The sequence below is a fragment of the Oncorhynchus keta genome, chromosome 8 (genome assembly GCF_023373465.1).
Source record: "Oncorhynchus keta strain PuntledgeMale-10-30-2019 chromosome 8, Oket_V2, whole genome shotgun sequence".
In the NCBI taxonomy this organism is placed as follows: Eukaryota; Metazoa; Chordata; class Actinopteri; order Salmoniformes; family Salmonidae; genus Oncorhynchus; species Oncorhynchus keta.
This window is the reverse complement of record NC_068428.1, coordinates 28,302,847-28,442,302: the sequence shown is the minus strand read 5'-3', so window position 1 is coordinate 28,442,302 and position 139,456 is coordinate 28,302,847. Positions and strand designations below refer to the sequence as shown.

General features: G+C 43.8%; 4 protein-coding genes across 7 annotated transcripts; 3 read left to right on the top strand and 1 right to left on the bottom strand.

Annotated features, from left to right (window-relative positions):
- The first annotated feature begins 36,756 nt into the window (after positions 1-36,756).
- Positions 36,757-54,396, top strand: LOC118371941 (fermitin family homolog 1-like). Of its 2 annotated transcripts, none has more exons than XM_035757600.2 (15): positions 36,757-38,054; positions 40,410-40,568; positions 42,364-42,597; positions 43,133-43,276; positions 44,040-44,226; positions 44,389-44,491; positions 46,412-46,519; positions 47,158-47,286; positions 47,493-47,542; positions 47,826-48,057; positions 48,180-48,256; positions 48,348-48,495; positions 48,732-48,856; positions 49,020-49,161; positions 52,139-54,396. In XM_035757600.2, exons 1-15 carry the CDS (start codon positions 37,997-37,999, stop codon positions 52,310-52,312), a joined length of 2,070 nt encoding a protein of 689 aa, XP_035613493.1. In that variant the 5' UTR covers positions 36,757-37,996; the 3' UTR covers positions 52,313-54,396. The 2 variants fall into 2 exon arrangements, with proteins under 2 accessions (XP_035613493.1, XP_035613496.1); XM_035757603.2 differs by lacking the exon at positions 36,757-38,054 and adding an exon at positions 38,132-38,283.
- Positions 54,397-54,693: 297 nt separating this feature from the next.
- LOC118371935 (tRNA (adenine(58)-N(1))-methyltransferase non-catalytic subunit TRM6-like) lies at positions 54,694-62,766 on the top strand. Its single transcript, XM_035757592.2, has 7 exons — positions 54,694-55,445; positions 55,602-55,726; positions 58,649-58,807; positions 58,958-59,079; positions 59,194-59,258; positions 59,906-60,008; positions 62,241-62,766. Exons 1-7 carry the CDS (start codon positions 55,339-55,341, stop codon positions 62,433-62,435), a joined length of 876 nt encoding a protein of 291 aa, XP_035613485.1. The 5' UTR covers positions 54,694-55,338; the 3' UTR covers positions 62,436-62,766.
- A 2-nt stretch (positions 62,767-62,768) lies between these two features.
- Positions 62,769-78,981, bottom strand: chgb (chromogranin B). Its single transcript, XM_052523943.1, has 7 exons — positions 78,771-78,981; positions 78,424-78,470; positions 78,204-78,297; positions 75,343-77,089; positions 75,047-75,179; positions 73,971-74,078; positions 62,769-63,225 (listed from the first exon to the last, which is right to left on the bottom strand). The coding sequence occupies exons 1-7, from the start codon at positions 78,817-78,819 to the stop codon at positions 63,142-63,144; spliced, it is 2,262 nt and encodes a 753-aa protein (XP_052379903.1). The 5' UTR covers positions 78,820-78,981; the 3' UTR covers positions 62,769-63,141.
- Positions 78,982-119,292: 40,311 nt separating this feature from the next.
- LOC118371940 (glycerophosphocholine phosphodiesterase GPCPD1-like) lies at positions 119,293-138,431 on the top strand. 3 transcript variants are annotated; one of them, XM_052523944.1, is made up of 22 exons: positions 119,328-119,415; positions 119,866-120,001; positions 120,316-120,408; positions 120,739-120,829; positions 120,932-121,016; positions 123,130-123,205; positions 123,828-123,869; positions 124,671-124,794; positions 125,113-125,350; positions 125,569-125,731; positions 126,738-126,870; positions 127,327-127,381; positions 127,473-127,565; positions 127,647-127,724; positions 127,908-127,947; positions 131,803-131,858; positions 132,000-132,065; positions 132,295-132,431; positions 132,632-132,767; positions 132,848-133,008; positions 134,334-134,398; positions 135,766-135,956. In XM_052523944.1, exons 3-22 carry the CDS (start codon positions 120,360-120,362, stop codon positions 135,807-135,809), a joined length of 1,932 nt encoding a protein of 643 aa, XP_052379904.1. In that variant the 5' UTR covers positions 119,328-119,415; positions 119,866-120,001; positions 120,316-120,359; the 3' UTR covers positions 135,810-135,956. The 3 variants fall into 3 exon arrangements, with proteins under 3 accessions (XP_035613491.2, XP_035613492.2, XP_052379904.1); XM_035757598.2 differs by lacking the exon at positions 134,334-134,398 and having other exon boundaries at positions 119,293-119,415; positions 135,766-138,431; XM_035757599.2 differs by lacking the exon at positions 134,334-134,398 and having other exon boundaries at positions 119,293-119,415; positions 120,301-120,408; positions 135,766-138,431.
- The last annotated feature ends 1,025 nt before the right edge of the window (positions 138,432-139,456 follow it).

Sequence of the window (139,456 nt, the reverse complement as noted above, 5' to 3'; positions counted from 1 at the left end):
GAGATGGAGATGGAGAGACATAGGGAGAGAGAGAAGGAGATGGAGAGACATAGAGAGAGAGAGAGAGAGAGAGAGAGAGAGAGAGAGAGAGAGAGAGAGAGAGAGAGAGAGAGAGAGAGAGAGAGAGAGAGAGAGAGAGAGAGAGAGAGAGAGAGGGAGGGAGAGAGAGATGGAGATGGAGATGGAGATGGAGAGACATAGGGAGAGATGGAGATGGAGATGGAGAGACAGGGAGAGAGAGACGGAGATGGAGAGACATAGAGAGAGGTGGAGATGGAGAGACATAGGGAGAGAGAAGGAGATGGAGAGACAGAGAGAGAGAGAGAGAGAGAGAGAGAGAGAGAGAGAGAGAGAGAGAGAGAGAGAGAGAGAGAGATGGAGATGGAGATGGAGAGACATAGGGAGAGAGAGAGATATGGAGAGGAGATGGAGAGGAGAGAGAGAGAGAGAGAGAGAGAGAGAGAGAGAGAGAGAGAGAGAGATGGAGATGGAGAGACATAGAGAGAGAGAGATAGAGAGAGAGAGAGAGAGAGAGAGAGAGAGAGAGAGATGAGAGAGAGAGAGAGAGAGAGAGAGAGAGAGATATGGAGAGAGAGCTATGGAGAGAGAGAGAGAGAGGGAGAGAGAGAGAGAGATATGGAGAGAGAGAGAGAGACATAAATACAGGGACCTGCCCTTTGAATCAAACTCCTCTCATAAAGACACCACGCGTCACTGAATTATACCTCTGCATGATTGGAGAGCTGGGCTACATAAACAGCCAACGTCAAGATTTATATATTTACCGCCTAAAGCACAAACAGCTGTTTATAGACGCTGAGGCCTGGAGGAAGGAAAAACCCTTAAGCTGTCTATCTATATCTATATCTATACATAACATAGAGAGGCACAGCTTTTAAACCGTCAAACGTTAATGTCAAGTTAAATTGCCATGTAAAGTTAAACATTGCTATTGCTCAACTGGATTTTAATGGGGTCTAATATAGCTTAAACATGTTGTTGGTAGAGAGGCACATTCATTAATGACAGTGTATAGTAATATTAGTTAACCTACAGTATATGATCATTTGATGATAATCTATCTCTTAGTGCTTATGAAGGTGCTATGAAGGTTTACTTGAAGGAACTTCCGTCAGAGTTTATTATTTTAAAAATGTTTAATATATGATTACGTGTAGAGGTATGTTGACCTTCACGTGGACAGCATTTTCAATCTCCCTCAGATCAAGATGAGGCATAGAGATGTCATATTCTTTCATTTCCCCTGACATTAGCCACAAAAAGTAATAACAGCATTGAATGTTTGTGTGACTTTGACAAAACCGTTTCAACCCCAGTGAATTGGATTGCGTCCTTACACAGGAGGGTATGAGGATGACACAATTGATGTTGGTCTCTCTCTGTGTAGGCGTGCTGCTCACAAAGGTTGATTTGAAGTGTAGGGCAGAGAGGATACACAACGCTAAAGATCACATGTCAAACAGACTGAGGCTAATTCATGTGGAGAGATAGTGTTGTTTAAAGATAAAGGAACACCATGTATGGTGTTTCAATGAGAATGTTTTCCGCTTACCAAATAAGGAACAGATAGTTAAATGACATGTTAGCTCCCTGCACTCATAAAGACATCAAGGGTTTTCACAGAAAAAAAGCTATGTTTAGCCCATGGGCTATTTATAAACTGCTAAAAGTCTACTTTCAATTTGGATGTTTGTACTTTTATTCATGATTTGCCGAATAGCCACATGACTATTTCCCTTTATTTGAATTAATTGGCGCATAATTATTGAGCCATAGTTTTTCAAGCTCAATTCCAACAAACAAGACAAATTGACACCATTTATTCAAGACATCTCTTGATATCGATGTCAGGTTATACAGAATCAAAGTCAGAAGTGACAGACATTCATTATCACATTGACAAGTTCAGGCCTCTCTGAAACAGACGCAGGGAGCAGAGACGTTTGTTTGTGTGTGTGTGTGTGTGTGTGTGTGTGTGTGTGTGTGTGTGTGTGTGTGTGTGTGTGTGTGTGTGTGTGTGTGTGTGTGTGTGTGTGTGTGTGTGTGTGTGTGTGTGTGTGTGTGTGTGTGTGTGTGTGTGTGTGTGTGTGTGTGTGTGTGTGGAGGAGAGCTATAGGGAGGACAAGATTGTGTCTTGGCATCCCCACAGCAGTGACATTAAAGCTGTGTGGTTTCACAATAATAATAATCTTCAGAGCAGCTGTCTAAACATTTAAGTTACATCAACTCCAAGGGCATGCAGTATCTATCTTTGACTTCTTTAACTATGTACTATCTGATGCAACTCTGAGCAGATATATTTTGTCTTTTATTTGTGTTACTTTCTCTACAACATTACCCACTGGGCACACCAGGTCATTTCACCGTGCAAATGTTGGTAATATTTGGTTGAGACGGTGATCAATGAGGTTTTCAACAATTGTTCTCCCATTCCAAAAAGACAGCCACAAGTTTGTTGAATTTCAAGTGTGTTCTCACTACACTTTCAAACATTGAAAAGCACAACCAAATTCCAATGGAAAAACCATTGTGATTTTTGGTTAAGTTGTCATCTAAATGTGGTATCACTGTGCTTTCAACCATTTAAAAGCATAACAAAGTTCAAATGGGAATACAATGTCAGATTTTATTTATACAACAACTTAAAAGGATTCTTTGGGAATTTGGCAATCCGGCCCTATATCTACTTTCCCAGAGTCAGATGAACTCGTGGATACCATTTTTTGTCTCTGTGTGCAGTTTGAAGGAGGTTGCTAACAAGTGCTAGCACATGAGCTAACTAGTGATAGCGCAATGACTATGATGTCTATCTGCTAGCATGCTAGTTAGCATTGTCTCATGAAACTACCTCTAACTTCCTTCATGCTGGACACAGAGACATAAAAATGGTATCCACAAGTTCATCTGACTCTGGGGAAGTAAATTAAGGGACTCATTATCAAAATCTCAAAGTATCCCTTTAATGTGTTTTCACTTTCTTCTAATAGCACAACCAAATTACCTGAATTGCCCGTTAAATTAAAATTGTACCTTTATTTTACTAGCGAAGTCAGTTAAGAACAAATTCTTATTTTCAATGACGGCCTAGGAACAGTGGGTTAACTGCCTGTTCAGGGGCAGAATGACAGATTTGTACCTTGTCAGCTCGGGGATTCAAACTTGCAACCTTTCGCTTACTAGTCCAACACTCTAACCACTAGGCTACCCTGCCACCCCAGGGTAGCCTAATGGTTATATTAAAGCACAAAGTGCAAGTGCGCAATGCTGTTCTGTGCAGATTATTACAGCAATTGTGAAGATCTCCACAGACCTGCGACCTTTACATGCTATCTTGGACATGCATGCTATGATTACATAAGAAGACATTTATAGTTACAGTAGGCTAACCTCAAAATGTGACCATGGATGTGTTACTCGTTTTAAGGTTAAATAAATACATTTAGATTAGTTTGTAAGTTAGCCTTAACTTTGGACAACTTTTGACAACACAACCAAATATCAACATTTAAAAGATATCTAATGCTTGGATAGTTTCATTGAAGCCACTGGCCTAATGCTATTATTGAACTTTTAAGGGGGTATCCAACATATTTGGTGAATCCAACATGTTTTTTATTGTATTTTTTTTCACCTTTACTTAGGTAGGCCAGTTGAGAACAACTCCTCATTTACAACCTGGCCAAGATAAATCAAAGCTGTGTGACAAAAACAACAACACAGAGTTACACATAAACAAACGTGCAGTCAATAACACAATAAATATAATTTGTTAAATTGTTAATAAGCTATTTACTGTATTGCAAAAGTGATATTGAGTTGTATTTGGTCGTCAACAAATTCCAATTTGTCGACAAATGAATAATTGACATGTTGGATTCACGGCTCCATCTCAACCAAACATCTAAGTTAAAGATTAGGACTAAATCTGATCTCATCACATTTTAAATGCACTTTTTTTTAAAGTCTGATTTGATTTAGTCCTAATCTTTAACTTAGATGTATCGTTGAGATGTAGATGTGAATCCAACGTATTAATGATTAACTTGAAGATGAAATGTCAAATCAACCAAAGCTTGAAACCCTTGGTCTATATGTCTGTTTTTAGTTGAATTCTGGGTTGAATTGAAGCAATAGCTGTTGAGGACTTTGTAAATGTTACGAAGGCCGAAATAGTCTCATTGGTGATAAATGACTTATAAAGTCTGGTTACATTTCATTTGCTCTATCAAATCTATCCTTTGTGTCACGGTTGTCGTAAGAATGGGACCAAGGCACAGCGGATGTTGAGTTCCACATATTTATTTCAAAGTGAAACTTTAAGCAAAAACAATAAATCAATAAACGGACAACGAAACGTGACTACGTGGTGCACAGGCACAAACACAAAACAATATTCCACCAACACAGGTGGGAAAAATAGCTACTTAAATATGACCCCTAATTAGAGACAACGATACCAGCTGCCTCTAATTGGAAATCATACAAAACACCAACATAGAAAATATAAACTAGAACACAACATAGACATATTAAACTAGAATAACCCCTAGTCACGCCCTGACCTACTACACCATAGAGAAACAAGGGCTCTCTATGGTCAGGGCGTGACACTTTGGAATGACTTCGATAGCAACAGTGAATATATTTAGTTATTAAGAGGTCTCTCAATAAGCATTCTCACTATACCACATTGGTAGTAGTCAGTGACAAATATAAAAGCTAAGCTAGGCTTGGTTAAAACACTGGATGGAAGACCAAATTTATAGCTATATATCAAGAAGGTGCTGTCCAGCCTGTTTTTGGGGGATAGTGTATATAACTTTGAAGATCTGACATTGTATCATAGGAACAAATTCAACATATTTTATACAAGGTTTTTCTATGTTGATAATTGATTACAATGATGTCAATATCCTGTGGTTAAAATTTCACCCTCAAAACAACAGCTTTACGTTGACAACTTTTTAAAAAATCCAATGTATTTTCCACGTAGATTCCACGTCACAATAGATTGACAAATTACATTGAAACAAGGTTGATTCAACCAGTTTGTGCCCAGTAGGAAATGTCAAAATCTTCTCTATAATGTTGTTGTAAAATTAGGACATAACCTCTGCAATATTTTTTTACTTTTATGAAACAAACTTGTTTTGCTGGACAGATGCGTTTCTAGCATTGACCTGCTGCCAGCATGGTTCAAAGGATAGGCCTAATACCAGTTTCAGAATATACCAAACAAACATCAATAAGTCTTCAGCACTTTCAGTGGAAATTGTAAATATGTATGAGCGATTTGGGCCATTCGCAGCCAGTAAAGTTGTAGAAACTTTGTTAATGGTTCTTCACAATACAATAGGTTTCCTTTATCCGTTTGTCTTCATTCGTGGCAGATCGACTAAATATTTCTGTGACGAAACTAACTGTTCTGTATGCAGTAAGCCCCGCAATCTGCTCTGGAATGCCTTTTCATTGGCGGTTTCCTTTGTTTACCCTATTTAATATGGTTACGGGGTGTGCTTAGCGTAATGAATAATTAGGTGGATAAAACGAATGTGTCCTTCAATTAAAACTAGTGGCTTTAAGAAAATTAAATGAGGGTTAATACCCGTTGTCGGCCCCACGTCTGTCACTCAAAGCTCTCTCATCACATGCCAGATTACCATTATGTGCCATTTGTATCAGAATAAACAAAGCGCAGCTGGTTCGTATTCCCCTGCTACATGGATAAAGGGGAACAGCAGCAGCGATGTGAAGGGAATGGAAGCACTGCCATGATGCTGAACACAGTGAGACTGACAGAAGGACATCATGTTCCTGATCTATGCCTAGTGGTGTGGAGTCGACACAACTATTCTCTTAAACAACTTGTGGATGTTTTTTTAAGGCATTCTCATAAAGTTGAACCAGGCTACATTGGTTAAGTAAAAACCATGATTATTTTAAAGGTTTAGTATTGAAGTAAAATGCTGTATGTGTTTTATCAATTATATTCACCACAGCCTACGCTAATAGGCAACTGTATAAAAACAAACACAGCAGCCATATTGTAAAGTTTGTGTTGTTTCTGCTTTGGGTCACATACAGTAGAGTTGTTTGAGTTGGACAGGCTGACAGAGAGTGCTGTACCGCAGTAGTTTCCTTGTTCTTCGCATGTCTTTCACAATGTTAAGCAGAGCAGCTAGTGTAATCTAGTTAAAAACTACTGAAACTCTCAGATCTCTGAATGCATCTCATTACACGCCTTGTCATTCGACAACTGCACTTTTGATCTTTTCAAATCAAACCACCCATCGCATATCGTGGAGGCTTGCCATGGCACTACAAATAGACATGTTGGTGCTCTTCCAAAATACACAAAAACATGCATACACAGACAGAGTCAATGGCTCAACCTGGTCTCATAGACTAGATATTTTATCTTTATTTAACAAGGCAAGTCAGTTAAGAACAAGTTCTTACTTTCAATGACGGCCTAGGAACAGTAGGTTAACTACCTTGTTCAGGGGCAGAACAACAAATTTGTACCTTGTCAGCTCAGGGATCTGATCTTGATACCTTTCGGTTACTAGTCCAACACTCTAACCACTAGGCTACCTGCCGCCCCATGTATAACATAGTAAACATAAATCCGGGACATTCAAAAAAGACAGAAAGTTACTTAAGGCAAAAATTAAAGCAGGGTGGTTGGTCGGGGTAGATGGGATAGTGTATAATGCAAAAGTCTAGCAACCCAAAGTTTGCATGTTTGAATCACAGACAACGTTAGGATTTTAGCTAATAAGAAACTTTGCAAATACTTACTACTTTTTAGCTACTTTGCAACTAGATATCATGTTAGCTAACCCTTACATTAACCTTAACCTTTAACCTAACTCCTAATGCCTAACCCTAACCCCTAGCCTAGCTAATGTTAGCCAACTAGCTAATGTTAGCGTTAGTCACCTAGCTAACATTAGCTAGGCTAGCTCACATGATTGATCAGTGATTATTTGGCCTGTATGTGGTTGGGGCAAGGAAAAGACGACTCGCTTGGTTTATGCATGGTCCATTGAGAAACACTGGGACCCTTGTCAGTATGTCCAGATCTTACCCAAGAATGAAACATGTTATTTTCCTAACCTGGCTAAATAATTACATTACCTAAGACTCTATAAAGTGAAACAAACAGTAGCATAGAGACCCTGGCTTCTTCTTATGTGCCTTGACTGACAGATTGGCTTTCATCAAAGTGCCCAGCCAATGAACTTATATAGTCATTTTGCTACGCTAAGAATACTAAATTGATCCTCATATGCGGAACATCTGGTGAAAAGCAATTTCCACCCAAGTGTTTTAGTATTTCCTCCTAATTAATTTCACATGTACATGACAAGAACGGAGCAGCCTCCCAGAACCGACGCATAAAGCCAGCTTTGTTCCCCCCTCCGTTAGAAAAGTCATCTGTGGCTCCTCGCTTGTTAAACCATGATATCGCTTTGACGCTCCCATCTATGTTGAAAGCTCCATTGCTAGGAGGAAAGTCACAACTAAAGTGTTATGTTTCCATTTGGACAGTTGGATCGGTCGGTGACTTGCGTAGCCAGAAGGGCATGACAGAGCCCTAAGGAGAAGGAGAAGAGTGTATGCTCACAGAGTACAGTGGGGACGCAGTGTAAAGTGAGTGCTAAGCCATCAAGCTAAGCCACAATGTAGAAGTTTGTGTGAGTTATGGACTTGGCTACTGTAAGTGCTTTGGGTGTGATACGACACCCTGTGTATCAGAAGTTGGAAGGGCATGGCAGAGTAATGGCGCACGTGAGATGTAGCTTCCGTTAAACTTTTTTATTATTTCCTGTTGATGAAAGGATCCACAAAACAAGTACTACAGTGCCTACAGAAAGTATTCATACCCCTTTAATTTATTCCACATTATGTTGTGTTACAGCCTGAAAATCTACACACAATACAACATTTTGTAAAGTATTGAAAATGAAATACAGAAATATCTCATGTACATAAGTATTCACACCCCTGAGTCAATACATGTTAGAATCACCTTTGGCATGAATTAAAGCTGTGAGTCTTTCTGGGTAAGTTTCTGTGAGCTTTAAATCCATTTAAATTCAAGCTGTAACACAACATATTGTGGAAAAAGTTAAGGGGTGTGAATACTTTCTGAAGGCTCTAATTTAAGACCATTTTAGTAATCTAAGGTGTCACTCCCCATTGGGCAAAAACTGGTTGAATCAACGTTGTTTCCACGTCATTTCAATCAAGAAAATCAAAGTGATGACATTGAATCATCTTGGAAAACTGATTGCATCAACATAAGGGAATTTGGGTTTTTTTCACTCACTTTTAAAAAACATTTTTTTCTGAATTTATCTTCAATTCACTTTAGTTACATTTACATTACATTTAAGTCATTTAGCAGACGCTCTTATCCAGAGCGACTTACAAATTGGTGCATTCACCTTAGTTGACAACTCAACCAAATATAAATCAAAACTACATGTTGAACCAACGTCTGTGCCCAGTGGCCCACTATCCTTGATTGATTATAAAGTTTAATTGTAGAAGCATTGAGACAAAACAGCTCCTGTTATTACCTGTCTAGTTGACAACTCAGTGTTGTTCCCAGAACGACATGGCGTCTTCAGATAAAAGTTGAGCCTCGATCAGATGAATCATTAAAGAGCAATATGTCTCCCACCTCGTTATTGTTTTTACACAATCATCCTGCCGCCACTAGATCGAAGCCAGCGTGGGCTCTGTTTGGATAAGGTGTCTGGGACCACCTGGACGAATGGAACTTCTGTTTACCAGATCGCACGTTGCACACCTGTAGATTTTTTTTTTTTTTTTTTTTTTTTTTTACAATGGGCTTTCCTCCACCTTTACAGTTTAAGCTTTTCATCTTTACTGGCTTCTTCATCTACAGAGGGGGAGATGTGACGACACGTTGCTACAGAAGAAACGACTGACTGACTGACTGACTGACTGACTGACTGACTAGGCAGAAGTTGTAGCTCGCCTAGTGGAGCGGATGTCTTGTCTGTACACAAATGAACATGAATGGGAAATATTTCCCAACAGTGATGAGGCCAGAGATAATAGCAGGTGTTTGTGTTTGAAGGTGAAGGAGGGAGATTGAAGGTGTGTTTGAAGGTAAAGGAGAGATTGGAGGCTGAGGAAGACAGGCAGTGTGTTGGTGTTACTGTAAAACACAAGGAAACCTCATCCCTCCTTATCTTTTCATTTCACAGCTGTTTTCATAGCTGTACTCCTCTTTCAACTCAATTTGGCACCAGAGAACCATGACCTTGCCATTCCAAACATATTTCCTTTGCATTTTATGACTACCGATGACAACAATATAACATATTTCCCAAGTAGTTAACATCATATTATTTCCAGCATTTCAAACCATATTTTTTGTCAATCATCTTTTTCATGGGGACAGATAAAATCTAACCCTGCTGCCTTTTCCTGAGCCTCTTAGTAGTCATCCGCCCTGGACTCTGTGGGTAGGAAACCCTGTGTCATTGTAATCCAGAGTTCCTAGGTCTATCCCTGTACTGAAGAAACCCTCTTCTCTGCTGCAGCTTCAAAGCATTTTTCCCTGAGTGGCAGAGTTACGGGCTCTTTGTGGCTTGGTCTATTTGTAAGAGGGTTTGGAGAGTGACTTGTTTCACTCTGCTTTCTGAAAGGGCCCAGTGCGTGTGTGTCTGAGGCGGTTTAAAATTACGGCCAGGAGCACCAGCATTACAACCCGACGACTGACTGGAAAAATGGGGTGAGCTCCCTTCAACCAGCTTCTAACAAAAACACCAATAGGTCGGAGCAGAGTGAGTGGAGCAGGAAACAACAGATTAGAGCTCTGATCTTAATCTAGCCTCCTCTGGTTATTGAGAAATAATAGCACTGAAGAGGAAGTCATTTAAACTGCCTTTAATCAATTTCTCTTTGACGAACGAGGGAAACGAGCAGCATGAAAGGCCAGAGAGAAGAGGAGAGAAGAGAGGAGAAGGCAGAGGGGGGTCATCCTAGCTCTAACCAACAGGGGCTGGTGGGTGTAGAAGGGAAGGGATGGGCTCTAATTTGTCTTCTCAGGGTGTCTGGGCATCTGAAGACTACGTGATCATCACCGCAGTGCAGCCCAGCACAGCTCCCAGGCCTTGAAGCCATGTGTGAGTGTAAATGGTTCCAAGGCTCCCTGGCAGTAAAATCACGTTGCCAGAATTACCACCAACTCCAAATGAAACACTACCCCACTTTTAAAGGTCTCATTCAAAATCCTGTGGCTTTTTTTAAACGGGACATAAGGGAACAATTTTCCCCCAAATATGGTATAGCCTAACAAGTGTTGAAGAAGCTGACACAGTGTCAGTGTAAATCAAAGAGATATCTCAGATAAGTATGTTGCATTATTGAGGCATAATACATTAGTGTTCATGTATGATGAATTACAAATGCAAATCATGTAATATACAAGGGACTTTAGGGATTGATTAAACAAATACAAAGTTTAGAGTTTGTTCTGAAAGACAACATAATTGTTACATTTCTTGCTTTGGTTTTACAGCTATGAAATGCACATAAATTGTAGCTGTGTGTGCCTATCCACTCAAAAGACTGCAGCCTACAAATCTTCCCATTTTAAATTCAAGAGAGGAGGAACCCTTTAATTTAAGCCCTGAAAAATGAAGTCATTCATTCCATGCTGAACTGCACCACGACCCACGAGGTTAGATAAACAAGTCCCTTAATTGCATTACTGTCAAAACACCCTGCCCTTGTTCCTGCCATGATGTAAACTCCCTCCCACTATCACGTTACACTTACATTAGCCAGTGAAACTGACAGATGACGAAAAGACAGGAGGATATTCATGCCTGGTTTTGAGGATAGGGAGGGAGAGAGGCAAGGTGGGCCAATAGCTGCAACCTGAAATCAAGAGTAGATATAACATAGTAACTTTAAATCTGAGACACTCCAATTAATATGATATGTTAGATTTTGTATGGTATATATACACATTTGTGGATGTCCATCATCCATTTCGTTTGATAATTTACTTATTTGTTACTAGTTCCAATTTGTTGTGGCTAATGTTAGCTAGGTGGCTAATGCTAACATTGGCTAAGCTAGGGGTTAAGGTTAGGGCCAGGAGTTAGGTTAAAGGGGAAGGATTAGCTAACATGCTAGAAGTAGTAAGTAGTTGCAACGTTGCTAAATAGCTAAAATGCTAAAGTTGCTAGATGTTTTGCGTTATACGCCTACCCATCCAACCTGACCAACCATACTACTTTACTTTTTTACCTTAAGTAACCTTCTGTCTTATGATACCTGGGACTGTTCTCAGCTAGTTGTCTAAAGGGAGAACAGTGGAACATGATAGAAAAAGTGAAGTAAGAGAAGAACAAAAGTCCTGCATTATGGTAGGATGAAGACAGGCTACAAACCAGCTGTTCTCCCAGATATATTACCATCCTACAGTACATAACAGGCCCTACCGGAATATCCGGAAGCCTACCAGACTACTGGGGCTCCAACCTCAACACTGGAGTCCAATCTGGATCTAATACTGTGTTCATCCTCTTTCTCCAGTTTTCTGACCTGTTTGTTTCTGCTCAATAGGGTTTGTAGGGCTGCAAGAACAGTCCAACAGCATAAAGGCCAGAAAGGCCAAAAGGATCTGAGGAGCTATAGGTCCACATGGGAATGTTATGTTTTCAACTAAAATCACGGAAGCTGGGTATGGAAGCAATCTTTCCCTTTGAAAGCAGTTCAGCCAATGTCACGTTGAATCAAGGCAGGTGGAATCAGGCGCAGAGAGCAAATAGCGATAATAAGTTAATTCTCCGGTGACCAAAATAAACACGGTCAACCCAAATACAAACAGGGTGAAATGATCCAAAACAGGATAACAGACTAACCGGAGAATAATAAACACAAAACCACCGACAGACTAAACGAATGACAAAATAAACAATCCCGCACAAAACAAGGGCGGGACAACCTACATTATATACAGACACTAATTAACTAAACAACACACAGGTGAAAACAATCAGACAAAACCAACAGATAACCGAAAAGGGATCGGTAGTGGCTAATAGGACGGTGACGACGACCGCCGAGCACCGCCTGAACGGGCAGGAGAGCCAACCTCGGCGGAAGTCGTGACAGCCAAGTCTTAATTGTTTACAATTATAACCAGTCCAATTGTAGAGAATGATATACAGTACCAGTCAAAACTTTGGACACACAAACTAATTCCAGGATTTTTCTTTAGTTTTACTAATTTTCTTCATTGTAGAATATAGTGAAGACATCAAAACTATGAAATATCACATATGGAATCATGTAGTAACCCAAAAAGTGTTAAACAAATCAAAATATATTTTATATTTGAGATTCCTCAAAGTAGCCACCCTTTGCCTTGATGACAGCTTTGCACACTCCTGGTAATCTCACAACCAGCTTCATGAGGTAGTCACCTGGAATGCGTTTCAATTAACAGCCTTGTTAAAAGTTAATTTGTGGAATTTCTTTCCTTCTTAATGCGTTTAAGTCAATCAGTTGTGTTGTGACAAGGTAGGGGTGGTAAACAGAAGACAGCCCTATTTGATAAAAGACCAACTCCATATAATGGCATGAACAGCTCTGTGATGTGTACACAGAGGAACTTAAAACTTTCCACCTTCTCCACTGCTCTCCCATCGATGTGGATTGGGGGCTGCTCCCTCTGCTGTTTCCTGCAGTTCACAACATCTCCTTTGTTTTGTTGGCGTTGAGTGAGAGGTTGTTTTGCTGACACCACACTCAGTGCCCTCACCTCCCCCCCATAGGTTGTCTCGTCGTTGTTGGTGATCAAACCTACTACTGTTGTGTCGTCTACAAGCTTGATGATTGAGTTTGAGGCGTGCGTGGCCAAGCAGTCATGGGTGAACAGGGAGTACAAGAGAGGACTGAGCACATACCCTTGTGCAGCCCCAGTGTTGAGGATTAGAAAAGTGGAGATGTTGTTTCCTACCTTCACAGCTGGGGGAGGCCCGTCAGGAAATCCAGGACCCAATTGCACAGGGCGGGGTTGAGACCCAGGGCCTCAAGATGAATGATGAGCTTGGAGGGTACTATGGTGTTGAATGCTGAGCTGTAGTCAATGAACAGCATACTTACATACAGTTGAAGTCGGAAGTTTACATACACCTTAGCCAAATACATTTAAACTCAGTTTTTCACAATTCCTGACATTAAATCCAAGTAAAAATTCCCTGTCTTCGGTCAGTTAGGATCACCACTTTATTTGAAGAATGTGAAATGTCAGAATAATAGTAGAGAGAATGATTTATTTCAGCTTTTATTTATTTCATCACATTCCCAGTGGGTCAGAAGTTTACATACACTCAATTAGTATTTGGTAGCATTGCCTTTAAATTGTTTAACTTGGGTCAAACGTTTCGGGTAGCCTTCCACAAGCTTCCCACAATAAGTTGGGTGAATTTTGGCCCATTCCTCCTGACAGAGCTGGTGTAACCGAGTCAGGTTTGTAGGCCTCTTTGCTCGCACACGCTTTTTCAGTTCTACCCACACATTTTCTATCTGATTTAGGTCAGGGCTTTGTGATGGCCACTCCAATACCTTGACTTTGTTGTCCTTAAGCCGTTTAGCCACAACTTTGGAAGTATGTTTTGGGTCATTGTTCATTTGGAAGACCCATTTGCGACCAAGCTTTAACTTCCTGACTGAGGAATTGAGATGTTGCTTCAATATATCCACATCATTTTCCTACCTCATGATGCCATTTATTTTGTGAAGTGCACCAGTCCCTCCTGCAGCAAAGCACCCCCACAACATGATGCTGCCACCCCCGTGCTTCACGGTTGGGATGGAGTTCTTAGGCTTGCAAGCCTCCCCTTTTTCCTCCAAACATAACGATGGTCATTATGGCCAAACAGTACGATCTTTGTCCACATTTGCTGTTGCAAACCATAGTCTGGCTTTTTTATGGCGGTTTTGGAGCAGTGGCTTCTACCTTGCTGAGCGGCCTTTCAGGTTATGTCTATATAGGACTCGTTGTACTGTGGATATAGATACTTTTGAACCTGTTTCTTCCAGTATCTTCACAAGATCCTTTGCTGTTGTTCTGGGATTGATTTGCACTTTTCACACCAAAGTACGTTCATCTATAGGAGACAGAACGCATCTCCTTCCTGAGCGGTATGACTGCTGCGTGGTCCATTGGTGTTTATAGTTGCATTCTATTGTTTGTACAGATGAACGTGGTACCTTCAGCTGTTTGGAAATTTCTACCAAGGATGAACCAGACTTGCGGAGGTCTACAATTTTTTTTCTGAGGTCTTAGCTGATTTCTTTTGATTTTCCAATGATGTCAATCATAGAGCCACTGAGTTTGAAGGTATTGAAATACATCCACAGGTACACCTCCAATCGACTCAAATTATGTCAATTAGCCTATCAGGAGCTTCTAAAGCCATGACATAATTTTCTGGATTTTTCCAAGCTGTTTAAAGGCACAATCAACTCAGTGTATGTAAACTGCTGACCCACTGGAATTATGATACAGTGAATTATAAGTGAAATAATCTGTCTGTAAACAATTGTTGGGAAAAAGACTTGTATCATGCACAAAGTAGATGTCCTAACCGACGTGCCACAACTATAGTTTGTTAACAAGAAATTTGTGGAGTGGTTGAAAAACAAGTTTTAATGATTCCAACCTCAGTGTATGTAAACTTCCGACTTCCTCTTGCCCAGATGGGATAGGGCAGTGTGCAGTGTGATGGCGATTGCATTGTCTGTGGACCAATTGGTGTGGTATCCAAACTGAAGTGGGTCTAGGGTGGCAGGTAAGGTGGAGGTGATATGATCCTTGACTAGTCTCTCAAAGCACTTCATGATGACAGAAGTGAGTGCTACGGGGCGATAGCCATTTAGTTCAGTTACCCTTGCCTTCTTGGGTAAAGGAACAATGGTGGCCATCTTAAATCATGTGGGAACAGCAGACTGGGATAGGGAGAGATTGAATATGTCCGTCAACACAGCAGTTGGTCTGCGCGTGCTTTGAGGACACGGCTAGTGATGCCGTCTGGGCCGACAGCCAAGCGAGGGCTAACATGCAGACCAGACTGGACACGTCGCATGAGCGAGTGTCTTAACATAAATGTAGAAATCCGTGTTATTCAATTATTGCACCCACACTGCTCGCGCGCGCGAAGGGCTAAAATAGATCTCCTTTCTATGTCTGATGCAGATCGCGCTGCAAGGCCTGCCTCTCCCATCTCCTCATTGGTTTATAGAAGCAGGTACCCACGTGCCATCTCCTCATTGGTTATACCCACGTGGGTGATTGAAAGACAAATTGTTTTGCCGGTTGTCGTGGTAATACTATGAAAGTGTAAATGCCAATTACCACATAAATTCAAATATGAAAAAACCTGGAAGGAGGAGAGATGACTAGAAACGATTCGGTTGGCCGTTTTATGTGTGGATTAATTTTCGGAGTAGAGGACCTTGCGCATTTCAGGTAAAATAACAACTCAATGTTTATATCCCAGGACAAATTAGCTAGCAACAGCAAGCTAGCTAAATAGGACAAAGTACCTAGCAAGTGCAAGCTAAATAGTTAAATTGCCATACTTGTTTAATGCTTTTCGACCTGTCCCCAAATTAATGTCATTGGTTCAGAGTTTGTTATGATATTTGAACCGGTGTGACGTGATCGCGTTTGGTGTAGGGGAACAAAATAAATGTGTGCATGATAGCGCACGATGGCGCACGCGCGCAGCCGGTTTGGGTTCTGTGTAACACGTTTAAATGTCTTACTCACGTCTGCCACGTAGAAGGAGAGGGAGAGCCTGCAGTCCTTTGTAGCGGACCGCGTCGGTGGCACTGTATTATCCTGAAAGCGGGCAAAGAAGGTGTATAGTTTGTCTGGAAACAAGAAGTCAGTGTCTGTGATGTGGCTGTTTTTCCTTTTGTAGTCCATGATTGCCTGTAGACCCTGCCACATACGTCTCTATCTGAGCCGTTGAATTGCGACTCCACTTTATCCCTATACCAACATTTTGCTTGTTTGATTGCCTTGCGGAGGAAATAACTACACTGTTTGTTTTCGGCCATATTCCCAGTCATCTTTCCATGGTTAAATGCGGTGGTACGCTCTTTCAGTTTTACACGAATTCCGCCATCTATCCACAGTTTCTGGTTAGGTTAGGTTTTAATAGTTACAGTAAGTACAACATCTCCAATGCACTTCCCTATAAACTCACTCACCAAATCAGCGTATAAATCAATATTATTCTCTGAAGCTACCCGGAACATATCCCAGTCCGCGTGATCAAAACAATCTTGATGCGTGGATTCCGATTGGTCAAACCAGCATTGAATAGTTATTTTCACAGGTTCATCCTGTTTGAGTTTCTGCCTATAGGACGGGAGGAGCAAAATGGAGTCATGGTCAGATTTGCCAAAAGGAGGGCAGGGGAAGGCCTTGTATGCATCGCAGAAGTTAGAGCAGCAGTGATCCAGTGTATTGCCCGCACGAGTGCTACAATCAATATGCTGATAGAATTTATGTAGCCTTGTCTTCATATTTGCTTTGTTAAAATCCCCAGCTACAATAAATGGAGCTTCAGGATATATGGTTTCCAGTTTGCATAGAGTCCAGTGAAGTTCCTTGAGGGCTGTCTTGGTATCGGTATGAGGTGGGATATCCACGGCTGTGACAATAACAGTCGAGAATTCTCTTGGGAGATAATATGGTCGGCATTTGATTGTGAGGTATTCTAGGTCAAGTGAACAAAAGGACTTGAGTTCCTGTATGTTGTTACGAAATAACACCATGAGTCGTTAATCATGAAGCATACACACCAACCGTATTCTTCCCAAAGAGATGTTTATTTCTGTCGGCGTGACACATAAAGAATTCCGGTGGCTATACCGACTCCGTCAACATATCCCAAGAGAGCCATGTTTCCGTGAAACAAAGTATCTTACAATCCCTGATGTCTCTCTGGAAAGCAACCCTTGCCCTAATTTCTACCTTGTTATCTAGAGACTGAACATTGGTAAGTAATATACTGGGAAGCGGTGGGTGGTGTGCACACCCCCGAAGTCTGACCAGAAGGCCGCTCCGTCTACTTCTTCTGCAGCGACGTTGTTTCGAGTTGGCCTCTGGATTCAGATCAAATGCCCTGGGTGGGGGTGCGAACAAAGGATCCGCTTCGGGAAAGTTGTATTCCTGGTTGTAATGTTAATAAGTTGACGTCGCTCTGATATCCAGTAGTTCTTCCCGGCTGCATGTAATAACACTTAATATTTTCTGGGCTAACAATGTAAGAAATAATACATTTAAAAAAAATACTGCATAGTTTCCTAAGGACTAGAAACGAGGCAACCCTCTCTGTCGGTGCCATTTTGCTTTCTTCTATGAGAATTAACAAGGCAATCTAATTAGAATGACCCACATGACCACAGTGAAACGTCACTCCGTGAGGTACTGTAGCTACCTACAGTATCTGGCCATGGAGGAGGAAGCCTAAAGAAGCCTACGCCTCATAAGAAATATTTTGTTGCAGCAGATAACAGGCTCTGCTTATCAGTAATACAACAGTAATTGCTCCTTCATGCTGGAGAGAGTAGGAGATAGTGAGAGATGGAGAGAGAGAAAGAAAAGGAGAAAAAGAAAGAGAGTAAGGGGAATAAATAGAATGATAGACAGAGACAGAAAGGAAGAAACAGAGCGAGAGAGACATACAGCCAGAGAGAGAGAGAGAGAGAGACAGAGGAAGAGACAGATAGAGAGAGAGAGACAGACAGCCAGATAGATAGAGAGAGATACAGCCAGAGACAGAGGGACAGAGATAGATAGAGACAGAGGGAGAGAGAGAGAGAGAGAGAGAGCCAGAGAGAGAGAGAGATACAGCCAGAGACAGAGGGACAGAGAGAGATAGGGACAGAGGGAGAGACAGAGAGCGACAGAGGGAGAGACAGAGAGAGAGAGACAGAGGGAGAGTCAGAGAGAGACAGAGAGATACAGCCAGAGAGAGAAAGAGAGAGAGACAGAGAGACAGAGGGAGAGACAGAGACAGACAGAGAGAGACAGAGAGATACAGAGAGAGAGAGACATACAGCCAGAGAGAGAGACAGAGGGAGACAGACAGACAGCCAGAGAGAGAGAGAGAGACAGAGAGACAGAGGGAGAGAGAGACAGAGAGAGACAAGAGAGAGACAGAGAGATACAGAGAGAGAGAGACATACAGCCAGAGAGAGAGACAGAGGGAGACAGACAGACAGCCAGAGAGAGAGACAGAGGGAGAGACAGAGACAGAGACAGAGAGAGAGAGAGAGAGAGAGAGAGAGAGAGAGAGAGAGAGAGAGAGAGAGAGAGAGAGAGAGAGGGAGAGAGAGATACAGCCAGAGAGAGCAAGACATAGGGACAGAGAGAGAGAGAGACATAGAGACAGAGGGAGAGACAGAGAGAGAGAGACATACAGCCGGAGAGAGAGACATGCAGCCGGAGAGAGAGAGACATACAGCCGGAGAGAGAGAGACATACAGCCGGAGAGAGAGAGACATACAGTTGGAGAGAGAGAGAGATACAGCCAGAGAGAGCGAGACATAGGGACAGAGAGAGAGAGACAGAGGGAGAGACAGAGAGAGAGAGGGAGACATACAGCCGGAGAGAGAGAGACATACAGCCGGAGAGAGAGAGACATACAGTCGGAGAGAGAGAGAGAGAGAGAGAGAGAGAGAGAGAGAGAGGATCCCTTTGCTCTGACTGAAGGTAATGACTGCCAATTGACTGCCTGTTCCCATAATCCCCTGTGTCACCATCGACAGATCCTCTTGACCTCTGACCCCTGAATGTAAGGGAGGAATGACAGGAAGTGACAACTTAATAAAACAACCTCACAGGTCAGGGTTCAGCAGGGGTCTCTGTTGTAGAGAAGGTGGCAGTACTTTGACTGCCACCGTTTAGGACAGAGACAATGAATTCATGTCACAAAGATGACCAAAGGATTCTGACTTTGATAAGTGCTTGACTCAACAGTGAACCCAAATCACAAAAACAGAAATGGCTAAATATTCTTTAGTTTAAAATGTGTGTTTACAAATGTGCTGTGTTTCTATCTTCAGTATCTGTGATGGAAAGACCTTGCATTAGTCTGCATCCCTGTTCTTTTGGATTCTATGGCTAGTTCACTGTGTAACCTTTTGGTAGGCTACTCCAACCCACCCAGTCACCCAACAGTGGACAGGTGGTTTGTTTTTACACTTAAACACATGCAATGATGTGACCTAAGCAGTGAGTTTGTATTTGAATGCTCGAATGTATGCAGTAAATATTTCCACTCGAGCTCAAGTGACTGACTTCATGGCTGAATCAAAGGTTGTTAGCATTGGCACACACATACTCAACAAGTTTGAACTGAAGCTAAATCACAGACAGTTAACTTCACCAGTAAACACAAGTTATAGCATTACATTGGGACTGGAATCAACAGCTAAACACATAAAACTCATACATGTAAGCATCAATAATTCTGACACCGTCAGTTAGTTTAATGCACAAACTCAAGCAGCAAGAACCGTTCCAACATAAGCAACCATTAACTTTCAAACACTTACTTGTCATAGTATAAGTTAACCCCGCACACATTTTCCAGCTCTAAACAAACAATCGTACTGGAATCAAACCCCCTGAGCATTTAGACAGCTATGTCTGTAACTATGTCTGTAACTATGTCTGTAACTATGTCTGTAACTATGTCTGTAACTCTGTCTGTAACTATGTCTGTAACTATGTCTGTAACTATGTCTGTAACTATGTCTGCAACTATGTCTGTAACTATGTCTGTAACTATGTCTGTAACTATGTCTGTAACTATGTCTGTAACTATGTCTGTAACTATGTCTGTAACTATGTCTGCAACTATGTCTGTAACTATGTCAACTATGTCTGTAACTATGTCTGTAACTATGTCTGTAACTATGTCTGTAACTATGTCTGTAACTATGTCTGTAACTATGTCTGTAACTATGTCTGTAACTATGTCTGTAACTCTGTCTGTAACTATGTCTGTAACTATGTCTGTAACTATGTCTGTAACTATGTCTGTAACTCTGTCTGTAACTATGTCTGCAACTATGTCTGCAACTATGTCTGTAACTATGTCTGTAACTATGTCTGTAACTCTGTCTGTAACTATGTCTGTAACTATGTCTGTATGTCTGTAACTATGTCTGTAACTATGTCTGTAACTATGTCTGTAACTCTGTCTGTAACTATGTCTGCAACTATGTCTGCAACTATGTCTGTAACTATGTCTGTAACTATGTCTGTAACTATGTCTGTAACTATGTCTGTAACTATGTCTGTAACTCTGTCTGTAACTATGTCTGTAACTATGTCTGTAACTATGTCTGTAACTCTGTCTGTAACTATGTCTGTAACTATGTCTGTAACTATGTCTGTAACTCTGTCTGTAACTATGTATGTAACTATGTCTGTAACTATGTCTGTAACTATGTCTGTAACTCTGTCTGTAACTATGTCTGTAACTATGTCTGTAACTATGTCTGTAACTATGTCTGTAACTCTGTCTGTAACTATGTCTGTAACTATGTATGTAACTATGTCTGTAACTATGTCTGTAACTATGTCTGTAACTATGTCTGTAACTCTGTCTGTAACTCTGTCTGTAACTATGTCTGTAACTCTGTCTGTAACTATGTCTGTAACTATGTCTGTAACTATGTAACTTCTGACAAGGCAGGCTGAATGGCTTGGCACTGTCTGCTAGCGGCTAGTTATCTCTCTCCCACATTACAGGGGTATCTGTAGAGCTGAGAGATGGAGCTGTGTGAGTGATCTACATGTCAGCAGCCTGCTGAGCCGAGGTCTGAAGAGACCAGCCAAACCTGTCAGGGAATTTGTCATCGATCCCTCTTCCTTGTCATCCACTTTATCTGATCCTGCTACATTTCTGCTTCCATCCATGTCCTCTTCCTCCTACATGCACTGCTCCTCCCCCCCTCCATGCACTGCTCCTCCTCTTCCATGCCCTCCTCCTCTTCCTCATCCATGCCCTCCTCCCCCTTCATGCACTCTCCTCCTCCCCCTCCATGCACCCCTCCTCCTCCTCTTCCTCCATGCCCTCCTTGTCCTACTCCTGCTGCTCCTCTTCCTCGCATCCCCCTTATCCTCTCTTGGAGCAAATATAAAAATGGAATCTGTCCTCTTGGGAATGTAAAGTATGTATTAGAACAACAAAGAAACGATTCGATTTTCCCCAGATGGATTCGCGTTTCACCAGATGGTTTCGCGTTTCACCTGATGGTTTCGCGTTTAACCAGATGGCTTTGCATTTCACCAGATGGTTTTGCGTTTAACCAGATGGCTTCACGTTTCACCAGATGGCTTCACGTTTCACCAGATGGCTTCACGTTTCACCAGATGGCTTCACGTTTCACCAGATGGCTTCACGTTTAACCAGATGGCTTCACGTTTCACCAGATGGCTTCACGTTTAACCAGATGGCTTCACGTTTCACCAGATGGCTTCACCTTTCACAGATGGCTTCACGTTTCACCAGATGGCTTCATGTTTCACCAGATGGCTTTGCGTTTCACCAGATGGCTTCACGTTTCACCAGATGGCTTCACGTTTCACCAGATGGCTTCACGTTTAACCAGATGTCTTCACGTTTCACCAGATGGCTTCACGTTTAACCAGATGGCTTCACGTTTCACCAGATGGCTTCACGTTTAACCAGATGGCTTCACGTTTCACCAGATGGCTTCACCTTTCACAGATGGCTTCACGTTTCACCAGATGGCTTCACGTTTCACCAGATGGCTTCGCGTTTAACCGGATGGCTTCGCGTTTAACCAGATGGTTTTGCGTTTCACCAGATGGCTTCGCGTTTAACCAGATGTCTTCACGTTTCACCATATGGCTTCACGTTTCACCAGATGGCTTCACGTTTCACCAGATGGCTTCACGTTTCACCAGATGGCTTCACGTTTCACCAGATGGCTTCATGTTTCACCAGATGGCTTCACGTTTCACCAGGTGGCTTCACCTTTCACCAGATGACTTCACCTTTCACCAGATGACTTCACGTTTTACCAGATGGCTTCACCTTTCCCCAGGTGGCTTCACCTTTCACCAGATGGCTTCATGTTTCACCAGATGGCTTCACCTTTCACCAGATGGCTTCACGTTTCACCAGATGGCTTCATCTTTCACCAGGTGGCTTCACCTTTCACCAGATGGCTTCATGTTTCACCAGATGGCTTCATGTTTCACCAGATGGCTTCACCTTTCACCAGGTGGCTTCACCTTTCACCAGATGGCTTCACGTTTCACCAGATGGCTTCACCTTTCACCAGATGGCTTCATCTTTCACCAGGTGGCTTCACCTTTCACCAGATGGCTTCATGTTTCACCAGATGGCTTCATGTTTCACCAGATGGCTTCACCTTTCACCAGATGGCTTCACGTTTCACCAGATGGCTTCACCTTTCACCAGATGGCTTCACGTTTCACCAGATGGCTTCATCTTTCACCAGGTGGCTTCACCTTTCACCAGATGGCTTCATGTTTCACCAGATGGCTTCATGTTTCACCAGATGGCTTCACCTTTCACCAGATGGCTTCACCAGGTGGCTTCACCAGGTGGCTTCACCTTTCACCAGGTGGCTTCACCCTTCACCAGATGACTTCACGTTTTACGTCTGCTGTTTTGGGTACAGAATATGCTAATATTTTCTCAATAGCACCTTCATTTCCCTTAATAGACCATATTGTTATATGTAATACATTGTGAAAAGCCATAGTATGTTTCATTTTACAAGGTTTGAATGCTCTAATGTTAAAACTCCAGTTACACTGTGGCCTAGACCATCTCTGTGGTCTAGGAGATGAGTCCTTCATGCACCATGTGCTTGGAAGTGGTTCCAATCACATGGAAACTATAACCAACCACCCACTCCGTTCTCAACAACATGTCTGCTGGCTCCTAGCATGTCCAGGCTACGTGTGTCTACTGTCTACAGTGCAGGGTTTATTCTCTCTGTCTCCGTGGGTCAGGCTTGGTGTCACTAGGTGATTTATATGACTGAGAGAGAAAGGACTGCTCTGGATATCCGTCCTGTGTGACCATGTCATCTTCATGTTTCTGGCTCTCCTCTCTGCAGTCTCTCTGCTGCACCGACAATTTGGTGGACAAATATACAATCAACCTCGCTACAGACAGCCCCTTTAGTTAGGGCTGAGCAGTGTGTGAGTTATGGTCTCCAAATGGAAACTGTGGAATTATGGGTGAGCTGCAGGGACTCTTGTCCGTGGGAGGAGGGAGAGAGAGAGAGAGAGAGAGAGAGAGAGAGAGAGAGAGAGAGAGAGAGACAGATGTCTACAGCCTTGTGGCACAGCATTCACTATAGAACTATACTCAACAAACTATCAGAAACATTGGTTGTTCTCGACAGTGTTTGTGTGCTTGAGCGTGCTTGTATGCATGCACAGTGTGTGTGTGAGGTAAAGAGGAGGTTACTGTTAGCCCTCTCACCATGCACAAGCTTCTGTAAAGACCAACGGCAGGCTCAAAAACAGCATTGCAGGAATTCCTTCCTAATTGTACATTTTGGCGTCATTTCAAAGAGGAGAAGAAGAGAAGTGCTAGGGCCAGATACTGAGAGTCTTGTGATAGGCCGATATGGGCCAGCACCAACCTCCCCTGGGCTATTTAAAGGGACAGTAGGCTATATGTTCCGCTGTGCAGCGGGGCACCCACCCTTCCGCCGGTCTCCATATTGGAACCAGATGCTGCTGGATGCGAGGCCCCACTAATGGAAGTGGACAGGGCAGATGGAAGTTCCTCGCCCTGCCTGCATACCTCCCCCTGTTGGCTTTCACATGATTGAAAATGTCTGCTGCATGGGTGGTGGTGTGTGGGGTGGTCCACCCAGGAACACATACACACACATTGTCACGCCCTGACCTGAGAGAGACGTTTCATTTCTCTATTTGGTTAGGTCAGGGTGTGATGTGGGGTGTGCATTCTATGTTTGATTTCTATGTTTCTTTATTTCTATGTTTTGGCCGGGCATGGTTCTCAATCAGAGACAGCTGTCTATCGTTGTCTCTGATTGGGAATCATACATAGGTAGCCCTTTTTCCCTCCTTTCAGTGTGAGTCGTTGACTTTTGTTGGTGGCACTAGACCCCTGAAAAGCTTCACGGTTGTTTTGTATTGTTTATTGTTTTGTTGGCGACATTCTAATAAAAAGGAATATGTACGCTCACCACGCTGCACCTTGGTCCGCTTCTTACAACGGCCGTGACACACATGTACGTACACATGTACACACATGCACGCATGCGTATGCACAAACTCACTCACACGTAAACACACACACACCCCTCAGATCCAGCAGCAGAGAGGAAGAGGACTTGTTTGACCTTTAGAAGATCAAAGGATGTACCACAGCTGGAGATAGAGGGGTAGAGGGGTAGAGGGGTAGAGGGATAGAGGGGTAGAGGGGTAGAGGGATAGAGGGGTAGAGGGGTAGAGGGATAGAGGGGTAGAGGGGTAGAGGGATAGAGGGGTAGAGGGGTAGAGGGATAGAGGGGTAGAGGGATAGAGGGGTAGAGGGGTAGAGGGGTAGAGGGATAGAGGGGTAGAGGGATAGAGGGGTAGAGGGGTAGAGGGGTAGAGGGGTAGAGGGTAGAGGGGTAGAGGGGTAGAGGGGTAGAGGGGTAGAGGGATAGAGGGGTAGAGGGGTAGAGGGGTTAGGTACTGTGAAACATCCATGCAATACTTATGACAACGCTGATAAGATTGGCATGTTTACTACAGTCCGCCAAACTGTTCACCGTGGTCTACATGGCACGTGGTGTCACTGAAAGAGAAAAGAGTTCAATTAAATGTTGAAAAACACATAGAGTTGGGAAATAGCTTGAAGGAATTGCATATACAATGTGTATAAAACCATAGTAGTTCATTTCATAATTTCATCAACTTTAATAGTATAATTTTAAAAAAATGCATTGTGGAACTTTTCTTTGTGTGTTACCAGATCTGTTAAAATTGCTACAAAAACACTACACACAAAATGTAAAGAAGTATTAATAGCAGCTCATAAGCAGTGGTTCCTATGTGGACAAATTCATTCAAGTTTTAGCAACCGATTGGATTCATTATGTTTTAGTGTTCACAAGTTAATGACATTGTCCTATTGACTGGTAGGGACTCTGGGAGTGTTGTGTGTAGTGGAGCTTGTGTCTACTTTGAGTTCGACCAGAGAGTCTGAAGCCCTTTGAGCGTTCATCACCTGGCCCTAAAACACTGGCATGGCACTAAGCCTGCAACTCTATCCAGCCATAAATTACTACAGCGCCTAGCAACCATAAGAACAATTGTATGATGTGTGTGCGTGTGCGTGTGTGTGTGTGTGTGTGTGTGTGTGTGTGTGTGTGTGTGTGTGTGTGTGTGTGTGTGTGTGTGTGTGTGTGTGTGTGTGTGTGTGTGTGTGTGTGTGTGTGCGTGTGAACAAGAAATAGAGCTCCATAGTGTGTTGCAGTTGGTAAACGAGGCAGAGAGGTAGGAGGAATTATGGCAGGGAGGCAACTTGAAACGCTGCATGGCTTTACACAGCCAAACGCTTGCTGTTTGGTAAACCTAACATCGTGACACAACCATGCACAAGTTTGCATTTATTTTTTGTTTTATTTATGTGTAATAATGTTTTATATTTTGACAAACAAGCATGGCCTTGATCAAAATGTGTAAGTAAATAGATTATTTTCGCTTCAAGTCAGGTCAAACTGATGCAATTAATGAAAGAATCCTTTTATAGGCTTTACAGTGGATTAGAGGCGGGCTGCGCACACCTTTCATCTACAGACGTTAAAGCATTAGATGTTTTTTAAACTTTATTTAACTAGGCAATTCAGTTAAAAACTGTTGAGTGTAGGGGGCAGTATTTTGATGTTTGGATGAAAAACGTACCCAAATTAAACTGTCTATTTCTCAGGCCCAGAAACTAGAATATGCATATAATTGATTAGGATAGAAAACACTCTAAGGTTTCCAAAACTGTCAAAATATTGTCTGTGAGTATAACAGAACTGATATTGCAGGTGAAAACCTGAGGAAAATCCAACCAGGAAGCTGTGTTTCCTGAAAGCTCTCTGTTCCATTGCCTGCCTTCGCTCCATTTAAAGGGATATCAACCAGATTCATTTTTCTATGGCTTCCCCATGGTGGGAACAGTCCTTAGACATAGTTTCAGGCTTTTATGTTGAAAAATGAGCAAGAAAGATCACATTTTGTCAGTGGATAGCTGGGTGCCAGCAGTGTTTTGCATGCGCAACAGCTTGGAACAGACATTTCTCTCTCTCTCCTATTGAAGAAGCTTCAGTCCCGGTTGAAATATTATCGATTATATATTGTCAAAACAACCTGAGGATTGATTATAAAAAACGTTTGACATGTTTCTACGAACTTTAACGGATACTATTTGGAATTTTCATCTGCGATGTCGTGACCACTTGAGCCTGTGGATTTCTGAACATAACGGGCCAACCAAATGGAGGTATTTTGGATATAAAAATAATCTTTATGGAACAAAAGGAACATTTATTGTGTAACTGGGAGTCTCATGAGTGCAAACATCCGAAGATCATCAAAGGTAAGCGATTTAATTTATTGCTTTTCTGACTTTCGTGACCAATCTACTTGCCTGTTAGCTGTTTGTAATATTTTGTCTACTGAGAGAGATGTCCTTACATAAACGCTTGGTATGCTTTCGCTGAAAAGCCTTATTGAAATCTGACACGCCAGGTGGATTAACAACAAGCTAAGCTGTGTTTTGCTATTGCACTTGTGATTTCATGAAAATTAAATATTATTAGTAATTTAATTTAAATTTGGCGCTCTGCAATTCAGCAGATGTTGATGAAAATGATCCCGCTAACGGCATGGGTGCATCAAGAAGTTTTAAGAACAAATTCTTATTTACAATGACAGCCTACCCCGGCCAAACCCGGACAACGCTGGGCCAATTGTGCACCGCCCTATGGGACTCCAAATCACAGCCGGATGTGATACAGCCTAGATTTGAACCGGGGGACTGTAGTGACACCTCTTGCACTAAGATGCAGTGCCTTAGACAGCTGCGCCACTCGGGAGCCAGATGTTGTCAGAGTGTGAAGGAAAAGCCTGTGGATTGACAGGAAATGTCTTCTGTGATTGTGTGTGGTGTGTAGCTGGACTTGGTTGACCCGCTGCGACCTCTCCGTTCAGCCTCAGCCATCTCTGCCCGGATCGAGATCCAAAACAACATTAACAACCAATCCCCATCTGTGTAGATTGGGAATATAATCTGATCTAAATGCTGTAGTGACCTGTAGGAGAAGGTCATGACTTGAGGAGTCTGTGGCTATTACAATCCTTCTATTAGAAACCTTTATTGGCTTAGAAACTGTAAAATGGGCAAAAAAATAAATTTGATAGGAATACCCTATAGGTTTTCAGATTAAAGGGATTAAATCTGTGAGGGATTCATCCTGACTGAGCCGTGCATTCAGGGACGAGGAAATCAAACGAGTGACAGACTCAGACATGGGTTACCGTACGTTGTCCCCTGAACTGAGAGGTTAAGAGGTTGTATTATTAACACACACACACTCCTTGGGGGGTAAAGAGGTTGTTTTGTTTCTGCTGTCCGTGCCCTATGGCTGTGATTAAGAGAATGTCCCTGTCCTCTGCGTGTCCTGATGTTTAAATGTCACAGCTATTGCAGGAATGCTAAGAGGAGAGGCCAGGAGTGGTCATTGCCAGGATGTAAACATCAACCATTTCTTTCTTAAATGGATTTAGGCCACATGAAAGGCCCCTACAGCAGTAGAAAGCCTGATCCAATGGCTAAAAGTCGCCCTGAGGCGTCAATATAGAATCAGATTAAACCCTCCCTAAATCCTAAACTTAACCATTAAGGAGTAAAATGCCAAACTAACCACAAATCAGCATCTAGGGACAGCTTCATCATATATATACTCCGTGGGCGGTTGGCGATTGCCCATGAGGTCAGGGATTGGGAGAGGGGCTTTACCCTGAGATGGCTATCGGAACAGTCAGGGTTTAACACCCTTTCTGGAGCAGGGCCATGGCAGGGAGCGGACAATAGATCCTTTGTGACTCCCTGATTGGACTATCTGATCATTACAAACACACTAAATGGGGAAGTCAATGTGGGGGCAAAGAAAAGGCTCTCAGTCACAACTGAAAGTTTCTTTGGCTTCATGTTGAGCTGACAGTTTTCAGAATGCGAAGTGGAAGTTGTTTGAGCTCAAAACAGGGTTTAGTGTTGTACCAGCGATTTACAACTCTTTAACTTTCATGAATCCTTTATTTAGCCAGATAACTCATTGAGAACAAGCTCTCTTTTACAATAACTACCTGGTAAAAGTTAGACTGTTAGTATTGTTGTAATGACCATAAAACATTTGCTCCGTCCCCTTCCCCCTCTGTCCCCGTCCACGTCCCCCCCTCCGTCCCTGTCCCCATCTTCCCCTCCATCCCTGTCCCCCCTCCATCCCCGTCTTCCCCTCCATCCTCATCCCCCATCCCCCCTCCGTCCCTGTCGTCCCTCCGTCCCCATCCACCCTCCATCCCTGTCCTTTCTCCGTCCCCATCCTCCCCTCCGTCCCTGTCCCCGTCTTCCCCGTCTTCCCCTCCGTCCCCATCCCCCTCCGTCCCCTCTTCCCCTCCATCCCCATTCCCACTCCGTCCCCGTCGTCCATCCGTCCCCATCCTCCCCTCCGTCCCTGTCCCCGTCTTCCCCTCCGTCCCATCCCCCTCCGTCCCCATCCTCCCTCCGTCCCCGTCTCCCCTCCATCCCCGTCCCCCTCTCCGTCCACGTCCCCACCCCCTCTCCGTCCCCGTCTTCCCCTCCACCCCCATCCCCCTCCGTCCCCATCCCCCTCCATCCCCGTCCCCTCTCCGTCCACGTCCCCACCCCCCTCTCCGTCCCCGTCTTCCCCTCCGTCCCATCCCCCTCCGTCCCCATCCTCCCTCCGTCCCCCTCTCCGTCCACGTCCCCACCCCCCTCTCCGTCCCCGTCTTCCCCTCCACCCCATCCCCCTCCGTCCCCATCCCCCTCCGTCCCCGTCCTCCCCTCCTCTCCGTCCCCGTCTTCCCCTCCGTCCCCATCCCCCTCCGTCCCCATCCCCCTCCATCCCCGTCCCCCTCTCCGTCCACGTCCCCACCCCCCCCTCTCCGTCCCCGTCTTCCCCTCCACCCCCATCCTCCCTCCGTCCCCGTCTCCCCTCCATCCCCGTCCCCTCTCCGTCCACGTCCCCACCCCCCTCTCCGTCCCCGTCTTCCCCTCCGTCCCATCCCCTCCGTCCCCATCCTCCCTCCGTCCCCCTCTCCGTCCACGTCCCCACCCCCTCTCCGTCCCGTCTTCCCCTCCACCCCCATCCCCCTCCGTCCCCATCCCCCTCCGTCCCCGTCCTCCCCTCCTCTCCGTCCCCGTCTTCCCCTCCGTCCCCATCTCCCCTCCGTCCCAGTCCTCCCCTCCGTCCCCGTCCTCCCTCCGTCCCCATCCTCCCTCCTTCCCCCTTCGTCCACGTCCTCCCTCCGTCCCCGTCCTCCATCCATCTCCCCTCCGTCCCCATCCTCCCTCCATCCTCCCTCCTTCCCCATCCTCCATCCGTCCCCCTCCGTCCCCATCCTCCCTCCGTCCCCCTCCGTCCCCGTCCTCCCTCCGTCCCCCTCCTCCCTCCGTCCCCCCTCCGTCCCCATCCTCCCTCCGTCCCCATCCCCCTCTGTCCCCCTCCGTCCCCGTGCCCCCTCTGTCCCCATCCTCCCTCCGTCCCCATCCTCCCTCCGTCCCCGTCCTCCCTCCGTCCCCGTCCTCCCTCCGTCCCCCCTCCGTCCCCATCCCCCCTCCGTCCCCCCTCCGTCCCCGTGCCCCCTCCGTCCCCGTCCTCCCTCTGTCCCCCCTCCGTCCCCATCGACCCTCCGTCCCCAACCCCCTCCCCAGTGGTCCGGGATCCCTCAGGGTTTTGTTCAATAGGCACTAAACAGCTAAAAACATTTTGAAACAGAATGAGAAGGGGAGGTACTACCTGATCTACTGAACCTGACCCTGTTGACATGGTTTGAATCAACCAGACATACTGACCCTAGTCCTCTGGGGACGGTTTGTAATGATGCAGATATAGATTCTCTGACAAGGCCCTGACACTTGATATGTTGGTCAACTCCCCGGCACTCCGTGTTAGGTTTACCAAACCATAAACACTGTGTCCGTAGGGACTTGTTGCACTATGAGAAAGCCCAGGACATAGACTGGCAGCCTAGTATATTGCTATGGATCTTCAGCCCCATCTACTGTTGCACTAAACACTACCAGGTAGAGGCTGGCCTTAAGATCAGATCTAGGATCAGTTCATGATCCAGAATTCTAACCCGAAACCATAACGTAAGAAAACGTCAAACTGATTTTAGATCAGTGTGTGGGAGCAATGTGGCTCACAGATACACTACTAACTGACTCCACTTACTTAAAGGGGCAATCTGCGATTTAAACCATAACAAAGCGGATTTACCAATCCCAGATTTCCCCTTTAAAGGGGTAGTTCAGGATTTTGGCAACTAAGCACTCTATCTATCTCCCCAGAGTCAGATGAACTCGTGGGATAACAGTGTTATGTCTCTGCGTCCAGTATGATGGAAGTTAGAGGTAGATTCGCAATCTAAGCTAGTTAGCATTGGCTCACGAAACTACCTCTAACTTCCTTCATACTAGACGCAGAGTCATAAAAATTGTATCCATGAGTTTATCTGACTCTGGGGAAGTAGATAAAATACTGAATTATCAATTTTAATGTGTTTTCACTGTGTTCTAACACCTACAACCAGACACATTCTTTAAGGTTACAAAAATAAGTTAATGATGTCAGAAAGTAGAGTGAAATTCCCACAGCTGTGGCTGCTGTCCCAGGCCAGGTGAGTGTCTCCAGGACATATGTGTACAGTGTTGTAGTCAGGGTAAATAGGCGTCTGTCTACGTCAGAATGTAGCTGTGAATGACCTCTGTGTGATGTGAGAGTTTCACTACCTCAGGGAAACGTCCTATCTTAAGATACAATACGTGTGCATATCTTGGGACTTCAGGGCAAATGGTTTACTCAATGAAGTTAATTGGAGATCCTACAACTGCTGCGATGAGTGAAAATGTGTGTTGTGAAAATGTGCCTGTGTTACTGAACAGAAAAATGAATACTGCTTAAAATAAGAAGAATCCCTCCTAAAAAGCCTAAATACTTGATATATTGACTTCATGCCCAAAAGTTCTATTGAAATCCATATGTGCATTACACACGCAGAAATGAGGTTGGATTGGTCCATCAGAGAGTTGAACACTAACAGTCCCAGCACCTTCTGAGCTGAGCAGTGTGACCTGAGTTAGTCACATGTCAGAGGTTCCTTCCCCCCTGCCTTCCTTCCTTCTACTAACCTGTATTCTTGTTGGCTTTCTGTTCAGGTTTTCTTAATGACTACTAATAATACAAACCCTCACACATCTCCCTCTGTTTATACAGCTGAAGTCGGAAGTTAACATACACTTAGGTTGGTGTAATTAAAACTTGTTTTTCAAACAGCAAAGGACCTTGTCCATTATGGCCAAACAACAGCAAATGACCTTGTGAAGTAGCTGGAGCAAACAGGTACAAAAGTATCTATATCCACAGTAAAACGAGTCCTATATCGACATAACCTGAAAGGCCGCTCAGCAAGGAAGAAGCCACTGCTCCAAAACCGCCATAAAAAAGCCAGACTACGGTTTGCAACTGCACATGGGGACAAAGATTGTACTTTTTGGAGAAATGTCCTCTGGTCTGATGACACAAAAATAGAACTGTTTGGCCATAATGACCATCGTTATGTTTGGAGGAAAAAGGGGGAGGCTTGCAAGCCGAAGAGCACCATCCCACGGGGGTGGCAGCATCCTGTTGTGGGGGTGCTTGCTGCAGGAGGGACTGATGCACTTCCCAAAATAGGTGGCATCATGAGGTGGGAAAATATATAGATATATTTTCAATATATAGATATATTGAAGCAACATCTCAAGACATCAGTCAGGAAATTAAAGCTTGGTAGCAAATGGGTCTTCCAAATGGACAATGACCCCAAGCATACTTCCAAAGTTGTGGCAAAATGGCATAAGGACCACAAAGTCAAGGTATTGGAGTGTCCATCACAAAGCCCTGACCTCAATCCTATAGAAGATTTGTGGGTAGAACTAAAAAAGTGTGTGCGAGCAAGGAGGCCTACAAACCTGATTCATTTACATCAGTTCTGTCAGGAGGAATGGGCCAAAATTCACCCAACTTATTGTGGGAAGCTTGTGGAAGGTAACTGAAACGTTTCATGTACCACGATATATTTCATTAAAGTCATGAGTAACCTACACGCTGCATTTCGGTCTGACTCTCTTCATTCAACAGACGAACGACGTTACAAACCATAGCTAAACAAGCATTTGTGTAAGAGTATTGATAGCTAGCATAGCATTAAGCCTAGCATTCAGCATGCAACATTTTCACAAAAACCAGAAAAGCATTCAAATAAAATAATTTACCTTTGAAGAACTTCAGATGTTTTCAATGAGGAGACTCTCAGTTAGATAGCAAATGTTCAGTTTTTCCAAAAAGATTATTTGTGTAGGACAAATCGCTCCGTTTTGTTCATCACGTTTGGGTAAGAAAAAAACCTGAAAATTAAGTCATTACAACGCAAACCTTTTTCCAAATTAACTCCATAATATCGACAGAAACATGGCAAACGTTCACATGTCTATCGATGATAAATCATTCGTGGCAGTTGACTTTCTCCTCTGAAGAAAATGGAAACACGCATGGAGCTGGAGATTACGCAATAATTTCGACGGAGGACACCGGGCGGACACCTGGTAAATGTAGTCTCTTATGGTCAATCTTCCAATGATATGCCCACAAATACGTCACAATGCTGCAGACACCTTGGGGAAACGACAGAAAGTGCAGGCTCATTCCTGGCGCATTCACAGCCATATAAGGAGACATTGGAACACAGGGCATTCAAAATCTGGACCATTTCCTGTATGAAATTTCATCTTGGTTTTGCCTGTAGCATTAGTTCTGGGGCACTCAGAATAATATCTAATATCTTTGCAGTTTTGGAAACGTCAGAGTTTTTTCTTTCCAAAGCTGTCAATTACATGCATAGTCGAGAATCTTTTCGTGACAAAATATCTTGTTTAAAACGGGAACGTTTTTTATCCAAAAATTAAAAGAGCGCCCCCTATCTCGAAGAAGTTAAACAAGTTAAAGGCAATGCTACCATATACTAATTGAATGTATGTAAACTTCTGACCCACTGGGAATGTGATGAAAGAAATAAAAGCTGAAATAAATAATTCTCTACTATTACTCTCACATTTCACATTCTTCAAATAAAGTGGTGACCATAACTGACCTAAGACAGGGAATTTTTACTAGGATTAAATGTCAGGAATTGTGAAAAACTGAGTTTAAATGTATTTGGCTAAGGTGTATGAAAACTTCCGACTTCAACTGTACTGCATGTAACATCATGGACTGACTGAGTCCTGTGTGTGTATGTGTGTGTATGTGTGTGTATGTGTGTGTGTGCTCCGTGTGTTCCCTTTCATTCCTTCTCCCATTCCCGATTTCCTTCAGTTCTGAAGTCTTTAGCCTGAAGGTAAAAACACCTACCAGGTTTTTTCTAGGTAAATCTGAGATAAGACAATAGGATCTGTAGAGGTGTCTTGTTACAGACAGAGAGGCAGAGCTGGGTCCAGACACTGTAAACCTCTCCTTTCTCACCTACAAGGTTGCCTCCACACACCAGGTGTGAAAAATGCTACGAAAACATTGTCTTTCATGCCTGCAGCGTTGGGGACCAAAAATGTTTCAGCATTTGCCTCCAAACTCATCATTTGACTTGAACTGTGCCGGGTTGGTTGCAGCCCTGCAAGCTGTTGAGTTTTTGATGTATCATATTCAAGTGCATGTGTTCCATGTTATGCTAGTCACTGTTGAGGAATGTGGAGTTAATGGACAATTAAGTTATTGGAGAGAGGGATAGAGAGAGAGAGTACTTTACCTATTTTCACATCATTACAACACTGTATATAGACATAATATGACATTTGAAATGTCTTTATTCTTTTGGAACATCTGAGTGTAATTTTTGTTGTTTATTTCATTTTTGTTAATTATCTACTTTAATTGCTTTGGCAATGTCGACATGTGTTTCCCATGCCAATAAAGCCCTTGAGAGAGAGAGACCTACAGCAGCACCTAGATCTTATGCACAGATTCTGTCAGACCTGGGTCCTGACAGTAAATCTCAGTAAGACCAAAATAATGGTGTTCCAGTCACCAGGACCACAAATACAAATTCCATCTAGACACTGTTGCCCTAGAGCACACAAAAAACTATACATACCTTGGCCTAAACATCAGCGCCACAGGTAACTTCCACAAAGGTGTGAACGATCTGAGAGACAAGGCAAGAAGGGCATTCTATGCCATCAAAAGAAACATAAATTTCAACATACCAATTAGGATCTGGCTAAAAATACTTGAATCAGTCATAGAGCCCATTGCCCTTTATGGTTGTGAGGTCTGGGGTCCGCTCACCAACCAAGACTTCACAAAATGGGACAAACACCAAATTGAGACTCTGCACGCAGAATTCTGCAAAAATATCCTCCGTGTACAACGTAGAACACCAAATAATGCATGCAGAGCAGAATTAGGCCGATACCCACTAATTATCAAAATCCAGAAAAGAGCTGTTAAATTCTATAACCACCTAAAAGGAAGCGATTCCCAAACCTTCCACAACAAAGCCATCACCTACAGAGAGATGAACCTGGAGAAGAGTCCCCTAAGCAAGCTGGTCCTGGGGCTCTGTTCACAAACACACCCAACAGAGTCCCAGGACAGCAGCACAATTAGACCCAACCAAATAATGAGAAAACAAAAAGATAATTACTTGACACATTGGAAAGAATTAACAAAAAAACAGAGCAAACTAGAATGCTATTTGGCCCTACACAGAGAGTACACAGCGGCAGAATACCTGAGCACTGTGACTGACCCAAAATTAAGGAAAGCTTTGACTATGTACAGACTCAGCGAGCATAGCCTTGCTATTGAGAAAGGCCGCCGTAGGCAGACATGGCTCTCAAGAGAAGACAGGCTATGTGCTCACTGCCCACAAAATGAGGTGGAAACTGAGCTGTACTTGCTAACCTCCTGCCCAATGTATGACCATATTAGAGAGACATATTTCCCTCAGATTACACAGATCCACAAAGAATTCGAAAACAAATCCAATTTAGAAAAACTCTCATATCTACTGGGTGAAATTCCACAGTGTGCCATCACAGCAGCAAGATTTGTGACCTGTTGCCACGAGAAAAGGGCAACCAGTGAAGAACACGCACCATTGTAAATACAACCCATATCTATGCTTATTTATTTTATCTTGTGTCCTTAACCATTTGTACATTGTTAAATAACTGTATATATAATATGACATTTGTGGTTTCTTTGTTGTTTTGAAACTTCTGTATGTGTGATGTCTACTGTTAATTTTTGTTTATTTCACTTTATATGTTATCTACCTCACTTGCTTTGGCAATGTTAACACATGTTTCCCATGCCAATAAAGCCCTTGAATTGAATTGAATTGAGAGAGAGAGAGAGAGAGAGAGCCTTCCTAGTTTGTTTCAGAATTATATAGTAGCTCCCTCTGCTGGTCACACCACCACATCGTAACATAATACTACATGGAACTCCTCACTTGAAAGCCTTGTTCTTTTTAGAGGATCGACCACATCCCTCATGGCTTTGAACTGCTTATATTCACTAAGTAGTAGTTTGGCCTGCCCGGCATGACTGACTGACTGACTCACTGCTTTATAAGTTTGAGGGGGAGAGAAACTCTTTGATCCACTCCCATTTAGGATCCTCCAACTCACTGATGGCTTTATAATCTAGTGGTAAGTATTACATGGATGCCATCTGAGTGACTGTAGATTCTCAGAATGAGGCTTTTGCTCCAGCCCTGCCCTAACACATTCGATTCAGCTAATCACAGTCCAAATGTGCAGATGATTAGTAGTATCAGGTGTTTTAGAGGGGGCAGGAGCAAAAGCCTGCATTCCCCAGTAGTTCTGTAGGAGGGTTGGCCACTCCTGTATGCTGTCAGTCCACCACAAGTATCCAGTGGATGGCAGGCTTGAGTCATTATTACCTATGTTGTCCTACTACAATTCAACTTCTGTGTTTCAATGACTGGAGTTTCTAAATGTGTACATTCTTATGTAACATGTTGGACAGTAACTCAAATTATATTTGATCTTTAGTTTTGTGAATGGATGTGTAATGCCACTACATCAATCAATCAATAAATAGGCTATATTACATATTGTAAGTGTAGTGTTATGATTCATACTGTACGGATTTACACATAGAGACAGGATGTTATTAAAGTAAGGGAAGGTGCGCTGACTGTCTGATTCATAAAACTCAGACTATCCTAAATAGGTAGGTTAGGCTACCTGTGCTTCTTCCTCACACCTATTGCAAATTATAGTCGACCTTTGAGAAGTAAACAAGATTATAAAATACAATATGGCCAAAAGTATGTGGACACCTGCTCGTCGTACATCTCATTCCAAAATCATGGTCATTAATATGGAGTTGGTCGTCCCTCCTTCGCTGCAATAACAGCCTCCACTCTTCTGGGAAGGCTTTCCACTAGATGTTGGTACTTTACTCCGGGAACTTGCTTCCATCAGCCACAAGAGCATTAGTGAGATCTCAACAAACCATTTCTGTATGAACCTCGCTGTGTGTACTAGTGCATTATCATGCTGAAACAAGAAAGGGCCCCCAAACTTTTGCCACAAAGTTGGACACATAGAATCGTCTAGAATGTCATTGTATGCTGTAGCGTTAAGATTTCCCTTCACTGGAACTAAGGGGCCTAGCCCGAACCATGAAAAACAGCCCCAGACCATTATTCCTACTCCACCAAACTTTACAGTTGGCACTATGCATTTGGACAGGTAACGTTTTCCTGGCATCCATCTAACCCAGATCCGTCCGTCGGACTGCCAGATGGTGAAGCATGATTCATCACTCCAGAGAAGACATTTCCACTGCTCCAGGAGTCCATTGGTGGCTAGCTTTACACCACTCCAGCTGACGCTTGGCATTGCACATGGTAATCTTAGACTTGTGTGCGCGGCTGCTCTGCTATGGAAACCCATTTCATGAAGTTCTTGTGCTGATGTTGCTTCCAGGGGCAGTTTGGAACACAGTAGTGAGTGTTGCAACCGAGGACAGACGATTTTTACATGCTTCAGCACTCGGTGGTCCCACTCTGTGAGCTTGTGTGGCCTGATGTAAAAAGGGCTTTATAAATACATTTGATTGTGGCCTACCACTTCACTGAGCCTTTGTCACTTCACAATAACAGTGCTTACAGTTGACCGGAGCAGCTTTACCAGGGCAGACATTTGATGAATTGACTTGTTGGAAAGGTGGCATCCTATGATGGTGCCACGTTGATGGTGCCAAGTCACTGAGTATTTCAGTATCGGCCACTCTACTGACAATGTTTGTCTATGGAGATTACTGTGTGCTCCATTTTATACACCTGTCAGCAACGGGTGTCGGTGAAACAGCCGAATCCACTCATTTGAAGTGGTTGTGTAGTTTTTGGTAGTTTTAAGAGTAATAGAGACAGCAGAACTTCATGCTACTGAGACATTTTACAAGACAAGGCTGAAACTTCTCGGCTAGCCTACTTCCTTAACTGTGTGTATGGGGCGGGTACCTGTCCTGAGCGAACGGGACAGCAGACCGCATGAGACCGCACCACACACCACAGAAAAAAAGAGAGAAGAGGTTTCAAACGTATCAAGGTGAGTTTTCTAACATACCTGTGTTCTGTTACGGTTTTACCACGATAAAAGAGATTGTAGCCCACGCATGGCTGGGGTTTCGGTTGCGGCTCATTCGCAGTTGAGCCTTTTACTAGGTCAATCAGGTGAGCAAGTTCAGGGCTACAACAAAATTGTGAAACGTCTGGAAATCCCGAGGAGTTTTGAGAAACAACTGGGCTAGTATACAATCTAGCCTATCGTTTATAATGTAAACCAACATTTCACATGTGTTATGGTATGTGCTACTGAATTTAACCTACTCTATTATAAATCGACATACGAGTCCTTATATATTTTTTAAAATTCATATTTCACCATAGTTGTTTCTCATAACAGTTTTATGAGACCTAAATACGTTTTTTTGTTCCAGATTTCCTCCTGCGAATAAAAATAACACTTATTTAATACCCAGGTTTCCATCGAAACGTTTTATGCGCGTAAAGTAGATATCGGTAAAAGAAAATATTTAAAATAATAATTATAATCATGACAGGCCTGATGGAAACAAACTTTTTCAGTAAACTTTTCAAATACTCTAGACCAGGTAGGATCTCTTTGTGTCGGTAAAATGAATTATGCTCCCACTACGACGTCGGAAAAGCATGCAGTGTATTAGGCTACAGATTAAATAAATTATGAACTTCATACGGTGGTGGAAGTGCAAGGTGATGAGCGTGGTGATCCTTTCCAATAAATATCGAAGGTCTTATTCTGGTGACATGTTAATCGATGCTTGTCAACTAAAATACTCTTGCTCGCCCACTAATAATCTCATCATGTATACAGTGCCTTGCGAAAGTATTCGGCCCCCTTGAACTTTGCGCGACCTTTTGCCACATTTCAGGCTTCAAACATAAAGATATAAAACTGTATTTTTTTGGTGAAGAATCAACAACAAGTGGGACACAATCATGAAGTGGAACGACATTTATTGGATATTTCAAACTTTTTTAACAAATCAAAAACTGAAAAATTGGGCGTGCAGACATGGAATATGGGTTAAATATGAATGTGGATATTTGCGAAGTACACTGTATATCATAACTATGCAGCATATTGGTTAAAAAAATTTAAACAAAACTTGTTCGACCAAGTCGTCAAATCAAATGTATTTATATAGCCCTTCTTACATCAGCTGATATCTCAAAGTGCTGTACAAAAACCCAGCCGAAAACCCCAAACAGCAAGCAATACAGGTGTAGAAGCACGGTGGCTAGGAAAAACTCCCTAGAAAGACAAAAACATAGGAAGAAACCTAGAGGAACCAGGCTATGAGGGGTGAGTCGTGTTTTTTTTTTCCAACAAATGATTGGATATATATATATATATATATATATATATATATATATATAATTATATTTGCACAACAGCATGTGAAATTTATTGTCAATCAGTGTTGCTTCCTTTGTGGACAGTTTGATTTCACAGAACTGTGATTGACTTGGAGTTACATTATGTTGTTTAAGTGACCCCTTTATGTATTTATTTTAAATAAAGGGAACACTTAAACAACACAATGCAACTCCAAGTCAATCACACTTCTGTGAAATCAAACTGTCCACAAAGGAAGCAACACTGATTGACAATACATTTCACATGGTGTTGTGCAAATGGAATAGACAACAGGTGGAAATTATAGGCATTTAGCAAGACATCCCCCAATAAAGGAGTGGTTCTGCAGGTGGTGACCACAGACCACTTCTCAGTTCTTATGCTTCCTGGCTGATGTTTTGGTTACTTTTGAATGCTGGTGGAGCTTGCACTCTAGTGGTAGCATGAGATGGAGTCTACAACCCACACAAGTGGCTCAGGTAGTGCAGCTCATCCAGGATGGCACATCAATGCGAGCTGTGGCAAGAAGGTTTGCTGTGTCTGTCAGCATAGTGTCCAGAGCATGGAGGCGCTACCAGGAGACAGGCCAGTACATCAGGAGACGTGGAGGAGGCCGTAGGAGGGCAACAACCCAGCAGCAGGACAACCCAAAGCACTGTGTATATAGTAGATTTTTTTTCACGTAGGTTGTGTCTATATATGGAAAAATACACATTTAAAAAATTCAACCAATTGATGAACAGACAACTTTTGGTTGACTAAGATTTGTTTTAGTTGGGGACAGCCCTACTATATAGAGAATAGGGTGCAATATTTATTTTAGTCAGTCAGTACTGCAAATGAGACTGAACATGCCCTTTCGCTGATCTGTCTCTTCAGTCAGTGTTTTGGGGAAGCCACAGCAGGATCAGTCGCTCAATCATATTTTAGTCATACAACACTTTTCACAAATACATGTGTTAATAAGTCCTCTATCTCTCACCTAAACTCCTTGCTCTCCAGTCAGGGTCATGATAAACACGGCAGAGTATGGCAACACGTCGTGGGAGCTGTCAGTCCAGGTAGACCAGAGAGATGGAGACGAGGGCATGAGGTTTAAACTCCGAGTCAAGGGAGACCTGCACATTGGAGGACTCATGCTCAAACTGGTGGAGAAGATCAGTAAGTCTCTCTCTCTTTCATTCTCTCTTCCAACCCTCTCTGTCTCTCTCTATGTCTCCCCCATCTCTCAGACACAGTACTGTCTCCCCCCTCTCTCAGACACAGTACTGTCTCCCCCCTCTCTCAGACACAGTACTGTCTCCCCCCTCTCTCAGACACAGTACTGTCTCCCCCCTCTCTCAGACACAGTACTGTCTCCCCCCTCTCTCAGACACAGTACTGTCTCCCCCCTCTCTCAGACACAGTACTGTCTCCCCCCTCTCTCAGACACAGTACTGTCTCCCCCCTCTCTCAGACACAGTACTAGCCTGGAGAACACACCCTTGTTTGCCCTACATTCATCTATAGTGTTGAGTAGTATTGTTCTCCCACAATGCTTCAGTACCACAGCCAGAGGGGCTAAAGTCCACCACTTTATCTCATGTTTATTCACCTGGGAGAAATCTCAAAAGACACCCTATTCCCTGTGTAGTGCACTACCTTTGACAGTTATGACGTCTACAATATGAGTGTCCTACATGGAGAATAGGGTGTGATTTAAGACACATCCTGCCTTCATTCTGGAGGATTAGACACTATGGAATTCCCCTAGTGTAAAACGGTATTATAGTGACCTAAGCCTTGGTTTATTTCACATAGATACAAGGTGTGTTGTGTTTGTTACAATGGAGGTAAGGGGGTGTATGACAACATGTACTTTATATGACTTAAATATGACTAAGACATATACAGTTGAAGACAGAAGTTTACATACACCTCAGCCAAATACATTTAAACTCAGTTTTTCACAATTCCTGACATTTAATCACCACTTTATTTGAAGAATGTGAAATGTGAGAGTAATAGTAGAGAGAATGATTTATTTCAGCTTTTATTTCTTTCATCACATTCCCAGTGGGTCAGAAGTTTACATACACTCAATTAGTATTTGGTAGCATTGCCTTCAAATTGTTTAACTTTGGTCAAACGTTTCGGGTAGCCTTCCACAAGCTTCCCACAATAAGTTGGGTGAATTTTGGCCCATTCCTCCTGACTGAGTTGGTGTAACCGAGTCAGGTTTGTTGGCCTCCTTGCTCGCACACACTTTTTCAGTTCTGCCCACAAATGTTCTATAGGATTGATATCAGAGCTTTGTGATGGCCACTCCAATACCTTGATGTTGTAGTCCTTAAGCCATTTTGCCACAACTTTGGAAGTATGCCTGGGGTCATTGTCCATTTGGAAGACCCATTTGTGACCAAGCTTTTACTTTAATATACAGTATACACATAATTTTCTTTCCTCATGTTGCCATCTATTTTGTGAAGTGCACCAGCCCCTCCTGCAGCAAAGCACCCCCACAACATGATGCTGCCACCCCCGTGCTTCACGGTTGGGATGGTGTTCTTCGGCTTGCAAGCCTCCCCCTTTTTCCTCCAAACATAACAATAGTCATTATGGCCAAACAGTTATATTTTTGTTTCATCAGACCAGAGGACATTTCTCCAAAAAGTACGATCTTTGTCCCCATGTGCAGTTGTAAACCGTAGTCTGGCTTTTTTATGGTGGTTTTGGAGCAGTGGCTTCTTCCTTGCTGAGCGGCCTTTCAGGTTATGTCGCTATGGGACTCGTTGTACTGTGGATATAGATACCTTTGTACCTGTTTCCTATTAGACGAGAGAATATCGGTCTTAATTGTGGATAATACATACAGCTGTACATGTTTAATGGCAATGTTTGTGCCTTGTGAAAATACTGTCCTTTTACCCAACCATATATCCTCTCTCTCTTTCCCCCATCTCCATCTCTCCGTCAGAGGCCCCTCAGGACTGGTCAGACCATGCTCTGTGGTGGGAGCAGAGGAGCTGTTGGCTGCTGAAGACCCACTGGACCCTGGACAAGTACGGTGTCCAGGCAGACGCTGACCTGCGATACACTCCTCAGCACAAACCCCTGTGCCTGCAGCTGCCCAACATGAAGACGGTCAAGCTCACCGTCAGCTACTCTGCCGTCGTCTTCAAGACCGTCGTAAAGATCTGCAGAGCACTCAGTGAGTACCCTAGCCAGATATGAGGCCCTATCCTCACCCCCTAGTCCCTAAGCACTAGTCCCTTTGCACTAGTGTACTGTAGATCTGAAAGGATTGGATCATTGTTTAATATGCTCAAGTTCCCATTACTGATTGATGGCAAGGAAAATTTTGTCATATTGTTTATACTTCTCCAGTCCTCTCACATCTTCACCGGGACTGAGGGGGGTAGGGGCTAGGACCTAGTGGTTAGGGATTTAAATCTAGGTATAGGGATTTAGGGTTTAGGGGACTAAGGAAGTGGTTCTCAAACCTCTTCTCGGAGACCCCCGGCCCTTCCATGTATTTTATCTATTCCAGAGCCAGCACACCTGATTCAACTTGTTAACTAATCATCAAGCCTTTGAATAGGTGAATCAGGTGAGCTGGTTCAGCTCTACAGCAAAATTGGGAAACGTCTGGGGGTCTCAGAGGATAAATTTGAGAACCACTGGTCTAGGGGTAAGGATGTAGGGTTTAGGGGCAGGAACTCTCCTTGACGTCCTCTCTCCTCTAGACATCAGGAGGCCAGAGGAGCTGTCCCTGCTGAAGCCTCCAGATAACCCGCCAAAGAAGAAGAAGAAGATGAAGAAAGACAAGAACCCAGCGCTGGAAGACATCTTAGATATGGACATCTTCAATGGAGGCTCTGGGAGAACGGGTGAGAGAAGCAGAGTACAATCATGTGTTAATCGTGTTATTAGACATGGATATTTTCAGTAGACCGTCAGATTCTTCCCTTCTGTTTTCATGTGAAGACTTCAACCAAGTTAGCCATATCCTAGGTGACTGCCTGTTTCTGCTTTACCCAACCCCATTGTTGTTGTCTCTTTGTCAATATACCTTTATTGAATCACAGCAACCATCAGGCCCTCAGGCTAAGTTATCCACATGGTGACGTTAGCCTGGCGTAAACTTTCCTCATATCTCGAAGGTCATCTTCAATCATGCTGTGAAGCTATTTCATTCACCACCATGGCAACACAGTCAAGGTTTAGAACCTCAGGCGAACTCAAAGTGGATCATTTCTGACTTGTATGTCTCACACCACCAGATTCAGCCCACATGGTGGCTTCTGTTGACTTCTGAAACAATCATTGAAGGAATGGAGAATTCTGAAGATCTAAAAGAATACAGAGATCATGACAGATATCTGAAAGAATAGTACAGTACGCTGCAATGTTCTCAAGGCTGAAACGGAGACACACACACTTTCTGAGTCTGTTTGAGTAGCTACAGTATAGAGCAGCTGACGATTCCAACCCATAAAATCAGCCTTATTTTGACTGTAGTTCTGAACCATTTCAAAGGTTTTGATATAATCTTATTCGTTATGATCTTAAAGGCAAAACTGATTCTAGATCAGCACTCTCATTATAACATGGTCCCTGAACTGTGTCTCCTCCTCCACCTGACCCCTCCAGGCAGTCCCTTGTACAGTAAGACCATGGTGCCCACCTATGACCCAGAGAATGGGACTCCAGCCTCGGCCACCAGCTTATGGTTTGGGGACAACCCCCTGACCTCCAGCCAGCCCAACCTGCCCCCTGTAGAGCTGGCCAAGATGTACCAGCAGTTGTCCATGGTGGACAAAGCCATCATCAACGCAGGGTAAGAGTTACTCAGAAACAAAAACCTTGAGATGAACCAGACTATGGCTGTACATGTAGAATACTTACTAGTTGTTGGCTTTGCTATGCTGGAGGGCAGTTCTCTGTCTCTTCCCTGAACACTTCCTGGTTTACTGTGATAGGCTGCTGATGTGATTGACAGGTGGCTGGACTCCTCCCGCTCCTTGATGGAACAGGGCATCGGAGAACATGACAGACTGCAGCTACGCTTCAAATACCACTGCTTCTTCGACCTCAACCCAAAGGTAACACTAACCCCTAACCTTAACCCAAAGGTAACACTAACCCCTAACCTTAACCCAAAGGTAACACTAACCCCTAACCTCAACCCAAAGGTAACACTAACCCCTAACCTCAACCCAAAGGTAACACTAACCTTAACCCAAAGGTAACACTAACCCCTAACCTCAACCCAAAGGTAACACTAACCCCTAACCTTAAACCTAAGGTAACACTAACCCCTAACCTCAACCCAAAGGTAACACTAACCCCTAACCTTAACCCAAAGGTAACACTAACCCCTAACCTCAACCCAAAGGTAACACTAACCTCAACCCAAAGGTAACACTAACCCCTAACCTTAAACCTAAGGTAACACTAACCCCTAACCTCAACCCAAAGGTAACACTAAACCCTAACCTCAACCCAAAGGTAACACTAACCCCTAACCTTAACCCAAAGGTAACACTAACCCCTAACCTCAACCCAAAGGTAACACTAACCCCTAACCTTAACCCAAAGGTAACACTAACCCCTAACCTCAACCCAAAGGTAACACTAACCCCTAACCTCAACCCAAAGGTAACACTAAACCCTAACCTCAACCCAAAGGTAACACTAACCCCTAACCTCAACCCAAAGGTAACACTAACCCCTAACCTTAACCCAAAGGTAACACTAACCCCTAACCTTAACCCAAAGGTAACCTAACCCTAACCTCAAAAGGTAACACTAACCCCTAACCTCAACCCAAAGGTAACACTAACCCCTAACCTCAACCCAAAGGTAACACTAACCCCTAACCTCAACCCAAAGGTAACACTAACTAACCTTAACCCAAAGGTAACCTCAACTTAACCCAAAGGTAAACTAACCCCTAACCTCAACCCAAAACTAACCCCTAACCTCAACCCAAAGGTAACACTAACCCTAACCTCAACCCAAAGGTAACACTAACCCCAACCTCAACCCAAAGGTAACACTAACCCCTAACCTCAACCCAAAGGTAACACTAACCCCTAACCTCAACCCAAAGGTAACTAACCCCTAACCTCAACCCAAAGGTAACACCCCTAACCTCAACCCAAAGGTAACACTAACCCTAACCTCAACCCAAAGGTAAACTAACCCTAACCTCAACCCAAAGGTAACACTAACCCCTAACCTCAACCCAAAGGTAACACTAACCCCTAACCTCAACCCAAAGGTAACACTAACCCCTAACCTCAACCCAAAGGTAACACTAACCCCTAACCTCAACCCAAAGGTAACACTAACCCCTAACCTCAACCCAAAGGTAACACTAACCCCTAACCTCAACCCAAAGGTAACACTAACCCCTAACCTCAACCCAAAGGTAACACTAACCCCTAACCTCAACCCAAAGGTAACACTAACCCCTAACCTCAACCCAAAGGTAACACTAACCCCTAACCTCAACCCAAAGGTAACACTAACCCCTAACCTCAACCCAAAGGTAACACTAACCCTAACCTCAACCCAAAGGTAACACTAACCCTAACCTCAACCCAAAGGTAACACTAACCCCTAACCTCAACCCAAAGGTAACACTAACCCCTAACCTCAACCCAAAGGTAACACTAACCCCTAACCTCAACCCAAAGGTAACACTAACCCCTAACCTCAACCCAAAGGTAACACTAACCCTAACCTCAACCCAAAGGTAAGGTAACAAACAAACCCCTAACCTCAACCCAAAGGTAACACTAACCCCTAACCTCAACCCAAAGGTAACACTAACCCCTAACCTCAACCCAAAGGTAACACTAACCCCTAACCTCAAACCAAAGGTAACACTAACCCCTAACCTCAAACCTAAGTGAGTGTTTGAATAACACTGAACCTCAACCCTATGGTGAGACTAACTGTAACTATAACACCATCTCTAACCCTAACATTGAGTGATTTATTGATTTGTGTTTCAGTATGATGCTGTGAGGATAACCCAGCTGTATGAGCAGGCTCGCTGGTCCATCCTACTGGAGGAGATCAACTGCACTGAGGAGGAGATGCTCATGTTCGCCTCCTTACAGGTACACACACACACACACACACATACATATGCGCGCGCACATACACGCACACACTATTATCCATCTGGTTTGGTGTCTCAGTCCCAAAGGAGGCATGATGGGAAAGAGGACAATCCCACAAGAGGCAGGGAGGGAGTCTGGTTATCCTCCTGAACTCCGCTGGGTGATAAAATGTAAATAACACAAAAGTATTAAGTGAAAAACATAGAATTTCAACTGTTATTCATCTCTGACTGATTTATTCTCAACTGATCTATAACTATGATTACGTCCATGAGATGGTTATTGCTCTCACCTGCATTGTTACTGGAATCACAAGACTCTCTCTGTCTCCTCCCAGTCTGTGTCATCGTCTGGCCTCAAGTGTTGAACTAAAAACTGTTTCTGGGTTCAGACCTGCCTTTTACACAGCTAAAGACTGGGTATATTTAGGTTTTCAAACTTGTCTGTTCGTTTTATACTCTTATCTGCTGTGTATTGTATTCTTATCTACTCTGTATTATACTCTTATCTACTCTGTATTATACTCTTATCTACTCTGTATTGTACAATAATCTCCTGTTGCTCTTAGTATGATATATCCCCCAATTCCCATCATTAAGTGTTGATTATTAATGATTTTGGTAATATTGTTTCAGTATCACATATGTAAGATGACCATTTCCACGGAACCTCTGGACTTCTCCAATGAACCGGAGGTAGATGAAGTAGAGGCTGCCTTATCCAATCTAGAGGTCACACTTGGAGGAAAAACAGACAGAATATTGGTAAGTGGAGTTTTTATTATTTTAAACGATTCATATTCTTTATATACAGTATAAAAATGATAAACACATCTGTATGATTTCAACAGTATCAGAGGGTGCAACACCTGTCTTTTAAGCAAGGGTTGATGGGTTGTCTGCTTTGATTGCATGTCTCAACATGATGATGTCACAGGATAATTGACAGTTGCCCCCCCCACCCCCACCAGGAAGACATCACAGACGTTCCAAAGCTGGCAGACTCCCTTAAGCTGTTCAGGTAAATCCTAAAGGCCACTGTATATGGCCAGAAACGCACGTTAATAGGGTACTGTATCTGTGTAGCACATGGAAACATGGGTTTTAGAAACCAAGAATGATAAGTCATAGAAGTAAAATGCCATTACACTTTACAGAAGGAAAGGTTAGTATGCTACACTGTAGATAGTCCATGACACAGACAGTTCACACAGCAACGTGCAACAGTGTGACTGTGTGGGGACACAACCTGTTCACATTGTTCCTCAAATCGTTTGTTGTTGTTGTTTTGTTCCGTACCCCAGGCCTAAAAGGCTGGCATTGCGTTCATATAAGGAGTACTGGTTCGTGTTTAAAGACACCACCATCTCCTACTACAAGAACAAAGAGACAGCCAGCGGAGAGCCGATAGAACAGCTGCATCTCCGAGGATGTGAGGTGGTCCCTGACGTCAATGTGACGGACAAGAAGTTTGGCATCAAACTGCTGCTCCCAGTGGCTGATGGGATGAACGAGGTCTACATCCGCTGTGACAACGTAAGATGCAATTTCTTATTGAACCAAATTATTATCAAATTAAAAAAATTGGAGTGGGGCACCAAGAACATGACTCCATTGTTCCCCTTACATATTGTGATGATATTCCTGTTTTTATCCAGGAGACGCAGTATGCCAAGTGGAAGGCAGCGTGTACTCTGGCCTCCAAGGGCAAGACCATGGCTTACAGCTCCTACAGGTCACACGTTCTTACTTCATCCTTCCCATGCCTTACCACATTAATAGGCTTCTGACTGTAAACTGACTAGGAGAAACTGGGATTGGTCTAGGTCGGAGGTAAAGAACATCCAGTCGTTCCTGCAGATGAAGAGTCTGGCGCCCCCCCCTGGTCAGTCTGCTCCAGACCTGGATGCCATGGAGATGAACGCTGAGTGCTTTGTCTCTCCTAGATACACCAAGAGGTACAAGACCAAACAGGTGGGGGTCTACCTGCAATATAGGGTGATGATCAATCAAACATGATTCAGTGTTTGTGAGCCACAGACAAGGAGAGGATGTCATCAGAGCTCTCCAGTGGTTTTATAATCTGACTGACAATCTGTCGATGTCCAGATCATTCTATTCCATTCACTTACCCTCTCAGTATTTGTTAAAGGACTGACAGAATGTCTGTGTAAAGTAGCCTAAATGTCCCTGTTCCGTCTGCTGTCCAGCTGACAGCGAGGATCCTGGAGGCCCATCAGAACATTGCCAGTCTCTCTCTCAATGAAGCTAAAATGCGCTTCATCCATGCCTGGCAGTCCCTGGCTGAGTTTGGTATCAAATACTACATTGTCAGGTACGTAAATGTGACCGACCAGGTTCAAACACCTCAAGGCTGTGTTAGCCTGCTGAGATAATGCCTTAGCCTTAGGCGTTAGCTCAGCGAGCTAATGTAAATCTTCATGTCCCAGGTAAAGTTACTTATCACACAATCGTGTGTGTGTGTGTGTGTGTGCCAGGTTCAGAGGCAGTAAGAAGGATGAGCTGATGGGTATCTCCTATAACCGTCTGATCCGTATTGACATGTCCACTGGCCTGCCTGTCACCACCTGGAGATTCGCCAACATGAAACAGTGGAATGTCAACTGGGAGATCAGACAGGTAAATGGCTCTAGATTGATTGATTGATTGCTTGTTACAGATTAGAAAGCAAGGATAATAGTTGTCTTTGTAATAAGAGAAACAGTTTTTTTACTGAAAATATACTTAACCTTGCAGAAGTAGACCCCTTAGATGAATTCACATTTAATTTTGTTACAAAGTGGGATTAAAATAAATTTAATTGTCATTTTCTTTCCAACAATCTACTTAAAATACTCTGCCATCTCAAAGTGGAAGAGAAAATCCCCCCCCAAAATTAAAAACTAAAATAGTCGTTGCATAAGCATTCAGCCCCTCTGTTCAGGCAAGCCTAAATTAGTTCAGGAGTAACATTTAACTTAACAAATCACATAGACTCACTCTGTGTTAAATAATAGGACTTTTATGAGTAACTCTTCCACTTGACCCCCATACACACAACATCTGTAAGGTCCCTCAGGCAAGTTTTGAATTTCAAGCACAGATTAAATTAAGAAAAGACCATGGAGCTTTGCAATAGCCTCATTAAGAAGGGCAGTGATTTGTAGATGGGTGACAATAACAAATCAGACATTGAATATCTCTTTTAAGTATTATGGTCAAGTTAATAATTATGCTGTGGATTATACATAAACCACCCAGACACATCAAAGATACAGTCGTCCTTCTGAATTGAGCTGCAGGACAGGAAGGAAACTGCTCAGGGATGTTAGCATGAGGCCATTGGTGATTTTAAAACAGTTACAGAGTTCAATGGCCGTAATGGAAGAAAACAGAGGATGGATTAACAACATTGTAGTGACTCCACCAGAGTGAAAAGAAGAATACAAATATACAGAATAAAAATATTCCAAAACATCTTGTCTACAACAAGGCACTAAAGTAATACTGAAAAAAAACATGGCAAATCCAACACAACATATCACTGAGTAACTGCCTCCTTATTTTCAAGCATAGTGTTGGCTGCATCATGGTATGGGTATGCTTGACATTGGCAAATACTGGGGAGTTTTTCAGGATAAAAATAAATGGAATGGAGCTAAGCACAGGCAGAATCCTAGAGGAAAACCTGCTTCAGTCTGCTTTACACCAGACACTGGGAGAGGATTTCACCTTTTAGCAGGATAATAACCTACAACACAAGGCCAAAACAACAATGGATTTGTTTACCAAGAAGATGGCGAATGTTCCTGAGTGGCCAAATTACAGTTTGTACTTAAATCTGCTTGTAAATCTGTCAAGACTGGAAAATTGGTGTCTAGATATGGTCCCAAATATCTTGACAGAGCTTGAAGAATTATGAATCTACAGTTGTGGCCTAAAGTTTTGGGAATGACACAAATATACATTTTCACAAAGTTTGCTGCTTCAGTGTCTTTAGATATTTTTGTCAGATGTTACTATGGAATACGGAAGTATAATTACAAGCATTTCATAAGTGTCAAAGGCTTTCATTGACAATTACATTAAGTTGATTCAGAGCCAATATTTGCAGTGTTGACCCTTCTTTTTCAAGACCTCTGCAATCCGCCCTGGCATGCTGTCAATTAACTTCTGGGCCACATCCTGACTGATGGCAGCCCATTCTTGCATAATCAATGCTTGGATTTTGTCAGACGTTGTGGGTTTTTGTTTGTCCACCCGCCTCTTGAGGATTGACCACAAGTTCTCAATGTGATTAAGGTCTGGAGAGTTTCCTGGCCATGGACCCAAAATATCGATGTTTTGTTGCCCGAGCCACTTAGTTATCACTTTTACCTTATGGCAAGGTGCTCCATCATGCTGGAAAAGGCATTGTTCGTCACCAAACTGTTCCTGGATGGTTGGTAGAGGTTGCTCTCGGAGGATGGTTGGTACCATTCTTTATTCATGGCTGTGTTCTTTAGGCAAAATTGTGAGTGAGCCCACTGCCTTGGCTGAGAAGCAACCCCACACATGAATGGTCTCAGGATGCTTTACTGTTGGCGTGACACAGGACTGATGGTAGCGCTCACCTTGTCTTCTCCGGACAAGCTTTTTTCCAGATGCCCCAAACAATCGGAAAGGGGATTCATCAGGGAAAATGACTTTACCCCAGTCCTCAGCAGCCCCGATCCCGCAGCTGAATCAACTTTAGGAGACGGTCCTGGCACTTGCTGGACTATCTTGGGCGCCCCGAAGCCTTCTTCACAACAATTGAACCGCTCTCCTTGAAGTTCTTTATGATCCGATAAATGGTTGATCTTACTGGCAGCAATATCCTTGCATGTGAAGAACTTTTTGTGCAAAGCGATGATGAAGGCACGTGTTTCCTTACAGGTAACCATGATTGACAGAGGAAGAACAATGATTCCAAGCACCACCCTCCTTTTGAAGCTTCCAGTCTGTTATTTGAACTCAATCAGCATGACAGAGTGATCTCCAGCCTTGTCCTCGTCAACACTGACACATGTGTTAACGTGAGAATCACTGACATGATGTCAGCTGGTCCTTTTGTGGCAGGGCTGAAATGCAGTGGAAATGTTTTTTGGGGGGGGGATTCAGTTCATTTGCATGGCAAAGAGGGACTTTGCAATTAATTGCAATTCATCTGATCACTCTTCATAACATTCTGGAGTATATGCAAATTGCCATCATACAAACTGAGGCAGCAGACTCAACTTTTGGCCACGACTTTCCGCAGAAAGCTCTTAGAGACTTACCCAAGAAGACTCACAGCTGTAATCACTGCCAAAGGTTTTTCTAACATGTATCGACCCGGGGAGCTGAATACTTATGCAACGACTACATTTAAGTTATTTCATTTATATATGTAAAAAAATATATATTTCAAATGGTCTTCTACTTTGACACTACAGAGTATTTTGTGTTGATTGTTGACATAAAATGACAAATATATTTTAATCCCACTTTGTAACACAATAAAATGTGAAGAAATCCAAGCGTTATGAATACTTTTGCAAGGTACTGTATCTATAAAGTACATGAATCAATATTAATCCATACTGATTGTCTTCAGGTGGCCATAGAGTTTGACCAGAATGTGTCGATAGCCTTCTCCTGTGTGAGCTGTGACTGTAAGGTGGTCCATGAGTACATAGGAGGATACATCTTCCTCTCAACACGCTCCAAAGACCAGAACGAGACACTGGATGAGGAACTCTTCCACAAACTCACTGGAGGGCAGGAATGAACCCTGGACATCAACTTTCACTTAGTGCTGCTGGCAAGAAATCATTTAAATGCATTGTTGATATGGTTTTGCAGACTACATCAATTATTTGTTCATATTGTAAATTGCAGAGAAAAGTAGAATGTCGTTGTCACTATATTTAGTCCCGAGACCATCTCTACAGGATGGGTAGACCATCTCTACAAGGCCACAAAGCTGTCGGCCTGGCCTACTGCTTTGATTGCATGGTCCATCTGCAGAGACAGCAATTAATTCAGCACATGAGCTATACATCTTGTCACTTGTTTGATTTGGTGAAGCCCAGTCTTTGAATTCAATGTTGTCGGCTACTTTCACAATCAATATACGTTCATTGCCTTGTTTTATACATATTACTTGTTTGATGTTTTAGAATGTAACTTTTTTGCAATTTTATTACAAGTCCAAAATACACTGCTCAAAAAAATAAAGGGAACACTAAAATAACACATCCTAGAGCTGAATGAATGAAATATTCTTATTAAATCGTTTTTTCTTTACATAGTTGAATGTGCTGACAATAAAATCACACAAAAATTATCAATGGCAATCAAATTTATCAACCCATGGAGGTCTGGATTTGGAGTCACACTCAAAATTAAAGTGGAAAACCACACTACAGGCTGATCCAACTTTAATGTAATGTCCTTAAAACAAGTCAAAATGAGGCTCAGTAGTGTGTGTGGCCTCCACGTGCCTGTATGACCTCCCTACAATGCCTGGGCATGCTCCTGGTGAGGTGGTGGATGGTCTCCTGAGGGATCTCCTCCCAGACCTGGACTAAAGCATCCGCCAACTCCTGGACAGTCTGTGGTGCAACGTGGCGTTGGTGGATGGAGCGAGACATGATGTCCCAGATGTGCTCAATTTGATTCAGGTCTGGGGAACGGGCGGGCCAGTCCATAGCATCAATGCCTTCCTCTTGCAGGAACTGCTGACACACTCCAGCCACATGAGGTCTAGCATTGTCTTGCAGTAGGAGGAACCCAGGGCCAATCACACCAGCATATGGTCTCACAAGGGGTCTGAGGATCTCATCTCGGTACCTAATGGCAGTCAGGCTACCTCTGGCGAGCACATGGAGGGCTGTGCGGCACCCCAAAGAAATGCCACCCCACACCATGACTGACCCACCGCCAAACCGGTCATGCTGGAGGATGTTGCAGGCAGCAGAACGTTCTCCACGGCGTCTTCAGACCATCACGTCTGTCACGTTCTCAGTGTGAACCTGCTTTCATCTGTGAAGAGCACAGGGCGCCGGTGGAGAATTTGCCAATCTTGATGTTCTCTGGCAAATGCCAAACGTCCTGCACAGTGTTGGGCTGTAAGCACAACCCCCACCTGTGGACGTCAGACCCTCATACCACCCTCATGGAGTCTGTTTCTGACTGTTTGAGCAGACATATGCACATTTGTGGCCTGCTGGAGGTCATTTTTCAGGGCTCTGGCAGTGCTCCTCCTTGCACAAAGGCGGAGGTAGCGGTCCTGCTGCTGGGTTGTTGCCCTCCTACGGCCTCCTCCACGTCTCCTGATGTACTGGCCTGTCTCCTGGTAGTGCCTCCATGCTCTGGACACTATGCTGACAGACACAGCAAACCTTCTTGCCACATCTCGCATTGATGTGTCATCCTGGATGAGCTGCACTACCTGAGCCACTTGTGCGGGTTGTAGACTCCGTCTCATGCTACCACTAGAGTGAAAGCACCGCCAGCATTCAAAAGTGACCAAAACATCAGCCAGGAAGCATAGGAACTGAGAAGTGGTCTGTGGTCCCCACCTGCAGAACCACTCCTTTATTGGGGGTGTCTTGCTAAATGCCTATAATTTCCACCTGTTGTCTAAATTTATTGTCAATCAGTGTTGCTTCCTAAGTGGACAGTTTGATTTCACAGAAGTGTGATTGACTTGGAGTTACATTGTGTTGTTTAAAAGTGTTCCTTTTATTTTTTTGAGCAGTGTATATTTCAGAGAGTTCTGGTGGTGGGTTATCGTGTTGAAGGAGACATTTGTTTTCAGAGAGAAATTTCTGCTGACTGAGATGCACTGAAATAAATTTGACAAACGTGTTTTGGTCAGTGGTTTTCTCTGCAATGGTGATTCCCTGTGAGCAATTCATGACATGTCCATGTAACGGATGTAAAACGGCTAGCTTAGGTAGCGGTGCGCGCTAAATAGCGTTTCAATCAGTGACGTCACTTGCTCTGAGACCTTGAAGTAGTAGTTCCCCTTGCTCTGCAAGGGCCGCGGCTTTTGTGGAGCGATGGGTAACGATGCTTCGTGGGTGACTGTTGTTGATGTGTGCAGAGGGTTCCTGGTTCGCGCGAGTGGATGGTCTAAAGTTATACTGTTAGATCCACATAGAATAGTCTTTCCAGCCTTTAGATCAGTTATAACCCCATGTGAGATTTTCCCTCTGTGCTCTCAGACTTACCTATCAGAACCTAGAAAATCCTAGCATTTCTCTACCATTGGCGGATACGCTTTCCGAACAGCAAATAAGCCAATCAGAGCCGAGTACGGTGAGCGATTGATTTTTTTGCTATTGGCTAATCGTCCTGAATGCTAAGGAAACGAAAATTAGCACATGGGTTAGATAATTCAATAGGTGACCTCCAAAAAATAATTTATTTCAGTACTTTACTGTTATCTTTGGTGATTAAAAACTCATATTATTGGGTAAAAATCAGAATGTACTATTCAGCTTGCTATTAAGCAGGAAGATAAGCTTTCTAATGACGGACAAGGAAGATGATGACTCGCAGCACAGAGAGAATGAGGGTGACTCCGTTGTACTGAAACGGGAGACATCTAACGTTACAAAGCTGCGGATTCAAAAGCAAAAGTTAGTCGTTACACAACTGTGCTCATGCACAATCACATTATCTATTGGTGGCATTAGCTAACAATGCTTGACAGTCACGTCAAATATTTGCCTGTACTACCAACATGCAAGCTATGCCTTGTTGATTAGTATTGCACTCTTGCCATTATTGCTTTGTGGGTTCTGAATGTCTTGTTCTGTTCCCTCCAGGTATGAGAACATTGTGATGGTCCTAAGGCCCTCTTGTTGTGTCCTGGCTATGATGTATCACGGCAGAGAACCAGGGAAGATATGGTGAGTTAGATCACCAGAGGGAGTCACTCATAGGGCCTGATGGTTTTTCTGGCTAGGTCACAAGATCAGGAAAACCTCTGCCCAAATGATGTTGTTATTGAGATAAGATTGTCTTTGTGTTATTGTAACCCAGACTGTCTGCCTCTTGTCCTCCAGCTGCCTGCGGTACGACACCCTAGCCCAGATGTTAACTCTGGGCAAAATCCATAAAGGCAGTAAGGTGCTGGTGTTTGAGACCTGTGCTGGACTGGTGCTGGGGGCCAACATGGAGAGGATGGGAGGTAACTGGACTATAGAAGTACCATGTCTGGAAATATGGATAGAGCTGTCGTGACCTGCATCCGAAATGGAACGATATTCTCTCCTTCTCTCTTTCTTTCTCTCTCTCGGAGGACCTGAGCCCTAGGACCATGCCCCAGGACTACCTGACATGATGACTCCTTGCTGTCCCCAGTCCACCTGGCCGTGCTGCTGCTCCAGTTTCAACTGTTCTGCCTTATTATTATTCGACCATGCTGGTCATTTATGAACATTTGAATATCTTGGCCATGTTCTGTTATAATCTCCACCCGGCACAGCCAGAAGAGGACTGGCCACCCCACATAGCCTGGTTCCTCTCTAGGTTTCTTCCTAGGTTTTGGCCTTTCTAGGGAGTTTTTCCTAGCCACCGTGCTTCTACACCTGCATTGCTTGCTGTTTGGGGTTTTAGGCTGGGTTTCTGTACAGCACTTTGAGATATCAGCTGATCTACGAAGGGCTATATAAATAAATTTGATTTGATTTGTTGTACGTTTGACCAGAGCCTCAAAAGTAGTGCACTATATAGGGAATAGGGTGCCGTATCGAACGCACACATGATGCCTTATTCTGCATGACTTATGAATCATGTCTGCTCTGTGGCATGCTGTTTGGTTCCCTGTCTGTGTTGACCATGCTCTGACTGCTGTAGTCTGAGTCGCCTTTCACAATTTCCCCACCGTGGAGGAAAACACAGAGTTCTCATGGACCGCAAGCCAAAAAGCCTCCATTTACATGTTGATTATGAGTGAATCTCACACTACTTTTGTGTTATAATTGGATTGTAAGGCTCGTAATGAATGTCTTGCTTAAAGGTGCTACACAGGATTTCTTAGAATTTTTTTGCAAAATGTCCATAATATATCTGCAGTAATAGTGGAATGATAATGTTTCACAATATTACTGACCCGCCAATGTTGTGATTGGCTGTGATATTCGCCTATCGATTTCTCCCGCCGGAGCGCCATCTGCTGTCAACATGGGAGAGCTGTTCTGACTTTGACTGTGTTATCAAGTGGAAAAAGTGGCCAATCTAGAAATCCATATTGCTAAAATTCTACACTGCTCGCTCAATTTCAATTTATGTGATATGACAAGCACTGAATAGTGTAGGGCAGGGATCTTTGATCGGGGTGGGGGCCACAAAAAATCACATTGCGACCAAAACATCTTAGTGGTCCCCCTATTCACAGAGGAGATATATATTTTTACGTTTTAGAGTACATTTTGTGCAAATCTACACATTTTATCATGGGGTGTAGAGTAAATGTTGCCGTTTGCTGCAATGCTACATATTTTGTCAAAATCAATGGAAGGTCCCTGGCTGGTAGTTCGGCCATGATAACAAGTCTATATAGCAGGCCGCTAAACTTGTTTTGCTGACATGGGCTAATCACTGACTGACATAACAATAGTAAAACTGCTGATGCACAACCACATTTGCATCTTGTGTCGTCTACTTTTTTTGAGGGGGGTTGATCCAAGGGCCTTCAAAAGAGGGGCCGCCAGTTGCCCGTCCCTGGTGTAGGGAATCATTGTAAAAGTATTTTAAGCTGGTGGACCAAAACCGAAAGTAAAAGGCTCGAGTGAGTCTCTGCCATGTTACGGGGAAATGAGATGCGAAGGGAGAGATGTGGTTTAAATGCAGCCTAGTGCGGTTGCAATTCACCTAGCTTCCACATAGGGCAGAAATTATATGTGTAGCACCATTAATATAATGTTTGTCATCTTCGCCAATCAACTGCATTATAAAAAAATCACTTCAACTTGAAACAGTACAATGACACTTTTCCAACAAGTTTCTGCCCTGCTAGAGCTGCCCCAGTCAACTGTAAGTGGTGTTATTGTGAAGTAGAATCGTCAAGGAGCAACAACGGCTCAGCCGCGAAGTGGTAGGCCACACAAGCTCACAGAACGGGACGGCCGAGTGCTGTAGTGCGTAAAAATCGTCTGTCCTCACTTGCAACACTCACTACTGAGTTCCAAACTGCCTCTGGAAGCAACATCAGCACAATAACTGATCGTCGGGAGCTTCATGAAATGGGTTTCCGCGGCCGAGCAGTCGCACAAAAGCCTAAGATCACCATGTGCAATGTCAAGCGTCAGCTGGGGTGGTGTAAAGCCCACCACCATTAGACTCTTGAGCAGTGGAAACGTGTTCTCTGGAGTGAGAAATCCCGCTTCACCATCTGGTAGTCCGACGGACGAATCTGGGTTTGGCAGATGCCAGGAGAATGCTACCTGCCTGAATGCATAGTGCCATCTGTAAAGTTTGGTGAAGGAGGAATAATGGTCTGGGGCTGTTTTTCATGGTTCCTACTAGGCCAGTGAAGGGGAATCTTAACACCGCAGCATACAATGACATTCTAGATGATTCTGTGCTTCCAACTTTGTTTCAACAGTTTGGGGAAAGCCTTTTCCTGTTTCAGAATGACAATGCTCCTGTGCACAAAGCAAGGTCCACACAGAAATGGTTTGTTGAGATTGGTGTGGAAGAACTTGACTGGCCGGGCACAGAGCCCTGACCTCAACTCCATCAAACACCTTTGGGATGAATTGGAACACCGACTGCGAACCAGGCCTCATCGCCCAACATCAGTGCACAACCTCACTAATGCTCTTGTGGCTGAATGGAAGCAAGTCCCAGCATCACTGTACCAACATCTAGTGGAAAGCCTTCCCAGAAGAGTGGTGGCTGTTATAGCAGCAACAGGCGGACCAACTCCATATTAATGACCATGATTTTGGAATGAGATGTTTGACAAGCAGGTGTCCACATACACTACATAACCACAAGTATGTCAACATTTTATGTAAATTCTATCGGAACGTAGTGTAATGTTGCATTCATCTGGAGACACCCGAACAGACTCCTCCATCTTGTGTCTCTATCCTCTCTCCTCCAAGCTATGGGTCAGTGATGCAGATGTACCCAGGAGGAGGCCCTGCGAAGGCGGGGGCAGAGAGCTTTGGCTTCCACGATATGCTCCATGAGCTTCCCATCTGTCATGTCAACGCACTGCTGGCAGGGACACTGGACACGGAGGCTAAAGACATAGACGTGGGTGTGGGGAATATAATCCTTTGACAGACCAACAATGCTATACTGTCTCATTGAATCAATGCTATACTGTCTCATCTATTGAATTGATTGATGTGTTGTCACAACTCTAGATGCTGGACAGGCCAATGGAGACAAGTCCAACCTGACCCAGAGAAAGCAGAAGGCAATGGGGGCAGCCCAGACACAGAGGACCAGAGCATGGAGACTAGTACCAGTACAGACCCTGCCGAGGACAAGGAGAGAGAGGAGAGGGAGAAACGGAGAGAGATCAGAGTATGACAACACATAGTGAAGTTGTCTCTGTTATTTGTCACACTTCCTGGTGCTTGTGTGCTCCAAAGATTTCAACGGTGTACAATTGAAGAGCAACTGTGTGTTGCGTTTCAGGCCCAGGAGAAGATGGAGAAGAGGAAGAAACGGCTGCTGCAGGCGGAGGGTAGGAACGCTGACGGGTGAGTGTTATTCTGTCTCGCTCTCACCCCCCCACATAAGGTCTCTGTTATAATGCCACTAAGTTACAGAGTGAACTCTAAAGCATGAACGTGCTGTCAGTAGACATGTATAAGCAGTAATAAACAGTATAACAGCTGCTTGGCACTAAGATTACATACCCCTGATACACCAGTTTTGCTCTGTCGGTAATCAGTCAAACATGTCAATGTTAACATCTTCATGTCAACACAAGTAACAAAACAGGAGTGCTTAGCAGTAATCTTGATCCGAAGTGAGATGTCTTAAAGATGATTGATGTTGGGGCTACAGCAGATGTCATCTGATCCTGTGTTTATTGATAGGTTTGTCGAGGGTTGGGGAAACTCATGTTTCCATGTAGTCTACAACCCTAGTATGTCTCTACACATGAGTTCCAATACTTTCAACAGGCCTTCTTCCATCCTCCCTCCTTTGAAGTACTCACTAATCTCACCAAATTGGTTAGGTGAGTTCTACTGTGTAGTTCTACTGTCCAGTTCTACAGTATAATATCTCTGGTTCTTCTCCTCAGGTTGGTGATAGCCAGTCGGTTCCACCCCTGTCCAGTTCTACTGTCTAGTTCTACTGTCCAGTTCTACAGTATAATATCTCTGGTTCTTCTCCTCAGGTTGGTGATAGCCAGCCGGTTCAAACCCTGTCCAGTTCTACTGGGCCTCATCAAGTTCCTCGCCCCCTCCAGACCCTTTGCAGTGTACTCTCAATATAAAGAGGTATGTATCTGAGTGTTCTCTGTATGCTTCCTAGTGTGCTCTAGTGTGTGTGTTGTGTATTTAATAAGCATATTACTGTTATTATTCTTTCTAGTAGACCCTAGTGTACTGCCATGTCTCCCGGTCGTGTTCACCCTGGTCGTGTTCACCCCGGTCGTGTTCACCCTGGTCGTGTTCACCCCGGTCGTGTTCACCCGGTCGTGGTCACCCTGGTCGTGTTCACCCCGGTCGTGTTCACCTGGTCGTGTTCACCCTGGTCGTGTTCACCCGGTCGTGTTCACCCTGGTGTTCACCCTGGTCGTGTTCACCTGGTCGTGTTCACCCTGGTCGTGTTCACCCGGTCGTGTTCACCCTGGTCGTGTTCACCCTGGTCGTGTTCACCCTGGTCGTGTTCACCCTGGTCGTGTTCACCCTGGTCGTGTTCACCCTGGGTGTTCACTCCGGTCGTGTTCACCTGTCGTGGTCGTGTTCACCCTGGTCGTGTTCACCCGGTCGTGTTCACCCGGTGGTCACCCGGTCGTGTTCACCCCGGTGTTCACCCTGGTCGTGTTCACCCCGGTCGTGTTCACCTGGTCGTGTTCACTCCGGTCGTGTTCACCGCTGTCGTGTTCACCGCTGTCGTGTCACCCCGTGTGTTCACCCGGTCGTGTTCACCCCGGTCGTGTTCACCCGGTCGTGTTCACCCCGGTCGTGTTCACCCGGTCGTGTTCACCCCGGTCGTGTTCACCCCGGTCGTGTTCACCCCGGTCGTGTTCACCCCGGTCGTGTTCACTCCGGTCGTGTTCACCCCGGTCGTGTTCACCCCGGTCGTGTTCACCCGGTCGTGTTCACCCCGGTCGTGTTCACCCCGGTCGTGTTCACCCCGGTCGTGTTCACCCGGTCGTGTTCACCCGGTCGTGTTCACCCGGTCGTGTTCACTCCGGTCGTGTTCACCCGGTCGTGTTCACCCCGGTCGTGTTCACCCCGGTCGTGTTCACCCGGTCGTGTTCACCCGGTCGTGTTCACCCGGTCGTGTTCACTCCGGTCGTGTTCACCCCGGTCGTGTTCACTCCGGTCGTGTTCACCCTGGTCGTGTTCACTCCGGTCGTGTTCACTCCGGTCGTGTTCACCCTGGTCGTGTTCACTCCGGTCGTGTTCACTCCGGTCGTGTTCACCCCGGTCGTGTTCACCCGGTCGTGTTCACCCCGGTCGTGTTCACCCCGGTCGTGTTCACCCCGGTCGTGTTCACCCCGGTCGTGTTCACCCGGTCGTGTTCACCCCGGTCGTGTTCACCCCGGTCGTGTTCACCCGGTCGTGTTCACCCCGGTCGTGTTCACCCCGGTCGTGTTCACCCCGGTCGTGTTCACCCTGGTCGTGTTCACTCCGGTCGTGTTCACCGCTGTCGTGTTCACCCGGTCGTGTTCACCCCGGTCGTGTTCACTCCGGTCGTGTTCACCCCGGTCGTGTTCACCCGGTCGTGTTCACCCGGTCGTGTTCACCCCCGTTCACCCTGGTCGTGTTCACCCGGTCGTGTTCACCCCGTGTTCACCCGGTCGTGTTCACCCGGTCGTGTTCACCCCGGTCGTGTTCACCCCGGTCGTGTTCACGTGTTCACCCGGTCGTGTTCACCCCGGTCGTGTTCACGGGTCGTGTTCACCCGGTCGTGTTCACTCCGGTCGTGTTCGGTCGTGTTCACCCCCGGTCGTGTTCACCCGGTCGTGTTCACCCGGTCGTGTTCACTCACCCGGTCGTGTTCACCCGGTCGTGTTCACCCGGTCGTGTTCACTCGGTCGTGTTCACCCGGTCGTGTTCACCCGGTCGTGTTCACCCGGTCGTGTTCACGTCGTGTTCACCGGTCGTGTTCACTCCGGTCGTGTTCACCCTGGTCGTGTTCACTCCGGTCGTGTTCACTCCGGTCGTGTTCACCCGGTCGTGTTCACTCCGGTCGTGTTCACCCTGGTCGTGTTCACTCCGGTCGTGTTCACTCCGGTCGTGTTCACCCTGGTCGTGTTCACTCCGGTCGTGTTCACTCCGGTCGTGTTCACCCCGGTCGTGTTCACCCCGGTCGTGTTCACCCCGGTCGTGTTCACTCCGGTCGTGTTCACCCCGGTCGTGTTATTATTAAACTCTTGTCATTTCCATCTCTGTCTGTCTGTCTTCCACAGCCTCTGATAGATTGCTGTAAAAAGCTCATGGAAGCGTCCATGTTTGTAATATCAGCACGACCTCTGATCTCACTGTCTCTGTGTGTAGGTGTTGCCTAACAGGACGCACCCTGTGCTGCTGATGAGTGGGGGCGGGGCTTACCTCCTCTCCGGGATGACCGTTACTACAGATACAACTAAAGCAAAGACAGGCTCAACTACAGCAGAAGAGCTGGCCCCAAAGAGACGAACTCAGAGACCACAGAGGGATGACACTATTGAGGGAGGCCCAGAGTTTGTCTAATTTAAATCATTGATGACTTGATTTACATGTACTTGTGGAGGTGGGGATAGAATCACTGAAGTGTCTCTCCCTCCTGCTACCAGTTCTAAACGATCATGGTTGTTATTCAGCCCTGGAGCTGCTCTCCAAAGCTCTAAGCTCCCAAATGTAGCATTTTGTTTGTATTTTATACTCTTTTAGCAGAAAATGCCATGATGTAAAGCAGCCATTTGCTATCACAGCCTCCTTACTGTGCTGCATTAGTGGGAATATCAATAAATACAGTACTGTTAAAATACTATTACTCTTGATAACCAACTGTGTTGCTGAGGTATTAAAACCTTGAGATACGTGTTCATTTTGGTCCCAGAATAATTCATTTTATTAAATGCAGACTGAACAAACAAACAACCATTCAAAAGTTTGAACAAAACTGTCATGCGTCCTTTAAATATATAGATATCCGGACAAATTAGCAAAGCATCTACTTTATCTTTATACTATTATACTTATATATGAACTAAACAGTCTCTTTTGAGAACATCAACATTTCACAGGTACAAAGGTTAACACAGCAGTATTTGCAGCAAGGCTCTTGGATGTTAGTGTTTTTTTGTCCGGAACGCTGACGGGTCAGTCTCTCTCTATCTCTAGTCTTTTGTTACACAAGGTTAGCACACTGAGATAGTATCTTAGCATCCCTGTCTGCATGCCTCTGCCTGTCTATCTATTCACTCCTGTCCTCCTGCATCCTCTCAGATATCTTCTGTAACTCCATGTCCATAGCTGCTATGTTCTCCAGCTCATTCTCCTGAAAACACAACATACACACACAGAGAGAGAGCGTTATTACTGCTAAATACACTGAACAAAAACATAAACGCAACATGTGAAGTGTTAGTCCCATGTTTCATGAGTTGAAAGAAAAGATCCCAGAAATGTTCCATATGCACAAAAAGCGAAGCTCTCAAATTTCCTGCACAAATGTGTTTACATCCCTGTTAGTGAGCATTTATCCTTTGCCAGGATAATCCATCCACCTGACAGGTGTGGCATATCAAGAAGCTGATTAAACAGCATGATCACTACACAGGTGCACCTTATGCTGGGGACAATAAAAGGACACTCTAAAATGTGCAGTTTTGTCACACAACACAATGCCACAGATGTCTCAAGTTTTGAGGGAGCATGCAATTGGCATGCCGACTGCAGGAATGTCCACCAGAGCTGTTGCCAGAGAATTATATGTTAATTTCTCTACCATAAGCCGTTTGAGAGAATTCGGCAGTAGGTCCAACCGGCCTCACAACCGTAACCACCTCCAGCCAAGGACCTCCACATCCGGCTTCTTCACCTGTGGGATCGTGTGAGACCAGCTACCTGGACAGCTGATGAAACTGGGTTTGCACAACCAAAGAATTTCTGCACAAACTGTCAGAAAATCGTCTCAGGGAAGCTCATCTGTGTGCTTGTTGTCCTCACCAGGGTCTTGACCTGACTGCAGTACGGCGTCCTAACCCACTAGTGGGCAAATGCTGACCTTTGATGGCCACTGGCACGCTGGAGAAGTGTGCTCTTCACGGATGAATCCCGGTTTCAACTTTACCAGGCAGATGGCATGACGTTGTGTGGGAAATGTTTTCTAATGTCAATGTTGTGAACAGAGTACCCCATGGTGGTGGTGGGGTTATGGTATGGGCAGGCAGGCATAAAACTACGGACATGAACATAGAGATACCTTGACGAGATCCTGAGGTCCATTGTCGTGCCATTCATCTGTCGCCATCACCTCATGTTTCAGCATAATAATGCACATCCCCATGTCACAAGGATCTGTACACAATTCCTGGAAGCTGAAAATGTCCCAGTTCTTCCATGGCCTGCATAATCACCAGACATGTCACCCATGGAGCAGGTTTGGGATGCTCTGGATCAACCTGTACGACGGCGTGGTCCAGTTCCCGCCAATATCCAGCAACTTCACACAGCCATTGAAGAGGAGTGGGACAACATTCCACGCACCACAATCAACAGCCTGTTCAACTATGTGAAGGAGATGTGTTATGCTGCATGAGGCAAATGGTGGTCACAACAGATACTGACTGGTTTTCTGATCCAGGCCTATCTTTTTTTAAGGTCTCTGACCAACAGATGCATATCTGTATTCCCAGTCATCTAAATCCATAGATTAGGGACACATTTATTTATTTCAATTGACTGATTCCGTTATATGAATTGTAACTCAGTAAAATCTTTGAAATTGTTAATGTTGCATTTCTATTTTTGTTCAGTGTAGCTTAATGTTGGCCTCCATCCAAGGAAGAAAGAACATATAGGCATTTATTCTGTAAAAGTGCAAAGCCTTTCAATTAAACCCCTTGCTCCTGGAACTCTCCCCTTAATTAGCCACTGCTTTCCCTGGATTTTAATACAGTCAATAGTGTAGATATTCCCACTACCGGAGTCCCATTGTAGGGGATGCTGCTGCAGTGTAGTCTGAAGACTGTCTGGATGAAAAATAATACCAACATCCATTCTCCCCCCTCCCCATTGTATTTCCTCGCTCCAGAGCAGGTGGTGTGATAGAGAGTTTATACCCGGGCCGACCACTATCGGCTCTAATAGGGGTGGGTTGTGAGGGGATGCAATAACTTAGGTTTTGGTGCAATCGCTGCTGCTGCCATGAAAACCATGGAGCAAACCATGGAGCAGCCTTTTTCTCTGCAGCTAGATGCACATTTTCTAAACGTGTGGTTTTATTACTTTCAGATTAATCCAACAGTGCAGAGGACACCATTTCTTTCAGGGACACACATCTCTTGTTTATCCTACTATCATCACAGTGAAGACAGTGCCAAAGAACAATGTTGCAGAATAATATATTCATTACATTAATTATCTAGGAAGAAATGCCTGGAGTCAAAGGGCTTTTCTCTGTAGGCATTTGTACCTGCGCTCATTCACACACAGGCTGTTTCCATTCCAGAATATCAAGGCTCATTTTGAGTTGTGAAGCCTCAACCCGAGCCAGGTCTCCTAGAGATAAACATATGGCTTCTGCATGTTTATGTAACCAGGGTAGAGTCTCTTCCCACAGCAGACTACAGAGAGGTTAGAGTCTCTTCCCACAGCAGACTACAGAGTGGTTAGAGTCTCTTCCCACAGCAGACTACAGAGAGGTTAGAGTCTCTTCCCACAGCAGACTACAGAGAGGTTAGAGTCTCTTCCCACAGCAGACTACAGAGAGGTTAGAGTCTCTTCCCACAGCAGACTACAGAGAGGTTAGAGTCTCTTCCCACAGCAGACTACAGAGTGGTTAGAGTCTCTTCCCACAGCAGACTACAGAGTGGTTAGAGTCTCTTCCCACAGCAGACTACAGAGAGGTTAGAGTCTCTTCCCACAGCAGACTACAGAGAGGTTAGAGTCTCTTCCCACAGCAGACTACAGAGAGGTTAGAGTCTCTTCCCACAGCAGACTACAGAGAGGTTAGAGTCTCTTCCCACAGCAGACTACAGAGAGGTTAGAGTCTCTTCCCACAGCAGACTACAGAGAGGTTAGAGTCTCTTCCCACAGCAGACTACAGAGAGGTTAGAGTCTCTTCCCACAGCAGACTACAGAGTGGTTAGAGTCTCTTCCCACAGCAGACTACAGAGAGGTTAGAGTCTCTTCCCACAGCAGACTACAGAGTGGTTAGAGTCTCTTCCCACAGCAGACTACAGAGTGGTTAGAGTCTCTTCCCACAGCAGACTACAGAGTGGTTAGAGTCTCTTCCCACAGCAGACTACAGAGTGGTTAGAGTCTCTTCCCACAGCAGACTACAGAGTGGTTAGAGTCTCTTCCCACAGCAGACTACAGAGAGGTTAGAGTCTCTTCCCACAGCAGACTACAGAGTGGTTAGAGTCTCTTCCCACAGCAGACTACAGAGAGGTTAGAGTCTCTTCCCACAGCAGACTACAGAGAGGTTAGAGTCTCTTCCCATAGCAGACTACAGAGAGGTTAGAGTCTCTTCCCACAGCAGACTACAGAGAGGTTAGAGTCTCTTCCCATAGCAGACTACAGAGAGGTTAGAGTCTCTTCCCATAGCAGAGTACAGAGAGGTTAGAGTCTCTTCCCACAGCAGACTACAGAGAGGTTAGAGTCTCTTCCCACAGCAGACTACAGAGTGGTTAGAGTCTCTTCCCACAGCAGACTACAGAGAGGTTAGAGTCTCTTCCCACAGCAGACTACAGAGTGGTTAGAGTCTCTTCCCACAGCAGACTACAGAGAGGTTAGAGTCTCTTCCCACAGCAGACTACAGAGAGGTTAGAGTCTCTTCCCACAGCAGACTACAGAGAGGTTAGAGTCTCTTCCCACAGCAGACTACAGAGAGGTTAGAGTCTCTTCCCACAGCAGAGCAGACTACAGAGTGGTTAGAGTCTCTTCCCACAGCAGACTACAGAGAGGTTAGAGTCTCTTCCCACAGCAGACTACAGAGAGGTTAGAGTCTCTTCCCAGCAGCAGAGTCTCTTAGCAGACTACAGAGAGGTTAGAGTCTCTTCCCACAGCAGACTACAGAGAGGTTAGAGTCTCTTCCCACAGCAGACTACAGAGAGGTTAGAGTCTCTTCCCACAGCAGACTACAGAGAGGTTAGAGTCTCTTCCCACAGCAGACTACAGAGAGGTTAGAGTCTCTTCCCACAGCAGACTACAGAGAGGTTAGAGTCTCTTCCCACAGCAGACTACAGAGTGGTTAGAGTCTCTTCCCACAGCAGACTACAGAGAGGTTAGAGTCTCTTCCCACAGCAGACTACAGAGAGGTTAGAGTCTCTTCCCACAGCAGACTACAGAGTGGTTAGAGTCTCTTCCCACAGCAGACTACAGAGTGGTTAGAGTCTCTTCCCACAGCAGACTACAGAGTGGTTAGAGTCTCTTCCCACAGCAGACTACAGAGTGGTTAGAGTCTCTTCCCACAGCAGACTACAGAGTGGTTAGAGTCTCTTCCCACAGCAGACTACAGAGAGGTTAGAGTCTCTTCCCACAGCAGACTACAGAGTGGTTAGAGTCTCTTCCCACAGCAGACTACAGAGAGGTTAGAGTCTCTTCCCATAGCAGACTACAGAGAGGTTAGAGTCTCTTCCCACAGCAGACTACAGAGAGGTTAGAGTCTCTTCCCACAGCAGACTACAGAGAGGTTAGAGTCTCTTCCCACAGCAGACTACAGAGAGGTTAGAGTCTCTTCCCACAGCAGACTACAGAGAGGTTAGAGTCTCTTCCCATAGCAGACTACAGAGAGGTTAGAGTCTCTTCCCATAGCAGACTACAGAGAGGTTAGAGTCTCTTCCCACAGCAGACTACAGAGAGGTTAGAGTCTCTTCCCACAGCAGACTACAGAGAGGTTAGAGTCTCTTCCCACAGCAGACTACAGAGTGGTTAGAGTCTCTTCCCACAGCAGACTACAGAGAGGTTAGAGTCTCTTCCCATAGCAGACTACAGAGAGGTTAGAGTCTCTTCCCTAGCAGAGAGAGGTTAGAGTCTCTTCCCACAGCAGACTACAGAGAGGTTAGAGTCTCTTCCCACAGCAGACTACAGAGAGGTTAGAGTCTCTTCCCACAGCAGACTACAGAGAGGTTAGAGTCTCTTCCCAGCAGCAGACTACAGAGAGGTTAGAGTCTCTTCCCACAGCAGACTACAGAGTGGTTAGAGTCTCTTCCCACAGCAGACTACAGAGAGGTTAGAGTCTCTTCCCACAGCAGACTACAGAGGGGTTAGAGTCTCTTCCTATAGCAGACTACAGAGAGGTTAGAGTCTCTTCCCACAGCAGACTACAGAGAGGTTAGAGTCTCTTCCCACAGCAGACTACAGAGAGGTTAGAGTCTCTTCCCACAGCAGACTACAGAGAGGTTAGAGTCTCTTCCCACAGCAGACTACAGAGAGGTTAGAGTCTCTTCCCACAGCAGACTACAGAGAGTTTAGAGTCTCTTCCTACAGCAGACTACAGAGAGGTTAGAGTCTCTTCCCACAGCAGACTACAGAGAGGTTAGAGTCTCTTCCCACAGCAGACTACAGAGTGGTTAGAGTCTCTTCCCACAGCAGACTACAGAGTTAGGTCTCTTAGAGTCTCTTCCCACAGCAGACTACAGAGTGGTTAGAGTCTCTTCCCACAGCAGACTACAGAGTGGTTAGAGTCTCTTCCCACAGCAGACTACAGAGTGGTTAGAGTCTCTTCCCACAGCAGACTACAGAGAGGTTAGAGTCTCTTCCCACAGCAGACTACAGAGTGGTTAGAGTCTCTTCCCACAGCAGACTACAGAGAGGTTAGAGTCTCTTCCCATAGCAGACTACAGAGAGGTTAGAGTCTCTTCCCATAGCAGACTACAGAGAGGTTAGAGTCTCTTCCCACAGCAGACTACAGAGAGGTTAGAGTCTCTTCCCACAGCAGACTACAGAGTGGTTAGAGTCTCTTCCCACAGCAGACTACAGAGAGGTTAGAGTCTCTTCCCACAGCAGACTACAGAGTGGTTAGAGTCTCTTCCCACAGCAGACTACAGAGAGGTTAGAGTCTCTTCCCACAGCAGACTACAGAGAGGTTAGAGTCTCTTCCCAGCAGACTACAGCAGACTACAGAGAGGTTAGTCTCTTCCCACAGCAGACTACAGAGAGGTTAGAGTCTCAGCAGACTACAGAGAGGTTAGAGTCTCTTCCCATAGCAGACTACAGAGAGGTTAGAGTCTCTTCCCATAGCAGACTACAGAGAGGTTAGAGTCTCTTCCCACAGCAGACTACAGAGAGGTTAGAGTCTCTTCCCACAGCAGACTACAGAGAGGTTAGAGTCTCTTCCCACAGCAGACTACAGAGTGGTTAGAGTCTCTTCCCACAGCAGACTACAGAGAGGTTAGAGTCTCTTCCCACAGCAGACTACAGAGAGGTTAGAGTCTCTTCCCACAGCAGACTACAGAGAGGTTAGAGTCTCTTCCCACAGCAGACAACAGAGAGGTTAGAGTCTCTTCCCACAGCAGACTACAGAGAGTCTCTTGGTTAGAGTCTCTTCCCACAGCAGACTACAGAGTGGTTAGAGTCTCTTCCCACAGCAGACTACAGAGAGGTTAGAGTCTCTTCCCACAGCAGACTACAGAGAGGTTAGAGTCTCTTCCCACAGCAGACTACAGAGAGGTTAGTCTCTTCCCACAGCAGACTACAGAGAGGTTAGAGTCTCTTCCCATAGCAGACTACAGAGAGGTTAGAGTCTCTTCCCATAGCAGACTACAGAGAGGTTAGAGTCTCTTCCCATAGCAGACTACAGAGAGGTTAGAGTCTCTTCCCACAGCAGACTACAGAGAGGTTAGAGTCTCTTCCCACAGCAGACTACAGAGTGGTTAGAGTCTCTTCCCACAGTAGACTACAGAGTGGTTAGAGTCTCTTCCCACAGCAGACTACAGAGTGGTTAGAGTCTCTTCCCACAGCAGACTACAGAGTGGTTAGAGTCTCTTCCCACAGCAGACTACAGAGTGGTTAGAGTCTCTTCCCACAGCAGACTACAGAGTGGTTAGAGTCTCTTCCCACAGCAGACTACAGAGTGGTTAGAGTCTCTTCCCACAGCAGACTACAGAGTGGTTAGAGTCTCTTCCCACAGCAGACTACAGAGTGGTTAGAGTCTCTTCCCACAGCAGACTACAGAGAGGTTAGAGTCTCTTCCCATAGCAGACTACAGAGAGGTTAGAGTCTCTTCCCAGCAGCAGGACTCCCACAGCACAGAGAGGTTAGAGTCTCTTCCCATAGCAGACTACAGAGAGGTTAGAGTCTCTTCCCACAGCAGACTACAGAGAGGTTAGAGTCTCTTCCCACAGCAGACTACAGAGAGGTTAGTCTCTTCCCACAGCAGACTACAGAGTGGTTAGAGTCTCTTCCCACAGCAGACTACAGAGAGGTTAGAGTCTCTTCCCACAGCAGACTACAGAGTGGTTAGAGTCTCTTCCCACAGCAGACTACAGAGAGACTACAGAGAGGTTAGAGTCTCTTCCCATAGCAGACTACAGAGAGGTTAGAGTCTCTTTAGCAGACAGTCTCTTCCCACAGCAGACTACAGAGAGGTTAGAGTCTCTTCCCATAGCAGACTACAGAGAGGTTAGAGTCTCTTCCCATAGCAGAGTACAGAGAGGTTAGAGTCTCTTCCCACAGCAGACTACAGAGAGGTTAGAGTCTCTTCCCACAGCAGACTACAGAGTGGTTAGAGTCTCTTCCCACAGCAGACTACAGAGAGGTTAGAGTCTCTTCCCACAGCAGACTACAGAGGGGTTAGAGTCTCTTCCTATAGCAGACTACAGAGAGGTTAGAGTCTCTTCCCACAGCAGACTACAGAGAGGTTAGAGTCTCTTCCCACAGCAGACTACAGAGAGGTTAGAGTCTCTTCCCACAGCAGACTACAGAGAGGTTAGAGTCTCTTCCCACAGCAGACTACAGAGAGGTTAGAGTCTCTTCCCACAGCAGACTACAGAGAGGTTAGAGTCTCTTCCTATAGCAGACTACAGAGAGGTTAGAGTCTCTTCCCACAGCAGACTACAGAGAGGTTAGAGTCTCTTCCCACAGCAGACTACAGAGAGGTTAGAGTCTCTTCCCACAGCAGACTACAGAGTGGTTAGAGTCTCTTCCCACAGCAGACTACAGAGAGGTTAGAGTCTCTTCCCACAGCAGACTACAGAGGGGTTAGAGTCTCTTCCTATAGCAGACTACAGAGAGGTTAGAGTCTCTTCCCACAGCAGACTACAGAGAGGTTAGAGTCTCTTCCCACAGCAGACTACAGAGAGGTTAGAGTCTCTTCCCACAGCAGACTACAGAGAGGTTAGAGTCTCTTCCCACAGCAGAGTCTCTTCCCACACAGACTACAGAGAGTTAGAGTCTCTTCCCCAGCAGACTACAGAGGTTAGAGTCTCTTCCCACAGCAGACTACAGAGAGTTTAGAGTCTCTTCCTATAGCAGACTACAGAGAGGTTAGAGTCTCTTCCCACAGCAGACTACAGAGAGGTTAGAGTCTCTTCCCACAGCAGACTACAGAGAGGTTAGAGTCTCTTCCCACAGCAGACTACAGAGAGGTTAGAGTCTCTTCCCATAGCAGACTACAGAGAGGTTAGAGTCTCTTCCCACAGCAGACTACAGAGAGGTTAGAGTCTCTTCTCACAGCAGACTACAGAGAGGTTAGTCTCTTCCCACAGCAGACTACAGAGAGGTTAGAGTCTCTTCCCACAGCAGACTACAGAGGGGTTAGAGTCTCTTCCTATAACAGACTACAGAGAGGTTAGAGTCTCTTCCCATAGCAGACTACAGAGAGGTTAGAGTCTCTTCTCACAGCAGACTACAGAGAGGTTAGTCTCTTCCCACAGCAGACTACAGAGAGGTTAGAGTCTCTTCCCATAGCAGACTACAGAGAGGTTAGAGTCTCTTCTCACAGCAGACTACAGAGAGGTTAGTCTCTTCCCACAGCAGACTACAGAGAGGTTGGAGTCTCTTCCCACAGCAGACTACAGAGAGGTTAGAGTCTCTTCCTATAACAGACTACAGAGAGGTTAGAGTCTCTTCTCACAGCAGACTACAGAGAGGTTAGTCTCTTCCCACAGCAGACTACAGAGAGGTTAGAGTCTCTTCCTATAACAGACTACAGAGAGGTTAGTCTCTTCTCACAGCAGACTACAGAGAGGTTAGAGTCTCTTCCCACAGCAGACTACAGAGAGGTTAGAGTCTCTTCCCACAGCAGACTACAGAGTGGTTAGAGTCTCTTCCCACAGCAGACTACAGAGAGGTTAGAGTCTCTTCCCATAGCAGACTACAGAGAGGTTAGAGTCTCTTCCCATAGCAGACTACAGAGAGGTTAGAGTCTCTTCCCACAGCAGACTACAGAGTGGTTAGAATCTCTTCCCAGCAGACAGTTAGAGTCTCTTCCACAGCAGACTACAGAGAGGTTAGAGTCTCTTCCCACAGCAGACTACAGAGTGGTCTCTTAGAATCTCTTCCCACAGCAGACTACAGAGAGGTTAGAGTCTCTTCCCACAGCAGACTACAGAGAGGTTAGAAGTCTCTTCCTATAACAGACTACAGAGAGGTTAGAGTCTCTTCCCACAGCAGACTACAGAGAGGTTAGTCTCTTCCTATAACAGACTACAGAGAGGTTAGAGTCTCTTCCCACAGCAGACTACAGAGAGGTTAGAGTCTCTTCCTATAGTAGACTACAGAGAGGTTAGAGTCTCTTCCCACAGCAGACTACAGAGTGGTTAGAGTCTCTTCCCACAGCAGACTACAGAGAGGTTAGAGTCTCTTCCCACAGCAGACTACAGAGTGGTTAGAGTCTCTTCCCACAGCAGACTACAGAGAGGTTAGTCTCTTCCCACAGCAGACTACAGAGAGGTTAGAGTCTCTTCCCACAGCAGACTACAGAGTGGTTAGAGTCTCTTCCCATAGCAGACTACAGAGAGGTTAGAGTCTCTTCCCATAGCAGACTACAGAGAGGTTAGAGTCTCTTCCCACAGCAGACTACAGAGAGGTTAGAGTCTCTTCCCACAGCAGACTACAGAGAGGTTAGAGTCTCTTCCCACAGCAGACTACAGACTGGTTAGAGTCTCTTCCCACAGCAGACTACAGAGTGGTTAGAGTCTCTTCCCACAGCAGACTACAGAGTGGTGGAGAGTCTCTTTAGCAGACTACAGAGAGGTTAGAGTCTCTTCCCATAGCAGACTACAGAGAGGTTAGAGTCTCTTCCCACAGCAGACTACAGAGTGGTTAGAGTCTCTTCCCATAGCAGACTACAGAGAGGTTAGAGTCTCTTCCCACAGCAGACTACAGAGTGGTTAGAATCTCTTCCCACAGCAGACTACAGAGAGGTTAGAGTCTCTTCCCACAGCAGACTACAGAGTGGTTAGAATCTCTTCCCACAGCAGACTACAGAGAGGTTAGAGTCTCTTCCCACAGCAGACTACAGAGAGGTTAGAATCTCTTCCTATAACAGACTACAGAGAGGTTAGAGTCTCTTCCCACAGCAGACTACAGAGAGGTTAGTCTCTTCCTATAACAGACTACAGAGAGGTTAGAGTCTCTTCCCACAGCAGACTACAGAGAGGTTAGAGTCTCTTCCTATAGTAGACTACAGAGAGGTTAGAGTCTCTTCCCACAGCAGACTACAGAGTGGTTAGAGTCTCTTCCCACAGCAGACTACAGAGAGGTTAGAGTCTCTTCCCACAGCAGACTACAGAGTGGTTAGAGTCTCTTTCCACAGCAGACTACAGAGTGGTTAGAGTCTCTTCCCACAGCAGACTACAGAGTGGTTATAGTCTCTTCCCACAGCAGACTACAGAGAGGGCAACATCCAATATTGGACTGGTTCATAATTTTCATTGCGTGAAAAAGGTTTTCTTACTTCAATATAAAGCAGGATTGTGGTGTCTAAGAGCATGAAACATCCAAAACCTTCTGATATGTCATCTTTCAAGATATATTTTCTGAGAAGTTGAAGAGGAGGCTTATGAAAAGGTAATTCACCATTGAATTGTTCTGTCTCATGTTTCATAAAGGTTATTTGTGATGTTCAAATGTTACCTCCTCTGGGGTTAGAGATACGCTCCTCTTCTTTTCCTCGTCTGCCAGCTCTGATTGGCTGGCCAGCTGGTGATTCTTATAGGACAGCAACTTCGCCAGTTCCTCCATCTTATCCAATCAAATCACATCACACTTTAGTGTATTAAAACATTTCTGTACAATTAAAAATCTAATTGGAAACAATTGATAAGCATAATGATAGATTAATATAGATCCCACTTTAAATGACGTGCAGCTTATAAAGGCTTCATAAAGCCTTCACGAACACTACATACATGTGCCACAAATCACTCATCTATAACTGTATGTCATGCTCTATAAAGGGTTCATAAATGTGGCATAACTGTGTGACATAACCCCCTATGTCAAATATGACATAAACCTGTGCTTTACAAAAGGTGCCATAAGCATTGCTTAATAAAGGCTTTATAAATCATATTAAACTGAGGCTTCACAAAGCATTTATAACCATCTCGGTAGAGTATTGCAATGCCAGGATAGTGGGTTCGATTCCCGGGACCACCCATACATAAAAATGTATGCACGTATGACTAAGTCTCTTTGGATAAAAGCTTAAATGTTCTATTACTCTAAAACAATTGTAGGATATGGCCCAACCTATTTCCCTAATGAAGGTTTATGTGTTGGTCCACTAGACCTCTGTGTATTTGGACAGAGAGTCTTGGAAGGAGATGAGGTGTAATGTGACTAACATGACTTCTTCAAGCACAACATGTCACCCTATATAAAGCAAATGTTAATATCACATTTGACATAGTGGGTTATGTCACATTTGACATGGGTGATTATGTTACACAGTTATGCCACTTGTATTAACCCTTTATAAAGCATGACATACAGTTAGAGATGCTGTGTGACACATTTATCTAGCGCTTATAAAGGCATTGTGAAGGCTTTATGAAGCCTTTTATGGACTGAACATCATTTAACGTGGAACCTTAATATATAAATTAAAGAATAATAAAAGTGATTGAAAAAAATAATTAAAATAGCTCAAACTATACAAACTAATACAGCAGTAGTCCAGTCTAAAAATGTAGGTTGTACATAGAAACCTTATGCAATGGTGTGTGTGGGTCTATGCTTCTCTTCCACCAGGCGGGGTGGTAGTATTCTCTGTAAGCCCAGGGAGAACGTTTCTCATACACCTCACCCTCCCCCAGGAGACGACTCTTCTCTGCCAAGTACCTGTCACACAAACCCCAGCTCAACCTATATACTCAGTGTTTCCCGGACACAGATTAAGCCTAGTCCTTGGTCTCAAAAGCATCTGTCTAAAATGTCCTTTAGTAAAAATTGTTATGGTTGAAGATTTATAGCCTGGAAAAAATATGAATATGTAGATACACACCTCAGAGCCTCCTGCCTATCCCTCTGTCTCTCGTCCTCCTCGGCATCTCCATGCCTCTTTTCCTCCTCGTGTTCGTCCGAATCGCCCCTTCGTTCCTCGTCTTCCTCCTCTGAGGAATCCCCATTGCGTTTGTGATGCTTCTTGTGGTGGTACCTGTGAGTTGGTTTCCAAATCCTCTTTTCTCTCTCATCCTCATCTCTCATCATATCCTCATCTCTCTTCTCCTTTCCATCACCCAGACTCCAGGACTCTTGGCTGCGTTCTTCATCTGGCTCCTCTCTCCCTTCTTCTGAAAGCTCCTCATCACGTTTGTGGTGTTTTTTGTGGTGGTATCTGTGTGTGGGCTTCCAGATTCTCTTCTCTCTATCCTCTCCCTCCTCTTCCTCTGACTCTTCTGATCTCTTCTCCTCTGATTCCTCGTCCGATGAGTCAGCACCTCGTTTGTGGTGTTTCTTGTGGTGATATCTGTGTGTGGGTTTCCAAATTCTCTTATCTTTCTCCTCCTCCTCTTCCTCTGAAGGATCTTCACTGCGTTTGTGGTGCTTCTTGTGGTGGTACCGATGGGTGGGTTTCCAGATCCTCTTCTTTCTTTCCTCATCATCCTCCTCTCTCTTTTCTTTCTCATCGCCCAGACTCCAGGACTCTTGACTGCGCTCTTCGTCTTCTTCATCTCGTTTGTGGTGTTTCTTTGGGGTGTACCGATAGGTAGGCCTATATCTCTTCTCCTTCTCATCGCCCAGGCTCCAGGATTCCTGACTACGTTCTTCTTCTGGCTCTTCTCTCTCTTCCTCTAAACCCTCTTCATCTCGTTTGTGGTGTTTCTTTGGGGTGTACCGATAGGTAGGCCTATATCTCTTCTCCTTCTCATCGCCCAGGCTCCAGGATTCCTGACTACGTTCTTCTTCTGGCTCTTCTCTCTCTTCCTCTAAACCCTCTTCATCTCGTTTGTGGTGTTTCTTTGGGGTGTACCGATAGGTAGGCCTATATCTCTTCTCCTTCTCATCGCCCAGGCTCCAGGATTCCTGACTACGTTCCTCTTCTGGCTCTTCTCTCTCTTCCTCTAAACCCTCTTCGTCTCGTTTGTGGTGTTTCTTTGGGGTGTACCGATAGGTAGGCCTATATCTCTTCTCCTTCTCATCGCCCAGGCTCCAGGATTCCTGACTACGTTCTTCTTCTGGCTCTTCTCTCTCTTCCTCTAAACCCTCTTCGTCTCGTTTGTGGTGTTTCTTTGGGGTGTACCGATAGGTAGGCCTATATCTCTTCTCCTTCTCATCGCCCAGGCTCCAGGATTCCTGACTACGTTCTTCTTCTGGCTCTTCTCTCTCTTCCTCTAAACCCTCTTCGTCTCGTTTGTGGTGTTTCTTTGGGGTGTACCGATAGGTAGGCCTATATCTCTTCTCCTTCTCATCGCCCAGGCTCCAGGATTCCTGACTACGTTCTTCGTCTGGCTCTTCTCTCACTTCTTCAGAAACCTCCTCATCACGTTTGTGATTGGGTTTCTTATGATGATACCTGTGCGTTGGTTTCCAAATCCTTTTCTCTTTCTCGTAGTTGAGGTCCCATGACTCCTGGCTGCGATCTTCGTCCTCCGGTGTCTCCCTCTTCTCCTCCACAGACTTCAGGAGGGCCTCGATGTCTTTCACGTCGGCCCCTGGTGCCTCAGGCTCAGGTTCATGTTCTTTGCCCTCCTCTTCATTAGTCAGCACCTCATCACTTTTCTTCTCTGCAGGAGCAGCATGTTGGGCACCTGTAGAGGGGGTGGACAATATCCACAATGTTTACTACTTTATCCTTGTCTCATGTTGTCCAACTCAAGCCCAACTCTGCAAGTTCCCCCTCAATTCAAACATTACAGAGACAGAAGAGCTACTCGGAGGCAATGGCACTTTTTTTACAGCACTGCACTGACACCTGATTCAACTAATCAGCTACTCATAGACCCTTGATTAGTTCATTTTGGTGACCATTGTAAAATGGCTCTCAACAATATATGAGGAAAGCATTATCTGTCTCCCATAGTAGCATATTTAAATTCAGCTAAGTAGAATTTCCATCAATAAAGAAGCAAATGCTAATTTAGGTGTCTCTACTCATCTCCTCAGTTGGTTGCCAGGTTGTAGCTCTATAGCTCTGGTCTCTGTGTCAGCCGAAGGCCCACTAGGTCCTATGAGCTACAGCAGTAACCCTGTGTAATATTACTGTCAAGCAAAAGGGTCCACTCCCGTCAAAATATGTCCACACAGGAATACAGCATTAAGCAGACCGATAAGCAGATCACCTGCCTTCCAGCCTTTAGGACAATGACTCCCATTGTTAGGGCGGAGACAAGACCATCTCCTCATTATATACAGTACTGGTATCTCTGGTTGTACTCATTCTTTCACCATCTCTTCCTCCAGTCAACACGGGGCTGCATCTCAATAGTCTAAAGTGGCTTTATCTGCTTGTCTCCTTTCCTTCATTTCCATTGACATTACAGAGAAAGACAGGCAAAAGTGATTTATTGGTAGCATCATGGCAGACCAACATTTTACATTTGATTCATTTAGCAGATGCTCTATTGCAAGCAACTTACAATTAGTACATTCATCTTAAAATAGCTAGTTGGGACAACCACATTTTTCCTCGAAAAAATAGCTATCAGCAAAGTCAGTGCTGGTGGAGGGGCGGGGGATGGGTGAGTCAAGTGCACGTGTTAGTTTATGAAAGGCAAGTGCAAGGTTCATTAACTCCAGTCTTGTAAACAAACACTGACATCATATTGCTTTCACCGTTTATGAAATGATATAATGCTATATTTTTAAAATCCTTCCTATCTGCTGCCTTTGAAATACAACAATTAGTCATGTAAAATGACTTGCCTGCTTTGAGAATATCTTTACATTCCTGATCCAGAGGGTGAGAGTCAGGTTTGGTCAACGCCTTGGACAGGACCTCAACCAAGCACCGTGTTACCTGGAAAACAGTAACAAGCAACCTGTCACGACTCATTAAAGCATACAGTGCAATTTCCCTCATATAATAATGCTATTTATTTTTAATCAGAGTTATCCAACATGAGACGAAAAACATTTCGCGTACCACATCCTCTCGCTGTTGTTCTTCTCCAACGGGAAGTGATAGATTTTCTGTAAATTCGTGAGAAAATGGGTCAGAATGTGGTTCTGTGTTGAAAAAAACTTCTCCATAACTATATGATATTACATTCCATTTAGTTTTGCAAAATAAAGATGTGATATAGATGAGCAATTATAAAAACATTTCTGAAGAAGATTAACAGAGAAAATGCTCCGTACAATGCATGACTGACTACTGCATGCAACTCTCTCAAGCAGTGGCGCTCTCCGTGGTGCTGAAACGCGCTAGAGTACACGCAACACCCTACAGTACACGCACAACGAAACACATTGAATTTACCAATAGCTTACCTGCAAAAAAATACGCAACCACAGCAAAAACAAACACAAGTTTCATCATGGAAGACTTAGATTTTCTCCCCGTAGAAATGACCTAAGAAATAGATAAATAGAGCACAAAGTCTAAACACATCACCACCAAGCCAGCTCCCGTTCTCCATCCGTGTGTGTTGGAGCGGTTGTGTGGGTTGTGCTGCGGTAGCTGGACTCTTGTAGTCTGAGAAGTAGAGGGAGGCACACCATATATCAGGACTGAACTGGAAGACGTGTAGGAGGGATGTGGGCGTCACCTGCGTCTTTATTAGATTAGATCGCAGTCAAAAAGGCAATAGCCTACAGCAAGACGTCAACGGTCGTTTTAATAAAGTTGTTTGAGGAATGCAACAACTGGCACCCCAATTCTAAGCTGTGTCAGTGCATTTACAACAGGCTAGTGGTCAGCAACACAGAATTGGGTGCAAAACAAGACGTTTAATTTCATTAAAGAAAGGTTAAGGCCACAAAATAAAGAAACCATTTCATCTCTCCAGAACATTTCAAAGTGTCATGTAGCTATCAGCAAAGTTAGTATTGCTTTCACAGCTGGGGAAACCACAATAGAATAAATAAATATATGTTCAATATGACACTATCATTTCACAATCCTTATTACATGTGTGCAACGCAGAATCACATATCAAATATATTTACATTTGTTTAACATGTTTTTGGTTACTACATGATTCCATATGTTATTTCATTGTTTTGATGTCCTCACTATAATTCTACAATGTAGAAAATAGTCCAAATAAAGAAAAACCCTGGGATGAGTAGGTGTGTCAACCTTTGACTGGTACTGTAGGTCTTATACATTTCAGAGACACCATGTTCAGTATATAGCCAACCATCTGTGAATAATTCATCAGAACATGCCATTTAAGTAAGCAGTAAAAATTCCATAGGAGACAATAGTGCAGTAGGCAGGGTTTACAATATTGCACACATGTAGCCTAAAGAATGGCAATGGTTACTGAATAGTATTCAACAGCATTTGCTGACACTAAAATAAACAACTCCTAACGTTCACGGTTCACATTGTATGGAATGCCTGTTAACTGAATTCATCTATTGATTTTCTCATATCTCATTCCGTTTCATCTAATATGTATAAATTAGCCGACCAAGCAAACTAGTGCAATTTTTTCACAAATACACAGGAAGTCATGCTCAGGGCTATCAGGAGAGATAATGTTGTGAAAACACCAGCGCATTTAACAGAGAAGCATAAATGATTCAGAGCTGGTTGGCAGTAGAATAAGTGGGGGTTCGTAGTAACACTGTTTTGCTGGATATCTGATGATGATCTCTTGGTTTTCCATAGTTAAAGCCTCCTTTTTGACATATACTAATGGCTCTGCCAAGTCTGAATCTATATGGCACCAATATTACATGTTAAATGAATGTCTAGGGCTTAAGATAGGGGTGAGAAAGAGAGAGAGAGAGTTGGTGAGGGGAGAAAGAGAAAAACACAGAGAGAGAGAGAGAGTTGGTGGGAGAAGAAAGAGAAAAACAGAGAGAGAGAGAGAGAGAGAGAAAGAGAGAGAGAGAGAGCGTTGGTGGGGGAGAAAGAGAAAAACAGAGAGAGAGAGAGTTGGTGGGGGGAGAAAGAGAAAAACAGAGAGAGAGAGAAAGAGAGAGTTGGTGGGAGGAGAAAGAGAAAAACAGAGACAGAGAGAGAGTTGGTGGGAGGAGAAAGAGAAAAACAGAGAGAGAGAGAGAGTTGGTGGGGGAGAAAGAGAAAAACAGAGAGAGAGAGAGAGAGTTGGATGGCAGGAGAAAGAGTAAAACAGAGAGAGAGAGAGTTGGTGGGGGGAGAAAGAGAAAAACAGAGAGAGAAAGAGAGAGAGAGAGAGTTGGTGGGGGAGAAAAAGAAAAACAGAGAGAGAGAGAAAGAGAGAGAGTTGGTGGGGGAGAAAGAGAAAAACAGAGAGAGAGAGAGTTGGTGGGAGGAGAAAGAAAAAAACAGAGAGAGAGAGAAAGAGAGAGAGAGAGAGTTGGTGGGAGGAGAAAGAGAAAAACAGAGAGAGAGAGAGAAAGAGAGAGAGAGAGAGTTGGTGGGGGGAGAAAGAGAAAAACAGAGAGAGGGGGAGAGTTGGTGGGGGAGAAAGAGAAAAACAGAGAGAGAGAAAGAGAGAGTTGGTGGGAGGAGAAAGAGAAAAACAGAGAGAGAGAGTTGGTGGGAGGAGAAAGAGGAAAACAGAGAGAGAGAGTTGGTGGGGGAGAAAGAGAAAAACAGAGAGAGAGAGAAAGAGAGAGAGAGAGAGTTGGTGGGGGGGGAGAAAGAGAAAAACAGAGAGAGAGAGAAAGAGAGAGAGAGAGAGTTGGTGGGGGAGAAAGAGAAAAACAGAGAGAGAAAGAAAGAGAGAGAGTTGGTGGGGGAGAAAAAGAAAAACAGAGAGAGAGAGAGAGAGAGAGAGAGAGAAAGAGAGAAAGAGAGAGAGAGAGTTGGTGGGGGGAGAAAGAGAAAAACAGAGAGAGAGAGAGAGAGAGAAAGTTGGTGGGGGAGAAAGAGAAAAACAGAGCAAGAGAGAGAGTTGGTTGGGGAAGAAAGAGAAAAACAGAGAGATGTATATGAGTGTGAATGAAGTCTATTGCTATGCCTCTAGAGGTTCCCACGCGGGATCTTACCAGCTCAGATGCAATGAATTATAAAGGCATCATGCTCTCCAAAGGCTGTGTGTGTGTGTGCATCCGTGCCTGTGTGTGTGAGTGTGTGTGCACCCACCTCCATGTTAGCATGTTCTCCCCGTTAATACTTCATCCATCCATAAATAGTGAAGGGGGATTGGGACAGGAACCCAAAGCATTCAGACAGGCACTGTCAACAAGCTTCTGAACTGTCCCTGTGTACGGCAACCAACTCTGGCTTTTCATCCCATTAACATGCAAGGACAAAAAGCACCAGGAACAAGAAAGGAACCATGAAAGCCTAATGGAGCTTTGATCGTTGTGCCGACGATACATTACACTTGGCTCATCTCAGACTCAAGAGGGATAAAAAAGATGATGCATCAGGCAACTACAACAATGGAAGAGTCTGTGTAGTGATGTTGGTCAAAAGATACACTGAGTGCACTTTCTGTTGTAATTATTGTGATTGTTCATATAGGCCTTTCAGTTCCCTCAGAGAACATTCACCTTGTTCAGAAAACATTCTGCTCCCTTAGAAAACATCCAGCTCCCTTAGAAAACACTGAGCTCCCTTAGAAAACATTCAGCTCTCTCAGAAAACATGCAGCTCCCTCAGAGAACATTCAGCTCTTTCAGAAAATGTTCTGCTCCCTTAGAAAATATTCTTCTCCCTTAGAAAACATTCAGCTCCCTTAGAAAACCTTCTGCTCCCTTAGAAAACATTCAGCTCCATTAGAAAACATTCTGCTTCCTTAGAAAACATTCTGCTCCCTTAGAAAACATTCTGCTCCCTTAGAAAACATTCAGCTCCCTGAGAAAACATTCTGCTCCCTTAGAAAACATTCAGCTCATTCAGAAAACATTCAGCTCCCTTAGAAAACATTCAGCTCCCTTAGAAAACCTTCTGCTCCCTTAGAAAACATTCAGCTCATTCAGAAAACATTCAGCTCCCTTAGAAAACATTGAGCACCCTCAGAGAACATTCAGCTCATTCAGAAAACATTCTTCACCCTTAGAAAACATTCAGCTCTCTCAGAAAACATTTAGCTCCCTCAGAGAACATTCAGCTCATTCAGAAAACATTCTGCTCCCTTAGCAAACATTCTGCTCCCTTAGAAAACGTCCAGCTCCCTTAGAAAATATTCAGCTCCCTCAGAAAACATTCAGCTACAGTACAAGCACATCTACATTTATCTGAAAATAACCATGGAAGCACCACATTGAGCCTGCAAGGGGGCAAAACTTTGATTAGTACTCCGATCAAATGATTACTTAGAGAACCTATAATTAATCCCTCTGCAATACTAGGGTCTCTTCTCAGATACAGTTGAATCAACAGTTGCTAGAGGATGAGGGGGAGGTGGGGGAGGAGAGAGACTAGGTAGGAGACAAATTGGGAGTAGGGTCATTATGACCTGTGCAGGTGTGATTTCAAAGCTCTCTGATTACTTATGCATTCAGGAAACTGATGATTGGAGCAGGCCGCTTTGTCTCTGTGTCTTTAGTGCTCACTGCTATTGTTTCTCCACTCCCACACCAGATAACTACAATCCCCACGATCCTAGAATCACCATTGTAACTTAGGATGCCTTATCAAGATACTCCACATCAGGACCCATCTGTATGCTAGCAACAGGCCATCAGCAGAGACCAAACTGGTACACATTTACCTCAAGGAGATTCAGATAATAATAATTTTACAGCAGTTGGGAAAAGCTCAATGAATATGTAGGCTAGACTAGACTAGCCGATGCCTGATTACAATAGTTTCTGTTAATTACTAGCTGATCCTTCCATCTCATCTCTGTATCATTCAGTTCTCCTGGTTAGAAATTAGCATTGCCCTTGGAATATATTATGGACAGACACAAATGACTCAAAGAAATGAAACTGCAGAAACCTGATTCTCTTTTGCATTTGAATCACAATCTCTCTCTCTCTCTCTAAATATAAATACTGTTGGAAATGATAATGGCGTATCTGTGACACGCAGTCCTATATGTAGGTCTGTGTGAACCAGAGAAAGCGAGAAGTGCCTATGGTGAGTGAATATGTTTTTTCACGGAATCACTCATTGACAGGGCAATGGGTTCTAATGCAAAGCAGCTTAATCACAACCCCTGGGCCTGGGCAAGAATTGTGAGCCAACTGAAGAAACTCTGCTAACAAGTTCTTTAGGGAGATGAGAATGTGGGGGAAGAAATATATGAATATCAAATTTACAGAACAGAAGAGATAATAGTTCCCTGTAATACTGAAAGTATTTTCTGGGTGAAAATCAAATAGAAAAACAAACTTAGGAAATACACAGTAGATATCACAACACATAATAACCCACTGGGCAAAAACTGGTTGAATCTACATTGTTTCCACGTCATTTTAGATTTAAATAAATCTATGTGATGATGTTAAATCAATGTGGAAAACTGATTGGATTTGCAAAAAGTAATTAAAGTAAGGGAATTATGTCTTTCTTCCACGCAACTTTTAACTATTGGTGTTCAAGTTTGTTCTAAACGAGATGTTGAGCTGGCGTCTGTGCCCAGTGGCAACATCTCTGGTTGCATTCTTCTGATAATGTTATACATATTGTCTCTCCCATATAATGTATGAATCTCTTGTCTTGCACGGTGTTTAACTTACAACATGATTGCAATAGTCTAAAGACTAAAAATATAATTTGTCTCCCTCTATTCTAGTGAAATAGGGTTTGTCTTTAAAGGGGCAATCTGCAAACGATTGGATACGCCACCAGGGAGACCTATTGTGGCCTCCATTGGCTCATTGAAAAACTATCTGCTTTTGCAGATTTCTTTCTAAAGCCAAGTGTAGTGTCACTCCCTGCATATGTACGCAATTCTATGGACATGATTAACACCCTCAAGACAATGCACAATATCAATGGGGAGATGCTTATGGATTGCATTGATGTTGAATCGCTGTATACTAATATCCTCTATCAGGAAGGCCTAGAAGCCATGGTACACTGTCTTAGTCAACGACCCACTGGTACACTGTCTTAGTCAACGACCCACTGGTACACTGTCTTTGTCAACGACCCACTGGTACACTGTCTTAGTCAACGACCCACTAGTACACTGTCTTAGTCAACGACCCACTGGTACACTGTCTTAGTCAACGACCCACTGGCACACTGTCTTAGTCAATGACCCACTGGTACACTGTCTTAGTCAACGACCCACTGGCACACTGTCTTAGTCAACGACCCACTGGTACACTGTCTTAGTCAACGACCCACTGGTACACTGTCTTAGTCAACGACCCACTGGTACACTGTCTTAGTCAACGACCCACTGGTACACTGTCTTAGTCAACGACCCACTGGTACACTGTCTTTGTCAACGACCCACTGGTACACTGTCTTAGTCAACGACCCACTAGTACACTGTCTTAGTCAACGACCCACTGGTACACTGTCTTAGTCAACGACCCACTGGCACACTGTCTTAGTCAACGACCCACTGGTACACTGTCTTAGTCAACGACCCACTGGCACACTGTCTTAGTCAACGACCCACTGGTACACTGTCTTAGTCAACGACCCACTGGTACACTGTCTTAGTCAACGACCCACTGGTACACCGTCTTAGTCAACGACCCACTGGCACACCGTCTTAGTCAACGACCCACTGGTACACTGTCTTAGTCAACGACCCACTGGTACACTGTCTTAGTCAACGACCCACTGGTACACTGTCTTAGTCAACGACCCACTGGTACACTGTCTTAGTCAACGACCCACTGGTACACTGTCTTAGTCAACGACCCACTGGCACACTGTCTTAGTCAACGTCCCACTGGTACACTGTCTTAGTCAACGACTCACTGGCACACTGTCTTAGTCAACGACCCACTGGTACACTGTCTTAGTCAACGACCCACTGGTACACCGTCTTAGTCAACGACCCACTGGTACACTGTCTTAACTGGTACACTGTCTTAGTCAACGACTCACTGGCACACTGTCTTAGTCAACGACCCACTGGTACACTGTCTTAACTGGTACACTGTCTTAGTCAACGACCCACTGGTACACTGTCTTAGTCAACGACCCACTGGTACACTGTCTTAGTCAACGACCCACTGGTACACTGTCTTAGTCAACGACCCACTGGTACACTGTCTTAGTCAACGACCCACTGGTACACTGTCTTAGTCAACGACCCACTGGTACACTGTCTTAGTCAACGACCCACTGGTACACTGTCTTAGTCAACGACCCACTGGTACACTGTCTTAGTCAACGACCCACTGGTACACTGTCTTAGTCAACGACCCACTGGTACACCGTCTTAGTCAACGACCCACTGGTACACTGTCTTAACTGGTACACTGTCTTAGTCAACGACCCACTGGTACACTGTCTTAGTCAACGACCCACTGGTACACTGTCTTAGTCAACGACCCACTGGTACACTGTCTTAGTCAACGACCCACTGGTACACCGTCTTAGTCAACGACCCACTGGCACACTGTCTTAGTCAACGTCCCACTGGCACACTGTCTTAGTCAACGACTCACTGGCACACTGTCTTAGTCAACGACCCACTGGTACACTGTCTTAGTCAACGACCCACTGGCACACTGTCTTAGTCAACGACCCACTGGTACACTGTCTTAGTCAACGACCCACTGGTACACCGTCTTAGTCAACGACCCACTGGCACACTGTCTTAGTCAACGACCCACTGGCACACTGTCTTAGTCAACGACCCACTGGCACACTGTCTTAGTCAACGTCCCACTGGTACACTGTCTTAGTCAACGACTCACTGGCACACTGTCTTAGTCAACGACCCACTGGTACACTGTCTTAGTCAACGACCCACTGGCACACTGTCTTAGTCAACGACCCACTGGTACACTGTCTTAGTCAACGACCCACTGGTACACTGTCTTAGTCAACGACCCACTGGCACACTGTCTTAGTCAACGACCCACTGGTACACTGTCTTAGTCAACGACCCACTGGTACACCGTCTTAGTCAACAACCCACTGGCACACTGTCTTAGTCAACGACCCACTGGTACACTGTCTTAGTCAACGACCCACTGGTACACTGTCTTAGTCAATGACCCACTGGCACACTGTCTTAGTCAACGACCCACTGGCACACTGTCTTAGTCAACGACCCACTGGCACACTGTCTTAGTCAACGACCCACTGGTACACTGTCTTAGTCAACGACCCACTAGCACACTGTCTTAGTCAACGACCCACTGGCACACTGTCTTAGTCAACGACCCACTGGCACACTGTCTTAGTCAACGACCCACTGGTACACTGTCTTAGTCAACGACCCACTGGTACACTGTCTTAGTCAACGACCCACTGGTACACTGTCTTAGTCAACGACCCACTAGCACACTGTCTTAGTCAACGACCCACTGGCACACTGTCTTAGTCAACGACCCACTGGTACACTGTCTTAGTCAACGACCCACTGGCACACTGTCTTAGTCAACGACCCACTGGTACACTGTCTTAGTCAACGACCCACTGGCACACTGTCTTAGTCAACGACCCACTGGTACACTGTCTTAGTCAACGACCCACTGGTACACTGTCTTAGTCAACGTCCCACTGGTACACTGTCTTAGTCTACGACCCACTGGCACACTGTCTTAGTCAACGACCCACTGGTACACTCCCTAGCACTAACTATATTGTTGAACTTACTGAGATTGTTCTGACTAAGAACTTTTTAATGCTTGAAAATGACATATTCGTTCAACAGAAGGGAACTGCTATGGGTAGTAAAATGGAAGTGAATTATGCCAATCTGTATGTGGAGTTGTTTGTGGAGAATGTGATTTTCAGCCCATTCTTGTGTCATATCAAACTCTTCATTGATGACATATTTCTTCTATTGCAGGGCACAGCAGAGAAACGTCATCGATTCCACTCCTTCATCAATACAAGCAGGGAACATTTGAAATTCACCCTGACCTATGATGCTCATGAAACAAGTTTTCTTGACATTTTGATTGAGAGGGAGGGTTGAGAGGGTTTTGAGAGGGTTTGAGAGGGTTTTAGTATGAATCTATACAAGAAGCCGAAGGACAGGAATTCCCTGTTAAGCGGAGACACCTTCCACCCTACACCCCTAAAAAAAGAGCCTCCCCATTAGCCAATACAGTCGCATACGCAGGATTTGTAGTACAAAGAGTGTACACGACAAACAAGCCAACTATCTGGGTGAGCGTTTCAGACAGCGGGGTTATCCAGAGGAATGCTGCATGACACAAGGGAATGTTTAAACAATATGATGACAGCCTTACGCTCAAATCTCCACTCCCTCCTGACCAACGCATTCAATGCTTCCTTCAATACTCCCCACCTGGTAAACACTAAAAAACAATGCTTACAATTACATTGTTTACAAACACAGGAGTAAAACAAAGGTATATTTTGGGTTCTGATTGGTTAGACATTTAAACTAAGCTCATGAGTCAATTCTAAGTTATATTCTTCAAGAATAAAGGGCTATATATAATGCATTGAAAAGTTTTAAAAAATGGATGTAGCAATCACAAATTGCCCTTTTAAGGTATTTGTGAGAGGGTTTTAGATGGAGATACACTATATATACAAAAGTATGTGGACCGGGGCAGTTCTGCCCTGCAAGAGCTGCCCCGGTCAACTGTAAATTCTGTTATTGTAAAGTGGGAACGTCTAGGAGCAACAACGAATCAACAGCAAAGTGGTCGGCCACACAAGCTCATAGAACAGGACTGCCGGGTCTTGAAGAGCGTAGCTCGTAATAATCACCTGTCCTCGGTTGCCACACTTACTACCGAGTTCCAAATTTCCTCTGGAAGCAAGCGTCAGCACAATAACTTTTAGTTGGGAGCTTCATGAAATGGGTTTCCATGGCAGAGCAGTCGCACACGAGCCTAAGTTGACCATGTGTAATGCCAATCGTCGGCTGGAGTGGTGTAAAGCTCTACGCCATTGGAATCTGGAGCAGTGGATGCACCTCCTCTGGAGTGATATATCACGCTTCACCATCTGGCAGTCAGACTGGCGAATCTCGGTTTGGCGGATGCCAGGAGAACGCTAGCTGCCGGAATGTATAGTGCCAACTGTAAAGATTGGTGGAGGAGGAATAATGGTCTGGGGCAGTTGTTCATAGTTTGGGCAAGGCCCCTTAGTTCCATTAAAGGGAAATATTAACGCCACAGCATACAATGGCATTCTAGATGATTCTGTGATTCCAAATTTGTGGCAACAGTTTGGGGAAGTCTCTTTCCTGTTTCAGCATGGCAATGCCCCTGTGCACAAAGCAAGGTCCATACAGAAATGGTTTGTCAAGATCGGTGTGAGTGGCCTGCACAAAGCCTGACCTCAACTCCCTTGAACACCTTTGGGATGAATTCGAACGCCGACTGCGAACCAGGCCTCATTGCCCAACATCAGTGCCCAACCTCACTAATGTTCTTGTGGCTGAATGGAAGCAAGTCCCTGCAGCAATGTTCCAACATCTAGTGGAAAGCCTTCCCAGAAGAGTGGAGGCTTTTATAGCATCAACAGGGGGACCAACTTCATATTAATGTCCATGATTTTGGAATGAGATGTTCGACAAGCAGGTGTCCACATACTTTTGGTCATGTGGTGTACTAATTCATACTTGAAAAGAGTTGAAAAGGAGATAAAAAAATCTAGTGCTGATAACATAATAGAGTGACATAACTAGGACAAATATCAAAGGAAGTGTATTTCTTCATACGTTCCAGGAGCTAATGCATCCTAGTTCAATACTGTATAGTGCTCAATGTTTTCTTTGTCAAAGCTTACAGTAATCCTCTTGGTTAATGCTTGACATCCAATGCAACAAGCCTCGGGGGTATATTCTACACAATTATCTTTCTCTGGCCACTGATCTATTTATATATCTATGCCTCTACCACTTCAAGACAGATACTGCCATTTACCGTAATTACATCGACATGATCATTTCCCCAGGGCAGCATTATAATTATGCTGGCTCCTATGGGTGAACTCATCAGCAGGGAAGCAGAATAGAAGGTCTTTCCATTGTAGTTTCAAACGAAGAGATTATGATAGTGCCTTGAGGACAACAGTAGTTATCATAAGAGTGAGGTCATTCACAAACTCTTCCTTCACCCAGTCCATATAGATATGCCCCCTCTACACTCAGCTTCTGTGGTTTGAAAGCCTTTTAAACATTAATGGGGAATGTGTAGCTGTGTTACATCGAAACGTGCTCTCCTTCCCTGGGCTTTCGCTAACGCTAACATCAGTATAGATCTCAAAGTGTTAACGCAATATAGCAACCTTATAAACACAACACTGTCTGGCCAGCAGGAATCAATATCCACAGCCAATTTAACTGGTTAATCAACAACTGAACCAGGGCCACAATTAGCTTAGTAAAAGGCAATAAAATCCTCATAGGCTTGTGTTGTATTCGATCTTGATCTTACGGACTGTGACGAGACAAACACACGCATATGCACACTCTACACACACTCTACACACAGCCACACATTGTAATATTGTAATGTGGTACATTTGATACCTTACATGTGTAGTAATGGAGCAATGTACATACTGCACAATGTCTGGTTTGATGTACTGTTTTACATTTACATTTACATTTAAGTCATTTAGCAGACGCTCTTATCCAGAGCGACTTACAAATTGGTGCATACACCTTATGACATCCAGTGGAACAGCCACTTGCATCTAAATCTTTTTTGGGGGTGAGAAGGATTACTTACCCTTACTTACCCTATCCTAGGTATTCCTTGAAGAGGTGGGGTTTCAGGTGTCTCCGGAAGGTGGTGATTGACTCCGCTGTCCTGGCGTCGTGAGGGAGTTTGTTCCACCATTGGGGGCCAGAGCAGCGAACAGTTTTGACTGGGCTGAGCGGGAACTGTACTTCCTCAGTGGTAGGGAGGCGAGCAGGCCAGAGGTGGATGAACGCAGTGCCCTTGTTTGGGTGTAGGGCCTGATCAGAGCCTGGAGGTACTGAGGTGCCGTTCCCCTCACAGCTCCGTAGGCAAGCACCATGGTCTTGTAGCGGATGCGAGCTTCAACTGGAAGCCAGTGGAGAGAGCGGAGGAGCGGGGTGACGTGAGAGAACTTGGGAAGGTTGAACACCAGATGGGCTGCGGCGTTCTGGATGAGTTGTAGGGGTTTAATGGCACAGGCAGGGAGCCCAGCCAACAGCGAGTTGCAGTAGTCAAGACGGGAGATGACAAGTGCCTGGATTAGGACCTGCGCCGCTTCCTGTGTGAGGCAGGGTCGTACTCTGCGGATGTTGTAGAGCATGAACCTACAGGAACGGGACACCGCCTTGATGTTAGTTGAGAACGTCAGGGTGTTGTCCAGGATCACGCCAAGGTTCTTAGCGCTCTGGGAGGAGGACACAATGGAGTTGTCAACCGTGATGGCGAGATCATGGAACGGGCAGTCCTTCCCCGGGAGGAAGAGGAGCTCCGTCTTGCTGAGGTTCAGCTTGAGGTGGTGATCCGTCATCCACACTGATATGTCTGCCAGACATGCAGAGATGCGATTCGCCACCTGGTCATCAGAAGGGGGAAAGGAGAAGATTAATTGTGTGTCGTCTGCATAGCAATGATAGGAGAGACCATGTGAGGTTATGACAGAGCCAAGTGACTTGGTGTATAGCGAGAATAAGAGAGGGCCTAGAACAGAGCCCTGGGGGACACCAGTGGTGAGAGCGCGTGGTGAGGAGACAGATTCTCGCCACGCCACCTGGTAGGAGCGACCTGTCAGGTAGGACGCAATCCAAGCGTGGGCCGCGCCGGAGATGCCCAACTCGGAGAGGGTGGAGAGGAGGATCTGATGGTTCACTGTATCGAAGGCAGCCGATAGGTCTAGAAGGATGAGAGCAGAGGAGAGAGAGTTAGCTTTAGCAGTGCGGAGCGCCTCCGTGATACAGAGAAGAGCAGTCTCAGTTGAATGACTAGTCTTGAAACCTGACTGATTTGGATCAAGAAGGTCATTCTGAGAGAGATAGCGGTAGAGCTGGCCAAGGACGGCACGCTCAAGAGTTTTGGAGAGAAAAGAGAGAAGGGATACTGGTCTGTAGTTGTTGACATCGGAGGGATCGAGTGTAGGTTTTTTCAGAAGGGGTGCAACTCTCGCTCTCTTGAAGACGGGAGGGACGTAGCCAGCGGTCAGGGATGAGTTGATGAGCGAGGTGAGGTAAGGGAGAAGGTCTCCGGAAATGGTCTGGAGAAGAGAGGAGGGGATAGGGTCAAGCGGGCAGGTTGTTGGGCGGCCGGCCGTCACAAGACGCGAGATTTCATCTGGAGAGAGAGGGGAGAAAGAGGTCAGAGCATAGGGTAGGGCAGTGTGAGCAGAACCAGCGGTGTCGTTTGACTTAGCAAACGAGGATCGGATGTCGTCGACCTTCTTTTCAAAATGGTTGACGAAGTCATCTGCAGAGAGGGAGGGGGGAGGATTCAGGAGGGAGGAGAAGGTGGCAAAGAGCTTCCTAGGGTTAGAGGCAGATGCTTGGAATTTAGAATGGTAGAAAGTGGCTTTAGCAGCAGAGACAGAGGAGGAAAATGTAGAGAGGAGGGAGTGAAAGGATGCCAGGTCCGCAGGGAGGCGAGTTTTCCTCCATTTCCGCTCGGCTGACCGGAGCCCTGTTCTGTTTTATTTATGATGTACTTTTTTTTACATTGATGTATTGTTTTATTCCTGTTTGGACCCAAGGAAGAGAAGCTGCTGCCTTGTCAGCTAATGGGGATCCTAATAAAAACACTAAAATACTACGCCTGTATGGTTTTGGAAAGGAGGAAATTGATCTGATCCTTTGTCTGGATTCCGTGGGCTTTCACTATACCACCTTTTCTCTGTGAAGACATAGACTAACTTTATTATACATATACTTTAGTGGGTTGTCAGAAAAGGAATGACTCGCTTTCAGAAAACTATTAGAATATCAGAATCCTACCTTTTCGTCTTCAGCTAATTTTTTTTTTTTTACAGACACACACAGAAAAGACAAATGCTATAAACTTAATGTACTTGTTAATCCGAGGCACAAGCGCAGGGGTTGGAACAAAGATTGTTGAGAGATTGCTTCATTACTTCAACCCAGACAGTCTAGCAATTATAAACGTGCAGTTTAGTAGAATACAAATCTACCAGGATCGTAAACTTTAAAATTCGATCTGGTTTCATTTCCAATATAATTCTAAAACCCAATGTGCAACGTCTAAAACATACACAAAGATAATGTTATGGAATAGCAACAGTTCACAAAATCCTATTAAGAGGAAGAAATGTTTATGTTATCTCAAATCCCAACAAGCTGATATACAGTTGAAGTCGGAAGTTTACATACAACTTAGCCAAATACATTTAAACTCAGTTTTTCACAATTCCTGACACTTAATCCTAGTAAAAATTCCCTGTCTTCGGTCAGTTAGGATCACCACTTCATTTTAAGAATGTGAAATGTCAGAATAATAGTAGAGAGAATGATTTACTTCAGCTTTTATATCTTTCATCACATTCCCAGTGGGTCAGAAGTTTACATACACTCAATTAGTATTTGGTAGCATTGCCTTTAAATAGTTTGACTTGGGTCAAACGTTTCGGGTAGCCTTCCACAAGCATCCCACAATAAGTTGGGTGAATTTTGGCCCATTCCTCCTGACTGAGTTGGTGTAACTGAGTCAGGTTTGTAGGTCTCCTTGCTCGCACACGCTTTTTCAGTTCTGCCCACAAATTTTCTATAGGATTGAGGTCAGGGCTTTGTGATGACCACTCCAACACCTTGACTTTGTTGTCATTAAGTCATTTTGCCACAACTTTGGAAGTGTTCTTGGGGTCATTGTTCATTTGGAAGACCCAATTGTGACCAAGCTTTAACTTCTTGACTGATGTCTTGAGATGTTGCTTCAATATATCCACCGAATTTTCCCTTCTCATGATGCCATCTATTTTGGGAAGTGCACCAGTCCCTCCTGCAGCAAAGAACCCCCACAACATGATGCTGTCACCACCATGCTTTCCGGTAGGGATGGTGTTCTTCGGCTTGCAAGCATCCCCCTTTTTCCTCCAAACATATCAATGGTCATTATGGCCAAACAGTTATATTTTTGTTTCATCAGACCAGAGGACATTTCTACAAAATGTCTTGGTCCCCATGAGCAGTTGCAAACTGTAGTCTGGCTTTTTATGGCAGTTTTGGAGCAGTGACTTCTTGCTGAGCGGCCTTTCAGGTTATGTCGATATATGACTAGTTTTACTGTGGATATAGATACTTTTGTTCCTGTTTCCTCCATTATCTTCACATGGTCCTTTGCTGTTGTTCTGGGATTGATTTGCACTTTTTGCACCAAAGTACATTCATCTCTAGGAGACAGAACACATCTCCATCCTGAGCGGTATGACGGCTGTGTGGTCCCATGGTGTTAATACTTGCGTACTGTAACGGCCGTTGTCGGTGGAAGAAGGTGAGGACCAAGGTGCAGCGTGGTAAGTGTTCATGATTTTTAATATAATCAAAACTGAACACTAAACAAAATAACTAGGAAGAACGAACAAACGAAACAGAACCATACCAGGCCAAACTCAAAAGCTAGAAAAACAAACATAGACTGCCCATCCCAACTCACGCCCTGACCATACTAAAACAAAGGAACTAAGGTCAGAACGTGACAGTACCCCCCCAAAGGTGCGGACTCCGGCCGCAAAACCTGAACCTATAGGGGAGGGTCTGGGTGGGTGTCTGTCCGTGGTGGCGGCTCTGGCGCGGGACGTGGACCCCACTTCACCATAGTTTTTCTCCGACTCTTTATCCGCCTCCGTGGCCTCTTAAAATTGGCGACCCTCGCCGCCGACCTCGGACTGGCCCCGGGTCCCGAATGGACGGGAGATTCTGGCAGCACCAGACGGACGGGAGACTCCGGCAACTCCGGAGTGAAGGGCGATTCCGGCAGCGCCGGCGTGACGGACGGCTCCGGCAGCTCCTGGCTGACTGACGGCTCTGGCAGCTCCTGGCTGACTGGCGGCTCTGGCAGCTCCTGGCTGACTGGCGGCTCTGGCAGCTCCTGACTGGCGGGCGGCTCTGGCAGCTCCTGACTGGCAGGCGACTCTGGCAGCTCAGGACAGACGGGCGACTCTGGCAGCTCAGGACAGACGGGCGACTCTGGCAGCTCAGGACAGATGGGCGACTCTGGCAGCTCAGGACAGACGGGCGACTCTGGCAGCTCAGGACAGACGGGCGACTCTGGCAGCTCAGGACAGACGGGAGACTCTGGCAGCTCAGGACAGACGGGAGACTCTGGCAGCTCAGGACAGACGGGAGACTCTGGCAGCGCTGGGCAGGAGGAAAGCTCTGGCAGCGCTGGACGGGTGGGAGCACCTGTAGGAAGTAGATGGAGAGACAGCCTGGTGCGAGGAGCTGCCACCAGATAGACTGGACCGTGAATGCGCACTGGAGGTCTCGAGCACCGAGTCTGCCGAACCCTACCTGGCTGAATGCTCCCCGTAGCCAGGCGAGTGCGGCGAGGTGGAATAGCCCGCACTGGGCTGTGCTGGCGAACAGGGGGGAAACCATGCATAGGGCTGGTGCCATGTACCCTGGCCGAGGAGACGCACTGGAGACCAGATGCGCTGAGCCGGCTTCATGGCACGTGGCTTAATGCCCACTCTAGCCCGGCCGATACGAGGCGCTGCAATGTACCGCACCGGGCTATGCACACGCACCTGGGACACGGTGCCTGCCTGGTCCCTCTCTCTCAAGAAGGATAGAGGCCCCACAGACCCTGGGAGTTTTCGCCCTGTCAGTTTATCCTTTTCCCTAAATGCGGAGAAGGCATTTGATAGCGTGGAGTGGGGCTTTTTGACATATACCCTTGAAAAGTTTGGCTTTGGCGCTGGATTTATCAAGTGGGTTAAGGTATTATAGATGATCTCACAAATATCTGGTTATAAGATTCATTGGAAGAAGTCAGAGGCTATGCCTGTATCCAAATGATGTCATCCTGAAATGCCTGGGTATTAGACTGAACAAAGAACTACAGAATATCAGGCAAATTAATATGATGCCACAACTACAAAAAAATAAAGAATAATCTGGATAAATGGAGGTTGCTCTTACATTATGGGTCAAATTATTATGGGTTATCTTTTGGATGGGAAAAAAACAGAATTAATGTGAACAAGTTATATGCTCCAATGGATACATTTCACTTCAGTGTTTTATAAAAGAGTCTCGTATGCACAATATGGAAACTGTAATAATTTAAGGTTGATTTGGCAGAGGGATCTTAATTGTGACATTGAGGACAATGTATGGAAAAATATTGATTCCAATTTAGGGTGGTGTACCCAGGATACGAAGGGTAGATTTACACATTATAAGATTGTTCATATACTATTGGACCCCAGTTAGATTAAATAACATGGGTTATTAGGTACCCTTCTGCATGTTATATGGGGATGGCCCATGGTGCTCGCTTTCTGGAAGAAGGTTCTTATAAAGCTTGAATTATTTTTGGAACAGCCTATCCCAATGTCCCCACAGCTGTGCTTATTAGTGGATATATCTATATCTAGCAGCTAGACTCATAGTACGCAACTGAAAGAGTGCAGATAGTCCGAAGTCAACAGATTTGCTCAAACTCATGATGGAGACTGTATCTTATGAATCAATGATAGCCAAATTACAGGTGAGGAAAGGGACATGTTGTATGGTATAGGAACACTTTTTGAATTACACCACTTAGAAATGTCCATTTTTTCCATGAAAACATACATGAAATGAGTTGTAAAATGAATAGGAAATATAGTCAAGACATTGACAAAGTTATAAATAATAATTGTCCTTCAAACTTATCTTTCGTCAAATAATCCTCAATTTGCAGCAATTACAGCCTTGCAGACCTTTGGCATTCCAGTTGTCAATTTGTTGAGGTAATCTGAAGAGATTTCACCCCATGCTTCCGGAAGCACCTCCCACAAGTTGGATTGGCTTGATGGGCACTTCTTACGGTCAAGATGCTCCAAACAACAGCTCAATAGGTTTGACATTTGGTGACTGTGCTGGCCACACCATTATAGAGGCATCTGTTTCTCAAACTAGACACTCTAATGTACTTGTCCTCTTGCTCGGTTGTGCACCGGGGCCTCCCACTCTTCTTTCTATTCTGGTTAGAGCCAGTTTGCACTGTTCTGTGAAGGGAGTAGTACACAGCGTTGTACCAGATCTTCCGTTTCTTGGCATTTCTCACATGGAATAGCCTTCATTTCTCAGAACAAGAATAGACTGACGAGTTTCAAAAGAATTTTTTTTTTTTCTGGCCATTTTGAGCCTGTGATTGAACCCACAATTTCTGATGCTCCAGATACTCAATTATTCTAAAGAAGGCCAGTTTTATTGCTTCTTTAATCAGAGTTTTCAGCTGTGCTAACATAATTGCAAAAGCGTTTTCTAATGATCAATTAGCTTTATAAAATTATAAACTTGGATTAGCTAACACAACGTGTCATTGGAACACAGGAGTGATGGTTGCTGGTAATGGGCCTCTGTATGCATACAGTATGTAGATATTCCATAAAAATCAGTCATTTCCAGCTACAATAGTCATTTACAACATTAACAATGTCAACACTGGATTTCTGATCAATTTGATGTTATTTTAATGGACAAAAAAATGAGCTTTTCCTTCGAAAACAAGGACATTTCTAAGTGACCCCAAACTTTTGAACGGTAGTGTATATAAGGGAGTTGCGGGTGAAAAGCTGGGGCATAAGTTAGTACCAATGTGTGTGTAATGGATGTTTTTGTTTATTATGTATTATTACTCTTTTATATTATTATTATTAATGTTTAATATTCCAACTACTGATATATGGTTGAAAGGTGGTGTTTTGTTTGTCGTCTTGTTGGGTGTTTTTGTTGTTTTTAATGTGATGTAATGGTGTTATGTCATATCGATAGAAAATGTATAAAAAACTTGATTGACACAGTATATGTATTCGATCTGGCAATATAAAATGACCCCAGATCCTCATGGTGATATTAATAGCTGCAGTAGTAGTTGCTAATTAAGAAAAGCTTCCATACCACTATCCATACACTTGAGAGCTATGGGTTTTCATCATTACAGGCAATTGCTGCAGTGGTCTTTGTTTGTTTGGTCCTGAGCAGGTCTCTCAGTGTGACCATGCTGGAATATCCCAGTTTACTTAACCTAACCTGACATAATATTTTACATTTTCATAAAATACAAGCGTGGGCTGCTAGCACACAATACTGTTGCTCCTGGATTGCCATTTAGTTGTGTTCACCCTGGGTAGTTAGCTGTGTTAATTCTGCATCGTAACTTAGCCGTGTAGATCCTAGATCATCATTTACTTCCCATTGATACTGGATTGTCATTTGATACTACTGAAAGGAAAGGGGGATACCTAGTCAGTTGTACAACTGAATGCATTCAACTGAAATGTGTCTTTAAATGTGTCTTCCGCATTTAACCCAACCCCTCTGCCATAATCGACATCCACGGCGCCCAGGGAACAGTGGGTTAACTGCCTTGTTCAGGGGCAGAACGACAGATTTGTACTTTGTCAGCTCAGAGATTCGATCAAGCAACCTTTCGGTTACTGGCCCAATGCTCTAACCACTTGGCTACCTGCCGTCCCTGACAGCTCTTAGATCATGCTACGATTAGATATAAAACACATTCAACAAAACCAACACCTTGGGATGGACGACTGATTGATATTGGCACTGTCGTTCACCCTTCTCTGTTTACGAGGAACATTCACAATGACAGATGCCTTTTCAATCTGGACAAACCACAGGCAGTGGCCTTTCAGCACATTGGGTTAAATTGACACGGATTCTTAAGGGTTTTTATTTTCTCAGGGGTCTGTGGAGATATGAGTAGACAGGAAAGACAGCAGACCTGTCTCTATGACCTGGAAAGGGTGATGGAAAGAAAGAGAGCGAGAGAGAGAGAAAGAGAGAGAGAGAGAGAGAGACAGAGAGAGAGCGAGGGAGAGAGAGAGAGGGGGAGAGAGAGAGAGAGAGAGAGAGAGAGAGAGAGAGAGAGAGAGAGAGAGAGAGAGAGAGAGAGAGAGAGAGCGCATGCGAGAGAGAGAGAGAGAGAGAGAGAGATACAAATATAGGGAAGAGAGAAAGAGTGAGAGAGAGAGGGAGAAAGAGTGAGAGAGAGTGTTGGAGAGAGGTAAATTAGATTGTTTTGTTTATCACCTTCATCCCCCAGGCGGTAGAGATGAATGGGGATGGAGGCAGAGGCAGAGGCAGCACACAGCTTCATCCATTTGGACATGATGTGGTAAAAACCTCACCTTAGATCAGCCCTTATGGGCATATTTATATATGCTAATAATAGGCTATTTGAGTCAACTGTTATAATTCTTCACCCATGTCTTACTAATAGGCTTGGTGACTGTCTCACAATTCAGAGATTGACACTAACCACTGGAGTCAGGTCAATGGCAATTTCCAAGAACAATCCAGTTTATCCTACACTCACAAAACGTTGAAACAGATTGGAGTTGACGTGGGGTTTGTTTTCTAGCTGGTCCTGTGCTGCAGGACTATAGGCAGGATACACACTGGATGAAGATGGATCTCTAACGGAGAAGGAAGCTAATTTCTGCTGAGGGCAAGTGCCTCAATAGCCTCTCCCCTGTCAGAGAGATGCTCTCACAAGCCCTCAAACTGCCTTTCAGGAAACACCAATGTGTGATATCAACATGCTGTGGAGTAACAGCTAGATAACACCACCAAATCAACATGCTGTGTGGTAACATTTGTACAATACCACCATATCAACATGCTGTGTGGTAGAAGCTAGCTATAAAATACCAACATATCAAAATGCTGTGTGGTAACAGCTATAAAATACCAACATATCAAAATGCTGTGTGGTAACAACTATTAAATACCATCATATAAACATGCTGTGTGGTAACAGCTATAAAATACCACCAAATCAACATGCTGTGTGGAAACAGCTCTACAATACCACCATATCAACATGCTGTGTGGTAGAAGCTAGCTATAAAATACCACCATATCAACATGCTATGTGGTAACAGCTACAAAATACCATCACATCAACATGCTGTGTGGTAACAGCTAAACAATACCACCATATCAACATGCTGTGTGGTAACAGCTAAACAATACCACCATATCAACATGCTGTGTGGTAGAAGCTAGTTATAAAACACCCGCATATCAACATGCTGTGTGGTAACAGCTATAAAATACCATCCTATAACAGCTGTAAAATACTACCATATCAACATGCTGTGTGGTAACAGCTAAACAATACCACCATATCAACATGCTGTGTGGTAGAAGCTAGTTATAAAACACCCGCATATCAACATGCTGTGTGGTAACAGCTATAAAATACCATCCTATAACAGCTGTAAAATACTACCATATCAACATGCTATGTGGAAACACCTAAACAATACCACCATATCAACATGCTGTGTGGTAACAGCTAAACAATACCACCATATCAACATGCTGTGTGGTAGAAGCTAGTTATAAAACACCCGCATATCAACATGCTGTGTGGTAACAGCTATAAAATACCATCCTATAACAGCTGTAAAATACTACCATATCAACATGCTATGTGGAAACACCTAAACAATACCACCATATCAACATGCTGTGTGGTAACAGCTAAACAATACCACCATATCAACATGCTGTGTGGTAACAGCTATACAATACCACCATATCAACATGCTGTGTGGTAACAGCTAAACAATACCACCATATCAACATGCTGTGTGGTAACACCTAAACAATACCACCATATCAACATGCTGTGTGGTAACAGCTATAAAATACTACCATATCAACATGCTGTGTGGTAACAGCTATACAATACCACCATATCAACATGCTATGTGGTAACACCTACACAATACCACCATATCAACATGCTGTGTGGTAACAGCTATAAAATACTACCATATCAACATGCTATGTGGTAACACCTAAACAATACCACCATATAAACATGCTGTGTGGTAACAGCTATAAAATACTACCATATCAACATGCTATGTGGTAACACCTACACAATACCACAATATCAACATGCTGTGTGGTAAAAGCTAGCTATAAAATACTACCATATCAACATGCTGTGTGGTAACAGCTATAAAATACTACCATATCAACATGCTATGTGGTAACAATACACAATATCAAACAATACTATAAAATACTACCATATCAACATGCTGTGTGGTAACAGCTATAAAATACTACCATATCAACATGCTATGTGGTACCACCATATCAACCTACACTATAAAAATACCACAATATCAACATGCTGTGTGGTAAAAGCTAGCTATAAAATACTACCATATCAACATGATGTGTGGTAACAGCTACAACACACCACCATATCAACATGCTATGTGATAACAGCTATAAAAAAAACACCATATCAACATGCTGTGTGGTAACAGCTATAAAAAACCACCATATCAACATGCTGTGTAGTAACAGCTACAAAATACCACCATATCATCATGCTGTGTGGTAACAGCTATAAAATACCATCATATCAACATGCTGTGTGGTAACAGCTATACAATACCACCATATCAACATGCTGTGTGGTAACAGCTATACAATACCACCATATCAACATGCTGTGTGGTAACAGCTATAAAATACCACCATATCAACATGCTGTGTGGTAACAGCTATACAATACCACCATATCAACATGCTGTGTGGTAACAGCTATACAATACCACCATATCAACATGCTGTGTGGTAACAGCTATACAATACCACCATATCAACATGCTGTGTGGTAACAGCTATACAATACCACCATATCAACATGCTGTGTGGTAGAAGCTATACAATACCACCATATCAACATGCTGTGTGGTAACAGCTATACAATACCACCATATCAACATGCTGTGTGGTAACAGCTATACAATACCACCATATCAACATGCTGTGTGGTAACAGCTATACAATACCACCATATCAACATGCTGTGTGGTAACAGCTATACAATACCACCATATCAACATGCTGTGTGGTAACAGCTATACAATACCACCATATCAACATGCTGTGTGGTAACAGCTATACAATACCACCATATCAACATGCTGTGTGGTAACAGCTATAAAATACCACCATATCAACATGCTGTGTGGTAACAGCTATACAATACCACCATATCAACATGCTGTGTGGTAGAAGCTAGTTATAAAACACCAGCATATCAACATGCTGTGTGGTAACACCTAAACAATACCACCATATCAACATGCTGTGTGGTAACAGCTATAAAATACTACCATATCAACATGCTGTGTGGTAACAGCTATACAATACCACCATATCAACATGCTATGTGGTAACACCTACACAATACCACCATATCAACATGCTGTGTGGTAACAGCTATAAAATACTACCATATCAACATGCTATGTGGTAACACCTAAACAATACCACCATATCAACATGCTGTGTGGTAACAGCTATAAAATACTACCATATCAACATGCTATGTGGTAACACCTACACAATACCACAATATCAACATGCTGTGTGTCACGTTCTGACCTTTATTTTCTGTGTTTTGTGTTGAGTTAGTATGGTCAGGGCGTGAGTTGGGTGGGCAGTCTATGTTTGTTTGTCTAGGTTTTGGGAATTTCTATGTTTCGGCCTAGTATGGTTCTCAATCAGAGGCAGGTGTCATTAGTTGTCTCTGATTGAGAATCATACTTAGGTGGCCTGGGTTTCACTGTGTGTTTGTGGGTGATTGTTTCCTGTCTCTGTGTATGCACCAGATAGGACTGTAATTTGAGTTTTCACGTTTTCTTGTTTTGTTAGTTTGTTCATGTGTACCTTAAAGCATTAAAGAAGTACCATGGAAAATTACCACGCCGCGTATTGGTCCTCTGATCCGTTTCGCCTCTCCTCTTCGGAAGAAGAGGAGGAAACTCGTTACAGAATCACCCACCACAATCGGACCAAGCGGCGTGGTAAAGGACAGCGACGACACAGCAGCAGCAGCAACAACAGCGGCAAGCATCAGAGCTGAATCTGGACTACACAACTTGGGAGGAGATAGATAGGTGGGCGGTCGACCCAGGGAGAGTGCCGGAGCCCGCCTGGGATTCGATGGAGCAATGCAAGGAAGGTTACAGGAGAATGAGGTTGGCGAAGCCAGCACGGCAGTGCGACAGGTACGAGAGGCAGCCCCAAATTTTTTTTGGGGGGGGGCACACGAGGTGTGATACTAAGCCAGGTAGCAGACCTGAGCTCACTCCTCGTGCTTATTATGAGCAGCGCATTACTGGTCAGGCACCGTGTTATGCGGTTGAGCGCACGGTGTCGCCAGTGCGTGTCCATAGCCCGGTGCGCTATAGGGCAGCCCCCCGAGAGTGCCATGCGAGTGTGGGCATTGAGCCAGGGCGTATGGTGCCTGCTCAGCGGGTCTGGTCGCCGGTACGCAGTCTTGGTCCAGGTTATCCTGCGCCGGCTCTGCGTGCTGTGTCTCCGGGCGCTGGGAGGGTGCAGTGCGTCCTCTGCCTGCGCTCCGCTCGTACCGGGCAACTGTGGGAGTGGAGCCTAGGGGAGAGGTGCGTGTAGTAAGCACTAGATCTCCCGTGCTTACCCACAGCCCGGTTCAACCTGTGCCTGCACTCTTGAGGGTCCGGGCTCGAGTAGTTGTCCAGCCTGGGGAAGTGGTGCCAAGGTTGCGCACCAGAGCTCCAGTGCTCCCCCACAGCCCGGTCTTTCAGGCTCCTTCTAACACCAAGCCTCCTGAAAGTCTCCCCAGCCTGGTAGTTCCTGTGGCAGCCCCACGCACCAGGCTGTCTCTCAGTCTCCTCCCTGCAGGTGCTCCCGCCTGTCCGGCACCGCTGCCGGAGCGTTCCGCCTGTCCGGCGCCACTGCCGGAGCCTCCCGCCTGTCCGGCGCTGCTGCCGGAGCCTCCCGCCTGTCCGGCGCCGCTGCCGGAGCCTCCCGCCTGTCCGGAGCCTCCCGCCTGTCCGGCGCCGCTGCCGGAGCCTCCCGCCTGTCCGGCGCCACTGCCGGAGCCTCCCGCCTGTCCGGCGCCGCTGCCGGAGCCTCCCGCCTGTCCGGCGCCGCTGCTGGAGCGTCCCGCCTGTCCGGCGCCGCTGCCTCCTGTAGCAGCTCCACGCACCAGGCTGTCTCTCTGTCTCCTCTCTGCAGGTGCTCCCGCCTGTCCGGCGCCGCTGCCGGAGCCTCCCGCCTGTCCGGCGCCGCTGCCGGAGCCTCCCGCCTGTCCGGCGCCGCTGCCGGAGCCTCCCGCCTGTCCGGCGCCGCTGCCGGAGCCTCCCGCCTGTCCGGAGCCTCCCGCCTGTCCGGCGCCGCTGCCGGAGCCTCCCGCCTGTCCGGCGCTGCTGCCGGAGCCTCCCGCCTGTCCGGCGCTGCTGCCGGAGCGTCCCGCCTGTCCGGCGCCGCTGCCGGAGCGTCCCGCCTGTCTGGCGCCGCTGCCGGAGCGTCCCTCCTGTCCGGCGCCGCTGCCGGAGCCTCCCGCCTGTCCGGCGCCGCTGCCGGAGCGTCCCGCCTGTCTGGCGCCGCTGCCGGAGCCCCTCAGCCCAGAGGCGCCAGAGCCCCTCAGCCCAGAGGCGCCAGAGCCCCTCAGCCCAGAGGCGCCAGAGCCCCTGTCCCTCTGTCCAGAGCCCCTGTCCCTCTGTCCAGAGCCCCTGTCCCTCTGTCCAGAGCCCCTGCCCCTCTGTCCCGAGCTGCCCCTCTGTCCAGTGGGGTCATTGAGAGGGGTTGCCATGGTGAGAAAGCCACGGAGGCGGAAAATAAGGCGGACAAAGACAAGGGTGAAGTGGGGTCCGCGTCCCGCGCCAGAACCGCCACCGCGGACAGACGCCCACCCAGACCCTCCCCTATAGGTCAAGGTTTTGCGGCCGGAGTCCGCACCTTTGGGGGTACTGTCACGTTCTGACCTTTATTTTCTGTGTTTTGTGTTGAGTTAGTATGGTCAGGGCGTGAGTTGGGTGGGCAGTCTATGTTTGTTTGTCTAGGTTTTGGGAATTTCTATGTTTTCGGCCTAGTATGGTTCTCAATCAGAGGCAGGTGTCATTAGTTGTCTCTGATTGAGAATCATACTTAGGTGGCCTGGGTTTCACTGTGTGTTTGTGGGTGATTGTTTCCTGTCTCTGTGTATGCACCAGATAGGACTGTAATTTGAGTTTTCACGTTTTCTTGTTTTGTTAGTTTGTTCATGTGTACCTTAAAGCATTAAAGAAGTACCATGGAAAATTACCACGCCGCGTATTGGTCCTCTGATCCGTTTCGCCTCTCCTCTTCGGAAGAAGAGGAGGAAACTCGTTACACTGTGTGGTAAAAGCTAGCTATAAAATACTACCATATCAACATGCTGTGTGGTAACAGCTATAAAATACTACCATATCAACATGCTATGTGGTAACACCTACACAATACCACCATATCAACATGCTGTGTGGTAACAGCTATAAAATACTACCATATCAACATGCTATGTGGTAACACCTAAACAATACCACCATATCAACATGCTATGTGGTAACACCTACACAATACCACAATATCAACATGCTGTGTGGTAAAAGCTAGCTATAAAATACTACCATATCAACATGATGTGTGGTAACAGCTACAACACACCACCATATCAACATGCTATGTGATAACAGCTATAAAAAAAACACCATATCAACATGCTGTGTGGTAACAGCTATAAAAAACCACCATATCAACATGCTGTGTAGTAACAGCTACAAAATACCACCATATCATCATGCTGTGTGGTAACAGCTATAAAATACCATCATATCAACATGCTGTGTGGTAACAGCTATACAATACCACCATATCAACATGCTGTGTGGTAACAGCTATACAATACCACCATATCAACATGCTGTGTGGTAACAGCTATACAATACCACCATATCAACATGCTGTGTGGTAACAGCTATAAAATACCACCATATCAACATGCTGTGTGGTAACAGCTATACAATACCACCATATCAACATGCTGTGTGGTAACAGCTATACAATACCACCATATCAACATGCTGTGTGGTAACAGCTATACAATACCACCATATCAACATGCTGTGTGGTAACAGCTATACAATACCACCATATCAACATGCTGTGTGGTAGAAGCTATACAATACCACCATATCAACATGCTGTGTGGTAACAGCTATACAATACCACCATATCAACATGCTGTGTGGTAACAGCTATACAATACCACCATATCAACATGCTGTGTGGTAACAGCTATACAATACCACCATATCAACATGCTGTGTGGTAACAGCTATACAATACCACCATATCAACATGCTGTGTGGTAACAGCTATACAATACCACCATATCAACATGCTGTGTGGTAACAGCTATACAATACCACCATATCAACATGCTGTGTGGTAACAGCTATAAAATACCACCATATCAACATGCTGTGTGGTAACAGCTATACAATACCACCATATCAACATGCTGTGTGGTAGAAGCTAGTTATAAAACACCAGCATATCAACATGCTGTGTAGTAACAGCTATAAAATACCATCATATCAACATGCTGTGTGGTAGAAGCTAGTTATAAAACACCAGCATATCAACATGCTGTGTGGTAACAGCTATAAAATACCATCATATCAACATGCTGTGTGGTAGAAGCTAGTTATAAAACACCAGCATATCAACATGCTGTGTAGTAACAGCTATAAAATACCATCATATCAACATGCTGTGTGTTAACACCTACACAATACCACAATATCATCATTCTGTGTGGTAACAGCTATAAAATACCATCATATCAACATGCTGTGTGGTAGAAGCTAGTTATAAAACACCACCATATCAACATGCTGTGTGGTAACACCTACACAATACCACAATATCATCATTCTGTGTGGTAACAGCTATAAAATACCATCATATCAACATGCTGTGTGGTAGAAGCTAGTTATAAAACACCACCATATCAACATGCTGTGTGGTAACAGCTATAAAATACCACCATATCAACATGCTGTGTGGTAACAGCTATACAATACCACCATATCAACATGCTGTGTGGTAACAGCTATACAATACCACCATATCAACATGCTGTGTGGTAACAGCTATACAATACCACCATATCAACATGCTGTGTGGTAACAGCTATACAATACCACCATATCAACATGCTGTGTGGTAACAGCTACACAATACCACCATATCAACATGCTGTGTGGTAACAGCTATACAATACCACCATATCAACATGCTGTGTGGTAACAGCTAAACAATACCACCATATCAACATGCTGTGTTGTAGAAGGATTTTTCTTTATTTTTGCAATTTTATACATTGTAGAAATATAGTGAAGACATCAAAACTATTAAATAACACATATGGAATCATGTAGTAACCAAAAAAGTGTAAAAACAAATAAAAATATATACTTCCAAGTAGCCACCCTTTGCCTTGATGTTGTCACGTTCTGACCTTAGTTATTTTATTATGTCTTTGTTTCAGTATGGTCAGGGCGTGAGTTGGGTGGGTTGACTATGTTCGTTTTTTCATAATTTGGGATTTCTGTGCTCGGCCTAGTATGGTTCTCAATCAGAGGCAGCTGTCAATCATTGTCAATCATTGATTGAGAATCATACTTTGGTAGCCTGGTTTCACTTTTGAGTTGTGGGTGTTTATTTTCTGTGTTAGTGTCTGTGCCACACGGGACTGTTTTGGTTTGATTTATTTCACATTTATTGTTTTGTTCAGTGTTCGTTATTCATTAAAAAGCATGAACACTTGCCACGCTGCGTTTTGGTCCTCCGATCCTTCATACTACTCCTCATAGTGAGAAGAGGAGGATGAAAACCCTTACAGATGTCAGCTTTGCACTCTCTTGGAATTCTCTCAACCAGCTTTATGACGTAATCACCTGGAATGCATTTCAATTAACGTGTGCCTTGTTATAAGTTAATTTGTGGAATTTCTTTCCTTCTTAATGCATTTGAGCAGATCAGTTGTGCTGTGACAAGGTAGGGGTGGTATACAGAAGATAGCTGTGTTTGGGAAAAGACCATGTCCATATTTTGACAAGAACAGCTCAAATAAGCAAAGAGAAATGACAGTCCATTATTACAATAAGACATAAAGGTCAATCAATCCAGAACATTTCCAGAACTTTGAAAGTTTCTTCAAGTGCATGCGCAAAAACCATCAAGTGCTGTGATGAAACCGGCTCTCATGAGGACCGCCACAGAAAAGGAAGACCCAGAGTTAACTCTACTGCAGAGGAAAAGTTCCTTAGAGATAACTGCACCTCAGATTGCAGCCCAAATAAATGCTTAGCAGAGTTCGAATAACAGAGTTTAAATAACAGACACATCTCAACATCAACTATTCAGAGGAGACTGCGTGAATCAGGCCTTCATGTTCAAATTGCTGCAAAGAAACCACTACTAAAGGACACCAATAAGAAGAAGAGAATTGCTTGTTCCAAAAAACATGAGCAATGGACAATAGACTGTTGGAAAGTCCAAATTTGTCCAAATTTGAGATTTTTGGTTCCAACCACTGTGTCTTTGTGAACAGACAGATTTTGATGAGGAATTGTTTATTATGCAAATTAGATGTCCGCGTGGGAATAACCTAAGGGCAGTCTTAGGTTATAGTGAGCATGTGTGGTGGTGTTTCTTGGTGATGTCCCACTCAGTAATGACTAGGTTGTAATGGGAATTTCCTGGTGAACAAAAAGGAGCGCAGTTGTTGAAAACATAAATGAAAATACAAGTTGCAACAGAGAGACACCTCCAGCACTGAAGCAGAGAAAATATCTGACCTGACCTTCTCTGAGAAGGCCTTATATCCTAATTACACAGCACCAAATGTTCTGTAAACACCAGCTGAGAGGCTTGTAGGAAGTCAAAACATCTTTGTCAACTGCTGTAGAATCACACAGTGTTTAGTAAAAATACAAGAATTAATCAGTGTCCTTGGTCCTTGTACCTCCAGTCTGGCGTCAATCACTATCAACAGATATGAGTTGAATCCATAACATACAGCATCAAGTCCAGTGACCATCAACACACACCCAGACCACTGGAGAACAAGTATATTACAGACAGTGAAAATATAGAAATATGCTAAGCATTGTGTTAATAACTCTAAAATGAATAGGAACTTTATTCATCAAATGTTTCCCGTTACAAAGGTAAGTACTGCTCACATACAACAGTCAATATATGTTTACCTTGCAGTTAAAATTATTTTTCTTATCTGAGGTGGAAATGCCCAAAGAAGTTATACAGGAATCCTGCATAAAATATCCTGCAGGAGTCCTGCAGAATATACAGTATATCATGCAGGAATAAATAGTCCTGTCGGATATCCCACAGGATTTCCGGGGCCACTTTCCTGTAGGACAACTCCTGCAGGATCCAGTAGGAATCCTGCAGGTTGTCCTTCAAGAAAACATTCATGCAGGAATCCTGCAGATAGTCCTCAAATAAATCCTGCAGGACTACATGCAGGAATTGTACTACAGCAAAATCCTGTAGATAAGATTCCTGCAGGTTATGCCACAAGATTATCAGTGCCATTTTCCTGTAGGATCCCTTCCTCATGCTTCAGAGATTTTCCCGTAGGACAACCTGCAGGTTCTGTGCTCCCTGTAGTCTAAGCTGTAGGGGAAAAGGAGGTGGGGAAACAGTCCAAGCAAGCTAAAAGTAAAACAGAGAGAAAGTGATGTTACAATTATACATTTCTATTTGAATCAAACTATTAGTTTATTCAATTATAACCCATTTAATTCATTATAATGTAATTCAGTGAAAATAATGTGATACAAACCATGTTGTAAACCATGTTGTAAACCACTCTTCACTATTTAGATGCAATCACTTCCTTATTTACAGTTGAAGTCGGACGTTTACATACACGTTAGCGAAATACATTTAAATACATTTTAAAGTTTTTCACAATTCCTGACATTTAATCCTAGTAAAAATTCCCTGTCTTAGGTCAGTCAGGATCACCACTTCATTTTAAGAATAAGAAATGTCAGAATAATAGCCGAGAGAATGATTTATTTCAGCTTTTATTTCTTTCATCACATTCCCAGTGGGTCAGAAGTTTACATACACTTACTTAGTATTTGGTAGCATTTCCTTTAAATTGTTTAACTTGGGTCAAACGTGTCAGGTAGCCTTCCACCAGCTTCCAACTATAGGTTGGGTGCATTTTGGCCCATTCCTCCTGACAGAGCTGGTGTAACTGAATCAGGTTTTTAGGCCTCCTTGCTCGCACACGCTTGTTCAGTTCTGCCCACAATTTTGCTATAGGATTGAGGTCAGGGCATTGTGATGGCCACTCCAATACCTTGACTTTGTTGTCCTTAAGCCATTTTGCCACAACTTTGGAAGTATGCTTGGGGTCATTGTCCATTTGGAAGATCCATTTGTGACCAAGCTTTAACTCCCTGACTGATGTCTTGAGATGTTTCTTCAATATATCCACAGAATTTTCCCTTCTCATGATGCCATCTATTTTGTGAAGTGCACCAGTCCCTCCTGCAGCAAAGCACCCCCACAACATGATGCTGCCACTCCCGTGCTTCACGGTTGGGATGGTGTTCTTCGGCTTGCAAGCCTCCCCCTTTTTCCTCCAAACATAACGATGGTCATTATGGCCAAACAGTTCTATTTTTGTTTAATCAGACCAGAAGACATTTCTCCAAAAAGTACGATCTTTGTCCCCATGTGCAGTTGCAAACTGTAGTCTGGCTTTTTTATGGTGGTTTTGGAGCAGTGGCTTCTTCTTGCTGAGGGGCCTTTCAGGTTATGTCGATATATGACTCTTTTTTACTGTGGACGTAGATAATTTTGTAGCTGTTTCCTCCAGGCTCTTCACAAGGCCCTTTGCTGTTGTTCTGGGATTGATTTGCACTTTTCGCACCAAAGTACTTTCATCTCCAGGAGACAGAACACATTTCCTTCCTGAGTGGTATGATGGCTGCGTGGTCCCACGGTGTTTATACTTGCGTACTATTGTTTGTACAGATGAACGTGGGACCTTCAGGTGTTTGGAAATTGCTCCCAAGTATGAACCAGACTTGTGGAGGTCTACAATGTTTTTTCTGAGGTCTTGGTTGATTTATTTTGATTTTCCCATGATGTCAACCAAAGAGGAACTTAGTTTGAAGGTAGGCCTTGAAATACACCCACAGGTACACCTCCAATTGACTCGAATGACGTCAATTACCTATCAAAGCTTCTAAAGCCATGACATCATTTTCTGGAATTTTCCAAGCTGTTTAACGAAGCTGTAACCTTAGTGTATGTTCTGACCCACTGGAATTGTGATACAGGGAATTAATTATAAGTGAACAATCTGTCTGTAAACAATTGTTGGAAAAATTACTTGTGTCATGCACAAAGTAGATGTCCTAACCGACTTGCCAGAACTATAGTTTGTTAACAGGACATTTGTGGAATGTATGCACACATGACTGTAAGTCGCTTTGGATAAAAGCGTCTGCTAAATGGCATATATTATTATTATTATTATTATTGGTTGAAAAACTAGTTTTAATGACTCCAACCTAAGTGTATGTAAACTTCCGACTTCAACTGTACATGACAAGTGTAGATTGATGAGGGGGAAATTATTTAATACATTTTAGAATAAGCTGTAATATAACAAAATGTGTAAAAAGTCAAGTGGTCTGAACTTTCCGAACCCACTGTACATAACTGGAACCTAGAATAACAGTGGCTGCGTGATCTCTCAGTCAGACAGGAGAAGTTAATCACTTTCGAGGGTTGTTATCTCTTTATCTACCAATCCTCCCTGTTATGTCTTGTTGAGGCTTAGGGTATTGGAGGGTGGAAATGTTGTGTTAGATCAAACGCTTGGTCCAGTGGAACCGTCAGGGGCTGGGAGGAGACGGAGGCAGGAATCAGTCACGCTGTCTGTCTGTCTCCGTTCTGCTTTCAAAGGAAACAGAAGAGGGCTTATTGCTGAATTAATCATCACACGGCACTATTACCACACTGATCAAAACATCTACTCAGAAGCTCGAAAGCAGTGGTGCACACTTATCGCAGCTGCAGGGGTTCTTGTTGGCCTTTTATCTACCGTCACAGTTGGATGAGGTGTGTGTGTGCGCGTGCGGCGTGCGCACGCGTGTGTGTAGAATAGTAATGACCGTCTTTCTTTCATTCTTCTCCCTCCTCTACTACCTCTCTTCCTCCTTCCATCTTCATCCACCCTACCCTTTTTCTTCACCTCCTCCCCTTATTTCTTTCATTCTAAATGTTCTCTTATCCCCCTGTCCTCAACCTCTTTCACCCCCCTCTCCCTAACATGTCCTGTCTGTAACCAGTTTGAACAGGCAGTTTGGATATTACATGATTCTCTGGTCAGTGGAGGTCCCCAGGCAGGCCAATCGGTCAGTAGAGATCTGGGCGATATCTGCACTCTGTAATGCCTGTTCAAATACCTGCCATTCAGTTTTACATTAGAGGGTGGCTTCCCTCGCTGATGAGTGTGTACGTGTCCCAGACCACTAGACGGGGTTGGGACTGCAGGCATACATTCTTATAAGAAAGGGTTCCAAAAGGGTTCTTTGGTTGTCCCTATAAGTGAACCCTTTTGAGTTCCAGATAGAACCCTTTTTGGTTGCAGGTAGAACCCTTTGGGTTCCATGTTGAACCCTATATGGAAAGGGTTCAAATAAAATAAAATAATAATGTATTGGCCACATACGCGTGATTAGCAGATGTTGTTGCGGGTGTAGCGAAATGCTTGTGCTTCTAGTTCTGACAGTGCAGTAATATCTAACAAGTAATATCAAACAAATTACACAATATATACCCAGATACACCCAAATCTAAGTAGGACTGAATTAAGACTATGTACACATATGGACGAGCGGAATAGACTAAGATACCGTAGAAGTACAGAAAACAGTGTATACATATGGAATGAGTAATGCCAGATATGTAAACATTATTAAAGTGACAAGTGTTCCATTCCTTAAAGTGGCCAGTGATTTCTAGTCTATGCCTATAGGGAGCAGCCTCTCATGTGCAAGTGAAGGCTGTTTAACATATGTAAAAGCTTCTGAGGGTTTTAGGTGACAAGCCAAATGTCTTTAACCTCCTGAGGTTGAAAATAATCTGTTGCACCTTCTTCACCACACTGTCTGCGTGGGTGGTCCATTTCAGTTTGTCAGTGATGTATACGCCAAGGAACTTGAAGCGTTCCACCTTCTCCACTGTGGTCCCGTCGATGTAGATAGAGGGTTGCACCCTATGGTGTTTCCTGAAGTTCCTGACGTTCACAATCATCTCCTTCATTTCTAACTCTAACCAAAAAGGGTTCAATAAAGGGTTCTCCTATAAGGACAGATCCCTAAACGTCTGGAACCACAGGAGACCTCTTCACAGCAATGCACTGATGTGTTCAACAATCCTTTAAATCGGTTAAGAAAACCTGTATACATTCACATTGCTATTGAAGCCATTATCTTGACCAAGCAGGAATTCATTTAGCTGCCCTCTTTTATGATGTCATCATGAACCAGATCTGCCTATCATCACTTTTCCGCCTGGATCTCCTTCATAAGCCGCTGTAGACTAGCAGAAGATCAGCACACAAGAGATGATTAGATCTGGAGGAGTAAAACTCAGAACTCTGCTTTAATGAACACCCTAAAGGGGAAGGTTTCTCAATCTACAGTTTGAAGGTTATTTTGAAAATAATTTCTTCATTCTGATTTTATGCATGACGACTTAGATTCTCCTCCCAGGAATTGGTCACTGTGTTTCCGATTTCTCTTTGACTTGAGAACCTGCAGAAAGTTGTGATAACTTAATTTTACAGTTCTATTTTATCTGGTGTTTACCTGGGATTGTAGAGACCCACTCAGAGAATATGCCTAAAGAAATGACTAGTTAGCAAACCTTATTAGCAACATGTTTGTGTCAGTTTAAAGGAAACTCATTCAAGTTGATGTTGCATTTACAGCTGCTCTCGTCAAGTTTTTAATAGACCACATTCAATATTCAATTTGGCCTTAAATCAGGAACAAGCAATTTTGGAGATGTTCTTGGATTTGTTCCTTCCTTACATAAACCAGCTCATCCCAGAAATAAATCAGAACAGCACATGAAATGACAAATTATTTCAGGCTGATTCAAAATCCACAGAGAAGCAAATTATTAGCTAATGTTCTCTGTTAACAATAACGTTTCTAATTACTTTTAAATATGACACCGATGATGAAGACCTACTAATACGAATGGGAATGCATATTAACCTGGCCATAATATGCTATTTGAATGGGGATGCATATTAGCCTGGCCATAATATGCTATTTGAATGGGAATGCATATTAACCTGGCCATAATATGCTATTTGAATGGGAATGCATATTAACCTGGCCATAATATGCTATTTGAATGGGAATGCATATTAGCCTGGCCATAATATGCTATTTGAATGGGAATGCATATTAACCTGGCCATAATATGCTATTTGAATGGGAATGCATATTAACCTGGCCATAATATGCTATTTGAATGGGAATGCATATTAACCTGGCCATAATATGCTATTTGAATGGGAATGCATATTAACCTGGCCATAATATGCTATTTGATTGGGAATGCATATTAACCTGGCCATAATATGCTATTTGAATGGGAATGCATATTAACCTGGCCATAATATGCTATTTGATTGGGAATGCATATTAACCTGGCCATAATATGCTATTTGATTGGGAATGCATATTAGCCTGGCCATAATATGCTATTTGAATGGGAATGCATATTAGCCTGGCCATAATATGCTATTTGATTGGGAATGCATATTAGCCTGGCCATAATATGCTATTTGAATGGGAATGCATATTAACCTGGCCATAATATGCTATTTGAATGGGAATGCATATTAACCTGGCCATAATATGCTATTTGATTGGGAATGCATATTAACCTGGCCATAATATGCTATTTGATTGGGAATGCATATTAGCCTGGCCATAATATGCTATTTGAATGGGAATGCATATTAACCTGGCCATAATATGCTATTTGAATGGGAATGCATATTAACCTGGCCATAATATGCTATTTGATTGGGAATGCATATTAACCTGGCCATAATATGCTATTTGATTGGGAATGCATATTAGCCTGGCCATAATATGCTATTTGAATTGGGAATGCATATTAGCCTGGCCATAATATGCTATTTGAATGGGAATGCATATTAGCCTGGCCATAATATGCTATTTGAATGGGAATGCATATTAGCCTGGCCATAATATGCTATTTGAATGGGAATGCATATTAGCCTGGCCATAATATGCTATTTGAATGGGAACGCATATTAGCCTGGCCATAATATGCTATTTGAATGGGAATGCATATTAACCTGGCCATAATATGCTATTTGAATGGGAATGCATATTAGCCTGGCCATAATATGCTATTTGAATGGGAATGCATATTAGCCTGGCCATAATATTGTGTTATGAATGCATATCAATCATAATCCATACAGTCTGGCATACATTATGATAGTTAATGGTAATGATTACCTTTGAGGGGAGCCCTAAAATAGAGTGGTCATTAAGAACCTCAGCACTGCTAATTTAGTCTGGGCTACAAACTACCCTATTATACAACAACATTACTCTATAGCCAACACATCTGGTCATACATTGCTAAGTGCATATACGTACATTCCCCAGGAATACTTGATACTCAAACTTCCCCAGAAGTTTGCATGATACTCAAACTGGATTTGAAGTGTTCTTAGGCTTATTGCTGTGTACTTATAAATACAAGCACTCTTCATCACATCAGCATCAGTAGTGTTTAATGTTTGAGTCTGTGGCAGTGAGTTATCTCTGAGAGAGGAGGAGAGAAACGCAATAAAGTTGAGGAGACGAGAGAAACACTCGTTCTGGGAGGGTGAAATATTTAGAATGCTGCAGTTTCTCCCATCATTGTTTTCTCTTTCTTTCTCTCTCTCTCTCACCCCCTGCAGTAGCAGCCACTGCCAGACATCGATCAGTGTTGTGTAGCAAGACCTTGCTGTGAAGACACAATCTCTCCCCTTTCTATTCCTTCTCTCTCCAGGAAGTCTTCAGCGTATTCTTTACTCATAACACAAACAAGCAACAATTGTAGCTGCAGCAGAAATGCTTTTCGACATAATGCCACAGGCACAGCAGGTTCACGAAAAATAAATCTGCCTCTCTTTCCCCAGGACCGTACCATGGCTCACTGGTGTCCCACTAGACTCCCACTGGAACACAGTCCACATAAGAATTTAATAATATCCTGGTCCAAATAAATATCACAATGGTTTTCTATGGCTCAACATTCATCATACACTTCCACTGTGCTGCAGCTTTCAGAATTGATTTCCCCCTCAGACTCAACGTCATAAAGTGAGAGACAGATATAAGATTCTAAATCTATGAATATAAAGTACCTCGTACATGACCGTGCTTTAAGTTTATCAGTGTTTGAAGGGTGTTTGAAAAAGTGTTTCAGCGTGTTGGGTGGGGAATTATTGATAGGCTAAGAAACTGTCTTTTAAATCCGCTTCTCTCCTCTTTTCTCCTCTCGGCAGAAAGGAGGGATACCTCCTGCTTTATGCAATATGCAATACCCTTTGGGAACATTGGAGGGGGCTAAAGTCACATAATATCTTTATGCAATCACTACTTCTCTGGCCTGGTCTGGTGAATTAACATGTTGTCATGACAACACAAACTGCGACAGCAAAATAATGTGTGGTTGCCACCATGGGAAACTTAACTTGGATAATGTGCTTCTTGACAATAATTCAAAACAGGTTAATGGTTATGGTTACACTCTCTATTACTCCCTAACCCCACACACACAGGGTCAGTCATGGTTGTGTAAGTGGGAACCCAAGTAGCCTAGGACACATGATGCCTGTCATCCACTTTGGTATTTAGATTCAGTCTGTCTCTCGGTCGATTCTCTTGCGAAAGAGGGTCAGGGCTAATGTCACTGTAAGGTCATTGTCTGTAGCCATATTCCGTAAACCAGGATCCTGGCTCAACCTCAAACAGGGGCCTTATGAGGTCAGAAACACAGGCAATTGATGGATGGTTAGAATGTGTGCTGATCTACAGAGTATACATATCCGTAGCCTGTACATATATTGCCTTTGAACTATAAATAGCTGTTCTGTATTCCAGCAATACAAGGACAGAAACACGAATGCTCTGCACACTAGGCTGAGTCAAGACGGGTTTCCCTAATATCATTAAGCTGTACTTCAGAAAAACATGCTGGTATTTTCCTTAAGCAAGCGTTATAGAAAATAATTTGACTGGTACATCATTTTTTTGTCATGACATAGGGATTAATACTTTACAGTCATTTACTCAGAATGTAAATGGACAAACACAATAACAGGTAGCCCAGTTCAGGAGGTGTTAGTTTAAATGTATAGTCCAATATTTACCCGTGTTTTAGGGAAGGGGGGATTGGGGGGCAAGTGTTCAAGCAATACTAGCAATACTGCACAATTTAGGGAACACGAGAAGCTTGTTTTTACGGACACTTGAGCATGGCCTAAAAGCACCTGATCTCGCTCTCCTTCAGGCAGAGACAGGCACACATTCACTGGTGGGACTGTAAATAGTCTACTGACTGTTAACTGCCTTACAGCTGTAGTGGGACATTGATGTTTCAGAGCTGCTGATAGTCCTAAAGTAAAATATTGAGTGTCCTGTTAAGCAATGTCTTCATTTAATATGTATTTATAATTTATCTTGCATTTGAGAGTGATAGCTGAAGTCAAATGGAAACTGAAGCAAAGCAAGCATATCAACAGGAATTGAATTTTGGCTGTGAGTCACGGGGGTTAACGGGTTTATCCTTGGAAATTTAGCCTCGCTAACGCGACCCACGTGATTCACAGCGCAAGGGGGGTGATGGTGAGGACTTGGAGAGGTGTATGCCGCATTCAAAACAAATGGGAAGTCTGAACTCGGAAATCTCCGACTGGGAAAAGTATTTTGAACGGTCATCCAACTTGGAAAAAATCAAGAAAGAATTCCATATATATATGGATTTATTTAATATATGTATTTATTATCTCCCGAATTTCGTGATATCCATTTACGATCTTGTCTCAACGAGCATCTTTCTTGAGCTCCGACTTTCCGACCTAAGATCACTGACGTCATGATTTGACATCGTTTTTTCCCCTAGTTCCCAGCTGTCTTGACATGACTATCGGCAAGACTTGTAGTGCTTTCACGACAACTGGGAACTCCGAAAAAACGAGGTCAAATCATGACGTCAGTGATAGGATTTCTTTTCAGACCTTAAGATCACTGACGTCATGATTTGACCTCGTTTTTTCCGAGTTCCTCGTTCGGAAGTCGGATATTTCAGGCTATGTGCACACTGCCCACAACATGAGTTTGACTTCCTAACCTCCTGCCAAATGTATGACACATATTTCCCTTAGATTACACAGATCCACAAAGAATTCGAAAAAAAATCTAATTTTGATAAAATCATGTCTATTGGGTGAAATACCACAGTGTGCAATCACAGCATTAATGTTTGTGACCTGTTGCCACAAGAAAAGGGCAACCAGTGAAGAACAAACACCATTGTAAATACAACCTATATTTATATTTATTTTCCCTTTTATACTTTAACTATTTGCACATCATTACAACACTGTACAGTGTATAGACATAATATGACATTTGTCTCCCGAGTGGCGCAGCGTTCGGAGGGTTTGTCCGGGCTAGGCCATTATTGTAAAATAATCATTTGTTCTTAACCGACAATTTTTTGTTGTTGAAATGTCTTAAAAAGCCGCTTAAATTGAAATTGCTTTTCGAGTTCCCAGTTCCGACTTCCCACTTGTTTTGAACGCGGCAATAGAACCGGCTTCGTTCCTCTGGCGTAAACGAGCAAAACCAGCGGGTGAAAAGACCAGTGTGAAATGAACAGCATTAGCGATGAGTAGCAATAGTGAAATCAGCATTTCGCCTTTTTCAAATACAAGTCCCACATTGAAACTGATGCAGGCAGGTACAAATAGGCGAATCACACCATAATTGGATTAGATAACGATAAACAAGTTTGGAAAGTTGTTTAATGAATTCAATAAAATACAATAATTATTAATTTTACAATAAAAAAAAAAAATAGTTGAAATAACACTCTGGATGTATTGGACTACATAAGTGCATAGGGAACATACAGTATATGCACTGTAGGATTACCTGTGAATCTTGGGTTCATGAATGGGGTATCAGCCTACTCTTATTGCAAAACTTTGACTGGGAAATCTGTCCGATTTGACTCTGATATACTTGTAGAACATGCACTGTACACAATTTTCTGTACAGTAGTCTATATGTCGCAGTAAAAGTGAGGTTCATTCAACTGGAGCACCTCTAGTATCCAAATCCACAATGTTTACACACCTAGGGTTGTCGCTGCCCTTATTGTGGCCCTTAAAGACAATCTGCCAGATTATCTGATATGCGTATTGAACATAGGCCTACATATTACACTGTCAACAATTTTCTGAACATTGTGTTGCATTAAAGTGGGGACTCTTCTACTCAGGAGAAACTCTGGTACTGATTTTTGTTTAGCATTATCTATTCCAATTATGGCATGGTGATTACACTATTTGAATCCGGTTGCATCAGTTTTCATGCGGGACTTTTATTTTGAAGGTTAAACGTTGAGTTCACTATTGTTTCTGATCGTTAATGTTGTTCATTTCACACCGGTGAAAACAAGACTACTCGCCATCACAGACGTTGTTGATAACTATGCCAAATACTCTACATCGAACAAGATCTGGCCGCTGATGGAGAAATGTAAATAGATACCATCTGTGCTTTATGCGACGATATTGTTTAGTTACAATGGTTAAGTTTTGTAGCGAGAGAAAGTAAAAACGCTTTTGTGGCTACGTTAGCTAGCCAACGTTAGTTTACTGGTTGTGTCTGCCCGCATTGGCGTAAAGGGCGCAGCTAGCTTGCAAGCTAGCGTACTTACTGTAAACCGCTGGTTATCCGGTTAACATGGCTAACGCGTCAGTTTTGTTGACAAATCCTGAATTCCGGAATTAGGCGTTCTGAATTTAACTACATCATACGCAGTGTGCAAAATACAATAACGTTAGCTACCTCAAACATGAGAACGATCTAATACTAGTTTTATATATGTTATCCTGGTAACGTTAACTAGTTAGGTAACGATAGTGTTGACAGCTTGTTGAAAGTGCCCAAGTGATTGTGTTGATATGGTAATTTTTTCTTATACAGCACAACGCAGCTGGACCGAACGGTGTTCATTCCAGTCTGATACTTCAGCATGGAATAGCCAGCACGGCTTCTCTTGAATCAATCCTATAACGTTAATGTTAGCTGTCTACCCCCTGGCAAATAACAAAAAAGCAAGGTATGTAGATATTCATTTTGTCTTAAAGAGAGATAGTTCCTAGCAAAGAGCTGATTTTCAACATAACAATTGTAATTGTTCTCCAATTGTAAAATGTGTTCCCTGAATACCTAAATAGTAAGAATTTAACTCCATTGAATTTGAACTCTCTCTCTTCTAAAGAAGAGATGACAATTAACTTGTCTTTTTAGTCATATATATATATATATATATGGCTAGCTAGTACCCAGCACAGCTTTGTTGGACGTTTGTTGATCCACTAAATCTATGCCTAAATCCATGCCTGTTTTACCATTAAGTTCCTGGTTTTCCAGCTTGATTTCACCTCCAATTGACCTTGTTTGTGCCTGTGTCAACTATGGAGACAACTCAAGTGACTTTGGCAGTTAGGGGAGACACATCCCCAGGTAAGACCAACTCCTACTGCAGGGCAGCAGACTCATCTGAAACAAGAAGACTATTCAATTCGAGACAACTTTAGACAGAAAAATTGACAACTATCCAGACAGTCAATCAGGAATGTCATCGTTTAGCTAATCTCAGTTAATCTATATCTAAAATTGTGCGTAATATGGTAAGATTCCCAATTACAAGCCTGTCCATGAGAGTTTGGCTTTTGGCTAAAAAGTCCTTGATCTTTTGAACCGAATAAAGGGGTGGGGGGTGTTTGTGAAAATGAGTGCAAGGTGAGTGCGTGTGGCACATTAATGGAACGTAATAATATGGTGTATGACTAGGTGAGGTGATAGCCGTGGTTGGTAGCTGTGAAGCTTTAGGAGCCTGGTGCTATCAGAGAGCTGTGACCCTACAACCTGCTGAACACGATGGGTACATATCACTTTTCTCCTGGAATATGATCTGAATGATTTCTGTGTTGATGTTTGTAGCTACAGGGTGTTTAAGTAATTACACATTATGTTCCTTCCCCAGCACATTGTGGAAGAGGATCATCAGTGTGCCCAGAGGTGCTGTGTCAACCTATCGCTATTTCAAAGGCCACTTCCTGGAGTCAAAGGTGAGTTCATTTTATGTGCAGTCAGCATGATGTAATGAGTAATATTAAACAAAATACATTGTAGTTGGTCTTTAAAAATGATTGTACCATAATCCAGTTACGTAAGTAGTTGCTTTAGTGGTAATCTCATGTTGGCCGTTGAGTGTCAGTTGACAAAGGATTGACAGTATTGTCTTAACAGCAGGTTAGAGCCAGACTAGGAGTCGTTGTGTTGCGCTCTTAATCCTTCCTTTTGATGATGGTGATGAATAGCCTGCATACAGCGTGATCAACATTTTATATCCCCACTTCAGTTCTGGAGGCTGCTGATATTTTCACAGCTAATCTCTTTTAGGAAATTGAATGGCATTTAAATGTAATGTACTTCATACTAAACTGTTTAGAGGATGTTTTAATTCACACACAGTTCGTCTTCTGTGGAGCCACTGTAATCCAAGTGTGACCGAGTTAGTCTATGAGTAAGTCTGCTTTGAGTGAACACTAGAAAGCATTAGATTAGCTACGCTATAGCAGATCTAAGATCATTAATGGGTTATTTAGCTCACTTTCCCCACATCTGTGTTGATCCCCTCTAGCTGTCCTCTGTGCAGTTGCTACATAACTCTTAGAGAGGAGAGCAGGCCTGGAGCTTTGCCAGCTGGCCATAGCTGAGCTCTGATCTGTGCACGTGACGTGAGCCTCTCCTATGTTATTTAATGCTACACTAGACTTGGAAGTTGGAACAGACACACACACACAAGCACAGTATGTTCTTTACCATTCCAATTATTAATGTCAGTTCTCAGTAATGTTCTCTATATGGCCAGCTTGGAGGCTCAAATTACACCCTTTTTTAAGCTCTTCCTCTTTCAGAGAGGGACAGCTAGAGAGAGCGCGTCTGGCTGTTGTGTCCTACAGACAGTAGCATATGAAGTAACACTATCAAACCCGTGATGCCATGTGGAAACGAGGAAAAACAACTCATTTGAACTGTGCTGTCCCTTCCTGGTCTGAACTACTGTCAGTGGACTAGCAGCATTACTAACTTGTCAGAGAGCATAATTTGTTGACTCATGGGGTGTTGCTCAGCATTCAGATAGGGCAGCTGTAATGACAACACATTTTACTATGTCTCTGTGGCCATAAACCTAAAACCAGGACCACATTCAATTCTTTTTGTGATTTAACCTGTTTTTAATACCAATTATAAAACAAGTTGTTTGGATTCTGGATACTGATTGGTTGATAGCAGGGAGTTATTCACCACAGTCCCTGGGTAATGCCTGTTACAGTTTCATTAGAATAATCCACTGCCCAACATCACAGCCAGGCAATTTATAAACTTAATCTTCCCTGTAAAAAAGTGACTAGACATTATTTCCCCATGCCACTAGGCTAGCATTTGGTTTGTCTAAACCTTTCTGCCTGCCTCTGATCTGTGCAACAACTTTGCAGGTTTTTACACTGTGCAGTAGAGAGAATGAATGTGACGAGACTGACAGCTTCTCTGAGCCAGCCAAATTCATTTTGGAACATTATAATGGATATATCAAAAGAAATGGCAAAGGGAAAACAAATGAAAATGCACATAGTTTGTCATTTCAGCTGCTTGGTGTGATTGTGCGTTAGCTTTAGTTGGCTAGGAGAAATAACTGGCCTGCATGGCAACCTTTTTTGCTTAAAAGGTTTGGAATGGACGACCAGCTCGTTTGGCTATATTTGGACTATATTGTTAAAATAACAAAAATCGTGAATGTCTACCTCCTATGGGCTGTTTCCCGGCCCTACGTTCCATGTTGGGCCTTCGAACAACCCTTGGTCAGGAGTTATTCACACAATCATCTCCAGGTTTTCATGTCTTATTTCTTAAATATTGTAGCAGACCAATTTTGTTGGACCGGAGAAAAAATAATAATTCTAAAATGTTTTAAAGTAAGTATTCAAAATCTTTCAGAGGAGATAGCAAAATATGTTAGTGTAGTAGAAGAGATGACGCCAAAGTTCTGCCTCATGTCAACTAACAGAAACCCTTTGCAGATATCAACCAATGGTTGCTGACTGGCTTGCTGATTGGTAACCAAAGTGACCGTTGACGATATCTGTCTTAATGCTGTACTAAACATTGGCATTGCAGAGTGCAGGTGGTCCCTGTCAGGTGATAGTCACTAAGTGGGAGACCCACCAGCAGCCACGCCTGATGAGCCCCACAGGTATATAAACCAGAACGATGCCCGGCTTGGTTTGGGAAATGTTTCTATGCTTAGCTGAGGCAAGGGGATTCAGCAGCCATAAGACTGCTGAACAATTTAATCAAATGGCCACCCGGACTATTTACACTGCCCACCCCCACCCCGCTACTCGCTGTTTATCTATGCATAGTAATTTTAACCCAACCTACATGTATAAATTAATTTGACTATCCTGTACCCCAGCGCATTGACTGGGTACCGGTACCCCCTGTATATAACCTTGTTATTGGTATTTTGTGTTACTTTTGATTTGATTTTCTTGTTTAGAGTTTATTTAGTAAATATTTTCTTAACTAAAATGAAACATTTCACTGTATTTGTATTGATGTGACAAAACATTTGATTTGAGGCCACTCAAACACCATTGTTTCAGAACTAAGACAAAGCTCATTCAAAATCAGCTTGATGGGAACAAATCTAAAATACTGTAGTTTCACCCTCAATCCTACAGCCTGACACTTTTTGGTCAAGGTTTAAAACATCAAATCTATATAATTATTATCACTATTTTATGTTGCTTTTAGAAGTATGTAAGTTTATGTTTTTTTTTCTATAGACCTCATGCCTGTTTATTTTCTTGCAGAATCACACCTTGATATTGACAATGGCCAATTTGGATTCCACAGTAAGTCCAACTAAATGTATCACATCTTGATTTAATCAATTTTGGGAAATTATATTTGACACTCATTCAAATGAGTGGATTTGGCTAGTTCAGCCACACCCGTTACTGACAGGTAAATCAAATTGAGCACATAGCAATCTCCATAGACAAACATTGGCAGTAGAATGGCCGGTACTGAAGAACTGTGACTTTCAAAGTTGCACTGTCATAGGATGCCACCTTTCTAACATGTCAGTTTGTCAAATTTGGGTTACTGGCCCAATGCTCTTACCTGATAGGTTGACCTAACCTTAATACTTAACTTAACCACACTGCTAACCTTATACCTACCTATCCATTACCTTAAATTAAGACCAAAAATCACATTTCTGTTTTCAAGAATTGTTACTATATAGCCAATTTTGACTTTGCCCATGTAGTGGAAATTGCTCAGTTCTGCCTCCAAGGCAAGATTCATGACAATAAACATCAAACTGCTACTAAGTACCTGAGGAATGACTCAACCCTCTGGTTGAACTGAACTCTTCACAGGTTACATGTAAAATCCCCATTAGAGACTGCTAACTGTCACCTCAAATCTTATCTGGTAAAACATGTGAATTTGACTGTTTTCCCACCCTACACAATATGTTTAAACAATGGCTTTTATTTCCATAGCAATTTTCTCAAAAGTGCTTTGCATTGTTTGCGGATAGCTAACCTCATCCACCACCAAGTACTGTTACTCACCTGGGTGATCCAGCAGGAGCCATTTTGTGCCAGAACACTCACCACATGTTTCTCTGTGACTCCTTTCTGCAGATGGCTTAGAATGTGTGGACTCTGGGTGGCTGACGTGCCAGACAGAGATCCGTTTGCGTCTGCACTACTCAAAGACGTCTCCTGTATCCATCACCAAGAAGAAATATAAGAAGTCTCGCTTCAGGTGAGGCCGAGAGACACGCGGCTCTTATTCAACACTGTTTGCTGACTGAGTGCTTATCTAAGAGACTGTGGCTTGGATTAGAAGGGGCAGAATTTCCTCAAATGCAGATGGAAATGATCCCCCACAAAATTATGGAATCAAACCAAATATTGCACTAAAATAAATCCTCTTTATTCATGAAATATGCAGACAACTCCTGTAAAGGTAGTGATGAGAACACTGTTTTAAATTCATGACTTACTAGTCAGGCTTGTAAGGTCTCAAACCTTTCCCAATTTGACCACTGTTGACCTGTGACCTTTCCCCCCCTTACCCCAGGATCAAGCTGACACTGGAAGGTGTAGAAGAGGAGGAGGAGGATGATGAAGAGCAGAGCGCAGTGGCGTGGCACAAGATGACCACCACGCTGGAGACCAGTATGATCAGTGGAGATGGGTACAAGTCCCGCCACTCCCAGCCTGAGTGTGGTTACGCCCTGGAGGCCTCACAGTGGACAGAGTACGTCATCCACTCCATGGACCCTGACAACCTGGAACTCACCTTTGACTTCTTTGAGGTACAGTTAACAGCAGGATGACTATTGTCAACTCTACAGAAACAACTGTTTTTCGTGTTGTAACTATACTCCCAAACCAGTGTTTTAGCAGAAAGTCGGTATCAGATCGTGTGTGTGGTGTGTATATACACACACACACACACACACACACACACACACACACACACACACACACACACAGAGTGAATCTATTAACCATTTCTTCCCCTCCTCAACAGGAGGACATGGGTGAGCATGTGGTGCCAGGGGATGCCCACCCGGGGACCGTGGGTACGGCCTGCCTTCTCTCCTCATTCTTTGTGGAGAGTGGCAAGGACACAGGTGTGGTCACTCTGCCCATCATGAAACGCAACTCCAGACAGACCCTGGGCAAAGTCCGAGGTGAGCAACCCCACCCCTCCTGGAACAAGTGGTCTTGTAATATATATATATTTTTTAAAGCTACTAAGTTACTTGACACCCATGTAACTCTTTGTAAATCAGGTGATATCAATGGGATATTTGCAGAAAACTTGATTCGGATGCAGCAGGACTTATTGAATATACTCCCGAGTGGCGCCTAGGTCTAAGGCACTGTATCTCAGTGCAAGAGGCATCACTACAGTTACTGGTTCGAATCCAGGCTGTATCACATCCGCCCTTGATTGGGAGTCCCATAGGGCGGGGCACAGTTGGCCCAGCGTCGTCCGGGTTTGGCCGGGTTAGGCCGTCATTATAAATAAGAATTTGTTCTTAACTTGCTTACCTAGTTAAATACAGGTTAAATTTGAAAACTTCTATATTTCCCTGAGAGTGACTATGTTAAATAGATGGTCTAAAACTTGGATTCAGCCTCTATTGACTGACAGGTCTTTCAGAAATGGAATTAGTCAGTTAATTCACCAAAACTGAAATTCTATTTCAATACTAAAAATTTTAAAAAGATTTCTCAAATTGAAAGGGAGGAGCTTCTTATTTAAAAACTTTTAAATTGTTTAATTCAAATCCCTTCCTACATTGGATGACTTAAATTTCTTAAACTCCTTAAATTTAAACTCCTTCTAATGAAATTGGGGAGAAAAGGGAGGGGGGTAAACATTTTTTTTCAATTGACCCCAACCCTGTAGAATACTGTAGGTCAGCACATCCAGTTCCTCCTGCCACCCCTTTGTAAACAGTCAACTTTCCGCTTAGCATGTATCTGTCAAACAGGGTGTGAAATAGGTCAAAACAGGAACTAGAATGTAAATGCAGGATTAGATGACTCTGGGCCAGAGGGTTAGCTAAGATGTTTCTCTGGTAAAAAATACAAGTCAGATTAAAGTTAATTAATGAGTACAATTCACATTTAAAAAAAATAATATATATATATATATATAATGTAAAGTCATGTATTTTTCTGTTCCAGTGGACTACCTGGTGATCCGTCCTATCGAGGGACTGCAGTGTGACATGAGCTCGTCCTTCACCAAGTACTGGAGGAAGAGGAGTGCCCCTCTGGACGTGGGCCACAGAGGGGCCGGCAGCACACACGCAGCCAAGTGAGAGAAACACACGACACAATTGATTATTAGGGGTTGATGTACCTAATGATTGTCTATGTGTGTGTGGAAGCAGGACTGTACTCAATAACAACACAAAGTCCCTTTTGTACTCTGTTTATTGAATGTTTGAATGAATTTGTCCTGTTCTGTCCGGCTTCAAAGTTTCAGTGCAAGTTTAGGACATGCTCAGTCAGACTGAGACATCAACAGGAAGTAGAGGTCAACGAACAACAACAAAGACATTGTTCTTTCTGGTTTCTTGTCATGTCACTGTACTGGGAAAACCTTGCCTCTGAATCTCAGCCAGAAGTTGTGAGAGTGCAAGTCATTACTAGTAGTCTGACCGTACACAATTGGTTTGGTATCTGTGTTATACTGTAAATTGTGATTTGGGTGCCTTTGTCATTGGTTATCTTTGGTTTTGTACTAAAAATGTCTGATTTTGATTTTCAGACATACCAAAGTTAGGGAGAACACAATTGCCTCGTTTAAAAGTGCTGCCAATCATGTGAGTATTCCTGCAAAACGTAAAACACTTAAATGTATCTGATCATGTTTTACATCAGAGTTGACTGCATGTGTGTTCTATGTTTCTGAAGGGGGCTGCCTATGTAGAGTTTGACGTCCATCTCTCCAAGGACTGCGTCCCCATCGTGTACCACGATCTCACCTGCTGCATCTCCACTAAGAAGGTAAACAACAACATAAATGTGGTCGGGTGCACACTGTACAGCATCCTTACTTTTTATTTTATGTTCCTCTCCTCCTGTCAGAAAGGAGACAAACTCTCTCTGGACCTGTTTGAAGTTCCTGTCAAAGACCTCACATACAACCAGCTTCAGCAGCTCAAGGTAGAAGAGCTTTTAACTACAGCTAGCCTCTGGCTTCTCCTTTACTAGTTAATACACTCAGACGCCAGTCCTTGAAATGGGTTAATATGAAGTATTTTTTTTGTCATGTAGACTATGGTTTTACTATTTAGGAGTAGGCCTATATGATGTGAAAGATGACTTGGTTTTGTGTTTGATGAACAGTTGGGCCATGCTTCTGCCTTGAAGGTGAACGACCACAAAGGTATAGTGTATTTTCTTATATTTCGCTGGCTATAATACCCACCACAAAATCCTACACACAATGCCCCATAATGACAAAGTGAAAACGGGTTTTTAGAATTTTTATATATATATATATATATATATATATATATATATATATATAAGAATACAAAACATTTACCATGTTCACATAAGTATTCAGACCCTTTGCTATGAGACTCGAAATTGATCTCAGGTGCATCCTTTTTCCATTGATCGTCCTTGATGTTTCTACAACTTGATTGGAGTCCACCTGTGGTAAATTCAATTGATTGGACATGATTTGGAAGTCAAATGCCTGTCTGTATAATGTCCCACAGTTAACAGTGCATGTCAGAACAAAAACCAAGTCATGAATTGTCCATGGAGCGCCAAGACAGGATTGTGTCGAGGCACAGATCTGGGGAAGGGTTCCTAAAAAATGTCTGCAGCATTAAAGGTCACCAAGAACACAGTGGCCTCCATCATTCTTAAATAGAAGAAGTTTAGAACCACCAAGACTCTTCTTCGGGCTGTCTGCCTGGCCAAACTGAAAAATCGGGGGAGAAGGGCATTGGTCAGGAAGGTGACCAAGAACCCGATGGTTACTCTGACAGAGTTCCTTTATGGAGATGGTTGTCCTTCTGGAAGGTTCTCCCATCTCTGCAGCACTCCACTAATCAGGCCTTTATGGTAGAGTGGCCAGACGGAAGCCACTCCTCAGTAAAAGTCACCTGACAGCCCGCTTGGAGTTTGCCAAAAGGCATCCTAAAGGACTCTGACCATGAGAAACAAGATTCTCTGGTTTGATCAAATCAAATGTATTTATATAGCCCTTCGTACATCAGCTGATATCTCAAAGTGCTGTACAGAAACCCAGCCTAAAACCCCAAACAGCAAGCAATGCAGGTGTAGAAGCACGGTGGCTAGGAAAAACTCCCTACAAAGGCCAAAAGCTAGGAAGAAACCTAGAGAGGAACCGACACAAACTACTGCAGCATAAGTGCTGAGACAGGAGGGGTCAGGAGACACTGTGGCCCCATCCGATGGCACCCCCGGACAGGGCCAAACAGGAAGGATATAACCCCACCCACTTTGCCAAAGCACAGCCCCCACACCACTAGAGGGATATCTTCAACCACCAACTTACCATCCTGAGACAAGGTCGAGTGTAGCCCACAGCCACGGCACAACCCAAGGGGGGGTGCCAACCCAGACAGGAAGATCACATCAGTGACTCAAACCACTCAAGTGACGCACCCCTCCTAGGGACGGTATGAAAGAGCCCTAGTAAGCCAGTGACTCAGCCCCTGTAATAGGGTTAGAGGCAGAGAATCCCAGTGGAAAGAGAGGAACCGGCCAGGCAAAGACAGCAAGGGCGGTTCGTTGCTCCAGAGCCTTTCCGTTCACCTTCACACTCCTGGGCCAGACTACACTCAATCATATGATCTACTGAAGAGATGAGTCTTCAGTAAAGACTTAAAGGTTGAGACGAGTCTGCGTCTATCACATGGGTAGGCAGGCAGACCATTCCATAAAAATTGAGCTCTATAGGAGAAAGCCCTGCCTCCAGCTGTTTGCTTAGAAATTTTAGGGACAATTAGGAGGCCTGCGTCTTGTGACCGTAGCGTACCTGTAGGTATGTACGGCAGGACCAAATCAGAGAGATAGGTAGGAGCAAGCCCATGTAATGCTTTGTAGGTTCGCAGTAAAACCTTTAAATCAGCCCTTGCCTTGACAGGAAGGCAGTGTAGGGAGGCTAGCACTGGAGAAATATGATCAAATATTTTGGTTCTAGTCAGGATTCTAGCAGCTGTATTTAGCACTAACTGAAGTTTATTTAGTGCTTTATCCGGGTAGCTGGAAAGTAGAGCATTACAGTAGTCTAACCTAGAAGTGACAAAAGCTTAGATTAATTTTTCTGCATCATTTTTGGACAAAGTTTCTGGTTTTTGCAATGTTACGTAGATGGAAAAAAGCTGTCATTGAAACAGTCTTGATATGTTCTTCAAAAGAGAGATCAGGTTCCAGAGTAACGCCAAGGTCCTTCACAGTTTTATTTGAGACGACTGTACAACCATTAAGATGAATTGTCAGATTCAACAGAAGATCTCTTTGTTTCTTGGGACCTACAACAAGCATCTCTGTTTTGTCCAAGTATAAAAGTAGAACGTTTGCAGCCATCCACTTCCTTATGTCTGAAACACATGCTTCTAGCGAGGGTAATTTTGGGGCTTCACCATGTTTCACTGAAATGTAAAGCTGTGTGTCATCCGCATAGCAGTGAAAGTTATGTTATGTTTCCCAATGACATCCCCAAGAGTGGTCCTAAAATAGAACTTTGAGAAACACCGAAATGTACAGTTGATTTGTCAGAGGACAAATCATTCACAGAGACAAACTGATATCTTTCCGACAGATAAGATCTAAACCAGGCCAGAACTTGTCCGTGTACACCAATTTGGGTTTCCAATCTCTCCAAAAGAATGTAGTGATCGATGGTATCAAAAGCAGCACTGAGGTCTAGCAGCACAGGGACAGATGCAGTGCCTCGGTCTGATGCCATTAAAAGGTCATTTACCACCTTCACAAGTGCAGTCTCAGTGCTATGATGGGGTCTAAAACCAGACTGAAGCATTTCGTATACATTGTTTGTCTTCAGGAAGGCAGTGAGTTGCTGCGCAACAGCCTTTAAAAAAAAAAAATTGAGAGGAATGGAAGATTAGATATAGGCTGATAGTTTTTTAAATATTTTCTGGGTCAAGGTTTGCCTTTTTCAAGAGAGGCTTTATTACTGCCACTTTTAGTGAGTTTGGTACACATCCGGTGGATAGCGAGCCGTTTATTATGTTCAACATAGGATGGCCAAGCACAGGAAGCAGCTTGAAGGTTTAGAGGCCATGATTATTTTCATCATTGTGCCAAGAGATATAGTACTAAAACACTTGAGTGTCTCTCTTGATCCTAGGTCCTGGCAGAGTTGTGCAGACTCAGGACAACTGAGCTTTGAAGGAATACACAGATTTAAAGAGGAGTCCGTAATTTGCTTTCTAATAATCATGATCTTTTCCTCAAACAAGTTCATGAATTTATTACTGCTGAAGTGAAAGCCATCCTTTCTTGGGGAATGCTGCTTTTTAGTTAACTTTGCGACAGTATCAAAAAGGAATTTTGTATTGTTCTTATTTTCCTCAATTAAGTTGGAAAAATAGGATGATCGAGCCGAGATTGAACTCTTTGGCATGAATGCCAAGCGTCACGTCTGGAGGAAACCTGGCACCAACCCTACGGTAAAGCATGGTGGTGGCAGCATCATGCTGTGGGGATGTTTTTCAGCGGCAGGGACTGGGAGACTAGTCAGGATCGAGGCAAAGATGAACGGAGCAAAGTACAGAGATATCTTTGATGAAAACCTGCTCCAGAGCGCTCGGGACCTCAGACTGGGGTGCCAAGCTTTTAGTGTCATACCCAAGAAGACTTGAGGCTATAATCGCTGCCAGAGGTGCTCAACAAAGTACTGAGTCAAGGGTCTGAATACTTAAGTAAATACTTATGCACCCTATGTGATATTTCAGTTTATTTTTTAATACATTTGCTAATATGTTTTAAAGAAACTGTTTTGGGGTATTGTGTGTAGATTGATGAGGAAAAATAAACAATTTAATCAATTTTAGGATAAGGTTGTAACATAACAGATTGTGGAAAAGGTCAAGGGGTCTGAATACCTTCCAAATGCACTGCATGTCTGCTGCTTGCATCATTGTTTTAAAGCAGTTGAACATGAACCATCAGAGCAGCTGAACTGTGTATCGGCCTGTGTGTGAAGTGCATGGTTTACTCCCACTTTCTTTCTTAGATGATGATGAAGAGGAAGAGGTTGACGAGCATCAGCCCTTCCCTTCCTTTTCCCAGGTAGATAACCTCCTAGTTGGCGTCACCACTGTCGAGGTTACCATATGATGGGGTTATTTGGTGATCTTTGAACTAGCCTATCCCAACCTTGAGGTTCTGTGTCCTGTTATATCTGATTCCCTATGTCATGTCATGTTCCAGATATTCCAAGCAGTGCCTGAAAATGTGGGCTTCAACATCGAGCTGAAGTGGGTTTGTCAGATGAGGGTAGGTACAGCCAGTCAGTTATACTGGAGATGGGACGTCACGAGGTGGCCTTGCTAGAAAGTACCTAAGTGGCTGAACCGATGAGCACGTACATGACCCATCTGTTTTTTTGGGGTTAGGGGTTGCAGTTCAAGTCAAATAGGAACACTTTGTACTTTTAACTATCCTATCATGGTCCTATAGTAACAACCCTTATCACATTGGATGGTTGTGATGTTGTTTACAACAGGATGGTTCGTGGGAAGGAAACCTGTCCTCTTACTTCAACATGAACCTGTTCCTGGACATCATACTGACCTGTGTGCTGCAGAGAGCTGGCAAGAGACGCATCGTCTTCTCCTGCTTCGACCCTGACGTCTGCACTATGTAAGCACCGCTTGTCAGTTATCCAACAGTCAGACTGAAGACAGTGTTAACCTGCCGAGCTGAAGCCTTGTTTACATAGTAGTAATATGTATGTTTATGACTGCCTATGACAAATGTGTTATGTAGCCGTTAGGAAGGCTTTATGAATGTATACGTAAGGGGGGGGTAAAGTTAACCATAAATGCTGTATTCTCCCCAAGGGTTCGTCAGAAGCAGAACAAGTACCCCATCCTGTTCCTGACCCAGGGCATCTCTGAGATTTACCCGGAGCTCATGGACATCCGCTGTCGCACCACACAGATCGCCATGAGCTTCGCACAGAGCGAAAACCTCCTGGTGAGTGGTGGAACTGGGATGGATGGATGTATGTGTCTGTGCTAATGTAGGGGATCAGTCAATTCTGATTGTGTCTGTAGGGTATTAGTGCCCACACTGAGGAGCTCCTTCAGAATCTGGAGCACATCCGAGAGGCCCAGTCTAAAGGCCTGGTAGTGTTCTGCTGGGGAGACCTCAACAACGACCACGAAAACAGGACCAAGCTACGGGAACAGGGCATTGACGGACTCATCTACGACAGGTAAACATTCGTCTGATGATGGTCTATGACTGGTAAATCCGTTTGGCTCATATAGGGGCAGGTTACCAGGCACAGATTAAAGCTTGTGCTAGACTAAAAAGCACTGGTGCTATCCTAAAACGCACTGGTGCTAGCCTAAAAAGCACTTGTGCTAGCCTAAAGAGCACTTGTGCTAGCCTAAAGAGCACTTGTGCTAGCCTAAAGAGCACTTGTGCTAGCCTAAAGAGCACTTGTGCTAGCCTAAAGAGCACTTGTGCTAGCCTAGAAAGCACTTGTGCTAGCCTAGAAAGCTTGCTGTTTTACTCCAAGGCTAGGCTTAATGGAGAGGACACCCCTTATCTTGCCCAATGTGCTGTTTTTAGTTCCTGAGAGGCCTAGCCAAAGGTTAGCTATAATAAAATATTTTGTTAGGACTTAAGTTTGTCCCTCAGGCAGGTACACCCTGATCTCATGTAGTTATGTAAACCAGTGTCTAAGTATCTATCCTGATCACACTATCAACAGCTGTTGACTGTTGCTCAATGTTCTTGATTGGACTTCTCAACATCGCTCTAGAGTTTATTAGTTACATGCACAAGGTCGCAGATGTGATTGCAGGGTACAGTGAAATTCTTAAGCTTCGAGCTCCAACAATGCAGGTCAAGAGAAGTGAATGGGACATTAATAATATATACATTTTTACAACTGCAACAATGAAAATTCTCCATTATGGGTCAGTAATTGTAGTGTAAACACAATCAGCGTATCAGTTAAGGACATCATAATATAAGGTTACATATTATTACAACCTAAAAACACACACAGTAGGCAAATATTGAATCACTTGTCGTTCAGCCACCGTAGCTAGACGAATTAAAGTAATAGTCGTTATGTAATTAGAAAATTCAAGTAGATATAGCTGGGTCGGAGAGAGGCTTCCTTCAAAGAACAGACATGTCATGTGACCTGACATCAGCGAGAACTGGTTTTATAATACTGCCTCAGCAGACCTATTTGACGTAAATTGCACCTTTGAACTGTGGCCTACATGTTTGGCCGTGATAGGGTTTACTGATTAAACCCTTCAGTGGGATTCCTGGGAGTCACAAATAGATTGCCAGAATGTCTTCCAGCTGTATCTTATCACTGGAATACACCAGATACATGTTCTCCAGTCCCCTGCTTATTGTCATGACAACTGGGAGTTGGTAGAAGTTGCCCCTAACAGCAGATGCAGGGTCAGATATTCTTTCAACCCTTATTGGGAGTAATATCATCTGACCCTAGATCTGTGGTTAAAATGGCCATTTCTACCTGGAGCTGATAACTGTGCCTCTTTCTTTCAGAATATGTGAAAGCTGGTGGCCAAATCATGTCATTGACTCTCACCCTACTGGTTCTTCTGATGCCAGTAATGTTTCTCTGGTTCCTGGTTTTGCTTATTTACTCACCCCTGATTTTGGATCTTTTGTTTCCTCGTGACCACTGCCTGAATGAAAGCCCCCTGGTCTGGTCAATAACTGTAACAGACCAGCAGGGTTCCATGACAATGATGCAAGACAATTGACTTCTCATTTGGCTAAACTGTGTGGCGAACTAGGCTATGTTCCCTTTTTGCTGCGATAGTCTCCCTAGGGTTTGTACTTCTTAGGAAAAAGTGTGTTATAGTAGCAACATTTTACCCGACTTTATATTAAAATGTTAATATTGATTGTTTAAAGCAACGATTGATTGGTCAACTGCCCTGTCTATCATTTTTGAGATGAGACGTCCCCCGTGGATAAAGGTTGCTCCTTATCATGCTTTTATCAGTTTGTTTATGTACAGCTTTATTACTCCCACTTCCAGCTCTTCTTCAGCACTGACCATTTCCAGACAGAGGCCTATGTAGATGCATGGCATATAAAGCACCCAGTTAGAGCGACTGGCTGTTTTGTTGGAATGTCAGGCAGCATGGCTGATTCACGAGCAAGTGGCTGTAAGAACCTGTTTACATTGAGCTGAATTATGTTGGTCCATGGGGGTGTGCACTGTTCTTTTGAATGCCCGTTGGAAACATTATGTTCACTGCGCGTTCTGGTTTTCACCTGCAAGTATTTAACCTTTCAGATTTGCATGCTCTTTATTTAGGGCCAAGGAAGTATCATGAGTTCGGGGTCACTAATACGCCTTCCAGCTAGTTGTAGAATGGATGTTCCCAAACTGGTGACATCGTCCTGTGTGCACAATGTTCTCATGACTGAGAACAGCTTGAGTTCAGCTCGCTGCTCTCTTTGGCTTTGCAGAGTATTGTGTATTTCAGTCTGTTACAACTTCTCAGGGATTTCATAGCTTGACTGGTGAACAACGATTGATTTATGAATTATATTTATAATGATTAAGAATCGGCATAGATGCATGAAAAATATGGGTGTTAGCGTAGTGGTCTTTTCCATTTGTGCATGTAATGTAGAGGGGTTGGGAAAAAGCCTATTGTTGTGTTGTCATGAATGATACTGCTAGAAGCTAATCCCTTCTCTTTTGCTTTATGCTACAACATTGTACAGTAGCTGATCATGTAATGTGAGTTTGTTTTTATTGCTAAGGCTTATGTTGACATGCTATCGATCATGTTGATTAGCCCTTTGCTATGTAGACACTGAGATACCAGATACCAGATACCAGACATCTTTACTTTGAACAGCACTTCCGTGTTCCCTTGTGTACCTGAGTTAGTTCTTCTGTCTTTGGCTCATGAACAGATGTTTGTTTTTCTCCTTTCCCCATCTTTCTCTCCAGGATCGGTGACGACCAGGTCGAGCAGCCTAACATCTTCAAAGTAGAGGAGCAGCACACGCTGCAGGAAACGCTCAAGAGCTTTGTGTGTTCCTGCTACCCCATCCCCTGCCAGGCGGCTCCTGTCTGCCCCTCCTCCGCCTCCAAGGAGCACAACGACAGTGCAGAGTCTGACTCGGGCCTCAGCTCCTCCTGAACAACTCACTGCCCCTTAAGTTTGTCACTAGATAGGACAGAAGCATAAATGCATATAGACAGAATTGATGAGTAAGTGTACACTACTTGTTTTTAATTAAGTGTCAGTGTTACATAGGAGCTACATTAGGGAATAGGGAAAATGATTATTATTTTTTAACCCGTTGTACTGGAAGTGTAACTTTTTCCCTGCGTGAGCAGAGCACAAGCCACTTTATCCTAATGTTCTCAGGTGTGAGCTGCTTGTCAATTTTTTAACTTTGAGCAGTGCAAGCCTCTCGCAAAGCTACCGCGCTTACGCCTGGTTTCATTGAAGTGAATTGGAGCGAATCACACTCTGAAAAGGTTGCGCGTCCGGTGTAGCTCCTATGCTAGGGGTTAGGCGCTGTGATGGTAATCACAATGGTGGTTTACAAAACACTTCTATCCTGTCTAGCACTTCTATCCTGTCTGACCAGAAAGTGACAACCCTTACTGAACTGACCTCCACTCAGTCCACGGAAGCCATACACAAGCTGTGTCCAGATCAGTTGTCTCTTAGCTGTTTGTTTTAACTGGAAAAAGGATGGTGTTTTGCCAGAAAAGGCTTCTGGCATTTGTTATTTGGATTTTAGTTCTACACAATTGAATGACTGTGGGATCTGCACCTCAGCCACAATAATAATGGAATTCCCTGTACATTCACAGGTCTTCACTTACAAATTAATGCCTACTCAAGGAATTTATTTTCAAGTGCATCTTTTATTTAGAAAATTTGCTAAATACAAATCAAACTAAAGTGCTGAAATTAACTGTATATTAGCTTTTCCAGATATAAAGTTTCTTATTGGAGTATCATAGGTTTAATTGAAGCATATGCTGTAGTTTGAAGTCTTTAGGCGGATAATGATTTCCATCTGCGTTATGATTTTTCTCATGATATAGCCAACATTTTACAATAGCAGTGTTATTTTTGTCACTCATATAATTTTGACGGAGTATTGCAGTAGAACAAGATCATTCGGGACAGTGACCAAAACTTTCTCAGGTGGTTTTAAATGTAAATGTCCATTTGAACTTAAACTCATGCGATCTGATTTGTATTAGGAGTGCCCTGAGCTGTGCCATTAATGAAGTGTCATTACCTGATGCCCAGATTATGAAGTGTTGCTGTGGGTGCCTAAATCTGAACAGATGAATAATCTCACTTTAATGACCTGTAGAAAAACGTTTTGCTCTCAACACCACCTTGAATCTGTGTGAGCTCAAAAGTCACCATTAGGGAAAGGTATACACTGCTACGTATTTATTTGTACAGTGAAACTAAAATATTTTGTTTTGAACTCGAGCATTTTGGATTTCAGATAAATTGTTTGAGGCGACAGTTACACATCTGTAACTTTCTCACTCGTCATTATTCACCATTCATTTGTGATTATCCACAAAGTGTGGTAGCATCCACATTTTATATAGAAGTGACAGAACCCTGTTCTATTCTTATTAACAATTTTAAAAAGTAGAGGCAGTGAATTCATTTCTAAATGGTAAAAAATATGTATTTAAAATGCTCTCAAATAAACGGTGACATTCTGTACTGTCGCCTCATTTTAAAACATTCGATCCCAAATACTGGAGTACAGAGACAAATTCAAAGTTTTAGCTTCATGTCCAAATAGGTAGGGGAGTATAGGTAGCCCTTTGTTATGGCTAGGTCTAGTCCACATCCCTATCTCCTTTGATGAGAAGGGTTTTCTTAGTAGCTGTGCTTGCTCAACACATAATATATGCCATTTAGCAGATTTATTTTTCTTCCCCCAAAGCGACTTAGTCATGCATGCTTTTTATGTATGAGTGGTCCCGGGAATCAAACCCACTATCCTGACTTTGCAAGCGCCATGCTCTACTGACTGAACTACAGAGGACCACATCAGAAAGCCTTAATGGGGAAGTTGTATGATTTCACTCGTTTGACTGCCACTTGTTTCAGTCTCTTCATACCTCTGATCATTTAATGCAATAGAAGACCAGTATTTGTCTTGCCTCCACTGAACAAAAGTGTTTTCTTCTTTTTCCTTGCACAGTTTCCTTGCTACATTGCAACTCACATTTTTCCTACCGTCTGTATTTTGTTCTACAATCTTTTATTTAAATGCACATGGAAGACATGTAACTGTCTATTTTTCCTAAATGGTGTAAACATTTCACTTGAACACAGAGAAGCAAGCACAGCTTGCATTGTTGTAGAAATGTATAGTCTGTCTGCTCGTTTGTCTGTTTTAAGTTATAAAAGTATCTTAATGTTTGACACTTCTACTGTATGTATGGCCTACTGTTTGTTAGTCATAATGCATGCCTCAGACAGAGTGCTATGGTGGACTGGGTGACATGAGTTGATTGTATCGACTGTTGCTCGTTCATGTCACACCCCTGCTACTCTGTCTGGACAATACAATGCTAAATGAAATGAAAAATTAATAAAATGATTTAGAAACGTTTTCTAAGACTTTCTTTTACACATTGCAAAAATGGACATACCGGTCGGGACTAGTATTTTAAGAGCGTACAGCACAGTAGCTGGAACTACTATCTGTCAACTTTATGCTGACATGCAGAGGCTGCTTTTACACAGTTGACTTCTGATATTTTTCTCACTAATTAGTCTTGACCAATCAGATAAGCTCTGAAAAATATCTGATTTGAAAAGATCTGTGATTGTTCAAAATACACATTTTGTGGAAAAAATATCAGTATTGGGTTGATTGGGTTGCCTGTTTTAAACAAATGATGTATAAACCCTGGAATGCTGAGACTACATACTATGTATTAGGTGGATTCAAAGCCTATCAAACATATTGGCTCTCCCCAGTAGGAGCAGTCCTCCATGGGAATTATTGGAATTGTACAGTATTTCAATTGAATGTTTTGTAGTGGGAACAGTAACATGAGTAATCTAAAAAATACTTAAGGAAAATGTTTTTATTTGTATGTCGCGAACACACATAATATAATAAAGTATGCATTAAGTTGTCTAATAGAACACACAATATAATAAAGTATGCATTAAGTTGTCTGTAATAGAATATACATGCCAAAAACAAATGTAGACATTAATAAATGCATTTATATAGCTTCCAAAACATTTTTTTGCAATGGAGTACCAAGATGGCTTCACGGCTTCTTCAATACAGCGCACCCTGTCAGTTATCCAGAGTTTATACACATTGGTTTAAACGCAACCAGAGTAACACGCACACACAGAAGCATACATTTAATCAAATCCTGGGTGTCTAATGTGGCTTTGTCCCTTCGTCTGCACTACTGCTAACATTGCCATTTTGCACTCATCAATCCCGTTCTTCAGAATTCAGATGGAGAAGATGTAACTTTAGTTCAATGCACGGCACGCCCATTTCCTCGAGACAGGTGGTTTGGTGCAGTGTGTTTTAGCCATGATTTTATTGCCACCTAGTGCTCAATGATGGAAACAGACTCGAACCTTCTCTTAATGTCTAGGAGATAC

Coding starts and splice junctions, on each gene's coding strand:
- LOC118371935 (XM_035757592.2), top strand. CDS start 55,339: ATGTCTTGTTCTGTTCCCTCCAGGTATGAGAACATTGTGATGGTCCTA. Junction 58,808..58,957: donor GGCTAAAGACATAGACGTGG/GTGTGGGGAATA, acceptor AACCTGACCCAG/AGAAAGCAGAAGGCAATGGG. Junction 59,259..59,905: donor GAGGGTAGGAACGCTGACGG/GTGAGTGTTATT, acceptor TCTTCTCCTCAG/GTTGGTGATAGCCAGCCGGT.
- LOC118371941 (XM_035757600.2), top strand. CDS start 37,997: ATGAGACCGCACCACACACCACAGAAAAAAAGAGAGAAGAGGTTTCAA. Junction 42,598..43,132: donor AAAGATCTGCAGAGCACTCA/GTGAGTACCCTA, acceptor TCTCTCCTCTAG/ACATCAGGAGGCCAGAGGAG. Junction 44,227..44,388: donor AAAGCCATCATCAACGCAGG/GTAAGAGTTACT, acceptor TGTGATTGACAG/GTGGCTGGACTCCTCCCGCT.
- LOC118371940 (XM_035757598.2), top strand. CDS start 120,360: ATGGAGACAACTCAAGTGACTTTGGCAGTTAGGGGAGACACATCCCCA. Junction 131,859..131,999: donor CCTTCCCTTCCTTTTCCCAG/GTAGATAACCTC, acceptor GTCATGTTCCAG/ATATTCCAAGCAGTGCCTGA. Junction 132,432..132,631: donor GACCCTGACGTCTGCACTAT/GTAAGCACCGCT, acceptor ATTCTCCCCAAG/GGTTCGTCAGAAGCAGAACA.
- chgb (XM_052523943.1), bottom strand. CDS start 78,819: ATGATGAAACTTGTGTTTGTTTTTGCTGTGGTTGCGTATTTTTTTGCA. Junction 75,180..75,342: donor GATAGGCAGGAGGCTCTGAG/GTGTGTATCTAC, acceptor TTTGTGTGACAG/GTACTTGGCAGAGAAGAGTC. Junction 74,079..75,046: donor CACACACACCATTGCATAAG/GTTTCTATGTAC, acceptor TGATTGGATAAG/ATGGAGGAACTGGCGAAGTT.